The 144059-nt window shown below is 42.9% G+C and overlaps 7 protein-coding genes and 1 long non-coding RNA gene across 19 annotated transcripts in view; 4 read left to right on the top strand and 4 right to left on the bottom strand.

Annotated features, from left to right (window-relative positions):
- LOC139368446 (LIM domain and actin-binding protein 1-like) overlaps positions 1 to 5305 on the bottom strand; it is a 13917-nt gene extending 8612 nt beyond the window's left edge. For both annotated transcript variants that reach the window (XM_071107346.1, XM_071107347.1), the window contains exons 1-4: positions 5050 to 5305; positions 3339 to 3495; positions 2356 to 2401; positions 303 to 677 (exon numbers count right to left, since the gene is read on the bottom strand). In XM_071107346.1, coding sequence (XP_070963447.1) covers positions 303 to 677; positions 2356 to 2401; positions 3339 to 3460 — 543 coding nt within the window. In that variant the 5' untranslated portion in view covers positions 3461 to 3495; positions 5050 to 5305. The remainder of the gene's footprint in view (positions 1 to 302; positions 678 to 2355; positions 2402 to 3338; positions 3496 to 5049) is intronic.
- Positions 5306 to 15650: 10345 nt separating this feature from the next.
- Positions 15651 to 20221, top strand: LOC139367603 (uncharacterized). Of its 2 annotated transcripts, none has more exons than XM_071105864.1 (4): positions 15651 to 15694; positions 17292 to 17663; positions 17788 to 17868; positions 17984 to 20221. In XM_071105864.1, exons 2-4 carry the CDS (start codon positions 17324 to 17326, stop codon positions 18274 to 18276), a joined length of 714 nt encoding a protein of 237 aa, XP_070961965.1. In that variant the 5' UTR covers positions 15651 to 15694; positions 17292 to 17323; the 3' UTR covers positions 18277 to 20221. The 2 variants fall into 2 exon arrangements, with proteins under 2 accessions (XP_070961965.1, XP_070961966.1); XM_071105865.1 differs by having other exon boundaries at positions 15656 to 15694; positions 17292 to 17657.
- A 2563-nt stretch (positions 20222 to 22784) lies between these two features.
- Positions 22785 to 34055, top strand: LOC139368444 (zinc finger protein 740-like). Of its 6 annotated transcripts, none has more exons than XM_071107339.1 (7): positions 22785 to 22873; positions 24150 to 24312; positions 24680 to 24901; positions 25343 to 25483; positions 25641 to 25767; positions 29291 to 29409; positions 30742 to 34052. In XM_071107339.1, exons 2-7 carry the CDS (start codon positions 24268 to 24270, stop codon positions 30925 to 30927), a joined length of 840 nt encoding a protein of 279 aa, XP_070963440.1. In that variant the 5' UTR covers positions 22785 to 22873; positions 24150 to 24267; the 3' UTR covers positions 30928 to 34052. The 6 variants fall into 6 exon arrangements, with proteins under 6 accessions (XP_070963440.1, XP_070963443.1, XP_070963445.1 ...); XM_071107342.1 differs by having other exon boundaries at positions 22794 to 22873; positions 25644 to 25767; XM_071107340.1 differs by lacking the exon at positions 22785 to 22873 and adding an exon at positions 23018 to 23042 and having other exon boundaries at positions 30742 to 34055.
- Positions 34056 to 45595: 11540 nt separating this feature from the next.
- On the bottom strand, positions 45596 to 55691 carry LOC139368443 (coatomer subunit zeta-1-like). Its single transcript, XM_071107338.1, has 9 exons — positions 55608 to 55691; positions 53219 to 53287; positions 51564 to 51645; positions 50610 to 50701; positions 50436 to 50491; positions 50261 to 50338; positions 48959 to 49010; positions 48170 to 48208; positions 45596 to 46168 (listed from the first exon to the last, which is right to left on the bottom strand). The coding sequence occupies exons 1-9, from the start codon at positions 55623 to 55625 to the stop codon at positions 46121 to 46123; spliced, it is 534 nt and encodes a 177-aa protein (XP_070963439.1). The 5' UTR covers positions 55626 to 55691; the 3' UTR covers positions 45596 to 46120.
- A 7672-nt stretch (positions 55692 to 63363) lies between these two features.
- Positions 63364 to 70340, top strand: LOC139368439 (nuclear factor, erythroid 2). 2 transcript variants are annotated; one of them, XM_071107330.1, is made up of 4 exons: positions 63364 to 63608; positions 66192 to 66270; positions 66574 to 66717; positions 66876 to 70340. In XM_071107330.1, exons 2-4 carry the CDS (start codon positions 66223 to 66225, stop codon positions 68187 to 68189), a joined length of 1506 nt encoding a protein of 501 aa, XP_070963431.1. In that variant the 5' UTR covers positions 63364 to 63608; positions 66192 to 66222; the 3' UTR covers positions 68190 to 70340. The 2 variants fall into 2 exon arrangements, with proteins under 2 accessions (XP_070963431.1, XP_070963432.1); XM_071107331.1 differs by lacking the exon at positions 63364 to 63608 and adding an exon at positions 65930 to 65953 and having other exon boundaries at positions 66876 to 69291.
- A 96-nt stretch (positions 70341 to 70436) lies between these two features.
- LOC139368442 (uncharacterized) lies at positions 70437 to 70862 on the bottom strand. The gene is made up of 2 exons (XR_011626963.1): positions 70629 to 70862; positions 70437 to 70545 (listed from the first exon to the last, which is right to left on the bottom strand). It is a non-coding gene; the product is annotated as an uncharacterized lncRNA (long non-coding RNA).
- Positions 70863 to 71668: 806 nt separating this feature from the next.
- Positions 71669 to 75349, bottom strand: LOC139368440 (heterogeneous nuclear ribonucleoprotein A1-like). Of its 4 annotated transcripts, none has more exons than XM_071107334.1 (10): positions 75235 to 75349; positions 74630 to 74746; positions 74085 to 74442; positions 73894 to 73989; positions 73608 to 73652; positions 73398 to 73487; positions 73010 to 73204; positions 72492 to 72677; positions 72222 to 72312; positions 71669 to 71967 (listed from the first exon to the last, which is right to left on the bottom strand). In XM_071107334.1, exons 1-9 carry the CDS (start codon positions 75244 to 75246, stop codon positions 72233 to 72235), a joined length of 1179 nt encoding a protein of 392 aa, XP_070963435.1. In that variant the 5' UTR covers positions 75247 to 75349; the 3' UTR covers positions 71669 to 71967; positions 72222 to 72232. The 4 variants fall into 4 exon arrangements, with proteins under 4 accessions (XP_070963435.1, XP_070963434.1, XP_070963436.1 ...); XM_071107333.1 differs by having other exon boundaries at positions 73398 to 73463; positions 73566 to 73652; positions 75235 to 75338; XM_071107335.1 differs by having other exon boundaries at positions 73052 to 73204; positions 73398 to 73463; positions 73566 to 73652; positions 75235 to 75338.
- Positions 75350 to 75498: 149 nt separating this feature from the next.
- On the top strand, positions 75499 to 83528 carry LOC139368441 (chromobox protein homolog 5-like). The gene is made up of 5 exons (XM_071107337.1): positions 75499 to 75831; positions 76428 to 76645; positions 78392 to 78614; positions 79426 to 79526; positions 79831 to 83528. The coding sequence occupies exons 2-5, from the start codon at positions 76503 to 76505 to the stop codon at positions 79970 to 79972; spliced, it is 609 nt and encodes a 202-aa protein (XP_070963438.1). The 5' UTR covers positions 75499 to 75831; positions 76428 to 76502; the 3' UTR covers positions 79973 to 83528.
- The last annotated feature ends 60531 nt before the right edge of the window (positions 83529 to 144059 follow it).

Genomic DNA, 144059 nt, shown 5'->3' with positions numbered 1-144059 from the left:
ACAGAGTAGAAGGCCTCACAACACCTGATCAACATGACCACACTGGACTTCTAATACTTAAACAATATACAAGTGTTTCTCCAAAATACATCTGGAAACCACAGATTTGAAGAAACAAACGACTTTGATAAAAATAAAAGATTAAACAAGCAATGCATTTTGCAGTAGTTCATCAGCTTTGTTCCTGTTTAGCCATTCTCATTTCTTATAATTTATGTGGTGGAAAATGACAGAAAAATTACATATATCCTATTAAAATATTAAGGGGCGTGTAGCTTGTAAATCAGTAAGTTTGGACTTACTTTGTTCTGAAGGTTCTCTCCTTTCTCGAACATCATCTTGAGGTTGTTGAGGGGTATGTCGGGCTTCTCACTGGGGATGCAAGGCACTTCTGCTGCTCCTCCCTCCTGCCTCTCTCGGTCTCTCTGCTGCCGTCTCCTCTCCATACCTGGTCCTGCCTGGTCCTCTGTGGCTGTGGGACTGGTGTTGGGGTCTGGTGAGAGAGGTGGCTGGGCCTGGGTCTGGATCTGGTGCTTGGCGTTAGGATCTGAGGGGAGTAAGCGGCGAGTGTGGGGTAGCGTGGCACAAGGTGTGGCTGACTGGACAGGCTGCTCCCAAAGCTTCTTCAACACACTCAGGCTGCAACTGCGGAAAGTCTGTGGCGACGGCTCCGCAGCCTGGAGGAGGGGGTAAAGACCGACAGTCTGTCTGACTAACGGATCATAATCACTGACACATTCCAGAAGCATCCCAACTCGCTGAATCCATAATTTAGGTACTTAAGAGACCAGGATTAGTTTTTCTGTTATGTGTCGTGTAAAAGAGAAATGCTGAGGAATGATATGCGGTAGTAATTACAGGATGAGAGGAGGGGGGGGGGAATACAGATCAGATACCAGTGTTACACCCACATCAATTGTTTCAGGAGACGAGTCGGTCTCCGATTTCTTCCATAGCTACTAATACAGCTACCGTTAGCTTTCAACCTGAGTAGCATCTTCCTACCAGACCTCTCCCTGGTTAACCCAACCTGGTTATGACGATACAGTTTCTCATGCTCATCAAATGACTAGGACCATATGACGAGAACACTCTAAGGGGTTTTTAACACAAGCTTCAATGCTTACTTTCAAGTAAACAACGGACGCATTGTCCTCTGTTTAGACAACCATAGCAGTAAGATAAGTGGAGCTAAAAGTTTCACAGCCATTTAAATGAATGAGAAATAAGGACCTTAACAATTCATAGTTTTCCCTTCACTACCGTCTGTCTCCTTTTGTCAAAGAAAAATAGTAAAAAACCTTGGAAAGCCCGGTAACCTGGAGATCCAGTTGACTCTGTGTCTGTTGGGTGGAAATGATAAGAGCTCTCCCAGATGTGAGCTTTGAGAAAAGATCTGCATGAAGGAGCTAGCTTGCCCACCCCTCTATGCCAGGAGAGAGTGTGAGAGAAACACAGAGAGGGAAGGAGGGAGAGAAATAGAGTAACAGTGGAAGAGAGAGGGGGGAACATAGAAAGAGATAAAGAGAAAGAAAAGAAAGGGGATGAGTAAGAGAGAGAAAAAAAACAGAAAAGGTCAATTGAAAGAAGGGGAAAATCCCAAAAACGAGAGAGCAGGAAATTGTCATTTTTGGAGAAATGAACCATTTGAGGATAGAGACCAGCAGCATGCCCCCCCCCCCCCCCCCCCCCCCCCACACACACACACACACACACACACACACACACACAAACTGTGAAGACTAACAGATTTTCTTATGTTAAGTTCTCCTGCTAACAGTGACGATGTACATAATTGTAGCAACAACAACAAAAAATCCCACTAAATGCCTTTGAAAGCCTTGCTCACAATACAATACAACAGCTGACAGTCGATTTATTCCAGACTCAGACACATACCTGGGATTGAAAAAGCTTAATGAAAATAACTAAATTCCCTGCTGTCTGTTTATATCCCCTCAGGTGACATTCCCGGGCCCAGCCAACAGACCTCCAGGAAGTGTGTCTGTATTGCCCAGGTGGGATCTGGCATTACATTGTAGTCCTTCATGCCTGTGAAGTGCGTGACCACCCAGTGTTAATTGATCAGGTCTGTAACAGAAGCGAGGAAGTGATGCGAGGTACTGGGAGCAACAGAGGTTATCTACCTTCAGATTAAAAGTCTCTGAAGACGGATTAAAGCTTTACTAGTGTAAAGTGCAATATGTGGACAGGCATGACTGTGCGTGTTTAGGCCTGAGAGAGAAATAGGTTCATCCCAAATCATCAAATCAAAATTTGATTTGATTTGAGGTTCATCCCAATGTCTCTAGCTTTGTTAGATATTAGTCTCTTTAACCTTGACTGGGTACTTACGGCTTTCTTCCTCTCCAAGTTGGCTTCCTCTGCAGCCAGTTGGTACCTTGGAAGAAGATGGGGGGGGGTTGTGAGGATAGGGTTACATAACAGATCAATTGGATCTCAGAAATTTCTGGCTGTATCATGGCTTAGCCAGTGCTGTTTCCACATTTGGCTAGACAAACTGGTAAAACTCTAGCCTGGTCCCAGATGTTTGTGCTCTTGCCTACTCCATGACAATGAGTTGGCATGATAGCACAAGCAGACTGGCACTATTAAATCCAGTTTCAAAATATTGCTCAGCAATGGTTCCAAGCAGCAGAACGGACTGGGATGGGAAAAGCTATCAGTGGTCAGTAGGAGAGGGAAAGATGAACTTAACACTGAAGTGAGTATTTGCGTTTCTACCTTGGAACAAGTATGAGGGTATAGGAAGAGAGTGAGAGCAATAGATACAACTGGGTGTCTGTACATGTGAAGCAAGAAGAGAAAGTGAGTAACAGTTAAGGTGAAAGAGAGCGATATGACCACAGACCGAAGGGGTAACCCAGACACGTGACTGGGGCTACAAAGCTGAAGCATAATGGTAGTGAGAGGAAGTCCGGTCCCGGGTAGTGGGAGAGAATGGAACTAGGTGAAACTGGGCCGACATTATGCTCTTTTTTTTAGCTTTCTTTTCCCAAAACTAGAATCTGTTACGAACACGGTGCCCTACGTTTTATAGACTTGACGCTTTGCCAACGTTTTTGGGGGTTAAATTGCGTTGTTTAGAAGGAGTGCGAGGTTCAATTGAGTTTGTGCACATTTTAGAAAGGAGGCGTACCCTAACAGAAATATGCAAATACATTCTACAACGCGCAGATAGGATCTCGCTCGCGCATGGCTTGGTCCGACTTCTTGTTTATTCTGCCCACTATCCGTAATTTGCTCCCACTGTAAACGACGCATGAACTATCTTGAGTTATTTATAAATAGATGTAATACTACTGTACCCCACTTACTTCGAGAAGCGCTCAGCGATGGCATTGTTCTTTCCTCTGGTGCCGACTATGGACAATTCCGCAGCTGTGACTCTGAGGGACTGGGAGGCCCACTGTCTGCGACTGAACGGAGCAACGGTCATCTCGGTTGTTCTCAGGAAAAGACTGCTCTAGCTGGCTGAATAGGAATAAAAATATATAGTATATTACATTTACCTCACAAATAACGGAACAAAAATAAGATTCTACCCTAGACAATCCTACTCCTCGTATCTCAGCGTATGGTGTGTGTAAGCCATAGGTCTATGGTATGAGTAGTCTGCAGTGAGCGACAGTAGGCCACTATTGTGTAAAATGACACATGGTTCCTGTGGATGAATAAATCAGCAAGGAGTAAGGCACTAGCCAGCATACAGCAGCTACTCATCCAACTCAGGCCTCTCATTGAGTCACTGAACTCATGAACTTGAAGACCCCAAGCTACTACTCACTGCATACACAGGCCTTGCCTGGTCATCTTTCTCAGTGTCATACAGAGACAGTGAAGTGTCCACTTGTTTCCTGGGACGTCACACAGACTTTCTGTCTGGAAACCAGGGCAAGCAGATTACATGCATTCACTCTCAGCCTTACTGTTCTACAGTATGCACGTTCATTTCAACTGTCATTTCAGAATTACACATGGTTCACAGTACAAAAAACAATTAGCCAATGTGGAGGAGGTTGAGGATTCTAGTTAGGAAATAGCCTCTGGGGTTCCGAGCTAACATGTACTGTACTGTCAAACTAGCCTATTGGTTTAGATGTCCTTTTTTAACAGATATGGTAAGACAGGACAGGTAGACCTAGACTATACTTTTCCTTGGTAATGAGACACCTTGCACACATCCACCAACAGCAGATACACCACTGTTATTATGAATAACAATAATAGTGAAGTCCCTATTTAGCAGGTTGGCATTAATCCAAATATGGTGCTCTGGAATATAGGAAAGCCTTAAAGGCCCAGTGCAGTCAAAAAAACATGGTTTCCTGTGTTTTATATTCAGTATATTTCCAAACTCTGAAGTTGGAATAATATGGTGAAAATTATAATTAATGCCCTTTTAGTGTACGAGCTGTTTGAAAAGAGACCCTGAAATTTCAGCCTGTTTTGGTGGGATGGAGTTTTGACATCACCAGGCAGTAAATTAGTTAATAGACCAATAAGAAAGAAAGTTTCAAACCTCTCTGCCAATAACAGCTAGTTTTCAGTTTTCCCCTCCCACTCAAACCACTTCCAGACAGTCCTAGCCAAATTATTTGCTAATACGTTATTTGTTTCTTTTAGACCATTTTAATTGAAAATAATCACAGTAAGGTACTTAATTATTACCCATAAATTATTTGATATTTAGATAAAAACGGCTGCATTGGACCTTTAACACTTCTCTATTTCTTTGTCCACTGATCAAACACCACACACATCAAAATCAAAATATCACCTCAGACAACACATTTTGGAAATTGCCAGCAGCATATGACTGACTACAATCAAATATTTAACTAATAGGAAATGACTTGAGCACAGAGAGCAAAATACCAAGTTGGATGCCAAATTAGGCATCCAACTTAACTTTCAAATCAGTATTTCCAGAAAGATGTCTAAGTACTAGGATAAGCCTTTCTACACAAATTGTTTTTTTTAAATCATCACCTCTACCCCCATAGAAAGCTCAGGCATGTTACATACCTTCACGTTTTTCTTATCACTCCTCTCTTATTTCTTGATGCTTGTTTCAACCTCCCTCTTTTCCTTCTCCTCAGTAACACTTTGCTGTCTGGCACTGCTGTGTGCTGTGCTCATGGAAGTATGTGTGCTTAGGAAAATGGGAGTGGGCAAATCAACACCATGAGACTTTTTCCAACCAATAACATAGCATTTACTTCCACCTGGCAGGTACAGTACAAGCTGCCCTTCCCATCCAAACCACTGTGTTCCCCAGAGTGAATCTGAAAGCAAAAAAAAGGTGGGTACATACAGTATAGACTACACCTCCTTGCAGTATGACATATGAGGAAGCATCCCACTCAATTCCTGGAAGTGAAGCAAACTCTCTCTTCTCATGAGGTCAAAGGCTGAGAGGATGTGAGTCATTCACAATCCAGACAAACTCCACTGTGTGTGTGTGTGTGTGTGTGTGTGTGTGTGTGTGTGATCAAAAGACGAGACTTACTTCTTATCACTATATCAAACCCATGGTATCATCCCTCTTCAACTCCTTAAAAGGTCTGTATGTTTATCTGTATTCCGGGCCATTCTGTCTATCAATTAACCCATACCAAAACAATCCTCTATACCTTGTTGTACCTAGTCTAAGATGTTTAAGACACTGTTATTGTGCCATCTAATTTACCATGTGGTTAAACAGGACTGCTAAGCTTCAGATTGGTGTGGCACCAGGGTCTAGTCTACATCAGTGACACATCACTACAGTCTAATCCAAACCACATGATTTCCCTGCATGTGTAGGGAGGGGCTCTGTGTCCATGGAATTGAACGTAAACTGACACATAACTATGTCTATGGCATACAGTATTTTGAGAATACAAAGTTGTGTAACAGCTAAAAACCCAGTGTGGATCAGATTCAGGATTAATCACTCTGTCTTTACTTTGGGTGGTCTGTATGTCTTTGGAGCAAAGTTAATACCATTTTTGGATTTTCTATTCGTTTTTATTTCTATTCGTTTTTACATTTTGATTTGGAATTCAATTTAGTTTAATTTATTTTTCAGACTTGATTTACTCGGTTTTATTCAGTTTCGGTTTGATAAAAACATTTCTATTGAGTTTTTATATGATTTAGTTTTAGTCTTAGTGTTAGGGAATAAAAGTAGGGTTATGCATGGGAGGCTAGGAGCAATTTATGTGGTGTAGGCCTATAGCAGGGGTACTCCAGTACTATTTGAGATGGTCTGTCACACAAATGTCCTAAGTGGCAAATGTCTGGATGGATGTTGGCATTTATCGGCATAGTAACAAACCCACACACCTCGCAACCCATGCGACACCAAACTGTTCACACTTCTTGTTGGCACAGAGAAAAATGTGCAGTTTAAAATCTCCTTTTCTGCAATTCTACGTTATTCCATGAGCTAGCAGAAAATGTAGCCGTTTTAAATCTCATTTCCTGCAATTCTACTATTTGTAGATCAGTGATTCTACACCTCACTTTGCTCAAACTGATCCTCTCCAACAGACTCAATCCCTGATCATCTGAGGCTATAAAAATTGGGCAATTGTGACAGTTAAAGGGGAGAGACTATGAATTCAACCAGAGAAAAAAATCTCTTGAACAAAAGAGCACGTCAAAACCCCGCTGGGACACTCTTTGCAGACAACAATATATTCTGAAAGACCTGCAATTTAGCATCAGATTATAAACGGAAAGGCTTTGACAGACAGTCATCGGAAGAAAAAAACACAAACATAATGCTGTCTCAGAAGAATGCTTCTGCCTTAGAAGGTTGTAGAGGATAGGGCTGTTGCGCAACAACTCACTGCCTTCCTGAAGACAAACAATGTATACGAAATGCTTCAGTCTGGTTTTAGACCCCATCATAGCACTGAGACGGCACTTGTGAAGGTGGTAAATGACATTTTAATGGCATCGGACCGAGGCTCTGCATCTGTCCTCGTGCTCCTAGACCTTAGTGCTGCTTTTGATACCATCGATCACCACATTCTTTTGGAGAGATTGGAAACCCAAATTGGTCTACACGGACAAGTTCTGGCCTGGTTTAGATCTTATCTGTCGGAAAGATATCAGTTTGTCTCTGTGAATGGTTTGTCCTCTGACAAATCAACTGTAAATTTCGGTGTTCCTCAAGGTTCCGTTTTAGGACCACTATTGTTTTCACTATATATTTTACCTCTTGGGGATGTCATTCGAAAACATAATGTTAACTTTCACTGCTATGCGGATGACACACAGCTGTACATTTCAATTAAACATGGTGAAGCCCCAAAATTGCCCTTGCTAGAAGAATGTGTTTCAGACATAAGGAAGTGGATGGCTGCAAACTTTCTACTTTTAAACTCGGACAAAACAGAGATGCTTGTTCTAGGTCCCAAGAAACAAAGAGATCTTCTGTTGAATCTGACAATTAATCTTAATGGTTGTACAGTCGTCTCAAATAAAACTGTGAAGGACCTCGGCGTTACTCTGGACCCTGATCTCTCTTTTGAAGAACATATCAAGACCATTTCAAGGACAGCTTTTTTCCATCTACGTAACATTGCAAAAATCAGAAACTTTCTGTCCAAAAATGATGCAGAAAAATTAATCCATGCTTTTGTCACTTCCAGGTTAGACTACTGCAATGCTCTACTTTCCGGCTACCCGGATAAAGCACTAAATAAACTTCAGTTAGTGCTAAATACGGCTGCTAGAATCCTGACTAGAACCAAAAAATTTGATCATATTACTCCAGTGCTAGCCTCTCTACACTGGCTTCCTGTCAAAGCAAGGGCTGATTTCAAGGTTTTACTGCTAACCTACAAAGCATTACATGGGCTTGCTCCTACCTATCTCTCTGATTTGGTCCTGCCGTACATACCTACACGTACGCTACAGTCACAAGACGCAGGCCTCCTAATTGTCCCTAGAATTTTTAAGCAAACAGCTGGAGGCAGGGCTTTATCCTATAGAGCTCCATTTTTATGGAACGGTCTGCCTACCCATGTCAGAGACGCAAACTCGGTCTCAACCTTTAAGTCTCTACTGAAGACTCATCTCTTCAGTGGGTCATATGATTGAGTGTAGTCTGGCCCAGGAGTGGGAGGGTGAACGGAAAGGCTCTGGAGCAACGAACCGCCCTTGCTGTCTCTGCCTGGCCGGTTCCCCTCTTTCCACTGGGATTCTCTGCCTCTAACCCTATTACAGGGGCTGAGTCACTGGCTTTACTGGGGCTCTCTCATGCCGTCCCTGGAGGGGATGCGTCACCTGAGTGGGTTGAGTCACTGATGTGGTCATCCTGTCTGGGTTGGGTTGGCGCCCCCCCCCCCCCCCCTTGGGTTGTGCCGTGGCGGAGGTCTTTGTGGGCTATACTCAGCCTTGTCTCAGGATGGTAAGTTGGTGGTTGAAGATATCCCTCTAGTGTTGTGGGGGCTGTGCTTTGGCAAAGTGGGTGGGGTTATATCCTTCCTGTTTGGCCCTGTCCGGGGGTGTCCTCGGATGGGGCCACAGTGTCTCCTGACCCCTCCTGTCTCAGCCTCCAGTATTTATGCTGCAGTAGTTTATGTGTCGGGGGCTAGGGTCAGTTTGTTATATCTGGAGTACTTCTCCTGTCCTATTCGGTGTCCTGTGTGAATCTAAGTGTGCGTTCTCTAATTCTCTCCTTCTCTCTTTCTCTCTCTCGGAGGACCTGAGCCCTAGGACCATGCCCCAGGACTACCTGACATGATGACTCCTTGCTGTCCCCAGTCCACCTGGCTGTGCTGCTGCTCCAGTTTCAACTATTCTGCCTTATTATTATTCGACCAGGCTGGTCATTTATGAACATTTGAACATCTTGGCCATGTTCTGTTATAATCTCCACCCGGCACAGCCAGAAAAGGACTGGCCATCCCACATATGCTCTCTCTAATTCTCTCTTTCTTTCTCTCTCTCGGAGGACCTGAGCCATAGGACCATGCCCCAGGAATACCTGACATGATGACTCCTTGCTGTCCCCAGTCCACCTGACTGTGCTGCTGCTCCAGTTTCAACTATTCTGCCTTATTATTATTCGACCATGCTGGTCATTTATGAACATTTGAACATCTTGACCATGTTTTGTTATAATCTCCACCCGGCACAGCCAGAAGAGGACTGGCCACCCCACATAGCCTGGTTCCTCTCTAGGTTTCTTCCTAGGTTTTGGCCTTTCTAGGGAGTTTTTCCTAGCCACCGTGCTTCTACACCTGCATTGCTTGCTGTTTGGGGTTTTAGGCTGGGTTTCTGTACAGCACTTTGAGATATCAGCTGATGTACGAAGGGCTATATAAATAAATTTGATTTGATTTGATATGACGAAACAGTCTCATCCTTACATACCAAGACAATATCACTCAACAAAAATATTTCACAACGCATTCTTTTTCCTGTTCTTATTAACATATGGGTACGATTTATTTATTAAACCTTTATTTCATAACGACGGCCTAACAAATTGCAAAAGGCCTTCTGCGGGGACAAGGGCTGGGATTAAAAATAAACTTAAAAATATAGGACAAAACACACATCACGACAAGAGAGACCTAAAGACAACAACATAGTATGAGAGCAACACATGACAGACAATACAGCCGGGTAGCAACACAACATAACAAAACATGGTGATAAGCCTTTTTATATAAGAAAATGTAGAGGGGGAAATGTAGACTATTCTCAGAACATAAATTGCTAGCTTATTTTCATTCGCTATAGAAATAACAACGCAGCAATTTCTCCCACTCTGTTAGACTACATTATTTGGAGAGATGTGCTTCTCTGCCTCCACAAAGCGAGCGTAAAAGCGCAGGTACTCAGAATGATGTTCTGCTACTGTTGAGCAGTTCACTGCCTGTAAATACACTGTATCAGCCAGAACAACTTTAACGTCTTAACCCAGCTCTCCTACAAAATATATAGAACATTTTGGTATTTTGTGTCAGTGGATTTGTCTGTTATTATGGAGATGCTTTCTGGTTTTTTTTTGACCAGACTGCGCCTCCGTTCTTCACATGCGTATCAATGAATGCACTTCATTTACGTTTTTCCATGGATAGTGAATTAAAATTTTAACTTTGTACGAAAATGGCTGTGACTATGGCTGTGACTATAATCGAAGAGAATTATCTTGGTAGATAATGTGGTCGGCATTTGATTGTAAGGAATTCTAGGTCAGGGGAACAGAAGGACTTCCTGTATGTTGTTATGATCACAACATGAGTCGTTAATCATAAGGCATAGACCCCCGCCCTTCTTCTTACCAGAGAGTTGTTTGTTTCTGTCGGCGCAATGCGTGAAGAAACCGGGTGGCTGTACCGACTCTGACAACATATCCCAAATGAGCCATGTTTCCTTGAAACAGCAATGTTCGAACATCTAGCGGGAAGCCGTCCCAGAAGAGAGGAGGGTGTTATAGCAGCAAAGGAGGGACCAGCTCTATATTAATGCCCATGATTTTGGGATGAAATGTTCGATGAGCATGTGTCCGCATACTTTTGGTCATGTAGGGTATTCTCTACTGGAACTGCCACTCAATTCTCATCAACAACAACTCAGACTGGTGACCAACTGGGTGACAGCCTAGGCCATGAACGATCATCATCCTCCATAGCCAAACAGTAAACAACAACAGTAATAGAACTCATCACTGAATTTGCTCAAATACATGTTCAAGTTGCTCTTCAAAATATGACTTATTTTCTACTCTTTTGCAATTGGATGCAATTTTGTTAACTTACAAAAAGTATACAGGAGTAACCTAATCATTTACGAGTTAGCTAGCTGGCGTCATGAATGTCAACCAAGCAGCACTCACTTGACACGTGCTGGCTCTCAACAGTCCAGTGTGTGCAGCAACCACCCTCCACCCTGCAGGCAGCGCTACGTATCTAGCCATGCATGTCAGCACCGGCGAAGAAGTGTCATGAGAATTTTCAATCCCAATGATAATAACTATCAATCAATCAAGCTTTGACCAATCCCCGAGGTTAGTAAGACCATGGGTTTAATAATAATTAGTCAAAGACTCAGTTTATGCAAAACGATAGCACAGTTTATTCAGAGAAGGTTCTAAAGTCAAGAATACAAAAACATCCATTTTATAGCTGTGCACATATGCACATACATACACACAAACAGTAGGTGAGATTGATCCTTCTCCATAGTTCTCACCACTGTGTATCACTACCCAGCCGACAGTTCCATTCCCCCAAGATTAGGGAAACCTTGAGAAGTACTCCCTGTCCTCTCCCAAGTCTGTCAGAGGCCTTGCCAGGTTGGCTCCAACACAGTTTTAATTGTTCTTCGGTATTTTACGAGGCACACACAAGTTCAAATCCTAAGCTACGCCTTGCTCAGACAGTCTGTGTTTTTCCACTATACAGATACCTTGTTTAAACCTAATTCCGACTAAAACTACACACATCATCAGATTATAATTTTATGATTCTAATCAATTTCATACAGTTATAAGGTTTCAGAGTGGAATAATTTTATCATTATCTTTCAGCATATACATTATTTTATCAAGAGGATCCTAGGCTGTGTAGTATAAGATCTGGAAAGACAGAACGTGTGAATGTATGTTTAGAAATGAGGATGCTGTTGTTCGGTTTACAAAGAAATGGTATTGAAATTCAGTTCTATTGGATTCCTGTTCATACAGGAGTTAATGGAAATAATATGGAAGTTATAATAGCAACAACAACAAAAAGCAGTGGAAAATAATATTGTGGATATAGAGCCTGAATATATTGATATCAGTCACCTTGTCTTAGAGAGATTTACGTGGTAATCAAAACGTCAAGCCAGGGTAAGCCTACATGAAACACAGCCCTTATTTGAAGTGTTTCTAAAAATCCCCCATTGGAAAAAATGTATTGTAGAAAAACGATAGGAATTTTTTTGACAGCTAAGTTTTATGGGTATTATGACTCACACTGTGGCACTCTATACAGGTGCAGTTGGGTAGAGGGGAAATGAAAACCGATTATGAAAAATGGGTTAGATTGTTGGCAGAGACAATGGGATACAAGTAGTAAGGGCAGACATTTTGATGGTACAAGGAAATCTGAATCGGATAGTCATGAAATGGAAACAGAAGGGAGGAAGTTATGTTGTGTAGGATGGGATTAGGGCATATGGGAATGGGATTGAATTCCTCTTTGAAATTGATAGGGTACCATGGTACTGGAATGTGTAATGGCTGTATGGTAGAGGAAACGGTTGAACATGTATTATTATTTTGTGAAATGTATGATGCAGAAAGGGAGAGGCTGTTTGACAGGGTCAGAGAGGTCAGAGGGGAATGGGGATTGGGTGGTATTTTGGGAATAGTGAGGTTTGTAGGGAATTTTTGCATTTTGTTCGAAATCACAGGAAGCTACTGAGGGGAGGACGGCTCATAATAATAGCTGGAATAGAGGGAATGGAATGGCATCAAATTGATGTATTTGTCATCAACCTCCTGTGTTCGAAATTCAGGGTTAATTAAGATAATATTGTGGTATAGACAGTTGGTGACCGGCCTCACACTCCAGTACAGTAGGCGGCGGTGTATGCACCTGTCAGTTGGTTGTGATCCGCCAATAAAAACTCAAAGAAGACGAACATAGTACATTTGGAAGAGGGGAAGGAATGTCTCTCGTTTGATCAAATCTATTCAACAAGCTATAATGGATGCTGAAAGATGGTCGATTGACTGGGGGTTTTAAATTGTCGGTGGTGAAGTCTTGTTGTATGTTCTTCTCGAAGAAGAAAGTTGCTGATTGTGATAATATACAGTTGTTTCTGTATGGACAGCCTATGAGGAGGGTTTCTAAGTATAAATGTTTGGGTCTATTATTCAATGAGAGATATACATGGAAAGATCATGTTATAATTGTTGAAACCAAGTGTAAGAAGGTGGTGAATCTTATGCGCTCGGTCTCTGGTTATGAAGGCGGTGCTGACAGACAATCGTTGATGGATATTTATAGAGCTCTGATCAGGACGACAATTGATTACGGGTGTATAGTTTATGGAACAGCGGTGAAAACTTGGCTTCAGAGGCTGGACAGAATCCAGTATACAGCTTTAAGGATGTGTATTGGTGCATTTAAATTAACATCAGTACATTTCTTACGAGTGAAGGCAGGTGAGATGCTTTTGGACATATGGCGTAACAAATTGTCATTCGTTGTTGGGTTAGGTTGAAAGGCTGTGAGGTTGAGAATCCCACTGCTACTGCTCTAGACGACTGTTGGGAATATACTAGTAGGCAAGGCCGTGGTTTTGGTTGGACAGTTGGAAGCTTGTTGATGAGAGGGGTTTGAGGGAGATGGAGATTGTCCCTTCTGTGTTGATAGGGGATGTTCCTCCATGGTTACTCCCAGATCCTGTTGTTAATCTAACCTTGGTAGATATAAGGAAAGATTGGTCAGACGTTAGTGATGTAGGGAAACTGGTTGAAGTTTTATGCTTTTTTCCCCACTTTTCACAGATGGATCCAATAACCCAGATAGTGGGCACACAGGAGCAGGCGTTTACATTCCTGAATTTGATGTGCAGATATGTAGAAGACTAACAGATGGACTGTCCGTATACTCAGTTGAAGTGTTTCGCGACACTAGTTGCCCTCCAGTGGGTACAACCTGTTAGAATTATAATATGCTCAGATTCTCTGTCTGTATTGAGTTGTTTATCATCTTGTAAATCTAATAGGAGTGACCTACTATTGGAGGTATGAATGTTATGGAAAATTGATAGACTGGGTGTAGTAGTGAGAATGTTTTGAGTCCCAGCACATTTGGGTGTGGGAGGGAATGAAATTGTAGACCAGTTAGCCAAAAGAGCTTTGAAACAAGATATAATTGATATTAATGTTCCACTGGGTTGAGGTGAGGCCAAATGTAAGATCAGAGACATTTTGATAGATGTGTGGCAGAAGAGATGGGACTCTGAGTCCAAGGGCCAGCATTTATATGCCTTCCAAAGAAAGGTCGGTGGACCAAGATTCAAAGGTAAGATTAGGAAGAAAGAGGTGGTGTTTGCTCGATTGTGCTTAGGACATTGTACATTGAACTCGTCATTACATCTGGTTGGCAGCATGTGAATGGTTTGTGTCTGGAGTGTATGCTCGATGAAACGGTGGAGAATGTGTCGCTATATTGTTGTAAGTATGTTGAAGAGAGGGAAAGATTGAAGTTTAGGGTCATTGAGGTTGGACGGGGTGGGGGGGGGGGGGGGGGGTGGAAGGGATTTGATGGATGGGGGAGGGTCAATTAGAGGTTAGTAGGGCTCTTTTTTTACTTTTTCAGAAGTACTGAGTTAGGTAGGAGGATTTAGAAATGTTATAAACTGTGATTGACCACGCACTCCAGCACAGTAGGTGGCGGCATGCTTCTTTAACATTTGTTTGCAGACCGCCATTATATCATAGAATACGAAGATAATAGTAGTCACTACAGGGGTCTTCTGGTGGTCCAAACACTTAAAAGACACACCCTCGTCTTATGCCCTTGGGGGAATCCCTGTCGCCATCTTGGAGGGTGGTCCAAATGATTAGCCAAGCAAGGGAAGTTTGCAACGTAAGCCCCTCAGCCCTCGTTTTTAGTCGGCTGGGTAGAGTGAAGTCTGTTAGGATCACGAGAGGCGGGCTGGCTTAGATATTTTTGTGCTCCTGAGGATCAAAAGAAATGTGTGTTGGGTCTCACCTGATTTGATAAGTTTGAAGTGTTGCGTGTATCTCTTAGGAACAACAGAGCACCCATCAAGGAGGTTATATCTGGCGTCTCGTGGGAAGTAGATGTTGAAGAGATTAAAAATATTATTGGAGTGATTGATCCACGTCGGATTAATTGCGTGGTGAATGAAGAAAAAGTGATGTCTATCTGTTCTTTTGTTTTTTGATATGCAGTCTCTCCCTAATCAAGTGCAGTTAGGGTATATTAACTACAGTGTCAGAGCATTTATCCCAAGACCAATGCAGTGTGATCATTGTAAAGCTTTTGGCCACGTGTCAAGTGTTTGCAAAGGGAGAAGCCGAGATATCCAAGTTGTGGAAAATATCATGTGTTATTAAAATGATTAAAATGTAACACGCTGCAATTGTGGTGGGAACCATGAAGCCACATCTTTCAAATGCCCACAAGGATGAAAGAGAATGAGGTGGCCAAAGTCAGGGCATATCGTATGCAGCTGCTGTTAAAAGGGTTGCAGACTGCAGGGGTTGCCTTTCATCAGCAGGATCCTGACATTTTAAAAGTTAAGGTGGATTTTGTGGCCTTTATAGCTATGGTGATAAATGGTACTGCAAAGGTGGCGAGAAGGTCCAGGAAGATAGAAATCATTGTGGAAGCAGTGGAGCGGTTGCTGGGGCTGAAAGATTTCTCTGCAAGGGAGTTACATGGAATATTGTCACAAGGCCCTAGAGCCTGAGAAGGGAGATATGGAGAATTGAAGGAAGAAGTAGGAGTTTTGTTTTGCTAATGTACTATTTTTTATTTGGGTGGATTAAGTTAGTTTCCCTATCACGTCTGGGTTTTCCTTTTACCTTGTTTTGGTTTCAACCCGTCCAGTTGGTGGCGACAGTAGACCCTTTTGGGTTGTAGCCCGCCATCAAACCCACAGAAGAAGAGGCTTCTGGTGTGTTCAAACGTTTCTGGTAAGAAGTTGCATACGATTTTATCATGATAAAATAAAAACATTCAGCTAATTATGTTTTGGTTCTGTGCGTTAAAAATGCATTTAGCTCGAGTTAAAGATAGTGGGGCGACTTCCTGCTTACAGACATCAACAAAACTCTGCATTATTTAGTTATGGGCATTTCGAGTCTTTTCGATGAGTAACGTTAGCCGACTAGGCGCATTCAAATGTTACTCAGAACATGGACATTTCAGACTTGCCAGCTGGTTGTAGTTATACAAGTGCCCTGTTCAAGCAGTTAGCAAGTAGGATATTTCCGAGTTTCCTAGTTCTGACTAGCACCTGCACCCAAATAATAGCCCACAATTACACAGACAATGTGTGTAATTGCAGTTTGGCGCCGAAGTAATTTGGGAGCCGAAATCAGTAAATGCTTGAAAATCTACCTCGATCCATGAACAAATGTAATCTTAATTTAAAGCCAAAAAAGTAGCCTACCATTATCAGATCGTCACGTTCAAACGTTTACCTGGCCAAATTAGCAGTATGCAAATCAGGCAGCCAAACGCTTCAAGGGAGGGCACAGTTGACAACTTCAAATAACATTTTAATTGTCACATGCTTCGTAAACAACAGGTGTAGACAAACAGTGAAACGCTTACTTACCTTCCCAACAATGCAGAGGAAAAAGTGAAAGTAGAAAAATGATAAAACCCAGGAATAAATATACAGAACAGAAATATAAACGCAACAATTAAAACAATTTTACTGAGTTCATATAAAGAAATCAGTCAATTGAAATAAATATGTTCGGCCCTAATCTATGGATTTCACATGACTGGGCATGGATGTGGGCCTGGGAGGGCATAGGCCCACCCACTTGGGAGCCAGGGCCTCCCAGTGGGGAACCAGGCCCAGCCAATTAGAATGTGTTTTTCACAACACAAGGTTTTTATTACAGACAGAAATACTCCTCAGTTTTGTCAGCTGTCCGTGTGGCTGGTCTAAGACGATCCCGCAGGTCAAGAAGCTCAATGTGGAGGTCCTGGGCTGGCGTGATTACATGTGGTCTGCGGTTGCGAGGCCGGTTGGACGTACTGCCTAATTCTCTAAAACAACACAGGCGGTTTATGGTAGAGAATTGAACATTCAATTCAGCAGTTCTGGTGGACATTCCTGTAGTCAGTATGCCAATTGCACGCGACCTCAACTTCAGACATTGTGTTGTGACACAACTGCACATTTTAGTGGCCTTTTATTGTCCCCAGCACCTGTGTAATGATCATGCTGTTTAATCAGCTTCTTGATATGCCACACCTGTTATGTGGATGAATTATTTTGGTAATGGAGAAATGCTCCCTCACAGGGATGTAAACACGTGTCATTTCTGTCCGCTTTTATTTCAATTCATGAAACATGTTGCGTTTTATATTTTTGTTCAGTATAATAACACAAGTAATGAAGACACAATCTCTAAGTATATAACTTTGACGATAAGTTTCCAATTTAATTAAATCAAACTATAGGCCTACATTCGATGGGAATGAATGCCAGTTTGCATAACAGCTTTAATTTGCAGATTTAATGATAGCTACTGTAATGCATCATTTTCTCAGGTCCAGCGATAGAAGGGGATAGCTAGCTGATCATGGCTGAAGAAGAACCCCTAGGTGGCGCCCAGCAGGTACTGCGTCGTCTGAAGCCCAAGTTGATCGATACTCTAAGTGCAGACCCTGCCTTTGTGCTGCAGCATGCAGACTCCCTCAGCCTACTGGCCCGGCATGAGTACAAGCAGGTCAAAGCCCTCACTGACCCATCAAAACAGGCCCAGGACCTTCTGGACCATGTGATCAACAAAGGACCCACTGCTGCAGAGCAGCTTCTGCAGCTCCTGACGGGCAAAGAAATGCAGGATACGTTTCCCAACCTTCTGTTCCTCAAGGAACTGCCAGTGAATGATCAAAGAGCTGCAGGTGAAAAAGGTACAGGTACTGTACACATCTCTTTAGACTTACCCGGGGGGTGGTGTCGCCCCTCTATATTACCATATTTACTGTACTGAAAAATGATGCCGTTTTTAAATAATGTATTTTTTTTATATATTTTTTTTAGGGGGAAATGAAGTTACCAGAAAGAGAGGACAAACATTTGAGTCCGAAGAGAACCTTCCTGCTAAACAGACCTGCAAGGATGGTGAGTTGACCCTCTTGAAACAAGGGAATATAGGGTATAATTGAACGTTATAATGTTGACTGTCTAGTGACAGTCTGTCTGGTGTTTCGTTTTGGACCCTTCTGTTGCTGAGCAGGCTCTAAGATGGTGGTGGAGAAGGATCTGATGCGTGTGGCTCGAAATATCGGTCGCTCCTGGAGGGCAATTGGTACAGGGGCCCTAGACATCCCCTCTGTCAAGCTGGATCAGATCCTGGAGGACTATCCACACAGCCATGTGGACCGTGTGTTCGCCATGCTGCGCTACTGGAGCACACTGAAACGGCAGGAGGCCACGGCGGCCAATCTCCACTCCCTGCTCAGCCAGGGCGACTGGGCCCTGCCGCCAGACAGCATAGACTTTCTCCTGGACCCCATCTTAGACCCGTAGCAGTCTGGCCTTACTACTAACCCTTAGCTACTATTGCATAATTTCCACTGCAGGGATTTACCACAGTGCTTGGCCTCAGACTTTAGTGTTTCCATGGTTGAGGTTTAGTGGGAAGAGGTTGTAACCGGTGGGATGTAAAACCCAGGTCTTCTGCATGGTAACTCAACGTCTTTACCATTATGCCAGGAGGAAATCCTCATGGTCAGACTGGGTGACAATTTGTCTTACTTTTATTTTTTTATATTTTTTTACCAGATCAGCTTTAAAAATATAGATCTTTTATACATTTGTTTTGCATCATCTTTTGTTTTGTTGCTTATTTCTTTGTAAAAAATATATATACACTACCGTTCAAAAGTTTAGGGTTACTCAGAAATGTCCTTGTTTTTGAAAGAAAATCATTTTTTTTCGTCCATTTGTCCAGAAATACAGTGTAGATATTGTTAAGGTTGTAAATTACTATTGTAGCTGGAAACGGCAGATTTCTTTATGGAATATCTACATGGGCGTACAGACGCCCATTATCAGCAACCATCACTCCTGTGTTCCAATGGCACATTGTGTTTGCTAATCCAAGTTTATAATTTTAAAAGGCTAATTGATCATTAGAAAACCCTTTTGCAATTATGTTAGCACAGCTGTAAACTGTTGTTCTGATTAAAGAAGCAATAAAACTGTCCTTTAGACTAGTTGAGTATCTATCTGGAGCATCAGTTTAATACTTTTTTGCTGATTCCATGTGTTATTTCATAGTGTTGGTGTCTTCACTATTACTCTACAATGTTAAAATAAAGAAAAAACCTTGAATGAGTAGGTGTGGCCAAACTTTTGACTGGTTCAGTGTGTGTATGTGTGTTATAACATTTTTGTAGTTATATGTATAGTTATTTTTTTCTCAGGCAGGGCTACTCTATTACAGGTACATTAGCCAATGAGTCATATCCAATGCTAATGGTATAAAGCCTAAGACGTTTGTGTTTCCATGGATGAGGTCCCCCCCCCCCCCCCCCACACACACACACACACACAAATTGTGCTGGCACCAGACACTCTACTTGCCTGTCTCACTCTTTCCTGACCCTTTAATGTGGATTTTAATCTCATTTTCATTTTATGGGGGGTCCACGTTCAAAATAGATTACATTATATATTCCACTATGTGTACTGATGACCTTTGTGATTTCATGTAGTTATTGTTTCACTCTGGTCAGGTCATTTTACTCACCCTTGAACCATAAACCTAGTAATGACATGGTCAAGCTCAACACTGCATTTTCATGCATGGTAAGAATATGGACTTTGTACTGTAGACTTCATTCTTAAGGGTCTGGTGCTATCTATGTGGTGTTCATTGTGAACAAGATGTCAGTTTCTGAGATTTGCACAGATGACCATTTACGACATAGACCTACTGTATTGTATATCCAGTTCCAAGGTATGTTTGAAATGTTTTGTACAACTTAATCTTATGGTTTGTTCTTTAACCATTTTAACAGCCACAGTCTAAGATGTTTATTGCCATAGGAGATTTATTCAAATGAATCCTGTTGCTCTCTGGAAATCGTTTTCTTCGAGTACGTTACTACAGAGTACAGAGATATAAATCAAGTGCTATTTGCATATTAAATTGTCATGGGATGCATTTACTCAATTGTTTACCAATATTTTATGGTATGCACATCACATTTACAGACTGAGGCTTTTTAAGCCATGCGTCAACTAGTGAGATTCTGGAACCTGGTATGGCGTTCCTCTCGCAATAGCTGGAGGAATCTGAGTGTTGTTTCGGAGCGAGGTGATATGGAATGTTTGTGTTTGATGGGGGCGAGGGTGTACATCCGTATTGTGCAGGGTTTTCAACCTGTGACTCAATATCTACGATATATTGATGTTTCCTTCTGAACATTTTGATGTAAAATAAAAACATTGACCAGTAGTGCAAAAACCTTTTTGATTTCAATTATTGAGTGTTTGGTTTCAATTTGTGTTTGTATTTTAGCGTCATACTGTCATCTGATCGCCACGTCACTATTCAACTCTCATCATCTTCCTTCATTAGACTATGGGATAACTACATAACCTTCCCCCAATGATCTGCTGTGCCTGAATGAACCACTTCTGGACCACAGAGAGGGCCAGCACTTCCTAACCCAGGCTTTTAAAGCCCTCATGGAGGAGGTGCTGTGTAAGGGCACAGACATCAATGAGAAGGTCTCACATCCTATCTTCACCTTATATAGTTGTCTGTCTAACAACGACCATCAGGCACTGATAGTTCATGGCAACGCAGTCACTTTAGAATGACTCCATCTGTCTAAACTGTAACCTCCCTGCATTGTGTCCATTTGAAATCAATCCCTTTTTGACAGCATCCCTTCTGATTTAAAAAGAACTTTCCATACATGTTTGCCCTTGGGTGAAGTGGTCAGAAAGTGACTTTTTGGACCTGAATGCCAAAACATAAAGATGATCAAAGTTGACCGAATTTGCATACCCCACCATACCATGAGACATCCATGTCTTCATCACTGGAAAAGAGAAATGGTTGAGTTTGAGATCATTTAAAAGCTTACAGTGTTGTCAAACAATTGTATTATTTCTTCAAATGTTTTGTTTCTAAATAAAAAATGATTTCATTTCAATGGTGTACCAGCTAAATGACAGTGGTCTGAATTACAGGTCCATTCTATGAACTATATTTATATTATTTCAATTACACCCACCTTGTATTCAAGAGCATGTTGTGTCTCAACCGATGGCGGGACACAACACAAAAACCTTAGATTATGTAAAATAGGGTCTTGAGTTTACAAGTTTTTAGATAATTGACATTAAAGGTTAAAGTTTCTATTAAAAAACTTTTTTTCCCAGAAATTATAAAATAGTTTAGCAAAAACAATTAGGAACCACTGGCCATTGGGCTAGTACCGGTAAGTTAATTGATATCTTCCCACCTGATTGTTTGCATTACAATCAAACCTTGGGAGGTACACACTACCCAGTGCTGTATTTTCAGGGGTTTCTTGTGCTTGTTATACCCGGGCTACAGGTGTGTGAGTGGCGGGAGCCGGAGGAGTTGGCTGCTCTGCTGGATCTGGAGCTCTGAGAGAGAACAGGGAAGTCCCAGCACCAGCTGCTGCAGAGAGTACGGGACGTAGCCAAGTACAGCGTCAAGACCAGTAAGTCCCCCCCCCAGCCCAAGCTCTGGTCCAGGGTGTTAGGGCGGTTTGCTATCGCTGAGCTTTCCTTCACTAATAAGCAAGCCGCACTAACGCCCTAGACCAGAGCTACCCCAACCCCACAGGGAAACATAGACAGAGGGAGATGAATGTGATTCTGGTTACAGTTGATTTTTGGTAGGCAATCACTTAGAACTGTCCTGAATGCACGCACTAAATAAAGTAAAGAGCATATCACTCTCCAGATCATCCGCATTTCTTCAATCAGCTCATTGCAGGGGTGGATTACCATGCCTTAACAGGACGATTCCTTACGGAGGCTCTCTACACTAGCCAGTAGGAGAGAGCAATGTATGCATATATATACCATACATACCATGTACACTTCCCTATGTATTTATTTGGACAGTGAAGCTAAAACTATACTGCAGCATTTTAGATTTGAGGGCATTTTCATTCATGTCTGTTTTACCGTTTAGAAAGGAAAGCACTTTTTCCATTTGGTCCCCCCATTTGAAGATGTCATAAGTATTTGGACAAATTCACTTATAGTGTTATAAATTCATTAAAACGTTTTTAGTATTCGGTTCCATATTCCTACCACGCAATGACTACATCAAGCTTGTCAAATACAATTTCATTTGATTTGTCACATGCTTCGTAGACTAACAGTGAAATGCTTCCTTAACATGACTATATATGGCGAGTAGAAAATAACATGACTATATATAGCGAGTAGAAAATAACATGATTATATATAGTGAGTAGAAAATATGCAGTCGTGGGTGAACAGGGAGTACAGGAGGGACCTAAGCACGCACCCCTGAGGGGCCCCAGTGTTGAGTGTCAGCGTGGGGGGGCAGATACATAAAGTGCTTGAATTTCTAAATGGTAAACAGATACGTAAGAAAATACCCTCAAATAAAAGGTGACGTTCTGTAAAACATTTGATCTCAAATCCAAAATGCTGGAGTTTAGAGACAAATTAAACGTTTTCGCTTCACTAAATACGTATTTAATTGGACAGTGAAGATAACTTTTAATTTGTCTCTACATTCCAGCAATATACCTGTAGTATATACCATAACATATGTTATGATATGAACATTAAGTTTCTGTAACTAGCTAGATAGCTCATAGGTAATCCCTATGAAGTGTCCGCTGGTAGCTAAACGCAGCCAACCATGTGGGTGATTAGAGGACTTCCACCAGACTGACTATGGTCTTCCAACAATCCGCCGCAATAGCAAGCCCCCTATATTTCCCTTACCAACATGGCCGATATCATGCGTCATTAAACTCATAATGTGGACGGTCTCCCCGGGGAACACTTCCGGTGTAGTTTCCTGTGTTTGTAAACTGAGAAAATTGGAACTCCGACAAGAAATATTAATCTGCAAAACTCAAACAAACCTAAGGTAAACCCATTATAAAATGTAATTCCCAACAAAGCCACTATAGAGTTGCAATGCATAAGTTATTTCCCAGAATTGTAAGGCAATGAGAGTTATGACAGTTTGTAGTCGGCGCTCAACCCGCACGCCCTGCATGGCTGTTGTTGTGTTGTCTGAGGGGGGTACCCAACCAGTGAGTCATCTTGCGCTAGCTTCACCTAAGCAGACCCTTGCTTTACCCCATAAGTTACCGCATTGATCGCTAATTCTTAAAATATTTAACCAAACAATATTTTCACTCATGGTCTTAGCTAACGTTACCCCGTAGCTATGTGTTGGTGTTTGGCCTCGAACACTCAGTGAAGATGTCTAGCTACGGTTAAATAGCTAACGTTAGCCAGCTAACTTAGCTTGCTAATTAGGTAGCTAGCTCCTTCTGTAACGTTGAGCTCGCTCAGTATTCAGACATTATTGTAGTTAACTAGAGCAGTGCAGTCTAAGGGCACTGAATAATAATGCATTTGACGTGAGCTCTAACAAGCTAGGTAGATAGCCCTTCAACTTCCAGGCAGCTTTAGCCCCTTACTTCTAGGCAACTTAAGCGGGCACTTTGCATGGAGACTAGAGTACATGTTTGTAGAGTAGAGGGAACACACGATGATCGATCAACTGTGTGTATAGGGTAAACTATGCTTTCCTGTTTGTTTTTGTACTTGACTCTTAACATGTGATTGCATATCATTAGCCTATACTTGGGTCAATATTGAACGGTATCTTGAGTAACTTGCACATGCATGAATCATAACCCCTTTTCCAGATCATATTCATGAACAGAATGTGTTTATCGTCCTCCTCCAGCTTTATTTCTGTCATCATTGCAACAATATTTGACAATAATCTTTTGTTTTCCATGGGAAGAAGAGGCATACACTAAACCATTGGGGCTGCTGTCTCCAAGCCTGATATCGACTTTCTTTGTTGACCATGCCAAATGTATAAAATCACATTTTATTGGTCACACACATGGTTGGCAGATGTTAATGCGAGTGTAGCGAAATGCATGTGCTTCTAGTTCTGACTGCAGCAATATCTAACCTAACAATTCCACAACTACCTAATACACACAAATATAAGTAAATGGATGGAATAAGAATATGTACATATAAATATATGGATGAGAAATGACCAAGCACCCCTAATAATTAAACAAATTACACTCTATTAGGTATATTAGGCCTGAATTTGAATACCAGTAGTCATGGTCAAATAATTTGGCCTCACAATAACCCTCTATTTCCAGGCTTTGCCACCTGATGATTTGGGTGGGTGTAGTCTTCTCACACCCCTCATCCTGAGTGAACCCCCTTGATGCGCCCCTGTACACCCAAACACACACGCATTCAATCCACGCACCGGCGATGACACACCATCCCAACAACTCAGTTCGAGACCACATGAAATGGGTCAGTTGAATTCTCCTTTCTTCTTTCCATTTTTGTTTTTATTTATTTTGTCTCTTGTTTTTCGTCTTTGTGCCACAATTCCATTACATTCATGGCTTGAAGCCTTTCTCTCATCCTCACTTTTTCTGAGTCTTTCCATTAGAGGCCTGACAGACCAGGCCAAAAATAGTCTGAAAACAGTCAGTGGATGACCATCTGCAATCCCTGCGTGTCAGCCTTTATGCGTGAGACTGTGGCCCTGACATTGACCCTGATGCTGACTCTGAGCTGCTGCTTGTCCTGTGTAGTTCCTGCAGTCTGAGTTGATGACAATCCTAGGCCACCATACTACTCTCAAACTGAACTGCTGTTTGTGTTGTTCCTCCAGGCTGGGTTGCTGGGCTGTGAGGCGGTGCTGTCCAGCATGGCCCTGATGCAGGCCAACAACATGTCTGGGGGACAAAAGAAGATGTCACAGCACGACCAGGGCCAGAGGGACATCAACAACCCTGAGAGCCACCAGCAGCAGTCTCACCAATCACACCACAACAATCACCAGTCCCACCACAGCCACATGGTTCTGCCCTTGGGAGTCAGCTGCCCACCCCTGGTGAGAAATAGACACATGCAGCCCGACTATGAGCAGCTCGCCGAACAATGCTGAAAGTACATTTTTCATGTGTTCAACCGCAAACTGTCATAAACAAATCTCACAAATACTGTATCAGACACTGCAAGCTCCCATATACTATCCAATCACAGCCACATTTTCATTATCCCACCCTTGGTTAGCCACAATTGGCTTAAAAATCCAAATATAACACAATATCTGGCGATTAATTTCCAGCAACGTTGCCTGTCTGTGTATGCGCGCGTTTGCCTATCACTTTGTATAGCCAGTTAGCAATGCTTATGATAACTGTCTTGTGGGTAGTGTGTAATTATAGTAAATCTATCAACAACAAAAAAAGAATACACGTCTAAGGAGGAGCTCTATTTTGGCTGGTACGTTAGAAACATATGAATTATCAACCGTCTCTCCTCTCGATAGTTTATTAGAAAGGATGGACACTCGTGTCACGCACCCAGGCTGCTGGATGAGAAAGATATGCAGGCCAGCCAGAATACACAACCGACAAAAAAGAAGCACAGAAAATCAGCCACACCCAACAAACTGAGAGAGAAAGTGGAGGTAAGTTGTGTTTATGTGAGAGTGGGGGAAATGGAATTTACAACGATGGATACAATTGCAGGACAGAAGTGTGTGCGTGTGCTGTAGCGTTACACTTATTGTGTGTGTATATAATATGACAAGTTGTAATATTTTGAAAACTCATTGTGTTTCTCAGCAGGTGGAGATGGATATTAACGGTGATGATCACAATTCACAAGTACAGAAGAACTTTATCTGTGAGCACTGCTATGGAGCATTCCGAAGTAGCTACCACCTGAAGCGGCACATTCTCACTCATACAGGTTTGTATCGCATTACGTTTCCCCTTCCTTGCTCAGGAATACTCATAACATGTGTTAAATTATAACACTAGTCATAGAAAAGTAGAGAAACGTGCACGACTCACAAATAAAAGCAGATGTTTTATTTTTCCTTGAAGGATCCAGCTATGGTGGTAATTCCTGTCAAGTCTGACTACTACTGCTTGTTCATGTACTAGCTAACAGCAACAAGCCCAGACGAGCTAGCTAAACGTTGTCAGCATCCAGCAGTGATCCGCTTGGTGGTTGCATAGTAACGGTGTCACCAGCCCGACCAGTCGTGAAACTGAGCTGCTCTGGCCCGGGGTTCCCTCGACCCAGCTCGAATTTGAGAATAACATTTGAGCCTGCTCGAATTTGGCCCTAATTTTAAGTGCTAGTGGAAACAGTAAAACTATTTATCTTTAATTTTGCAATCTGTGGATACTATGTGATTAGAAAGGTTCAGAACTTATGTGAATCATCACAGCGCAGTTGAAACAAATATATGGCACATGGAAATCACAAGAGGGTGCTTTAGGGAGATGGGTGGGCTGAGAACCGCTAAGGGGTGGTTTTTAAAAGCCCACGATCTATAATAGTTATGACTGAAAAATCGATATACACTCAGTGACCAGTTTATTAGGTACACCCATCTAGTACCGGGTCGGACCACCCTTTGCCTCCAGAAAAGCCTGAATTCTTCGGGGCATGGAAACTTTGCTTAATTGGTATCAAGGGACCGAACGTGTGCCAGGAAAACATTCCCCACACAATTACACCACCAGCCTGTACCGTAGACACTAGAGGTCGACCGATTATGATTTTTCAACGCCGATACCGATTATTGGAGGACACAAAAAACCCGATACGGATTAATCGTCCGATTTTTTTTAAATGTGTGTGTATATATATACATTTTTGTAATAATGACAATTGCAACAATACTGAATGAACAATGAACACTTTTTTTATTTTAACTTAATATAATACATATGGGCTTTTGGATGGGTGTTCTTAAGGTGATTCCACAGGCTGGTGGTATTTTTTGATTTAGCCGTTGCTGACCCCATGCTTACATCTTTATCACAAATAAGACACCTTGCTTTCCCTGGTGCCAATTCCATGTAATAGTCCCACACTGGTGCTCTGCTTTTCTCTGCCATCTGTAAAACACACACACACAGCTCTGAAGTGACAATGATACTGAAGAGTCTGCTTAGGAGACAAATACTCTCAACTGTTTGAATAAAAATAGAGTTTAAGTTACCTGTGATGACTGTTGAAAACAAAAACTGTAATTTCTATATGCAGGAAATCCTATTTTAATAATGGACATGGTAAGAATTGACTACCATGACGACACCTAGCAAAATCTGAAAAGCGGTTCCTTCATTCATTTATTCCATAGGATATTTTTTTAGATTAACTTAAAATAAGGTCTGTGTTTCGTGTAGACTTACACCACCTTGACAATTTGATAACTGTGTAGATATCCATAGGACAAGGTAACTCTGATCAATATTGGCTAAATATATGCGAAGATGCATTTTTTTTGTAGAGTGGATTTATGAAAATATTTTGACAAACGTTACCTTATCCTAGTGAGATTTACACGGGTATCAAAATGCCGAGGCGGTTTAAACCTGAACAAAACACAGACCTTATTGGAAGTAGATCAAGACATTCTCTATGGAAGACATGAACGGTAAAATAACGAAGGAACCCCTTTCAAGTTCAGCCGCAAGTTATTACAGGAATTATAACACGTCGACTATTTCTCTCTAAACCATATACCTTTGACTATTACGAGCCTGCTGCTGCCTACCACCCCTCAGTCAGACTGCTCTATCAAATATCAAATCATAGACTTAACTATAATAAACACACAGAAATACGAGGCTTAGGTCAAATCCGGAAACTATCACCTCGAAAACAAAACGTTTATTCCGTTCCGTATTTTATCTAACGGGTGGCATCCATGAGTCTAAATATTCCTGTTTCATTGCACAACTTTCAATGTTATGTCATAATGACATAAAATTCTGGCAAATTAGTTCGCAAAGAGCCAGGCGGCCCAAACTGTTGCATATACCCTGACTCTGCGTGCAATGAACGCAAGAGAAGTGACACAATTTCACCTGGTTAATATTGCCTGCTAACCTGGATTTATTTTAGCTAAATATGCAGGTTTAAAAATATATACTTGTGTATTGATTTTAATAAAGGCATTGATGTTTATGGTTAAGTACACATTGGAGCAATGACAGTCGTTGATTGTTTTTTATAAGATATGTTTAATGCTAGCTAGCAACTTACCTTGGCTTACTGCATTCGCGTAACAGGCAGGCTCCTCGTGAGGCAGGCGGTTAGAGCGTTGGACTAGTTAACTGTAAGGTTGCAAGATTGGATTCCCCGAGATGACAAGGTAAAGATCGTTCTGCCTCGTTCCTAGGCCGTCATTGAAAATAAGAATGTGTTCTTAACTGACTTGCCTAGTTAAATAAAGATTAAATATAGGTGTAAAAATAAAAAATAAAACATTGGCAAAATCGGCGCTTGCTATGAACTTGAAACCGGCCCTAAATAATCGGCCATTCCGATTAATCGGTCAACCTCTAGTAGACACCAGCATGGATTGTGCCATGGTCTCATGCTGCCATCAGCATGAAGCAACAGAAACTGGGATTTGTCAGGCGAGGCAATGTTTTTCCACTCTTCAATTGTCCAGTGTTGGTGATTGCATGCTCACTAGAGCTGCTTTTTGTTTTTAGCTGATAGGAGTGGAACCCGGTGTGGTCGTCTGCTGCATTCGCTCATCCGTGACAAGGACTGATGAGTTCCGAGATGCTGTTCTGCACCCCACTGTTTTACTGTTCTGTTATTTGTCTGTTTGTGGCCCGCCTGTTAGCTTGCACGATTCTTGCCATTCCCCTTCGACCTCTCATCAACAAGCTGTTTCTGCCCACAGGACTGCTGCTGACTGGATGTTTTGTCGCACCATTTTTTGGCAAACCCTAGACACTGTCGTGTGTGAACCTCAGGAGGCTGGCCGTTTCTGAGATACTGGAACCGTCGCGCCTGGCACAGACGATCATATCACGCTCAAAGTCGCTTGGGTCACTCGTTTTGCCCATTCTTACGTTCAATCGAACAGTAGATGAATGCCTCGATGTCTGTCTGATGGCTTTATATAGAAAGCCACGGCCACGTGACTCACTGTCTGTAGGAGTGAACCATTTTTGTGAACAGGGTGTAACTAATAAACTAGCCACTGAGTGTATAATGTATACTGGATGTGTTTAAGTACTATTTATCCAGATGTAAAAATGTATATCAAATAACTATATATATTTTGCTATGTAACTACTGTGTAAAAAAAGTGCTGTGTGTAGAATGTAACAAAAAATAAAAAGCTATAAAAAGAAATTGGGGGGGTGTAAGCCCCCCCCACCCCCAAAAGGTACAAATCCATCAAATGCAATCTATAGCATTAAGTTTTGAACAGTGTTTTTGTGTTGTTTAGGGGAGAAGCCATTTGCGTGTGACGTGTGTGACATGCGGTTTATTCAGCGATACCACCTGGACAGACACAAGAGAGTTCACAGTGGAGAGAAGCCCTACCAGTGTGATCGCTGCAATCAGGTAAGCGAGATCTACACTGAACAAAAATATAAATGCAACATGCAACCATTTCAAAGATTTGACTGATTTACAGAAGATTTGACTGATTTACAGAAGATTTGACTGATTTACAGAAGATTTGACTGATTTACAGAAGATTTGACTGATTTCATATAAGAACATCAGTCAATTTTAAATAATTTAATTAGGCCCTAATCTATGGATTTTACATGACTGGGAATACAGAGATGTATTGGATGGTCACAGATACATTTAAAAAAAAAAAAGTAGGGCCGTGGATCAGAACCAGTCCGTATCTGGTGTGACCACTATTTGCCTCATGCAGCACGACACATCACCTTCACATAGAGTTGATCAGGTGGATGAATGGCAGGACTATGGGCCTCAGGATCTCGTCAAGGTATCTCAGTGCATTCCAATTGCCATCGATAAAATGCAATTGTGTTCGTTGTCTGTAGCTTATGCCTGCCCATACCATAACCCCATTGCCACTGTGGGGTACTCTGTTCACAACGTTGACATCAAATTTGAAATGTTAAAAATGTAATCAGCAAACCACTCGCCCACAAGAAGCCATACACGTTGTCTGCCATCTGCCCGGTACAGTTGAAACTGGGACTAATCCGTGAAGAGCACACTTCTCCAACGTGCAGGTGGCCATTGAGTCAGGTCTGCATTGTGAGGCCGTTTGGACATACTGCCAAATTCTCTAAAATAACATTGGAGGCAGCTTATGGTAGAGAAATTAACTTTCAACAGCTCTGGTGGACATTCCTGCAGCCAGCATGCCAATTGCACGCTCCCTCAACTTGAGACATCTGTGGCATTATGTTGTGTACATTTTAGTTACCTTTTGTTCCCAGCACAAAGTGCACCTGTGTAATGATCATGCTATTTCATCAGCTTCTTGATATGCCACCTTGTCAGGTGAATGGTTTATCTTGGCAACGGAGAAATGCTCACTAACAGGGATATAATCAAATTTGTGCACGTAATTTGAGAGAAATACCATTTTTGTTCGTATCGAACAAATCTTATGGGAACTTTAATTTCAGCCCATGAAACAACGGACAAACACAACCTGTTGCGTTTATATTTCTGTTCAGTATACATACACACACCTGGGGCACTCTCAGCAAGGCACAACTTTGTGGAACGTTCAGATAGAAATATGTTCTGTAGAATATGGAATCATGTCGGCTCTATTCATGACATTTCTATCTGCAACATTTGCCTACTGAACATGGTCCAGGGTTTGGGGACAATACGTACATTACACTGACTCCCATCATTTGTGGTTACTTGTATGCTTTCCCTCTGCCCCGGTTCCAGAGTTTCTCGCGGACGGACCGTCTGCTACGTCATCGCCGTCTGTGTGGGGCGGGAAGGAGCATTCCCAAGGAGGAGAACCAGTCATTCTCCTGCGAGGGCAGAGGAGGAGCCTACTCCCAGGATGCACCTGGGCACACGGCTGCCTGGAGCCCCCTACAGCAGCAGAGCAGCCGTCTGGCTGTCTGATCTTTAAACGCTGACTAACTCACAGACAGCAGTGCTGCATCCTCCCTCAGCCCAGATAAACCTGGCTAAGACAAAGACACCAAACCTTAAGTTGTTCTCACCAACTAGCTCATATCCTGTTGATGGGATAGTGGATTATTTTCTACTTTTGTAATAACTTTTTAAATAAATGTTGTATTGTTACGTACATGGTACTTAACAGAAGGGGAAGACGAGACCTCGGGTGGGGTGGGAGGAGTTTGGGCAAGCTGTCATATTACTACGGCAATAATGAATTCATTAACTGACATGTTTTAGCCTCAATTGGACAAGTGTTTTTTTTTTTGACTGGAGACTTAAGCTCTTTCCAGACAGTAAGAGAAAATTCAGAGTGGAGTTCGGCGAAATCGAGCAGATTCCTATTATCTCCGTAAGGCAGCTTTCACGTGCACTGCTGACCGCTCCGCCTGGATAGAATCCCCCACCCCCACCCCCTAGCTCCATTGAATGGGAAACTCCACCGCCACTTCCTGCCTGGAAAGCCCTTTAATGTGAGGTTGGTCTGGTCATACCAATATGAACAACTGGCTTTGCTTCTTCTTCTTCTTTTTTTTTTTTTTTAACCATTTGATTGTATGTGTACGCTTACCATTGGACAATACGGATCAGTATCCTAGGACACTCTTCCTGATCCACTAGCAGCCTCAGTGGCCAAGCACATCATACTATGGACATTATTAAGTATTTGAAGGAAAATGTTGAACACACAAATCCTTGTGGCCTTGAACCACTCAGATTCATTCAAGTTGGTTCTGTTACTACTACTAGCTTAACAGTTCCTGGTTTGACTTGTTAGTGAATGGCCGTAGCCTAATAGACCTGTGTAACTAGCTGACCCTACCTTGATATTGAGATCATTGGGTAGTTGACACATTTCTTGTTCTTCGTTGTTAGTGTCATTTACATACATCCAGTTCTTGTTATGTTTGACTCAATTCTGTCTAAAGATATCTAACTTTCTAATTTGCTACACTGGTCAGATGTTTAACTCTAGAACCTCACATAGCTACCGTTTTGGGGATAGTGACCATGGAAATGAAATTACTCATGTCCATTCTAGTATTCTAAGTGATCTCGTGTTTCTTTCTTTGTTGTGAATAATCAGGTGTCTTATCTCAAAGGACATCTGTGCATGTAAGCCTATTCTATATTCATTCAGACTCTATGAAGAGTATCAATAGGTATTTTTTTTGTCTTTCATTGTTATCAAATGTCCTGAGTATGTCGATCCATCTTGTTATATTTCTGGTGTTATTTTAAAGAAGAGGTAATCTCATGAAGCAGGACAGTTGACCTGCTCTGACAGTTTGTGAACAAATGCTTCCTCTATAATATCATACCATGTTGATGTTTCTACAGTGAGCTCAGTGTTGTGACAGTTTTTGTTTTTTTCGCTCTGTACTCCAACACGTTGGATTGGAATGATACGAGGTTAAAGTGCAGACTGTCAGCTTTAGTTTCATCCAAATCGGGTGAGCCGTTGAGTAATTACAGCATTTTCTGGTCAAATTCACTTATACAGTATGTGTATTAAAGTTATCAAAAGTTAAGTATTTGGTCCAATATTCATAGCATGTAATGACTGCATCAAGCTTGTGACTCTACACATTTATTGGATGCATTTGCTGTTGGTTTTGATTGTTTCAGATTATTTTGTAATCGAAATCAATGGTAAATAACGCATTGTGTCATTTTGGAGTCAGTTATTGTAAATAAGAAAATAATGTTTCGAAACACCTACATTGATGTGGATGCTACCATGATTGCGGATAATCCTGAATGAATCGTGAATAATGATGAGTGAGAAAGTTAGAGGCACAATCTAAAATGACACTACATTATTTACCATTAATTTCTATTGTGCACAAAATAATCTGAAACACAAGTTTGTAGAGTGACAAGTTTAACGTAGTCATTGCGTGCTAGGAATATGGAATACTAAACTTTACTATTTGTCCCAATACTTTTGGCCCCCTAAAATGGGGAGACTATTTACAAAAAGTGTTGTAATTTCAAAATGGTTCACCCGAAATTGATGAAAAACCCCTCAAATAAAGCTGATAGCCTAGTCTGCACTTTAACCTTATAGTCATTGTATAATTTCAAATCCAATGTGCTGGAGTAAAGATGCGAAAACAACAAATGTCACTCCCAATAATTAGAGCTCACTTTATTCACCTCTAGCATCTAAAGTGAAGATTACCATTTCTGAAATCCAAATCCCCTACAACCTAGGCACTCCTGTAGATCGGAGAGAAATTATAATATGGTATTATGGTAATACCATCTAGTCTAATCCTCTCAGACCTACAGGAATGGCTAAACAGTAGGTGCTAGGGGTCGGTTTAGAATTCAGTATATTTCTACTCAGTGGACATCCATGGTAACAGAAGTTCCACTGGGTTTTTTTTTTTTCTCTCACATTTTTATTGGAGCATCTCCGGTTCCATTATGGTAGCCTGGTCCCACATCAGTTTGTACTGGCTTGCCAACTCCTGTGGTCATTGCCATACCAATGACCATAGGAGTTGGCAATACAGCACAAACAGATCTGGGACCAAGCTATCATTGACATTCTATATCTGTAAACACTGGATTGAGGAAGCCCAAAATATAGGAGATACAACAGTTATCTGTTTAGACCGAGAATCTTTTCTATAGAGGACAAGTAGTTACTATCGCATCACAGTCAGATTGTAAGTCGTGTCAAAGGAGTTGGTGGCCCTTTACAAAGACTAAAGCCAGTTAGTTTTCTACTGCTTAATTTAAGTTAATATATATTTTAAAATTAAATTAGGAGTAGAGGCAGAACTGCCACTAGTGCCTGTCTACTGTAGCAGTCATAATTAACTTTTTTATTACTAGTAGTTTTGCATGCATCTGTGATTGTCAAAATGAAGGGATATTGTATAAATGTTTTTAGTACAAATTGTTTAAAAAATAAAATTAGTTTTTTTAAAGTAAAATAACTTTGTCATCACAATCCTAGTAAAGTTGTGATAAAATAAAGTTGACTCAGTAACATTGTAGTGAATGGAAAAACTAGGGCCTCAAGCTTTAATAAACGTGTTTCTCTTTTTAAACATTTGGTACTGTCAATGCTTTCTCAAATGATTTAGAGAATTGTAGTTTATTGCCATACTGGTTCATCTGAAATGGACTCCAAATCATATCTGGACAACGATATTACATAGCTGTGACCGTGAGGCGCCACTAGAGGAGGCTCTATCCACAGCCATTATGTCTGATTGCAACCCAACAGCAGTCAGGTTTTGATCCTATTTGCAACATGATCTAGTTGAGAAAGGGGGATACCTAGTCAGTTGTACAACTGAATGCATCTTCTGCATTTAACCCAACCCCTCTGAATGAGGGAGGTGCAGGGGGCTGCCATAATTGACTTCCACATCTTCTGCACCCGGGGAACAGTGGGTTAACTGCCTCGCTCGGGCAGAACGACAGATGTTTTTTTACCTTGTCTGCTCGGGGATTCGATCCTGCAACCTTCCGGTTACTGACCCAATGCTCTAACCACTAGGCTACATAGTGGGTCTGTCCCTTCTATACCTCCCCCCCCTCTCTTGTTTTGGGCCATCCCTTCCTCTCCAAACCTCTCTCCCCTTTGTATTGGAGCTATCCTCCCTCTAATTGACCAGGCGTTGTAATTAAACCTCCAGGAAGATGAGCTGGATTAGATCAGCCTACACTGGAGACTGCAGGCCAGGGAGCGTGTGCTCTGCCCCTGGGGAGACATCGGCTCCCTCTCCACCCCTGATTTACAGTCCCCACAGGCCACAGCACTTAACACTGTACTGCCTTAAGTGAGGTGAGAGAGGGGGTGATACCACTCCATAATCTCAGAAAGTGTTGAAATCATCTAGGTTTGAAATCATTCTACAGACAGCACTATTGGGTCTGGTCAAAAGTAGTGCACTATGTTGGAAATAGGGCGCCGTTTGGGACGCAGAGACTGAGGCCTGCTTTGTTATCCGTTATCACCCAGTCAGCAAGACGAGTGAGGCGTGGCTGACCTGACAGAGGCCCCTCTTCTACTGCTACTCTGTTAGGGCCCTACACACTAAGGATAGTCCGAAGACAAATGAACAATTATAACCAAATGTAAATCTGTCAATATCTCTGTTATTTTAAGAGGTTTTCAGGTTACAAAAATATCTGTGGTTATTTTGTATTTTTCCAGGGTTCGGTCTCTTTACTTACCCCTGTTTGGTTCCTGTCTATGGTCAAATACCTCTCTCTCTCTCTCTCTCTCACACACACACACACACACACACACACACACACACACACACACACACAATGATTGAAACCCTCTGTCCCAACAATATCTCCCTCTCCCCACGGTGCACGACCCAAGAGCCTTTCCTCCTCTCTCCTCATTTCATGTTTGATTAATAAATGGTACAGCCGCTCTGTGTGAATGCCGTGGAAGAGTGTGTGTGTGCGCGCGCCCTCCCTGCTATTCATCATGACAGCCCACCTCTGTGTTAATTAGCTCTGGTATTTAAGCCAGCATACAGACAGAGCGAGGTGTACCTTTTAAACGTGTGTGCACACTTCATTAAATATTCACGTGTGCTCGTTACTCCAAACCCCAACGCCCGTTGTACACCACCTCTACACACACAGGTACTACTACCTAGTACATACCGGCGGTGTAGCCACCCAGTGACAAACCTTGTCCCTTGAAACCAAGAGTGCAGGCTTAGGCACTTAAAAGTGTGTTAGATCAATTGGTTTATAAATGAGGACCAAGTCGTAAAGCATGGTTTATATCATGATGTGCTTCTGAAGGTAAACCACAACCTTCCAAAGCTTCTCAAATGACAGCCTATTAGTAAACAGGTACAGAAACACTTCCATTACCAGGAGGCATTTTCCATAAATTCTGAAATCCCAACAGCTCTGCATAAAGAAATTGTGAAAACAATAATTTTTTTTCATGAACACCAAAATAATATTATATTCTGAAATACTGAATGCAATTATTCTGAAATTAATTATATATGAAAGTCTGAATCCTTATACAGAGTATAACACAGAGGCATAATAGACCCATAAAAGAGCTGTTCAGAGGACCCAAGACATCAGTGAGCATGAAGTACTCTCTTGGGACAGGAAAGCAAGAATGGACCCTTAAAATGGCAGCCATCTTATGACTTACTGCATAAGGGTGATAGACAAAATGGCTTCCAAATAGTTGTATTCATTTGGTTTAATGGGTAAATGCAGAGATGGGCAATAATCCTGTAAAATATGTATTTCAATTAGTTTGGAATATTTTGTCATTTGTATTTCACTGCTGGCCTGAATCCAATGTTTTTTTGTAACAAGACACATTTGTGTGCCATTTTTAAAAGTTTTTTTTTTTTTTTTTACAGCAGTTCACAATTTGTTGCCCCCATGGTGTGATTAGAGCGTCAGCAAAATTACCAAAATGTAACAAGACTTCGATCACAGGAGGTAGGTGGCACCTTAATTGGGGAGAACAGGCTCGTGGTAATGGCTGGAGCGGAATTAGTGGAATGGTATCAAATACATCCGACACGTGGGTTCCATGTGTCTGACGCCATTGCATTCGCTCCTTTCCAGACATTATTATGAGCCATCCTCCCCTCAGCAGCCTCCACTGTTTTAGATGCATCTTTTTCCTACTAAAAACAGATAGAACGCAGCTCTATTTTGCACAGGCAATCACTTGATTAAAAAAAAACATACTAAAAAGTCCCCTGGCTGTGATACTATAGAATTTATTTTATATGGGACGATAAGCAAAAGCTGAAAAAAAAAAGTTCCAATTTACAGTTCGTTTACCACCAGATAAGCTGCTTTTTGACATTTTTGTAACACTCAAGATTAATTAGCTGAAGCATATTATTCCCATTCCTCAACACTCCTGTCCCATCTGATCAAGTCTGGAAGAGAAGTTGTCACCATCAGAGCATATGATGAGTGACTAGGGATTTGAACGATGAAACAAGTCACACGATTGGCCTACTTACATGTTTATCACACCAAATCATGCATATTCATGTGTTAACCCATGAGACTCACAGACTAGAACAAAGTTTCATGTTTTCCCCTTCTGTCCACCCCCATGCTGAGAGAGTGGAGATCTGGTGTTGTATTGGTTCAATAGTCATTCACATTCCCTGCATAGGATTGACACCACTTCCAGGCCGGCGCCCAGTCCAGCCCTCCTTTCTTTCCAAACCAAGACAACATGGGTGGGTGCCTCAGTGAGTGGTTTGCCACCCCAGCCCCCTGCAGACAGGAGGAGGCTGGAGAGAGTTATAGGCGTTTAGCTGGGACAGACAGCTACATTAACCCACTGTGGCCCCACGCCACCACCACCCCATTAATCTGCAGCTCGTTGGGACCCGTCAAGGCCGGCGAGGCGGGGCTGGTCCCTCTTCAGGGAATATCGAGCCAAGACATCATGGGTGGGCGTCACTGCCACCCAGTCAGCATGCTGTAGTCTGCACTACTAGTCTCTATTTACGTAAGTCACTCTGAGATCTCCAAAAAGTCTCTCAAGGGCCCAACTCAGAGTTGAGATAAGCAGGCAATACTCAGACTTGTGTGTAAATCATTCATTTGGAGACGTGGGCAAAAATGTAATCACCGGCTCTCAAGTCAGGATACAGCCCTAAACCTGTTAGCTACAGTGCAGTATGTCACAAGTCAGGAAGACTAGTTAAATACATATTGTTCTGGTCTAAAAAGTCATTTCACATATTTTGCTTGTCTAAAGAGGCCCTTCACATATTTAGTCACTCTGAGTTCACCAAGGGCCTCTCTAAATCTGTTACAGCAACAGTATGTCAGGAGTTAGGACCAAGAAGTAGGTTAGATAAAGTTTAAAATATATATATATAGTACAGGTCATAGATATGCTGCACATGAAATACGAGTCTCCATAATCTGTGCTCACCATAGAGGAGAATTTTAACAAGGCTTCTTCCAGGCTCAACTTCTAGGCTCAGCTGTAGCAGTGTGACTTCTGGGGGCGTATCCCAAAAGACACCCTATTCCCTATTTAGTGCACTACCTTTGACCAGGCTCTATACATGGAATAGAGGGCCATTTGAGACACAAGCCCTGGTATGAGAGACTGTCTGATCACTTGACTGCTCTGCTCTGACACGCTGAAGTCATGCGGAGGATTTATTAAAGCAATATTCCAGCCCTGTTTGTAATCAACCTGTATGACATACTTAGTCATTTCTGAAATCGATGCGCATGGAGATATGACACAATCATGGCATATTAACCCAACGAGGCGGATGGGAGCGATCAAAAACAGAACATTAAAAAGGTTTAGCGCTTTACCTTACACATTGTGGCAACATATCTTTTTTTTAATGCTCACTTGATAACTATTATACGCTTTTGATATGATTAGGCTGTCTTGTCATAATCAGAGATGGGCAGTATTTCTGTTACATGTATTTGAAATACGTATTTCAATTACTTTTGAGGCATTTTTATTTCACCGGCCTGAAATACAATCCAATTTCATTTGTATCAAGATACTTTTTCGAGACCTGTATTTAAAATAAAAATGTGTAGCAGCTCACCCTGCATTGAAATCAGAAGTCTGATGGCACTATGAGTGTCAAAAATGTAAATGTAAAATAATGTCAAAATGAACACTTGCAAGCATGCTGGGTATTATTCTAATGAACTCTGCCTGCGAAACAAGGCCAATAATAATACCCAGTGTGCTTTGCAATTGTTCATTTTTACATTTTGGTCGTTAAGAAGACACTCTTATCCATATCGACTTACAGTCAGTGCATTCAAGTAAGGTCGATCAAAAAAAAAAAAACATCACAGTCATAGCAATAATAATAAATAAAAAATTGTTACCATTACTGAGAATGTTGTTGTAGTTAAGGCGTCTACTTTTATATATTTTGAATGAAAATAGCAACAATATATTTTATGTAGATACAATACTTTGCTTGCAAAAGCCCCTTGTATTTTATCTCGATACAATACTTGGCAAGTGTCTTTTATTTTGTTTTGAGACATTGATCGGTCGGATATTTTGTATTTGTAATAAGATACTTAGACGTATCATTTGCCCATATGTGGTCAAAATGTCAGTCATGAGTACACAGAAGCGAGGAGCTATGCTGTTTAGGTGCAGAACCGGTTCTCTCTTTTAAACACAGCACAGCAACAGCGAGTCTGCGTCTGCCATGTACTAACCTCGAGCTAAGCAAGTTCATATCCCGGTCTCTCTCTCAAGGAATTATGCAATTACATTGCAGTTGTCCAGGTCTTCTTTCTCTCTCATGCTCTCTCTCTCTCTCTTTCTATTTTCCAGCAATTTTCCACTTGAGCAGACCAACCTAACCTGTAAGTGTCAGGTGAAGGAGTGAGGAGGGATCTGATATCAGGTGAATAATGATGCATGAATCCCTGGGGTTTGATAGACAGGGGCGGCCTTACCATTTACCCTTAGAGATATTCACGGGTCACTGCCGGTACAAAAGTGCACTCTGGGCTCATATTCATAAATTAGAATAACTTTATTTATTATTAATATTATAAAGTGACTCAGAGTAGTGAGTGCTGATCCAGGATCAGTTTTGTATTTTGGATCATAATGAATTAGATGAAGCCACTGGTTCTGGACCCCGTTTTGGCTTGGTGGGAGATCTGGCGACGTGCCCTTGGGCGGGGCACTTGACCCTGGTTGCTCCTGTGGGTCGCTCTGGACGTGAGACGATTAGAGAACTGAATGTAATGTAAATGTTGAGTGGTTTCACTGCAGGTAGATTGTATGTTTTAACATTTTTTTAAAGATACAAAAAAAATATTAGAGTCAGAGAGATGGGTGGGACCTGATCCTAGATCAGCACTCCTACTGTGAGGCGCTTTATGAATACAGGCCATGGGTTCCTTTGGACCTCCACGGGATAGAATGAAGGCATAGGAACTGCAAAAGGCATAGAGGAATGGTAGAACAAAGGCGGAGAGAAGACAAGCCAAGTTGGAGTCTTTTTTCCATTTACTACACCCTGGATAATGCATGTCATTAACCTATCAAGGTGCTGGAATATTTATATGACCAAGTTAGAGAAGCAAATGAAACATGATGAAGGATGGATGAATAGCTTAGTGTAAAAGCAAAGTTATTCAATGATGGAATAAAAAGCGTTATCCTAACAAACCTCTAACTTTCCCACCGAAAGGATCAACAGCAGCTAATAAACCAGCTACGGTCCTTGTGACATAAAAAAATAAAATAATAATAATCATTCATCAACACGGAATTAAACATTTGCATTAGTGATTTATCGTCATCTTATGTCTAGCTGATGGAAACATAGCTAGGCAGTAGATAGATAATGTGTAGCGCGCAAACTGTATTTATCGCTGATTGGAGGAGATACGGTACCCGTGGGCAGATAGACAGGGATTCAAAATGACTGGCAGTTTGCGTCTGTTGATCAGTGATGCTATAGTGATTTAGTTTGCCACTTTAAGTCTTATTATAGGTGTTGATATATAATAAAGTGATATAATTCTGCCTCGTTGATTACAGGATGTATGGGCCGGGGATAGACGGGGTAAGATGGGTGGATGGTTGAGGAGGCAGTTACTGATCCTTATGATACCGGTATACTGCTGGAGAAATAAATATCTGATGAAGTCGCTACAGACAGACAGGACACACACACACACACAATTCAATGATGATGGTGGAGCAGTTGTGTGTGTGTGTGTGTGTGTGTGTGTGTGTGTGACTCGGGCTGCCTCTCATATTGACCTCTTTCTCCGTGTGACTCTTTCTAGTAGGAGTGGGTCTCTCCTATTATCCGTCTTTCTCTCTGCGACTCTCTACTAGTAGGCTAGTGCTTGGGTCTCTCCTCCCCTATGGTGACGTCAGTCCAGCAGCGTTATCCAGCAGGCAGCACCACCTCCCTTCAGGGATAATATTTTATGACTGAAACCTGACACCGTTTCTGTGTCCTATAAGCGACAGAGCTGTAACTCACTTCAAAGGCAGCTGGCATCGAATCACAGCACGGCCATAAATTGCCCTGTCACGCCTGGGCCAATCAGGACAAGGCACTAAATCACACGTCGCGCTGGCGGCCAATGGAAAGACGGCGGCGGTAAATCTGTCAAGCGTATGTCTGTTAACGGGGTTGTGGTGTGGTTGGGGAATCCGTGGGGAGGGAGGAAGCGAGGGGAGAAAGTGAGAGAGAGAAAGAATAGATGACAGCGGGCGGAGGGGAGGGAGAAGGGGTGGGTGAACTGAAGGCTACAGCAGTATGCCACAGAATAAAACGCTTGTTTTCTCCCTCCCATTCTTTAGCCACGCCATGTTCAAAGTCACATCCAAAACATACTGTTTAAAAAACTTAAAAAGAGCATAGAGAGGGCAGACAGAGGAATATGACAAAAACAAGACTAAACACGGCCACAAAGGAGGAGAAACATATGTCGTCCCCCCACCCCCGAGGGATGGTACTGGAGTTGGATAACACCAGGAAAAACACCCATAAACCTTTACTGCCACCACAGACGGTTGTATGTCTGATGTCTGCAGTGAAAATGAGTTATGGGAATTATTTTTTCACCCTCTCTTTGCATCACTAGCCAACTCCTCCAGTCCAAACTGTAGGTTGACTGTGTCACAATAACACTCACCTCTGGCTCTGATAGCCATGAAACAGCAATATCAGTGGGCAGACAAGCTGGGACAAGCTGGAGGCATGAGGGCAGACAGTGGGACTGAATGGCTGGAGGCAGACTGCCCCGGGTCTAGGGGTCAGGAGCTGTGAGCTGCACGCTCTGCTCAGAGAGGCCTCTGGCTGACCAGATGTGGCCCCCCCTCCAGCTCTCTGCAGCAGGCTACAGTCAGCGGGTCCAAAGGAAGAGCGGTTGTCGTCTGGGCACTACAGCACAGCAAGACAGAGGCCTGGATCTGAAGGGATTTCATTATGCTTCTAAATCACAAAGAGAGAGAGTGACAGACAGATAGAGATAAACTAGCAAGTCCTCTTCCCACATCAACAGCCTTGTGCGGAATGACATCTGAGGGTTCACATGTGTTCGTATGACACATTTCACATGTGTTCGGACATAACATACTATTAAAAAAAATTGAGAACAGACTTTCAGTGAGGAACAAGGAAAACCATTTGCCAAAAGTAAAACTGCTGAAGGCATAGAGGAATGGTAGGACAAAAGGCATAGAGGAATGGTAGGACAAAAGGCATAGAGGAATGGTAGGACAAAAGGCATAGAGGAATGGTAGGACAAAAGGCATAGAGGAATGGTAGGACAAAAGGCATAGAGGAATGGTAGGACAAAAGGCATAGAGGAATGGTAGGACAAAAGGCATAGAGGAATGGTAGGACAAAAGGCATAGAGGAATGGTAGGACAAAAGGCATAGAGGAATGGTAGGACAAAGGCGGAGAGAAGACAAGCCAAGTTGAAGTCTTTTTTTCCCCCATTTACTACACCCTGGATAATGCATGTCATTAACCTATCAAGGTGCTGGAATATTTATATGACCAAGTTAGAGAAGCAAATGAAACATGATGAAGGATAGATAAATAGCTTAGTGTAAAAGCAAAAGTTAGTCAATGATGGGGGGAGAAATAAAAAGCGTTATCCTAACAAACCTCTAACTTTCCCACCGAAAGGATCAACAGCAGCTAACAAACCAGCTACGGTCCTTGTGACATTTAAAAAAAATCATACATCAACACGGAATTAAACAGTTGCACCAGTGATTTATCGTCATCTTATGGCATTGATTTGAATACAATAATTGTTTTCTCTCGCAAAAACAGACCGTGTGCTGAGTTATGGCTGAGGGGGCCGGGGCAGAGAGAAAGTGCTGTGGTCTGTGCTCTGATGGTGGTGTTGTTTTTGGCTGGCTACTCCACAGAGCAAAGCAGCAATGATTTTCTATTCTATGGGAATCCATAAACAGCCCCTGTGAGGGCCACCATGGCGACCAGAGCCATAAAGCATGTCATACTGTAGTGATGCTGTTGAGAAGAGACCAGCCCAAGACCCCTTTACTACCCCTCCTCCATCCATGCTTTCAGTCCCAGCTCCCCTCCATACACACACACCTTTATAGCTCTCGTTCACACAGTCTGTGCCTATAAATTATTTTCTGATTGGTTTAAATTGAGGAAATGTTGCTCATGACTCTATTTTTCTACATTATTCTGTTGAAGGCAGACAAATAGGGGTGCAAATGTTTGGTTTGTGTGGCGCGTCAGTCTACCCTATGATAAAAAACAACAACGTCTTCTGAATGATCACATTGTGGACGCTACAGTAGCAGCGGAGTGGATGTTTGAGCGTTGGTGTATACCAGTGATCGAGGAAGAGGAAGTGTGGGTAATGAAACAATTATGGGCTTTGACCTACGGACCCTCTAGTCAGATCCTCTATTGTCTTGCTAGCAAGTCCACCACTCTTTACTGTGTTGAAGTGGATACAGAGATGCCATGACTGACAGGTGTGTCCCCATCACCGGTACCATGCTATTTCGCCACTCCCAATATCAAACCAGTTTGCTGATACTGAAGCTCAACCTATAGCACATGTCCCAGTCAGTGTGTGGTTTCACAGGAGGGAAATCAGGAGGTGTGAAGGTTAAAGAGGACAAGGTTATAGACAGCAGTAGATCTAGACAGCAGCACTGCCGTAGGTGCGTCGATTCATCTCGCCGTGTCCTCACCCAGCAGAGGAGGGAGGGAAACAGCTCAAATGGATCCCGCACGCACAAAAACACACATTGGTACTTCCTGCATTGCCATTCACGCAGGTAGTCGTCATCTAGATGTTCTATCTGTCCCAGTCACTGTGTGTGTGTCCTGCCGTCCCTTCAATTCCAACCAGATATTCCACCGGCGGGAGGGCTGGCAGCACCTTGGGGCAGTCAACGGCTATCTTTCATCAGATAATTATCTTTCATCGTAAAACGCCGTAGAGGTAATTTATATTAATTATACAGGAATGAGTATAATAGTCTGAAACGCCACGGTTGACACGCTGTACATAACACGCTGTAAAACAGCCAGGAGTGTGTGGTGGGCTCGAGCCTTGTAATTGATGGGACAAAAACAGCGGCATTGTGTCTGAGAAGGTCGAATAAGCAAACATCTTAAGAAAAAGGACAATCATGTCTGGGTCAAGGCTTATAAGGCCTCACTAGCAGGTTTCAGGCCTGTTGTTCTATGAAACACAAACTTGCTAAGAAAGGGTGCTTCGGTTTGGATTTTCATGCCCATTCCCCATTTTTACTTCTACTTTAATAAGACCGAGGGTCAGTGTTATCAAACTCCTCTGATCTGACTGGACATTAATTGAACACTCCCTTCATCTCTTTCCGCCTTCGGTATCCGAGCCAAATTCTCATTAAGGAGAGAGAGAATAGAAAAGAGAAGGGAGCCCGAGGTGAACAGCAACCTCATCCATCCATTGTCCATGAGCAGTACATGCTCTCTGTCCTAGAGATGGGTCTGTACACACTGGGGTTGTAAACTTACAACAGGCAGTGTGAGTGAGTACATTAAAGACACCTAGGGAAAATTTAGAACGTAAAAAAAAATATAGATATAAAATACTAAAGTCATTGTATTATCATACTGATGCTATACTGATCCAATACGGTTCACATTAATAAAATGGTAGACCAGTTATGAAACATGGTACAAATCTCAGTTTGCATCAAACACCTTATAGAAGTCAGATTGAGAATGTGTGTAACTACACTAGGGGCAATAGGCACCAAACAGACAAACAGGGAGGGACCATCTGAACTTCTTAATATCGATTTCCATTCCGAAAAGTTAAACATTTTCATTTGCGTGCCCTTATAAATACAACCCAGCAGTGCTGGAGGAATGCAGACACTAAAAGAACGTGATATAGTGCCTGATTCCGCACCCATTTCTCTGGAGGGCATCTTTCAATTGATTTAAAATTAATGTGGTGGTGGTGAGAGCTCTACAAAAAAAAATAACAAAAAAAATGATGAATTGCATGCTTCAATTTCTCTGTACTGCTCAATTTGGATTGAATGTGTAGTGAGATTACCAAGGGAAATCAAGGTAACTCAAGGTAAAAACATGTAAGACATGATTCATCAGCACCTAAACACATAACGTTAACTGAAAGTGTCTCAATAAAGACGCACTTAGTTACATCAAAATAATTTACCTCAGGAATGGGTTTTGATGCGTCAACCAGGAGATGGAGCCCTTGCTTTAGCTGGGAGTCTCTCCCTGTTTGGCCAGCCAAGTTCTCTGGAAATACATTGTCTGACATGGGAATGTTGCCACTGAGGAGACAGTACATGATTCAAGTGGACTGAAATTCCACGTAATCTACAGGGCATTAAATGGGGGGTTCGAGCCCTGAATGCTGATTGGCTGACAGCCATGGTGTGTGTGTGATATATATATATATATATATATATGAGAGAGAGTAATGGAGCATAGTCTACCAGAGTTTTCATTTATAAAAACCTTACATTAACATATTTCAATGTGTGACAAGATCAATAGGGCGACCAAGAACATAACCAACCACAAAATATCATAATAGTCGAAGCGTCAGTGTCTAGAAATGTTTTTTTTTATTCAAAAGATTTAAATGACCGAGTTCATAAAGTATTTCCGAAGAGCACATAGTGACTAACAACGATGTTGCCTGATCGGACCATATGTCTGGACCATAGAATTTGAAAGGAGTCATTTCTATGTAATGTAATGTTATCAGAGATGAGGGGCATGAAGCGGTCAACGGAAGTGGTAAGGGACTGTGGAAGAAAACGCAAATCAAACCACTGGAATGTATGAACACGCTAGCATCCAATCTCTCTCATAGCTAGCGTTAGAACTAGATAACAGAAGAATGCACCTTTACAGTAAAGACACACACATGATAGAAATGATTGATTCAGACAGACAAAACTCAGATATCCCTTGCCCTGGCAGTGTCTGATTGGCTGAGCGATCATCCGCTCATCAATCCTGATTGGAGGAATGGTGAGTAACGAGCACAGGGGAAGAGATGGCATCACAGAGAGAGGGAGCCATGGGTAATGGCGGTACAGTGTTAGATGAGGGGAGTCGACAGGTCCTATCGTAGCAGAGACCATTTGATCTGTTCCTTGGCAGACTGCAGCACCTGTGGATGAAAAACTGGCCTCATAAAACAGATCATACCAACACAAGTAAACAAACCTGTCTGTGTAATCAGCCATCCAGCTTTCGTTAACGACATCCATTTTATGAGGGCATGCATCTCTCCTTACAAGCACAATATGCATCTAGATACATGGGCTCCGATACAGGAACAATACGTTTACTCAAAACGATTCAGTGCGATTTGATTGTGTGTGTGTGTGTGTGTGTGTGTGAGAGAGATGTAGTGTTTGAGCTGAGCCATAGGGGGGGGGGGGGGGACAATTTATGTTTTTGTCCCCCCACTTTTAATCTGAAATCCTCATCACCCACTTATTAAGTTGTCATATAGCAGATTCAAATGTTGAGATATAAATAGACATGTTACTCTGTAGAAATGAATAGAGCACAGCTTTGGAATTCACCCTCATCTCAAAAGCGAAATGGTTTTGACAGTTGGAACCTTACGGAGGAAAGCTGCTCTCGTCTCGAGTTCAGACCAGTGAGGCCCAACAAAACTGATCGCTGGTCTTGTTACGACATCACACCGTTACCCTGTCCATGTAAACGCACTGACTGTTGAAAGCACAACTACCAAAATGATTTTGTACGGTGAACCTGGCAATCGAAAAGCCCCAATCAGCAGTTAGGATGTGCAATCAGCACGCAGATGTAGCCAACAAATATTAGAACAGGGATAGGGTAGACCTACCCCTCGTTGGTGACTTGTTGATCAATTTCAATCGCAATTACATACAACAAAAAGTTTAAATAGGCTGAAGGAGAGGACGCAGCAATTCAGTCACAATAGATTATAGGTATTTTCCCAATAAGGCAGAAATAAATGAATATAGTGAACTGGCTATTCGTAATGTTTCATTCGGTTCTTACCGATGCATTCTTCATTTGGATCAGTTTGGGCTCCTGCGGACCGATGCACTCGTATCTTAAACTTTTAAACTGGGGACCGACGCGTATCGGGGAATCATTACATCCCTACAATTTTGACTTCCATATTTTTTTAATATATTTTTTTTAATTGCACTTCAAAACGAAATACTTTCCTTATCGAAACAAATGAATGTAATCCACCGAATGAATCTAATCCACCTTGGTTTAGAAGACCAATGGACCATTTTAAGGAAATGGAGGGAGACCATATGATTCACATAAAAATGCAATTATTAAATTGACCTCAACAAAAAGTTTAACAAAAAGGCTAGATGGAGGAAGATGAGTAATGCCAGTAAAGGAAAATATGCAGGAATTAATTAATCATCTTAATTCGTTGAAGGAAAGGAGAACAAGAACCATAAAGCATGAGGAAGACAGCCAGCCATTAATCAGTAGACAGAGAGAAAGAGAGAAAGGATGGAGAGAGAGGGAAGGGATGGCAGGATGGCAGCCTGTCACAGGCCTCTTAAATGAGGACATTAATCAGGAGAGGAGCTAAGCGCAGACGCACACAGGCGTGTGCACACACAATGGAAACCACCACTGGCTACCATACCATCAGCCAATCATTTCCAAGTGTGTGATTCACATCCAAAAGGACTAAGGAAGTGTGAAAGCAACACGGTAGGATCGGAGATGGTGAAGTATGCGGATCACCACCATGTAGAGGAGAGAGGGACATTGGTAGCCTGGAAATCTAGACTCAATTCAGCTCCGTTTCAGTTCTTGTTTCACTCCACTGTCACTAAATTAGTGAAGCAAAACAAGAGAGAGGTGAAGTGTAGCGTGATTCAGTCTGGATTCCCAAGCTAGGACATTTGGCACAGCTCTAAGGTTCTGTCCCAAATGGAACCCTATATAGTGCACTAACTTCGACCAGAATCCTATGGGCCCTGGTCAAAAGTAGTGGACTACATAGGGAATAGGGTGCCATTTGGGACACACCCTAAGTCTCAGGAGAGTGGAAAGTCAATAATGCAATGGAGCATATTCCACACTGAGCAGTGTAGTATGTTGAGATGAACGAGGTAATTAGGGCTGTTTTTCTCACCTGGGTGACAGTCTGCTCTGAGTAAGGCACATCTTCCCCCTGTAGGAGAGAACACATAGTGGCCTTCAGGGCATAACAATAACATTTTGGTCCACCAGCCAAAAAGTCAGTCTTTTAACCAAAATATCACAGATGAGACAAAAATGTCACCTGCCCCTTTAAGGGCGGGAGGTTGCCGTGGTTGCGCGACTGGAGTAATGTTTGTGCCCGTGAGATTTTATCTGACTAGTAGCCGTGTCATCTTCTCTTCAGTTGAACACTCAAAACAGTTGAAACTCAAAACAGAAAAACAACCTAGCTTGTGAACAAAACAATGTAAACAGCCAAGAAACACAAGCATAAAGTCTCACTTCAGTAAACTTTCGTTTCACCTGCGCACAACCCCCAGCCAGGCAGTGTTTCAGAGCAAGGTGTAATAGGCTATATAGGATTTGTAGTTCTTTGATATTGTACGATAAATTTACCAGCTATGATACAAAAATGGCAGAAATGCTTTGAAAACAGCTTCTGCAGCATTTATTTGACTATAAATGTGATCACACTTGACTTTTTATTCACTAATGCTAGTGAAATGCTCACACTGTAGAGCTGTGACCACCCACCAACAGTGGCTAGTGAAATAGACACATTTTCCACCAATGACAAAATCTACCTGTATTTGGCAGGTTTTAGCTCCTGGTCACACAACAGCACCAATACTCAGAACACTTTCCATTAAGGTCCACTAGGTTGAGTGAAGAGTACTTTCTGGGGAGAGGATGGGAGGGGAGGAGAGAGACCTTTACTTACCCTTAAAGCTACGCGGTGGACCACTTGCTGAGGATCACTCTCCAGAATCACTCTGTAGGAGACAGCAGGGAAAAGCTTGTTATCACTCACACACTGCAAGGACAGAGGGCCACACTCAGTAGCAGTGGGTGGGTAAAATGTATTTTATTTTATTTTTTAAATCACTGGGGAAGCCAGAAATAAAGGCACATTACAACCTATGTGTTGTGATAATTGCGTAACCTGTTATTTCATATGTCTTGCCACTGTGTTGTAAAGGCAGAGACAATAAGAAGACACAGCGGCAGAATAATTTCAACCACACCTTTGTTTCATCACAAAACCGGAGAGCAACCTCTGTCCGGTGGAGTCCACAAAGCATATTGCATGTAACAAACAGTTACATGACCTACAGCATGGTCAAGCAAGTTAATGTTTCCGGCATACCTCGCACCACTAAACAACTATTGATTTTGGAACCACGGAGAGTTACCTCAAGTCACAAAGACAACAGGAGCTGCCTCCACTATTCCGGCACCATTTCAACATCATCAAATCACCTATACTTAGTCTAATACAGTGACATCTAAAAGGCTAGGGGTACAATGTATGAATGAATGGTTGGGTCAGAATCACCATTACAATCATTGGCCAGTACAGAGAATAAAGTAAAACCACAAGTCCAAATGTCTATCTCCATCTATGGCTAATTTAGGAAAGGGCCAATTTTACCTAGCCAGCTAGCTAGCTAGCTACTGGAGGACAACGCAACGAGATGCAACAATTCAGGTTTCTCTGTCAATGACGTTTTGCTCTCGACGCGATTTGATAGGAGTGATGCCAAATCCAAACTGGCTTCCATTGACGCTTTTTTGGAGAGCCAGGACCATTCACTGTTGATCTCACTGATTGGCTATTATTTACATTTATTTTTTTAAATGAAGGGACGTCAAATGTTCGCTGGCATCCCTTGCATTCAATGCTATGGGCAGCAACAACGTCATACTCTTTTGGAACAGACAGCGTCAGATAGATGCCCCACACAGAGACAGAAGGGCGCCGTTTCGTTTGCTAGGATGCTTTTTTTTCTCCTCTCAATTTTTGGGGGAAGCCTGGCTACCCTTGGCATCCATCAATACATAACACTGCCCACACTGGTCTTACTACCACTGATTTTACTGACAGCTGCTTTACTGAGAAAAAGTTGTATTTACTATGACATGTTGTCATCTTACCTAGCTACCTTAAGATGAAAGCACTAACTGGAAGTCATTCTGGACAAGAGGATGGTTCAACTATCAATGTATAAGATTTGGAACTCACCCTCCATCCACAATTTCATCCACAGCTAGAAAGAGACCTTCCATGTTCTCAAGTAGAGCTCTCCTCTCAACATTCTTCCTACAGAGACAGACAAAAGAGAAATAATTTTCCAAGGCTTGCCTTTTGATGATCGATGACTAAATATGTGCTGTAATTAATAAGCTTTAGATCTCACCTCAACATTTGGCTAAGTGAGTCAAACAGACAGTTCAGAACAGCCATTAGCATCAACTGTTGGAGGGAAACAAAAACACACACACACCAAAAAAGGTTATTTAGAGAATGGCTGAAATCAAACATACAATTAATGCATTAATTGTTTCCAATCACATCCTTCCAATATGATGACCTCATTTTCATGCGAGCTTCCAATGACATAGAAGAAGAGATCAATGTTGCTCTTGTAGACGACTGTGAGGCCCTCTAGCAGAGCGATCTCACCTGAGTAGGCACAGAAACATGACAATGAGACAAAGAGGTAAAACACGATTCAATGACCTGTGCATGTGTTAGTGAAGTGCGAGTTGACTCATAACCCACAGTTATATCCGTGGGGCTGGTGTGTTTAGGGTCATGAAATATTGTGTGGATGAAAGGCATGTGGGTGGAGTGTGGGTTGAAAAAAAAAGAGAAACTTTGCATTAAAAATCCATAAATGTATAATTATTGTGCAATTCATATCTAAAGGCTACATTGAGGTTTTTCTGTAATATTTTTTTGATCTGGTGTTAGGCCGTAAAGCCTAGGCTTACGCACTAACTGTTCACGCGCCAAATGATTTTGGGAATTTGGGCAGAAAAAGTTAACTGCGATCAACTGAGGCAAAAAGGACAATGTCCGAGTTTAATTCAATAAGAGAGTTATTGCACTTTCTCCCTGGTCCCTAAACTTCTTAAAACGTTCCCGGTCCCTAAAAATGTACCGAATCGTAGTCAACTAGATGTATGACATTTTCTGGTGACCAAGGAGTCATTTAGTCTTCTAGGGAAACAAGTAACGACGGAAGAGATGCGTATCTAAGTATAGACAAGTTGACTAACAAATAGGAACCATTTTTATGCTTATAATTTACTACATTTTGGTAGGCAATCTAAATTAGGCGTAAAATGTATTATTATTATTTTTTAATCCTGCACCCACTGTCAATTGTCTATATTTTTGTGGTTTAGGGTGCAGGCCTCGGATTTTCACATATAGTCGGGGGTTGCAGATGGGTTATTAGCAATGGGCAGGTGAACAAAGCTGACCTGCACATAACTAGTCTGCGTGCGTGTGTGTGTGTGTATTCAAATGCATTTCTTACTGTCAGTCCTGTGTGTCTTGCTGAAGATGTTCTTCTCGAAAGCTTTCTGTTCCTTCACTGAAGGGTAGGTGCCATCATAATACTGTCAATAAAGCATTAAAATGCATTAAGAGAATGAGGGGATCGATACCACAAATATTGTTGGTTGCTGGGTAAATCCACTTGAATGCAATCACTGTTTGACAGCACCCCTTTTGATTTGAATGAAACCTTCCATACATTATTTGCCCATTGTAGAAAATGCGGAGAACGTGACTTTTTGGACCCGAATACCAAAACAGTCAAGAGATAAAAGGTGCATACCCTACCATACCATGAGACATCCATGTCTTGAAAAGATAGACGGTTGAGATTGATACTATTTAAAAGCTTACAAAACAGGGTTGTCAAACTGTTTTAGAATTTTGTTATCTTTTTTCTTTGTAAATGATCTAAAAACGTGTAAACTCTTTTTTTTTTTTTTAATAAATCACATTCACAAATGTTGTAGCTTAGACCCTACTTTACGTCATCAGAGGTTTTTGTGCCCGCCATCGGTTGAGGGGTGGGTGTCCTAAAATAATAAAAATAGAAATTTAGACTTTCAAAATGGTACCGGCGGTACATCAGAGAATGTTGACTTGAATGGGAATACCTGTTTTAAATTATACTGGAAGCTATAAAAAAATGTTTTTTAAAGTCCCATACATATATAAAAAATCTCCCAGTAATTTATTGGGCATCACTGTGCCACACTGAAGAAGGCACAGTGATGCCAAAATGTTTTTTTTTTACCCAATGAATTACTGGGAGGTTATATATGGAGTGTGCGATTCTTCTGGTTATTATAGCTTACAGTTTATTCACCATTAGTCAGCACCTCTACACTAAATACTTTTCGCTGGGTGTGTGCCATCTCATGCTTTTTATTAGTTTAAAATTATTCTGTCAATCCTCCATAGGAAACCTATTGAAGTCATAGAAATATAAATAATAGACATGACCATTTAAGTTGACATTGATCTGAAGAGATAGGTCCATTCTATGAATTATATTTCTATGATTGAAATGACACCCACCTTGTACCTAAGAGCATGTTGTGTCTCAACCGATGGCTGGCACATCACAAAAACCTCTGATACGAATAAGATTATTATTATTAAAAAACATTTGACACATTATTAGATCATTTACATTAAAAAGGTTAAAAAGGTTTGATTTTTATTCAACAACAAAAAATGTATTACATTTAAAAAATGTAAGACCCTGTTTTGTAAGGTTATAAATTATATCAGACTTAAATATTTATCTTCTCCAGTGATGGACATGGATGTCTCATGGTAGGGTGGGGTATGCAAAATGGGTCAACTTTGAACACCTCTATCTCCTGGATGTTTTGGCATTCATGTCCAACAAGTCATTTTCTGACCACTACATCCATGGGCAAAGATGTATGGAAAGTTTTGTTTAAATCAAAAGGGATGCTGTCAAAAAGTGATTGAACTCATATGGATCGACCATGTTCGTACATTTCCAATGGTAGGCTAATGCAGCTGGGTATTGCATAACGACAAAATTAGTTACATAGCAGAGCTTGCCAACTTCAGTCCTGAATTACTGAGTGTGCAGGCTTTTGTTCAAGCCCAGTATAACACACCTGATCATCAAAGTCTTACTTTTGCATAGAGCCTCTCTCCATCATTATCCAGAATGAGGACTGCTTTCACAGTGTACAAAGATGGTTCCTGTTAAACAGATGTACACAGACATGAGTAGTAGTGAGGGGGAATATGGGCGTACACTTCCTCTGTGGCGAAATAAGTTACACACAGCGATAGATATAAAGAGGAGTCCTCCATCTGTGCCATTATAACATCTGTGACAGCATGGGCAGTGCCAATGAGGCTACAACCCATAGGAATTAGTGATGGCTAGTTTGAAAAGTATGATTTATTTTTGAACAACTTTTTTTTTACCCCTTTTTCTCCCCAATTTCATGGTATCCAATTGTTGTAGTAGCTACTATCTTGTCTCATTGCTACAACGGACGAAGGTTGAATGTCATGAGTCCTCCGATACACCACCCAGCCGTACTGCTTCTTAACACAGCGCGCATCCAACCCGGAAGCCAGCCGCACCAATGTGTCGGAGGCTACACCGTGCACCAGGCAACCTTGGCTAGCGCGCACTGCGCCCGGCCCGCCACAGGAGTCGCTGGTGCGCGATGAGACAAGGAAATCCCTACCGACCAAATCCCTCCCTAACCCGGACGACGCTAGGCCAATTGTGCGTCGCCCCACGGACCTCCCGGTCGCGGCCGGTTACGACAGAGCCTGGGCGCGAACCCAGGGACTCTGATGGCACAGCTGGCGCTGCAGCCACTGAACAACTATTTTTACTGACTATTTCGTTTTTCTGAGTGACGTGTTCATTTTAGTCGTTTGTTTGACCTGCTAGTGCTGGCTGCAATGAGTACTACAGCAGGATTAATACACGCTCCTCCGGCTCAGCGGCTTCAGAGACGTGCTCAATTCACCAACAGTCTGTCATATGCGCGCAGGAAAATAGACATGTTTAGAACTGATATTTCATGCATGGTGCAAGAATGACTGCAATTAATTGATTATTGAATGTTAGGATGGAAACAGCTTTGTAGGACCAAAACATACTGCTCAACAAATTCAAACACGTATCGTTTGGGGGGGGGTCTTTCACAATTTAGTTTGATTGCGGCCACAACTAGACCTTGCTTCAACTGTATCAAGAAATACTCTTATTTGTACGCCAAGCAATCAACAAATGTACATTGTTTAAAGCACACTTTTACAAGTCTCCGTCACAAATGACAGCTTCAATAAGCCCACTATGGTGAACGAGAGGCTTGTATGATCATTACTTTTTCAAGTTTTCAAATTAATGTTCGCTGGTAGAGGGTCCTGCATGCTCTGGGCATTACAGACTCAAATTAACAAAAATGTGTCTTCAAAAATGGTGGAAGCCCTCAATGGCGCTGCCCATGCTAAAACATCATTTTTGCCACTAGAGGCCTCTATCATTCTCTATGGGGTCCTATGGGCCTGATTTGTGTCAGTCACACTTTCGCTAACACACGTCACTCCAATTATCATGAGCGCCAGTTTAGAATGCAATTAGTTTAAATCAGCTGTGTTTGCTGGGAAGGGGAGTGCGCACCACGCCGGCATCTGAGGACTGGAGTTTCCCATCCCTGCTTTAAGGCAAAGAGTATGGATATACTGACAATATCGTTGTCTCTCCTTCCAAACAATGGAGTAGTTGTCCACAAAACAGCGGGCTGTCAAACTCCCGTTTATTCCTTTTAGGATTGGTGGAAACATCCAATTGTTTTAATATAGGGTTGTTGACGTCAATGGATAGAGATGCTATGCTGACAGCCTCATGTCAGAATAGCCACCTCCGATGTTTTTCACAAAGTGGTGGGATGTCACGTCCTACTTATCAGTACACTCGTAACAACCTAACCATTACAAAACGTATGTTCGAACAAATAAACCATTACATTTTTTGTTGACCAAAGTGGACACTGACCTCCAGACAAAATCGCTTTGAATGTAAGCGAAAAAAACGAACCATGTCTCCTGCTGGGGAAGACACATTTTTGGCCGAGTTGGGCTCTCGCTTCGCCTCTTTCGTTCCGTCTGTTACACATCATCAATCGTTAGCTAGCTAAATTAGCTAACATTAGCAACTAGTTAGCTAACTAGCTATGATAGCAGGTAAGGACGCAAGAAATAAGGACATTCACTAACGGAAACATTTTACATTACTAAGCATTGTGACCAGATAGAGGATTTAGCCACAGTTTATAAACTCACATACTGTACCGTCTATGATTTAGCTAGCTAGCTACACACGTTACACTGTTGTAAATGCTACATCAGCTAGTTTGCTAAAACATCCGGCGAGTTAGCTAGCTAATATCTTCCAATTTATCGACAGACAGCAAACACATTATCTCTCGTGACGTCGGCAAAGTTACTAGACTTTAATTAGTCACATCAGGAATTAAAGGGAAAAAAACATCACCAGCGTTACAGTATCCATCTTCTTCCAATAGGTCCTAGCTAGCAACCTTCTTAGCTTGTTAGCAACCTAGCTAAATATTTATGCGATCTCCCATTGGATGATTACCCGCGTCAGTCATAACACTCCGATATGACACCGCCCAGTCTGTACTGAGTACCGAGTACAAAGGTATAAGGCATTTGCCAACCAGTCCAGACCATTAAGGTGCAAATACTTGAGTGAATAAACTTTGAATATCACCTTTCTGTTACTATAAATTATATAATTGGGTTAGGTGCTCATATAATTAATTATGCAGGATTTAATTGTGAGGGCCAGAGGCCAACATTTGTGGTTGGAGGAGCTGACTGTACTAATTAAGACAAAGATAGGGAGGGACTGTGCAGTTGGGCAGTAACATTTCCAGCAAGCAGTGGTGGTGGTATACCACTAGCTTGCTCTGTGGGTATTATAAAAGTTTAAAGTCAGTTAGATTTCTTTGACCAAAGGACATGAGCTTCAACTCCACCACTGCAAACCTTAGGTATTTACATTACAGCATAATACAGTATAACCTACATGGTAGGCCTACAGTAATGAAGGTAGGCCAACTGTATTCCTCCCTGACTTCAGCACATCTGTTCCCCCCTTTGATTCCTATTGTGTGTCTGAGTATAGTCAGTCATGTTATAATGGAAAAGTTTTTTTTAAGAATCATCCCACATTAAACCATCCTAATTACCCTGGTTGTTTCTTCTGGGAAGTATCAATCTGGAAACCCATACTAGTGATGGGGTTTCCCCTCTATTCAGAATGGCATCTGTTTACGTGTCAACCTCCATTTTGGTTTTGAACATCAATTTCTGTCTGTTATTGCAAGGAGTATTGCGAGTGTAATATTGTTTTGACGGGAAAGACACATTGCCATTGAAGTTCTTTGCTTTTGTCATAGAATGTTTTTTTCCAAATCTAAATCTAAATGTGTATTATATATTGTATAGCCTGCATTAAATTATCATATTATCTAAAAATTCACTTGCAACTGTTTTGTGGCTAACCAACACATTTTGCAATGCAGCAATGGGTTTTCACAATTTTACCACTAAAGATTTCGAAATTACCCTTTATGTCTGAGAGGAAACACAATATGCAGCCTTGACTGTACAGTCAAAAGCCTGAATGCTTCTCAGAAGAATGTTGGCATGCCACATGTTGGCATTGCTTGTACTTAGTATAGCAGTATGAGAACATTTGTTACTAACAGATTCCTCTGTTCTCATCCTTGATGCCTGTGTTTTTACAGTATAGCCTATTCTTAATATAACCATGACAATATTGACTGTTAGTACTTAACATGTTTAATTCCAAAATGTATTCATCATTTACTTCAATAGAGAGGAAAGAGGACCTCCCTCCATAACCAAATCAAAAGTTAATGGTCACATACATGTGTTTAGCAGATGTTATTGCAGGTGTAGCAAAATACTAGATTTATAAAGTATATTGTCATGGCTCTCGTCGTAATGAGGATCGGACCAAAACGCACCGTGGTATGTGTTCATGATTCTTTATTAACCAAAACACTTGAACAAAATAACAAAGTGAAGAAAAAACCAACAGTTCTGTAAGGTGAATAAACTATACAGAAAACAACTACCCACAAAGCACAGGTGGGAAAAAAGGCTGCCTAAGTATGATTCCCAATCAGAGATAACGATAGATTGAGAACCATACCCGGGCCAAAACATAGAAATTAAGAAACTAGAATGCCCACCCTAGTCACACCCTGGCCAACCAAAATAGAGAATAAAAGCCTCTCGATGGCCAGGGCATGACATATATAATGAACATCCCTTACCTACCAATAGAGGACCACAATGGAAACAAGTCTTTTGACTTTTTGTATATATAATACTCAGCAATTTTGGTATATGTATCTATTGCCTGATGGAACATATTTATGTGTTTTAAATAGTAAAATAAAATAAAACACCTTTTGTATTGGGAGCTAAAGCAGGATTTCCCAAACTCTGTCCTGGGGCCATGGGGGCACGTTTTGGTTTTTACCCTAGCACTACAGTACCCACCTGATTAAACAAATCAAATCTTGTTGATGAGTTGGTTATTTGAATCAGTTGTGTAATGCATGGGCAAGAAACAAAACGTACACCCATTGGGTGCCCCAAGACCAAGTTTAGGAAACCCTGAGCTAGAGGATAACATTTTTCATGTAACTGATGGAAAATCACAAGACGTGGACACTGTAAAGTCTAAAGGCAACACTTTGGCATTATGCCCCTTTCTGAAGTATGCTCAAGACACTTTTAACGGCTTAATCAATATGACTAAATTGAACAACAGCATTTACCGGTGTAACAAATAACCTCTTTATCCGGTAGTTCTATCCTGTTCATCATTACAGCAAACCTGATGCTCATGGAGATTCTGCAGAATTGTCCGAAGACGGTCTGTTGAGGTTGAGTAAAATGTTCGCCATTGACCACTTGTTACATCGGAATAACAGCAAATGAGGAACATGAACCTGCACTATCATTGCATTCATTGCTAATGTCTCAATATGACCAATGATAAGATGTTCAGATTAACCTACTTGTGATCTTTCACAATATAGAGTATTTCACCTTTTTAAACCTCACATTTTGAAAAGTTGTTATTCTATGACTATGGCCTATTACTACTATCTTATAACAATAATAAGATTACATTTATCACCTGGACTTTTTCAATGAAGTGCAACAGGAATGTGTATTGTTGTTGCAGTGTGGTGTGTGTGTGTGTGTGTGTAATGCATAGAGAGAAAGAGAGAGAGAGAGAGCGGGAAGACAGGAGGGAAGGGAGGATGTTGGGTAGAGGAAACTCTGCTGGGTGCTGATAAAAGCAGCATTGGGTGCTTATGAAGGGAGCTGCTAACTGCTGTGGTTTTTGCCATGAGATGGGGAGAAGGGAGCAGCCCATGCTATCGCATTGTCCCTCCATCCTCCCTGCCTTGCACCGTCCGTTACACAATGCTGGACTAACACACTGGGCGTTGTCCACTGTCTACCGTCACCACAAAGTTGCATTTGTCATGCAATGTGAAAACACATCGATATTAACTTAGGAATGGGAATGGGTTATATTTGAACAACATCATCATATAGAGATAGGGGATGCTTGATGCATACAAAAACACGTTTTCCTTTCCATGTCTGTTTGTTATTGTTTCTGAGCATTATCTATTGGCAATGCTTGTGGTGATAATTACACTGAACAAAAATATGAATGCAACATGTAAAGTGTTGATCCCATGTTTCATGAGCTGAAATAAAAGATCCCAGAAATGTTCCATATGCACAAAAAGCTTATTTTTCTCAAATGTTGTGCACAAATTTGTATTTCATCCCTGTTAGTGAGCATTTCTCCTTTGCCAAGATAATCCATCCACCTGACAGGTGTGTCATATCAAGAACCTGATTAATAAACAGCATGATCATTACACAGGTGTACCTTGTGCTGGGGACAATAAAAGGCCACTCTAAAATGTGCAGTTTTGTCTCACAACACAATGCCAGAGATGTCTCAAGTTTTGAGGGATCGTGCAATTGGCATGCTGACTGCAGGAATGTCCGACAGAGCTGTTAGCAGAGAATTGAATGTTGATTTCTCTACCATAAGCCACCTCCAACGTCGTTTTAGAGAATTTGGCAGTATGTCCAACCGGTCTCACAACCGCAGACCACATGTGCCGTGTGGGCGAGCGGTTTGCTGATGTCAACGTTGTGAACAGAGCACCCCATGGTGCCACCATCACCTCATGTTTCAGCATGATAAAGCACGGCCCCATGTCGCAAAGATCTACAATTCCTGGAAGCTGAAAATGTCATAGTTATTCCTTGACCTGCCTACTCACCAGACATGTCAACCATTGAGCATGTTTGGTATGCTCTGGATTACCGTGTATGACAGTGTGTTCCAGTTCCTGCCAATATCCAGCAACTTCACACAGCCATTGAAGAGGAGTGGGACAACATTCCACAGGCCACAGTCAACAGCCCGATCAACTCTATGCGAATGAGATGTGTCGCGCTGCATGAGGCAAATGGCGGTCACACCAGATACTGACCGGTTTTCTCATCCACGCCATATCTTTTTTTAAATGTATCTTTGACCAACAGATGCATATCTGTATTCCCAGTCAGTTGAAATCCATAGATTAGGGTCTAATGTATTTATTTCAATCGACTGATTTCCTTATATGAACTGTAACTCATTAAAATCTTAGAAATTGTTGCATGATGCGTTTATATCTTTCTTCAGTATATGTTTGTTCAGTATACATTTCCCTCCATGGTATCAATGGGGCGGCAGGTAGCCTAGTGGTTAGAGCGTTGGGCCAGGAACCGAAAGGTTGCTAGATCGAATACCCAAGCTGACAAGGTAAAAATCTGTCGTTCTGCCCCTGAACAAGGCAGTTATAACCCACTGTTCCTAGGCTGTCATTGTAAGTAAGAGTTTGATCTTAACTGACTTGTGTAGTTAAATCAATAAAGAACTATTTCTACTTTACCCTCTGTCCATGCAGTCTCTCTTCCTCTCTTCCCAACAGCTGTGGGCCTACTGGCTCAGAGAATTTCCCTTCTCCAGACCGCAACCAGGGGAAACAAATTTGTGGTGAGGTATTTTTTCCCCTCAAATCATAGAAATCATGTTTTCAGGTTATTAGGGCATGACTTCCAATACCACACCTCTTCAATGACAAAATGGTAACAATAATAAAAAATACTTGTCCAGAAAGAAGCAATGTATTAGAATTATCTGTGGAAAAAATTGTGATTCTGACATGGCCGTATCCATATACACTGGATGTACAAAACATTTGGAAACATCTGTTCTTTCCATGACATAGACTGACCAGGTGAATCCAGGCGAAAGCTATGATCCCTTATTGATGTCACCTGAAAATCCACTTCAATCAGTGTAGATGAAGGGGGGGAGACGGGTTCGAGAAGGATTTTTAAGCCTTGAGACATGGATGTGTGCCATTCAGAGGGTGAATGGGCAAGACAAAATATTTAAGTGCCTTTGAACAGGGTATGGTAGAAGGTGCAAGGTGCACCTGTTTGAGTGTGTCAAGAACTGCAACGCCACTGGGTTTTTCACGCTCAACAGTTTACCGTGTGCATCAAGACTGGTCCACCACCTAAACTACATCCAGCATTGGAGTCAACATTGGAGTCAACATGGGCCAGCATCCCTGTGGACCGCTTTCGACACCTTGTGGAGTCCATGCCCCAACGAATTGAGGCTGTTCTGATGCTAAAAGTGTGTGCAACTCAATATTAGGATGGTGTTCCTAATGTTTTGTACACTCAATGTATATGGATACGGCTGTGCTAGAAACACCATTAATTTGTGTGTATCCATATATGTATATAAATGGCTATGGTTTCTAGCCCATATTCTGTTGGTCAAGAGAATTCAGGGTTAGGTGTGGGCAGGGTGCCATGCAAAAAGGCAGAGGGCGCACATCGAGTCATTACACCTACACTTACATGGAACTACGTAGGTAGGTCTTTGGGGGACAGGGACAAAGGAAGGACTATAATAGTGACTTTGGGGGATTATTCTCAGAGATGTGGTAAAAATCAGGAAGATGGATGAGATACTTTAAGGGAACAAATTGAAAAGTACTTGCCCAAGATGTCAAAGACCAAATGCAGCAAACAAACACAACCATAGACAGGGGGCGTTGAGCTGGTAACTGCAGCCAGAGTGAAAACCACTGTGGTCGGGGTAATAACAGCCTGCTCTCTAGCATCCTTAGGAGGTGGGTGAGTAGGGCGCTGGGTGCTAGGAAGTTGGGAAGTCCCTTCTCTCTCTTATTCCTGGTAAACACCCACCTCTGTTGACTGTCAGCCACCTACTCTTCCCATGTTTTGAGAACAATGACCCGAAAACATCATAAACTGTGGCTTGGAGATGGGGTCTGTCTTTGTCGTAGGACTTTTTCAAACTTCTGGCTTGTTATTTTATGTGTAGGGGTGAATGGGGTACGTTGAGCAATTTTTACATTCAGCACCACTGTCAAGCGAAATGTAGTATTCTTTCTAACAAAGATACAGTATCTACATCAAGATGTTGTGTATCCCTGGAAATAATCAGAAATCGTTGTAAACATTACAAAACATAGCTTGTATGTGGTAAATTTCAATGCGGGATATGGTAAGTTTGGCCGCCTACACACTTCTGTACTGAATGAAATATTACCACTACCCATTAGAAACCTTCAATTACTTGTCTGTCTTTTAATAATTGTAAGCATCTTTTAACACAGGCTTAACACCTAACAAACACCAGGCCCTGTTGTTATCTCATATCCCAGCGATAATGCCTCGCATTGACACCTGGGAGGAAAACACTTCAATTTGCTCAACTTGCCATTGGCTTAACCCAACTTACTGTATTAGCCCACACAGCTACAATGATACACTTTCATGCTAGGTTTAGGACCTCATATTGAAGCTTATAGAAGCCCCAACTGATGTCTAGAACATCAATCTTAAAATGATCTATTTTGGTTTAGATACAAGCATTATTGAAACATCTAACACAATACTTTCATTTGACTTGGTGAATTTTTTTTTTTTTTACCTAACTTGCTTACTTATCACTTCCCATATGGTTTCTTCCTTCACAGACTCTTCCTAAATAGTTGGGGAAATGATTCATTTTGTATATGGTCTCTTGGAAACAATGGTGGCTCATCTTACCCCACTCTCCCCTACGATTAAAACTCATTTGATGTATTTTGTTGTTTAATCAACATTTCTGAAATGTGAACCCAACCCCACCTCTAAAAATCCATCACAGAATTCCCCTTTCGTGTTGTTTTTGTGATAAAACATAAATGTTGCATGTCGTTGCTATGAATATAGATTTGAAATATGAGAATATCACACCAGCCCTTTTGACTGTTACGTCCATTGTTGCACAGAAGTAAAAATTCTCCACCAAGTTCATCAAATGATTTCTAATAGTTAAATTGGCTTATTACCAACTCCTGGCTGTGCATTAATAAGGCTAGAGAAATGTCCGTCGTGCTAACGTTAGTTTTAGGCTTGTTTGGCTTGTCTTTATGCATACAGCATGTGTTGGATTGGGGCAGTGGTGTGGGGAGTTTTGGGGGAGTAGGACTCTACTGGTCACCTGCTATGTAAGACACGCTTCCCTCCATTCTCCCCCTGCTCCTCTCCCCCCTTTAGTGGTTGCGCTGCCAGATAAAGGAACAATGTGTCCTTTCTTACCTGGTAGAGGTGTACATTCCATCCCTACTAAACTAAGTTGCAATCCAGCCTGTCTCCAACCCACCACTGCCCCCGCCTGCACAGGGCCCTCTCTAACAACAATACCAGGTTGGTTTAACTCCAGGTGCTCCAGATCACACTCCATAAGCCTCTCCTTTCAGGGGACTTCTTTTGAGACATTTTATTGTAAGGGGTTTGGTTAGTTATAGGAAGATGAGTCCTGATCTGCTAGATTTGTGTAAGGATTTGTGCATCGTGTTGTATCATTGAATGGTTAATTTGTCACAGAATGTAGTTAACATTTAAACACCTATTCATCATAGCTAAGCTATTTGCCTTGGTTTAAAAGGTGATTCAACGGGATGCTTGTTGGTCTGTCGGGCCCTTGGTTTGTGGTTTTCTGCTCTTACAGGAAGGTTGCTTACATCGCAGGCAGAGACATCCCATTTATGCTGGGGGTTGTCTGTGAAGCAGAGCAGAGAGCTAGAGAGAGAGCGACAGAGAGACAGAGTGAGAGAGAGTGAAATCACATGCACTCCCTATAATGGTTGGTTAAAAGCAGACATATTAACAGAGGTCCTCACTAAACTGAATAGAAACACTTTTTTGATCTGTTTCTACTTAAAAACATTTTTTTTTTTTTACAAGGATTATGTTTCTTACGTGTCAGTCTGAAGATTTTTTTCTCCTGAACACCTGTTGAAGACATGTTGCTCAGGTACAGTATGTCCTTTCACAACTGCCTTCTCTACAGCTTTTTAGCAGTATATCTTTTTTTCATTGCTAGATAAGGTTGATTCGCTGCCTCTTTCAGGTCTCTTTCCAGTGTAAAAAAATTATCCGTTTTTAATGAACTCATTGCTACTTTGTCACATTAATGTGCAGCACAGGTTCTAATAACTTAAGAAGCGGCTATTCAAAGAACAAATGTAACTTCATTGAAAACATTTAAAAGGCCAAAAACGGTCAAATGTATCTCATTCAAAATGAGTCATAAACAAACATTACCATCATATGCTCAAGCTGAAGGACAGGCATATTATAGAATTCGAATCAAACTGTCATCTTCAAGAGTAGAAAGCATTTAGGCCAGAGCACTTATTGTAGCCATTTACTTGGTGAAGTATTGACTCACAAGCCCTTTCTCCCTCTTCAGTAATTAATGTCAAATTTACCACACTGACCATTGCTAAGAAGGATTATCCACACAAATAGCATATTATATCCTTTAATCTTATCCACATGACTGTCTATGGGTTTTGCATACAAATATATTACATGTATTTTGCTCTTAGTTATGTGAGTAAGTTTTCCCTGCCAAATTGAATTGTATCTCTTCAGATAATGACACGCGACACAATTTTAAAGACAATTTAAAACATGAAAATGTAGTCTACTGGATCTCTGTTCCCCTACCAGTGTGCTCACAACTGATATGCTTGTTTATGCAACACCTGATGTAAGACAAGTAAGAAGAGTTCTGGTTAGACAGGCCAAGCAACCTTGTCCCCTCAGTACTAGAGGAAACAGCCTTAGGAAGCATCACCACAAACATAACAGTGGCTGTGGCAAGATATGGTGAGAGTTACAAGCCCATCCATGTTGGTTACTCTATGCATGGGGAACCTGTAGCTACAGATCACATAGTAGAGATACAACGAAGGATGAACCTGTAGTTGGTTTGATGAATTAGGCGAGTGGGTATTTTGTGGAATAAGGTCGCATCTTTGCAACAGTGTTCAGGTGAGAGCCATCACCTGCCAGTTGTGAGAGATATGTGTAGAGCGGAGTGCAAGTGTGAGAGACAAAGTGATTCCTCATCAAATGTTCTTCTCTGAAGCAGCATATCCAGATTGCGTGAAAATACTTTGTGTTGCCGAGGAGATGGAAAGTAAACAAAAAAGAAAGATCCCCTCAAGTAAATAAACAATTGGGGCCATGGAAGATGGAATGGTCATAGTTGTGCTGTTGCAGAGAATTCCTGCTCTTCTCCTGAGTATTTGTTGAGATCCAAACAAAGCCAGCGGGGAATGAGAGCAAATGCTGGACGATGCATAACTTAGTTTTTGCATTGTTCAAAAATTAGACCATGAACTCTCTTCATCCAAAGTATCTTAGTCAATACCTTGCGTTCTATAGTATAAGTACAATACGCAGAACTAAATATACAATTAATGCACGGTACAATCTTTGCAACAGTGTTCAGGTGAGCGCCATCACCTGTTAGTTGTGTGAGATACACATGTAGACTGGAGTTCAAGGAAGTGTGAGAGCCAAAGTGATACATCAAGTGTTCTACTCTGAAGCGGCAATGTATCCTATGTTGTAAATGACATGCTCTATCACCGAGATTTTTAATCATGGGAAACTTGGCATATCCAGATTGTGTGAAAATATTTTGTGTTGCCGAGGAGATGGAAAGTAAATAAAAAATAAAGATCACCTCAAGTAAATAAACAATTGTGGTCATGGAAGAGGGAATGGTCATAATTGTGCTGTTGCTTAGAATTCTTGCTCTTTTCCTGAGTATTTGTTGAGATCCAAACAAAGCCAGTGAGGAATGAGAGCAAATGCTGGATGATACATAACTTAATTTTTGCATTGTTCAAAAGTTAGACCATGAACTCTCTTCATCCAAAGTATCTTAGTCAATACCTTGCATTCTATAGTGCCAACTACAATACACATAACTAAATATGGAATTCATGCATGGTACAATGACTATAAAACCACGACAGTGATTCTGCTCTTCTCAATTGAGGACTTATTTATGTGCTGTCCCAGACGTAAGGTTAAACCCTTTATAAAGGCTATAAAGCCCTCTCTGACTTTCACTTTACTATATGGAACATGACTGCGGTTAGGCCCCAGCTCCAGCCTCTGTTTGCTGCTGCTGTGGAGGGAACCCTGTGCTGTGCTGTCTCCCAGGAGATTGCCTTATCGGTGTCTGGCATAGCAGCACCACAGCTCAGCTCAGCTGATAGGATGGATTCAGCCCAACGGAACTCTGCTTTCGCATGTCCCAAAGAGTTCAACACCGAATAGCACCCGAACACTAATATAGTAGGTTACATATCACAGTGGATATAGTTTTGGTATATACATCTTTCTGCAGGGCAAATAGTATAAGAATAGTATAACATGACTTTCTATATTTTAAGATGTCGTGTTTTTGCTTTGAGGAGACTTCGTCTAGATGAGTGTTTGCCTTGTTTGTTCGCGGTATTGAATCCGTAGATTTCAGCATATTCTAATGGCTGAATATCTGATAGTAATATGTGTCCATGTCTGTTTCTTCCAGGAGGGGGCGCTGCAACCACAGCCTGTCCTGAATGTGTGCAGCAGCCAACTATGTGCTCCCATTGAGGAGGCACAGTGAGGTGAGTCGGATACTCTTTTCAAAATATCATGCTGAACTCAACTGTGCTGGCTCGGATATTTCCTGTAGTGTAATAGACCATAGACATACACTTTATTCATTAAAACAAGCAAAACTACATATGATTTGATGACAGGTTGTTACTGATTGTGTTTAATTATTTGAAGCAAGTACCAGGAAGTACCTGTGAATGCCACGTAAATTGGACAAAACAGGGCTATAAAATAAAGCATTACCAACAAATTGCTATGAGTTACTATCAAAATCTAAGGTGATTTGCTATAAGTGTATTTTTATTCTCCAGGGCTTGGCGAATCTTGGCAGGCTGTGTGGGGGGGTATCGATGCCCACCCATGCCCCTGGAGCCCGGTCACATGGAGCCCCCCACCCACACGATGAAGAGATGGACTTGGCCTGGCAGGAACTGATGGCCATCACTGAGCTTCAGGTAGAAGGAAGAGTATTCAATAATTACATCACCATATAGCCTAGATCACACATATCCTGTGATATGTACTTTTGCGTGTTCACAAATACACACAGCTGTTTAAAACTCATGACAAACTTGTAGAATTGTTTTATTTATCATCATGTTTTTCATTTCAGGAGTTTGAGGTCCCACATGACAGCCCAGATGAAAATATTCAGTACCATCCCATGGAGCTGCCCATCTCTCTGGGAGGTTATGGCATGGCTCAGTCTCACTCTCATACAGAGCCCCTCCCCTGTGGTGGTGAGACAAATCCTGATGCTGCTTATGAGGGATCCTACTCTAAAGTAATGCCAGCTTGCCAACATCACGCCACCGGGGAAGCAGCAGCAGAGGCACTGTACGGACATTCTGGAAACCATTCTGGAGCCCAGCTGAACCCCAGAGTTCTGAACCCTATACAGCCACCGCTGATGAGCCTTCTAGAGCATATGAGTCTCCCGAGCGTCGGTGGTGAGGGGCTTGTTGGAAACGACAATGCTGGCCCCTCTCTGGGCCCGGGGCGGTACGTGCTAGGGACAAGTCATGGGCAGAGCAAACACCCACCATGCACTATGGATGATCTGGAATCTGACTCTGGCCTATCTCTGGGTTCCAGCCCACCACTAGCCTCACCAGATGATGCCATGACTGGTGTCCCTGCTTATTCAAGCACAGAGGTTGGCCTGAACTATAGTCACGGGGAGATGGAGAATATGGGTGAGCAAGGTGGGAGAGCTAGCCTCTTTTACTCTGTGGACTATCAGCAGCATCCCAATCACCCCTACCACTACTCAGGGATGCACTCCTCTTACTTCCCTGTAACACAACCATCCCAAATGCAACCACAGCCTCACTTCCTGCCTCCCATGTCAATGAAACATCAACATGGTTTACCCAGTGCCTTGAACGACCGGCATCTTAACAGCTCTGCTACCAGAGAGAGCTCTCCCCAGGCGTTCTATGAAAAACCCAGAGGTAACCCTCTTCCTGTCCCTCTGAGCCGGGACGAACGCCGAGCCCTCGCCCTCAAGATCCCTTTCCCTCTAGAGAAGATCATCAACCTACCTGTGGACGACTTCAACGAGCTCCTGACACAGTACACCCTCACGGACTCCCAGCTCGCCCTCGTCAGGGACATCCGCCGGCGGGGGAAGAACAAGGTGGCAGCCCAGAACTGCAGGAAGAGGAAGCTGGAGAACATTGTTTACCTGGAGGGGGAGTTGGGTCAGCTGCAGGCCCAGAGGGAACATCTGGCCAGGGAGAGGTTGGAGTTCCAACGCAACCTGACTATTGTTAAACACCGCCTCACAGACTTGTATGCTGAAGTCTTTTCTCAGCTCCGGGATGAGGATGGACACCCCTACTCTATAGAGGACTACTCTCTACAGCAGACCCCTGATGGGAACGTATACCTGGTGCCTCGTAGTGAAGTGTTGGATGGAGAATAATGTATGAAATCTATTGGACAGTTATTGTATACTGCCTCAGTTTATATACCAATATGAAATTGTTGCTAAATCTACAGTACAATAAGTGCCATTAAGGATATTTACATACACTGTTCCATGGTTTTGTATGTAGAGATCAGATAAAATGGCAGCTAAAAGGCCTCCATGTTAAACTAATAAATATTTAGGGCCTTTAGACAGTACTCATACCCCTTGACTTATTCCACATTTTGTTGTTATAGCCTGAATTCAAAATGGATCAAATATACTGAACAAAAATATAAACGCTAGTTCAATATAAGGAAGTCAGTCAATTGAATTAAATGCATTAGGCCCAAATCTATGGATTTCACATGACTGGGAATAGATATGCATCTATTGGTAACAGCTACCTTCAATACAAATAGGCCTCAGGATCTCGTCACGGTATTTCTGTGCATTCAAATTGCCATCGATAAAATGCAATTGTGTTCGTTGTCCGTAGCTTATGCTTGCCCATACCATAACCCCACCACGGGCATCAGTAAACCATACACGAGGTCGGTGGTTGTGAGGCCGGTTGCCAAATTCTCTAAACCGTTGGGGAAGCGGCTTATGGTATAGAAATGAACATTTAAATTCTCTAGCAATAGCTATGGTAGACATTCCTGCAGTCAGCATGCCAATTGCACGCTCCCTCAAAACTTGAGACATCTGTGGCATTGTGTTGTGTGACAAAACTGCACATTTTAGTGGCCTTTTATTGTCCCCAGCACAAGGTGCATCTGTGTACACTTCTGCAGTGTATTGATCATGCCGTTTAATCAGTTTCTTGATATGCCACACCTGTCAGGTGGATGAATTATCTTGGCAGAGGGAAAATTCTCACTAACAGGGACAGAAACAAATTTGTGCACAACAATTGAGAGAAACAAGCTGTTTGTGTGTATGGGACATTTCTGGGATATTTTATTTCAGCTCAGGAAACATGGGACCAACACTTTGCATGTTGCGTTTATATTTTTGTTCAGCTACACGAAATACCCTAATAATGACAGTGAAAACATGTTTCAAGAAATGTTTGCAAATGCATTGAAAATTAAATAAAGAAATATCACTTGCATTAGTGTGATATCCCCTTTGGCAGCAATTACAGCAGAGTCTTTCTGGGTAAGTCTAAGAGCTTTGCACACCTGGATTGTACAATATTTGCACATTATACTTTAAATTCTTCCAAGCTCTGTCAAGTTGGTTATTGAGCATTGCGTGACAGCTATTTTCCCATCTTGCCATAGATTTAAACCAGATTTAATTCAAAACTATGCCAAACTGCAACATTTAATGACGTCTTGGTATATCTGGCCTTGTGTTTTAAGTTGTCCTGCTGAAAGGTGAATGTGTTGCCTGGAAAGCAGACCACCAGGTTTTCGCTGGTGCGTAGCTCTATTCAGTTCGTTTTTTATCCTGAAAAATTACCTAGTCCTTGCCGATGACAAGCATACCCATAACATGCAGGCACCACCACGCTTGAAAATATGGTTTTGGATTTGCCTCTAACATAACGCTTTGTATTCAGGGCAGTTAATTTCTTTGCCACATTACTTTTGTGCCTTACTGCAAATAGGATGCATGTTTTGGAAAACGTCTATACAGGCTTCCTTTTCACTGTAATTTAGGTTAGTATTGTGGCGTAACTTAACTGTTGACCCCTCAGTTCTATCACAGCCATTAAACTGTTAAAATCAGCATTGGCCTCATGGTGAAATCTGAGTGTTTTCCTTCCGCTCCGGCAACAGTTAGGAAGGCCGCATGCATCTTTGTAGTGACTGGGTGTATTGATACATCAAGAGTTTCTAATATATACCAATAGGTGCCCTTGGCGAGGCATTTGAAAATCTCCCTGGTCCTTGAGGTCAAATCGGTTGAAATGCTATTGGACTTACGGAATTATAAATAAAATCAGCAGTTTTTTGCTGAACTACAACAATAATCCACCTTGATATGGGGTATTGTATGTAGGCCAGTGACAGGCTCAATTTAAATTCAGGCTAGGAAAATGTGGAGAAAGTCAGGGGGGAGAATACTTAAGGCACTGTAGTTACGTGAGCTAACCAGTCATATGCCTATGCTCGTTCTGGATACAATGATAAATCTAAAATGTACATTTGGGAATTCTATTATAAGAATGTCTATGATTTTTACAGTCCATGTATATCAGAATATGAAGTGTGTACCATGTGGTAGTTGAACAGTATTTATGAGGAAAAGTAGGTTTAAAAAATATTTTATTGATAAACAGGAAGTGGGTAAACAAGTTAAACTCCTGCACAGCAGTCTTCGCAGTATAAAAATAGCCAATTGCATCTTTCCAGGCACCCTAAAAGAGAAGACCATTGTTTAAAATCAGGACAGCCTCACAAACTCTTAATATTTCCAAGTTATCAAAAGGTCGTTGCTTACTATATGCAATGCAACAATGTTCCTCTTAAAAATCATGCTTTTGGATAGCTGTCCTTTCGATTCAGTCATTTTCCTAGAAAGCACCAGAGGAAAAGGAGACAAATGAATATCAGAAGATAAACCAATGAAAAAGGCGTTAGTGATATATTCCATGATTTGACTGCAAACGTCAGCATGCATTATGAGATTGGCACGCTGGTAAAGACAATGTTACGCAAAAGGTCCAGACCGTTCTATTAGATGGGGGGCATTGGTTTCTAATAAAACACTGCACATCCAAATAAAATGTACACGGTCATTAATGCTATACTATGAATTTCTACAACAAAACTAGTGTATGCTCATACCAACTACAGAACATGTTATTCAAACTGACAGTAGTTGGAAAAGTCTTCTTACCTACAGGCGGCATCTAAGTGCTTTGGTAGCTGCTGTCTGCTAGTCTCACATGCCTTCTTGCTACTCACTCTCCTGCTTCACACTGCTCCTTCCTGCCAGGCGATGGGTTTGTTTGCTACGTCTCTCCCTCAGCTCAGCTGGCTTCCATGGCTGGCTAGCCTCAAGACTGCATCATGTAAGCTAGCCTTCTGCTGGCAGCTGTACTGTCTGACAGGAGAGTCTGATCTAGCCATCCAACTCACGTCTCTGGAGCAGTTCTCAAAGAGATGGGCTCTCTGTGTGGACCGAGTATTTGAACTACCATAGCTTCACCCATTGGCGTTCATCAAGGACTTCAACGCTATTGTAACACTACGTTGTCACAAACCTTCCATTGATGTGCTGGGATATGAGATTGTCTACATTCTGTAGTATGTGCATTGGAACAGACTAAGAATGTCTCGTGTAAGAAAGGAATAAAGCATATTGGACTAGGCAAAAAGTCTCCATTGACAGGTGGTGCTTATCTTCTAAAGAATGGCCATTGACAGCATCCATCATTCAAGTGTGGATTTGTACACAGGCAAATGCATTAAAACAAACCAGAAGAGAACCCCCCCCTCCCACCCAATCCCCTAAAAGAGAGGCTAACAAGACTGAACGACAGTTTAAAAAAACTGAAAGGTGGTTTATTTCAACTTGATTGTTGCAGTTACACAAATAAAAACCATAGATGCAAAATCTACATAAAACCTCATCGGAATGCTTGCTTTCCAGAAACATAAGAAACCTGTTTGACAGTACAGAAAAATGTATGAAGCCCCTCCATGATTTCTCTATTGTACACATCTCTTCTTGTAGCAGCTGTAACCTGCCACAACTGTTTGGCTGAGCAGATCTAGGGTGTAAACCTGCAGCTGCCCTGTCATTTGTCTCGCTCTCCTCTCCTAAGTACTGAGTCCTGTTGAACAATACGGAACAACGTTAAGTTAAACTGTGCACTGACTGTTGGATTAACCAGAACCTACTACATGAGATCCAGCATTAGTAACACTTGGATCAAACAACTACTAGGATTGTATGTATCAAAGGGTACAAGAATGGAGCTAGTTTCTGAACACTACATTTTAAAGACAAATCCTGAAAATATGCTCGTCTCATCTACACACTTCGGTTATGGTTTCAAACTGTCAGGTAAAAAAAAAAAATGCATACCTTGTGAACATTTAGAATCGTCGTCCACCGGAGCCCCCGCCATATCCACCGCCGCCGCCACCACCACCTCCAGAGTTACCTCCATATCCACCTGAAATGAAAAACAAAAACAAAAAAAAAAGTCAAAGGTTGAACAAAACCAGGAAGCACACTGTGTTTCAAGTCAGCCAAAGAATCCTTACACAACCTAAGTCACCTGAATGTGTGCCAAACCAACTTGAGTTAACAGCTCAACCGGTGCCTGGTCTAATGCTAGTCCGTGCCACCTACCTCCATATGGGCCACTACTCCTGCCACCGCCGCCGCTTCCACCACTGCTGCCACCACCGCTACCTCCACCGCTGCCTCCAAAGTTGTTACCCTTCATTGGGCCGTAGTTGGAAGCCTGGTTGTTGTAGTTGCCAAAGTCATTGTAGTTGTTGCCGCCGCCACCACCACCACCGCCACCAAAGTTCCCTGCAACACAATTTGAACAGCCACATTACTTAACGAAATTGGTTCTGTACATTTTACACCGGCCCAAGGATATTTAGAATGTTTAAAACAGCTGCGATAAGTATTTTGTACATCACTTTCACGTAGTCAGCCATGACATAGTTCTCATACTACTTCCCATTTAGTAGGCCATTTGAGTTTACAATATCATTTTGTAGCACGTGAAATCTCAGGTGTAGTATGGTAACATTTGTTGCTTAATTTTTGTGAACAGTATATAGTAGATGAATACTTTTCACCAAACAGAATGTAGTGTGAGAATTAAGTCACAGCCTATGATGCCATCCACTTACCACCAACTGGGGCTGCTTCTTGTGGGGAAGCCATGGACTTACCGCCGCCAAAGTTTCCACCATTGCCATTGTTGTAGTCGTTATAGCCATTTCCACCACCGTAGCCGCCACCCTGTCCGCCACCATAACCTTGCCCCCCTCCGCCGTAGCCGCGGTTACCGCCGCCATAACCACCAGGGCCTCCACCATAACCACCTTTAGAAAGGAAAGTTTTAATTGGATGGCCGTGTATTTAGATTTAAAAAAAGGTCATATCCATGTGGCTTCTCAAATAATGCATGTTGTGTTAAGTTCTTCCTACTGTAATGACATATTTACTTGTATAGCAGCTAAAATTGCCACTGATGAGAAAAGCTATTGAATGGCTATTCTAGAATCCAAATCTTACCGTCACCTCCCCCATAACCATTGTTGTAACCGCCATCTCCTCCTCCGTATCCACCCCCTCTGCCGCCTGAAACAGACGAGTCAGCGTCACCTAAAGTATATTGAAACAATCACAAGGGGTTAAGCATACAGGTTCAAGCGGAGAGAGTGGTGCAGGACCACAACATACCACTGCCATCGAAGTATCCACCATCACGGCCAAAATCATTACCTCCATATCCTCCACCTCTGCCATAGTTGCCGCCACCTCCGCGGCCTGGAAAAGAAAACGCAAACTATTAGTACCAACGCAACATAAAAGCAGCAACTCATGATTTAACTATGAATCAATCTTGGCAATTATATTATGCAGTGACTGATCAGCACTCAAATAAAATGTATGGTAATGTGTTACACAGGGATACTGCTTAGAGCAAGGACGTGGACTCCTTCCCAGGCCATAACATGTCCTGAAGCAGGAAATACTCCTGTCCCGTTCCGTGTGCAAATGTACTTACCACCCCTCATACCCACTCCTGTTGTCTGCATCTCCTGTCTGGACAATGCTTTCCTCACTTCGCAATTGTGACCGTTCAAAGTGTGGTATTTCTGGACTGAAAATACAATGGTGGTGTTAAAATACAGCAGATAACTCATTAAAGTTAGCCCTTTTCATCAATACAAAGAGTGTGTTCAGACAACTACTTACTGACAATCCTGTCCACTGCATCATGGTCATCAAACGTGACAAAGGCGAAGCCCCTCTTCTTGCCACTGGTGCGGTCGGTCATAATGTCTATAACTTCAATCTTGCCAAATTGCTCAAAGTAGTCTCGTAGATGGGAGTCTTCAGTGTCTTCCTTGATACCTCCAACAAATATCTTTTTCACTGTGACATGAGCACCTGGACGGCTAGAGTCCTCTCTGGAAACAGCCCTCTTGGGCTCTACCAGCCTACCATCAACCTTATGGGGGCGTGCTTCCATGGCAGCATCGACCTCGTTCACACCAGAGTAGGTGACAAACCCAAAACCTCTAGAGCGTTTGTTGGCTGGATCTCTCATGACCTGTTGAGATTTAGTTTAAGGAAAAAAAAATATTTAAAAAATTAATTGAAAAAGACAGATTCACTGATATTTAGGATTACTAATCAAACATTAACAATGAAATTAAATGTGCCGCTGTAGTCAATTCGGGTACAGTTCTCCCTGCAGCTGATTATAGCAAGCAATATTTTTATTACATTATACTCACCACACAATCTGTAAGAGATCCCCATTGTTCGAAGTGTTCTCGCAAACTCTCATCCGTGGTTTCGAAGCTCAGACCTCCGATGAACAGTTTGCGGAGCTGCTCGGGTTCACGTGGGGCCTGGACAAAAAAATTACAATGTATTTTGAACAAAAGACGCAGATCAGCAAGCGAGCGCTACACTCTAGCGAACTCGAAATGTTCATTACCAACAGTTCGTCAATATTCCTGCAGTTGAGTTTCTCAAAAAATAAACACGTTGGGGGGGTGTCAAACAATTATATCAGATGGCGTCAACATGGCGAGGCATTTGGCAAATGTGAACCAAAACTAATGAAAATGTGCGATGGGTGAAACATGGATTAAATGATCGGACTAATATTAAAACGCAATGGGAAAAACGGTACGTCCTTTCTTGCAAAATGGCTGAGCAAAACGCACGAACAATAAGGCCATGAGGCCTTTAAGATGGCGGCGTCCCCACATGAGCTATGGCTGTATTAATAGATACGCGAGTGGAAAACCCTTTTGGTTAAAATGGTTAACGTACACGTTAAATTAGACGCACATAACAAAATGGTATGTAGATATTCGTTAGAGAAACTTACCTCCTTCGACATTGTGGATGGTAGCTTACGATTCCTTTGCCTTATTCGAAGAAAGACGATCTGCGACAGAATGCAACGATCCTGCAAATGAAACAAAGAGTACACTAAATAGGGAGGATACGCCTCTTGGATTCAGCGATTGGTTATCTATTGCCGCTGCATTCGATCTCTCACTTCCGCTGCAACTCCGATTGGGTATTTTGCAGTCAATTATCAGCAATGTCCAATAACAAAACGATACCAGCCGGTGGTGGGTGTGGGCTTACGTTTTATCAAAACGTTATGTAGACGTCACTTCAATTCCATTCCATTCCCAGGCTAGTCTGTGTAAATTTAAACAAATAGGCTATTTGATAGAAGTAATTCCAAAAAATACGTCCGCATATTTCCTAAGTGAACATAGCTACAACATTTACTGATTAACTCCTAGTTATCTGGCTTGACGGTTTCGTGATCGTGCACGGTCTGCCATTGTGCATTTTGGCGCTCGCTTTCTCGCACGGCGAGGCAAACAAGCAAGTCGTTTGGGGAGGGGAAACGAAAAGCCCAGCAACAGCGTCAAGAAAACGAACCAGTAAACCGCTAAAGCTAGCACGGGTGAGTAAATACATATAGCAATGTCTTAGCTACTTAACTAATATTCGCTAGTTTTACAACCCCCCCTTCCCCCATTTCAATCAATCCGTCTCAAGCAAAAAGTATTGAGGATAACGTTTGATAAATTGATAACGTTAGCCGGTGGCGAAGAGCTAGCTAGCTCATTCTCATGCTAGCCAGGCGGGGGTTGGGACAAACACAAGTCTACACGCGCTTAGGGCTATTTAGCTAGATTGCAATGCCTCTATGTACTGTACATGTTACATTATCGTTGGCAAACTGGAACGGATTAAAACGTCAATTGGTTAACTAGGTAATGCACCCTTATTTATTTTAGGGAACAGGCCATGTGTTGTATCAAGGAAGCAAAGCATCTGCTTGCCAGCTAGCCGTGTTGGCTAATGTAGCAAACGTTAACTTACTAACGTTAGCGTGGTTTTTAATTCGATTGATTCCCTTTAAACGGACAAATCAGCTGTATCATGGTTTTATACTAGTTAGGTTTAGTTATCTGCTGTAGCTAGCTAGTAGCAATGAACAGCTGACCAATGTATTATATTGCACGCATTTCTTAACTTTGTTTCTACGTTTTCTAGGTTTTATTTCAAACTTTCCATTTCCAAGTTGGGACGTGCCCCCTGTTCACTCATTTGAGGTACCGCTACGAAATCATGGGAAAGAAGACTCGTGAAAATGATGATGATGCCTCGGGCTCATCTTCAGAAGAGGAAGAATTTATTGTGGAGAAGGTTCTGGACAGAAGGACGGTGAAGGGCCGAGTTGAATTCTTCCTTAAGTGGAAAGGTTATTCAGAGTAAGTCCATCTGGGTGGTTCCTCACGAAACTAGAACAAAACAAGATTTTCACGAAGTGTAAATCCATGGCAGGGACCTTTAGAGAAAGTATTGTTGACATATATTTGAGAAAAAATAAATTGAGAACGGCTTTGCTTTATCTTGGCCAGGTCTCAGTTGTAAAGTAGGTGCTACAAAGCAAAAGTTGTCATATAATGCTTTACTGATTGCTCTGTAATGTGTGTAGTATTTTGATTTGGCTCGCTTTTCAATGTTGTTGAACATAAAATAACTTGGTGTGTGTACGATTTCACACATGTACAAGCAGGACTGTACACAAGGAGCACGTGTGCGCCAAACTAGAAATGTGCACAAAGAAAAACATTTGAAGCAATAAAGCCAGAATCAATAATTTCAGGTCGCAAAATTTTTAGGTGCATATGTGAGTAGAATGGTCACGCTGCAGAGCCCTGAAAAGTGTTTAACTACGCATGTGTGGGTGGGAAATGTGTTTTTGCATATCCAACTCCCCCTGAGACACCCTCAGAAGTTATGGGCCGTAACTTTAAAACTATCAGAGATCCCACCCTGGAACTTGTATATTATGTTAAACAATAGCTGCATTCCAAACACGTAAAGGACAGACCCTTAAATTAAGTGTACACTTGATTACTTTTAATTGGACCGCCCCTGTCTGGAAATCGCCACTCGTTCACCCTATGGTTGTTTTCAGTCACCATGGTGTGCTTTATATGAGCTACAGTCAACTATGATTGCGATTATTGTCTTGGCTAGGAGACCACTCATCTGTAGACGTCAGATACTAGGCATCTTATGGTATCAGGTAAATCAAAAATGATGGGTAAGTGTGATGTCAGGGAAAGTTGTATGCGTTAGCTAAGGTTTCCTAAGCCAACTAAACCCTTTTCCGAGATGTTTGTGCTGTCTTCATTCATTTTTGCTTACACTTGTATGCTGACTTCTCCATATGGATGTTGGTTTTTACATTTTGGTAGGCCTTTCTTAGCAGATGTACAATCATCCCAAATTTAATTATGGGACGTTTCAGGCCCCGGCGTGAACAGAATTGCACACTCTTATCACAAACGGGCTGACGTGCTTACGTTGCCAACTTTCCTTGCTTGGCTAATTGTTTGGACCAACGGCAAAGATGGCCATGGATATTCCCCAGGGGCATAAGTGGAGGAGGTTGGGTCTTTTACATGTTAGGAATGCAGCTGTATTGATATTTAAAAAATAGTATATTTTCCATATTCATGTTTACAAGCCATAAAGCTTCAACTGACGCTAACTTTTACTTTGTGGCACCTGCAGACAAAACATTATGGCGTCTTAAAGGAGGCCTGGGTACGGCAAAAATGATGCTTTAAGAAACAAATGTCAACAGAACTTCAAAAGACCCTTCCAATGATAACATTTAGATGAAATTCCCAGAAGAAAAATCTTCTGGTGTTCTAGTTTCATGTTACTGAGAATTATTATTTTATGATGTTTCCAGTAGCTAGCTAATTTCTACCCCTAACAATTCATATTGGTATAGATTTTTTTCATGGCTTCCAGTGCTAAAATGTTTTTGTTACCTCCATGCTCTGCACAATGCTTTAACTCGTGCACACCGAGGGTTGGGTATAACGAAATGAATTGGAGACCATGTGACCGAGTCTAAATGGGGCTTAGGTGATGGGAATGGTTTCACCAATCGAATATATTTGTTCTTGCTATGACCATGCATTTATTGTTTGCAGAAAACACAACACATGGGAGCCAGAGAAGAATCTCGGCTGCCCCGAGCTCATTGCTGAGTTTATGAAGACTTACAAGAAGCCTAGCGGCGGTGCCACCCCCAGCAGCGGAGGAGCCAAGTCCAGTGCGGGATCATCAGGTCGTAGCAAGGAAGGCAGCAGCAAGAGGAGAAACTCTGACGATGATGAGGAGGGGAGCAGCAACAAGCCCAAACGGAAAAAAGAGGTGCGTCACCTACCTCGTGAATTGGTGTGGACAAAGTCTCTCACCCGCCGATCCAATAGAAATGTATTTGTCACGTGTGCCGACTACAACGGGTGTCGACTTTACTGTGAAATGCATACTTACAAGACTTTTCCCAACAATGTGGAGTTAGAAATTAAGACATTTGAGAATGGGAAACGGTAACACACTATAACAATAATGAGATTATATACGAGGAGTACCGGTACGAGGTAGTTGCGGCAATATGTAGGTGGGGTAAAAGAGGCAAACAGGATAATAAACAGTAGAAGCAGCGTGTGTGAGTGCAAAAATAAGGGGGGGTTACAGACAAATCAAGCGGGGGGGGGGACATAGACCAGGCTTGGTTCTTAACACTAGATAAGAGCTATTGTGAATTGCCTGCCACATGCAAATCTACAAAACAGATCATGACTTTATGAAAGCGGGTGACTTCATTGAGATTCATTACCTCCAGCTTTTGCAGCTCACTGATAGGCCATTCAACACTTTTTTTTTATATGACCTTAAGTGTCCAACCAAGTGCTGCAGCATTGTTATTGTTGGCTAGAACAAAAGCTTGATCTTCCTGGAGAACTACCATTTGCATATTTCTAATCAACTGAAGACGCCTAATTTTAAACTGAAATAGTTGAGCTTTTGGGTGTTGCTTACCGTCACTAGAATGACAAAGGCTTTGTGAAATACAACTGTTGTCTGTGCTTGTTTCCTGCGGTGGTGCCTAAATTTCACTTCTAATGTACAACATAGAGATATGTTGGTCATATAATTGGTAATTTCTCCTGTCTTCCAGGATGACGTCCTGATTGCGAGAGGCTTTGAGAGAGGTCTGGAACCAGAGAAGATTATTGGAGCCACTGACTCCTGTGGAGACCTCATGTTCCTCATGAAGTGGTGAGCGTTGAGTATTTAGACATATGTCGTCCACTAGATTACGCCACTAAGAATGTCTTGAAACGTGTGACCGGAAACTGATTAACTGAAGTGGCTGCTCACTTAAAGTTGATTTTTTTTTAAACTATTCCTCTTCAAGACAGTGGGTCTAAGAGCTTTCTAGTTTTCCTGATCTAGTCTTGTGACATCGTGAATTGTCGTTATTTCCTAGGCAGCCTATTGGGGAGTCTTACCTTAACATCAGCATGGTAATAGGCCTGGAAATAAATCATGTTTATTTCTTGTTTATTTCCTCTCGCTACAGGAAGGACTCTGATGAGGCAGATCTGGTGCTGGCCAAGGAGGCCAATCACAAGTGCCCGCAGATCGTCATAGCTTTCTACGAAGAGCGCCTCACCTGGCATGAAGACGGGGATAAGAAGGAGAAGGGCACTGTGAGCATGTAAGCAGGAAGTGTCGTCACAGGAATGGTCACTGACCCCCCCCCTGCAGGGATGACCTGGAGACACTCATATAGCCAGTACCTAATCGCACCCTATTCCTCTCCTTGGCCTTAACACTTTTTTTTATGATAACCTTTTTCTTTTCTCTTTTATGGCTTGAGTAGGTGTAAGTAGTGTAGTGGTATATTTTCCACCACATTGCTTCTACCTTTACAGCTCTGACAACAGTGAAGAGTTAAGGCAACATGGAGGATTTGAGTGCGATTTGGGACTGAAAGACCCCCCCCCCCCCCCCCCCCCCCCCCTTTGCTAATGACCATAACAAAAACCACACAAACCAACGATGGACGACACTGCCCACTTCTTCATGATACCTCCCTCTGTGCCCCAGTGTACAGGTTAATGTCCCTGAATAACAAAGAGCCCAATCTAGCCATTTTACAAACAAACTGAGAAGGATGAGGGAAGACTGTGGGTTTTGGAGGTGGTGAAACAGGTTGGCTGCGCTCGCTACTGGGGACGGCTTGTCTTTCCTCTTGCTTTATTCCCTTTCTGTATTTTTGTGTAAGTACGATTCTTGATTCTGTGGTACCCTGTCTAGGTACTGGCAGCCATCTTAAGGTGACTTGAAGGTAGTCGTCTTAACTAATAGGTAACGTTAAAATTGCCACGTCTATCAAAGCATGGTCCAGTGCCCAGTATGAAATTCCCGCCTACTTCCTGAATCATGTACTTGCAGTTTTTGAATGCGATTCAAGAGTAAATCATGAAAAAGTTTTTTTTTTTTAAGTTATATTTTTATTGAGGCAAGTAAGTCAGTTACGAACAAATTCTTATTTACAATGACGGCCTACCCCGGCCAAACCCTAACACGGACGACGTTGGGCCAATTGTGCGCCGCCATCCTACGCATATATTTGTTTCTGTGGATTAATTTACTTCTACCTTCATGAAGGCCATCAGTTCGGAGTAAATTAATCTACTAATATGATTTTACATGTATCTTTAAGCCCTTTTTCATGAATTTGATATACTCTGGGATTCCATTCAAAAACGGTCTGGGACATGATCCATAGCGGGAGTAGGGGGGACTTTCATAAAGCATTCACAAATCGAGTGTCTCAGAGTAGGAGTGCTCATCCACCTGTCCATATATTCTTATTCATTGTTATCTAAAAGGTCAAAAAAATTAATAAACTGATCCTAGATCGGGCACTCTGGTGGAAACTTTGAATACGAGCCCTTGACGTGTTTGCCCTGGGAAGATGACCGTCTTCCAAGTCTTAACAAACCTTGACAATAACAGTAGTTATGCCGTAGATAAAATAGTTTTATCGTACTCCGATCACCTTGGTAGAAAATCTCCCCTGCTTATTTTTTTTGTTCAGTAGTTTTAGTCCACCTTTTGATGTTTTACGGTCAATATGGTCCCCTCTAAGTACTCCATGTCTTGTTTTATTTCTCAAATTTTTCACTAGTACTGTGGCTGGACTAAGTTTTGAATGACCTACATTTTAATATTTGAACTCTTTTGTCCATCGTCTTCTGTTATGTAGCTGTTCTGCAGGTCAAGTAATCATGTAGCTCTGATTCCATTGCTAAGATCATGAAGAGTAGTCAGAGTAGCTGCTTTTTCCTAACTTGGGATTGGATTCTTCCGATTACCCTTTTTTTTTTTTTTAAGAAATTTTTAAAAAATCAGACAATTTTATCACCACAACAAGCACAATGAAGCAAATATTACAGATGCACAGACGGGCCACTTCAAAAGTTGTACCCAATGTTTCAAGCCATCTTTATTTGCAAAAGTGAATGATATTATCACAGCAGTGCTGAATTGGAACCCGGCCCTTAGATCAGAAGTCAGTTGACAATCAGCATGCCACATGCTCTGCAGTAGAAAGTGACACCATACGAGCATACGGATTGATTTGATCAAGGTATGCCACCCTGGGGCTAAATGGCTCGGGCCGACGTGTCCTGCCCAGTCCCCTGAGTGAGAGAATGGGATAAGGCAGATCGGGGCTTACCTCCAGACAGTGTTCCTTCTTGGGAATGCTTATCAATCTATTTGAACATTTTTAAGATCCCCGTCAATGATTTGACTTATTTTGAGTATTAAGTGGTTAAATCCACACCACCTACAGAGTATTTGTTCCACTTGTAGAAATATAATTTGTCCTGACCTGAATTTCTAGTTTTATCATCCCTATTAATGCTAAATACTGAATGTTTTGGGACGATGTTATCCACATCATTGACTTCATATTACAGGTTTGTTTTAACTGCCTATTCTGTCCATTTTGGCTTTCCACCCCTTGTGTTGAATGTAGTAATGAGAGCATTGAGTTTGTGTTCAACGATATATCCAAATGTGTGGTAAAAGAGCAAGGTTGTTTAGTCACAGAATAGAGGCAAAGTATTCCAGTATATTTGTAGCCTATACCATTGAGTTGATGATGGGCAGAGTGCTATTGCTATGTATTGTGATCAAATATTCTCGTATTCAATTTGTGATGTTTTCCCACTCAAAAAAAATAACAATTTAAGGAGCAACTGAGTCCTGAGTTGTCTTGTCACTGTAGTAATAGAAACAAGTGAAAGATTACTTGGATATCCTTCTCTCTTCAGAACCATCTCTATTTAGGACAAATGTAAACGGTTGTCTGTTTTTCATTTTTATTTATATTTACTCAAAAGGTTTTCATTTGTAGTCCATTTTTGACCATTTTTCTTTTTTTCAAAGTGTTCCACGTTTTGGTGTATCTCACCATTTTTATTTTTTTTATTTTTTTAATGCTCAAATTTGGGTTTTATATGTATTGTAGTAAACTGTTTTCAACATTCAACGGACTGGTGATGTTTCTGCTAGACTGCTGTGCACTAGTCATATTTAACCACCAGATGGAGCCATTTGCCATGTCAAAGGAAATCCTGAATTGGACCTAATTGAGTATTTATTGCTCATAAACTAATCTCATTTCCCCACATTACAGAGAATTATGCATTTATATCTATCGAGAGAGTCAATGATTTATATAATAATAGTTGATTTATACATCGCCTAGACTATTTTAGATTTTCAAAAAACTGTTGAATTCAAGAGTACCATCTAGATGACAGATGGAATATTGACTCCATTAGTCCAACTCTGAATATTGAGCTAATTCAATGGAATATTCTCTTCCACCTGGTCTGTATGAAGAGGTTACAACCAGGCCCTAGAGTAATTCCTGCTTTGATCACATGGTGGTCAGGAAAACACCCTCACACACACGTATACATAGGCAACTATAGTACAGCGTTTATCACTCACTACCTGTGAAATTTAGTCCTTTTAACCAGCTTGTGTTTAAGACGAAATGTAAACGCACCACTGGAGATACAACTATAGATTGATTGCTGTTACATATAGTGCCAACATTAAGGAACAGGCAGTACATCTGTGTCTTTCTGTGCTGGGTCCAGCAACATCCAAGTTGTGAATAAATAGTCACTTTTTAGATAATGACTACTGAATAAATGCCTAATAGATTACCATTGGCTCATACCTTTAAAAGCCTAACTGCTTATTGCAACTATAAGTGCCTAGCTGTCCCCCGCCATCCTAAGCGTTAATTACTATTACAGGTATAGGTACTAGGATGTTGCTGGGCCCAGCACAGGCAGTGTGGTCTTCTGGTCCCAGTGATGCCGAGCAGCACAGGCAGTGTGGTCTTCTGGTCCCAGTGAGGCCGAGCAGCACAGGCAGTGTGGTCTTCTGGTCCCAGTGATGCCTAGCAGCACAGGCAGTGTGGTCTTCTGGTCCCAGTGATGCCGAGCAGCACAGGCAGTGTGGTCTTCTGGTCCCAGTGATGCCTAGCAGCACAGGCAGTGTGGTCTTCTGGTCCCAGTGATGCCTAGCAGCACAGGCAGTGTGGTCTGGTCCCAGTGATGCCTAGCAGCACAGGCGTCTCTGCTGCTGCAGTCGTAATGGATGTGGGGAGAGACACTGACATGTACTGCCAGTTTGATTTTTGCAAACCATTTGTTCACCATTGAATAATAATTACTCCCACATTTGTAAATGTTAGTAAGCTAGTTATTCACACGTCAATATAGTGCTTTTAACATCCTGTGTTGTGTGCCCGTTCTTTTACCAGGTACTGCAGGAATGTATCAAGGGGCGTGTCCATATTTTTGTGAGAAATTACACTGGTCGCTCAAAGTATTTATATAGTGTAAATAGCACTCCCTTTAGGTTAGGGACTGCAAAAATCCTTTACTCATGATTAGCAAATGTTTAAATGTGGGCGTAATTATAAATAAATGGTGAATACACAATTTATTAATGCCTTTTCTAAATGGTTTATTAAGGACCTTTATTCATTCACTACCAGAATGGGTAACACTTTATTTTAAGCACATACTGTATATTCGACAAAGAAAATCACTGAACACCTACTAGATAACCACTGGCTCATGTACTACCATATAACAGCGTAACTACATATTTCAAGTCCACTTTAGAAGTGTTTAAATCTTAGGCAACATATAATTCAATAGGAGAGAGGGTGACTGCCAGGTCCTTAATGTTTTGGCTGTAGCCAATGGATACATTAGGGAACGGTTGGTCTCTCCCTTTCTCTGTTTTTTAAAATTCAACATAAAACCTGTGTTTGTAGAAGAATGATGCCGGGACTAGTTTATGTGAATGCAGATGGATTTCTGAGTGAGTGTGTCGTTCTGTTTTCTTCCCACCTCGACTGCACCCACAGCATGTGATCTGTCATGACCTCACAGACACAGCACTCGGTCCAGCAGAACCAGAACTTTTAGAAAATAAGTTGGTTAATTTCACACGTTTGGCAGTGTCAACCAAAAAAGGGTTAGAGACTGAACTTTTTCCTGCACCGTCCTTCCGTTTTTCTGTTTTTACTGAGAGTCAGAGCGCGTCTCACTCTCTTTGGTGCGTTTGATGGTCAGCCAAATGCTCAATATGGAATCATTATGACAACAGAGAAATAGCGCAAAGGTCAGAAAAAAACAGGCTCATGGGCCGCCGGCCGTGTCCATTTTTGGCCCATCCCACCCTAATAAAAGATTATCGTTCTAAGTAATTGCCATGCAATGGTCTCAAAGTGTGCACTTGTACACCTGCCTTTATGGATTTAAAAGGACTGGACTGTCTGGTGTAAGGAATAAAGTGGAAACTCACTCCAACCGTGCTTGCGCCAATCCAATGCATGAGGGGGAGTGAAGGAAGTACACACTTCTGGAGAAGGGTACAGAATCATAACCCATCCTTAGTCAGGACCAGGGACTCTTTCTCTGTCCATGATGTGTGTGGTGAATAAGGCTGAGGCATCTCTGGAAAGATATGAGCAGTCTTACAGAGAAGGTTGAATCAAACCAGCCAGGGACTACGGACGAGAATCTGCTGTCTAGCTAGATCAGGCACTAATATTACACCCCGGTATTGTGTGTATCTGTTGTGTACTGTTAAAATACAGTACATGGATTTCAGGTGAGGATTGTTGCAGTGATGTCATGGAGTGTAAGCAGACATGACAAATTGACTGAGCACATGTACCATTAAGCGTGTGTGGGTTGCTTTCTGTCATTAAAAGCGTGCGCGCCAACCTCCCCAAGCACAGCCCGTGCCGTATATCGTGTGTTTGTGTAACTTTCAGTGTAAATGAGTTCCAGAGGGCATTGCCTGTGGAAGCGGTTGGTTGTCTTGCTGCACATCATCACAAATGAGTGTTGAGGGGGCTACTGTGCAGCTGGGGTTGTTAGTCGGGAAGGGAAGGATGGCTGCAGTGGGCTTGATCAATATTACATGGCCTGTTGAACAACAACACACACACACACGGCAACTGAATTTATACAGCATCTATTCTTGTATTTTGCTGTTAAATGTTGAGTTGTAACGATACTGTATTTCAATAGGGGCTGTGTGTCGGAATATCTCTGAGACCAATGCCATGTCATGTGGTCCTTCTGGTATTCTGATCAGGTCTGCATAGCTGTCCTCCAGCTGTTGTTCTGTGGGTGAGTGACGGCTTCTGCTTCAGCCTCTCACAGCACAGAACCAGACCTGGGTTCAATTACTATTTGAAATCATTTCAAATACCTTATCTGTGTTTCATTGATCTTTCCGGGCTTAAATGGACCAAATGAATAGTTCCAAAATGGCAAACCCCACCCATCTGGCACTCCAGGCAGGCTAGAGCAAGCACTTAGTATTTGAAATACTTTGAATAGTATTTGAACCTATTCTCTGGCATCAGCTTCTCATAGCACAGTGCAGTATCACTGATCCGGTTGGTGATTGCAGAGTGATGCGCTAATTTACTCACCATCATTGGTTAATGTGCAGAGAGAAGGCCACGGAGAGAGCTTCTCCATTCTCAGTGTGTAGCGTTTTGCACTGTATAGAGAATAGTGTTCCAATTAGGACACTCCCGTTGTGTCCCCCTCCCCTGGCGGGATTGGGACCAACCCGGTCCGCCGACTCCCTTCCCTCCTCCATCCTTCTTTTCCTCCCTCCTCCCCTTCATCTCTTCCGCTGACCAGGGCAGAGAGTTATAGCTGCCATAAAAGGCAGGTAATGCATTGTTAACTAATTCTGTCTGCTCAGAGCTGATATACCCCTCGCTCTAAATCTCAGTGCTTCCAATAAAATGTAAATGCTAATTCTTGGCCCCTACGAGCAGATATAATTTAAACAGGCGAGCTAGAGTTACATGCCGGAGGCAAGAGTGTGAACCGACTGACTAGCCCTGAGAGAAGAGGGGGAATCCAGTAAAGGAGAGATGAGGAGGAAAGGGGAGAGGGGTAGATTAAATTGATAGCAGCGCCAGATTCTTATGGGCATGTCTTTGTTATGTTGCTGTTGAGGAACCTACATGTGGTGGGACAGGGGTCATTCGAGTTCTCCTCACCAAATGAAACCAGCAAAGAAGGAAAGCCGAGTTACTGGAGATACTGCATGATATTTCCATGTTAATACAGCCGGTGTCATACTCAGTGTTACCATGGGCTTCTGAATATTGATCCCCTTCTAGATTTCAACGATCCAGCTCTGTTTCTCTGCGAACTGTTGAGGATGGTGATCTGGCTTGTCCTGTAATGACATCATCAATTCATTTGCACCTAAGAAAGGGAGAGAAAGAAGATTGAAAGCATTAAGTATGTTCATGATTTGGGGGGTGGGGGGGTTAATTAATATGCAATGCAGGCACACACACAACGGTTCCAATGTTTTAGTAATTGTATAATAGAATATTTTGCTGAATATATTCCAATACAACAGAAGTTTATATTCCTGCAAGTTTGAGATGATACATTTGCAATTTGGTGAGTAGCTAAATAAGAGGCACAAATAGCTGGAATTAGCTCATTGTTCTAACAATTGTTATTACGTTGTTATAAACTAAAAGTGTTTCTCCGTAGCAATACATTATAAGAACGTAATACGTCGCTAGAAGCAAAAGTATGGGGTCCATCAAATGAAATAGTGTGACTCTTTGGACTGTAACAACTACTATGGATTGACCAATTCGTTGTTCAGCGCACCCTTCTTTCTTCTTGACCACCGTGCAGCGACTGAACAATGGATAGTATTCATCAGGCTCCAAATGGAAGAAAATGGACTAAAACGGGGAGGGACAGACAACTAGATTTACCTGACCTTGTCCAATGAGACGCTTTCGTATTCCATCGTGCCCTAATGAATACGATCCAGGTCCTCCTTATTTACAGGGCAGCAGCTAAGAGGAGAGCTCTAAAACCCAAATGAATCCTGATTCATTTTATCGTCCATGTTGCTAAATTACACATGGAGATAGGGACTGTCGCAATGCATTTCCTCAACATTTTAACAACAGTTCAAATACGTTTTTTTTTTTTTTATGGGATGGAGCTCTCTTTGCCATGTGTAAAATCCTATTAGACAAGCCTAAGTTACCAGGCAGCTGCACAATGTGATTCAGAGGCTCATTAAGGAATATAATGAGCTTCCCTTGTGTTGGAAAATGCATTCTCAGCAGGGATTGACTTTGAAGTACCACAAACAGGCTATGTAGATCAGCCATTTAAACGGGATCCTTTTGGAGGTTGTCATTGTCTAATATCCACCCTAGAACAGCAGTTAGAATACATGGCCAATTACATAGCTTCGTTCTAAGTTGTGTGCTAGGATGGACGTTGGAACAGAGCCTCAGCCAGAGTGAAGATACAGATATGCTTACAGGGAGGATAATGATATGCAGCCAGTCACCATTAGATCTCAGTGGAAAACTCAACAGATACCTGCATCCCATGATGTCCTCACCGGGGAGGACACACACACACAGCTGCCCAGTGTAGATATTCTGAGGCTTAAAAGATAAGCGGAAGAACAGTCAAGAGTACCCACCTGCTCCTCGGCCCTATCCTATTCTTCATCACCACCTAGCCCCTTTGCGCCCCCTGTCCTCCCTTGGTCCGAAATAATCACGGCTGACAATCCTCCATCACCCAGCCTCAGGCCCCCTGCCTCTCCCCTCAGCAATGTGCCCCCTGTCCTCCCTTGGCCCAAATGAATCACGGCTGCCTGACTATTGGGCTGTTTCAGACATCATGTGACCCTGCATTTTACTACAGAGACTTAATGGCGCCCTTTTACGTTGAAAAGTCGGCTTGTATTTCCTAAAGAGGTCGAGTGTGTGGTGAGCACTAATCCGCTCACATTTAGCCTAGACACGTTCTGGGTCTCTGGCTCTTAGCCCTGCCCAAACCCCTGACTGGGTGCTGCATGTCCACCGCCCACCACTGATCAAGGCATGCTAGAGCCAAGCCGGAGAACCGTTTCTGCTTGCCCTCTATCCGAGCATAATGCTTCGCCATGAAGTATCTAACATTACACCCTCTCAATGAATGGTATTATACACTTGAGGTTTCAATATGGGGGATCAAGTTTTTTTGTTTTTTTTTTAAACAGATGTGACTGTAGAACTGAGAAGCCACGTTTGGCAATGGAGAGAAAAAACAAATGGCCACTGTCTAATCTGTCTAATGTTAACCTATGCACCAGACCTGGGTTCAAATAGGATTTGATTTTACTTTCAAATAATTTAACTGTGCTTGACTCAGCTGGATAAGTGGAAAAGTTCCAAAAGTGTAAACAATGCTCATCTTGCACCCCAGGCAGGCTCAATTGAATGTGTAAAGATTTCAAATACTATTTGAACCCTGGCCATTAGAAGGAAACACACTCTTTTCATGGGGGCTTAGTGTTCTAAGAGCCTGTGGAATCCTCTGGATTTCCAACTGTGATATTTCTTTCATCACAAGATGTGGTTCTCATATTCATTGATTCAGCAAGGAGTCGGATCTGGCAAAAATGTTTAAGTGCCTTTGACTCAGAAAATAATCCTTTCCACAAGAGGAAACAGGTTTACGAAGCACAGTGGACTTTTGATGCTCATAGGATTAGTTTTACATAGTTTAAGTGTGGTGTAGATGATCAATCCTTCTTACTCTGGATATTTGCATGCACCGGATTGTGTGCCTGGGTAATTCTACGAAAATGGTGGCTTTCCTGTCCCGGCCTTATTCGCCAGGAAAAACACTTAAAAATGTGAGATAATGACCTCAAAACTATTTTTTTTGTTTTAATAAAACATATGTAAGAGTTATATTGCAAACTATTTTTTGTATACATTGTAGAGCACGGTCAGTACCATGAAATTGGCTTGTCCCTCGGGTCAGGAGTCATGGTTTAGTGACATATTTAGTATTACAGTTATTTAGTGGACTACTTAAAAAACATCAAATAAATATTACAAATCATTTACGAGTAATAGATGTCCCTCAATTTCATGTCACTAGCGTTAAAATGTATCAAAAATAAAATGCAACATCCTTGTCAAATTCTTCCTGGGTCAAAGGTTCATTGGAGACGGGACTATTTTGAAAAGCACACGGTGAGTGTGCACTCCCTCTTCATATGTTAACAATTTGAATTTCCACACTGGTGTCCTCTATGTGGCAGAGGAGCCCCCTATCTCCTTCTGCACCATCTCACCCAGCAGAAGGCAGGATCCAGCAGCCAAATGGGCTCACCTGGACCCCACCCTGGACATGATAAAACACCAGCACCCTGCCGTGCAACACCTTCATTTCTTTAGTGTTGTCTCTGCCACACAATATAAATAGAAGGGCAACTTCTACATGGTTTGCACAGAACCTTACAAGAAGGGCTTCCAGGGGACTACGTGGAACCTTTTAAAGGCCAGTCAAGTAAAAGGTGCTCCGGATGGAGTGGGGGAGGGGGGGGTTCATTAAAGAGGTCAGCCGACCTTTTGGTCCGCCACGGGAGAGACACAAATGCAATGTCTTTCTACCAAGAGTTGAGGGACTCTGTTAGTCAAATACAGTTGCATTATGTCAGCGAGGAAGAGGTGGAAAGAAAGGCACAGAAGATGTCTGAGGTATCTCTGGTTACCATAAAAGGAACCATGCGAATGCACCAGGTTGTAAGTATCACACCTGGCATCCTAAAATATAGAGAGAAGTTGTCTCTGCCAAGCAGCGGAAGGCATGTGGGATTGCCCATGTTATGGACTCCCAAGAAGTCACCCTCCCGACAATGCCGGCTAATGGCCATGATCTCTCACCTCCACAACAACCAGATGTCATCGACCTGGATACCTCAGCTCCACTTCGTCCAGATGTCATCGACCTGGATACCTCAGCTCCACTTCGGCCAGGTGTCATCGACCTGGATACCTCAGCTCCACTTCGTCCAGATGTCATCGACCTGGATACTTCAGCTCCGCTTCGTCCAGATGTCATCGACCTGGATACCTCAGCTCCGATTCCGCCAGATGTCATCGACCTGGATACCTCAGCTCCCCTTCGGCCAGATGTCATCGACCTGGATACCTTAGCTCCACTTCGTCCAGATGTCATCGACCTGGATACCTCAGCTCCGCTTCCGCCAGATGTCATCGACCTGGATACCTCAGCTCCCCTTCGGCCAGATGTCATCGACCTGGATACCTCAGCTCCCCTTCGGCCAGATGTCATCGACCTGGATACCTCAGCTCCACTTCGTCCAGATGTCATTGACCTGGATACCTCAGCACCACTTCGTCCAGATGTCATCGAGTCTCACCACAGTGGACAGTGGTGTATCGTGAACTACGACCAACAACCCTGGCATTATACTGGAGGTTGAAGAACATAATGTCAAAGTTAAGTACAAGCACATGAATGGTGTTGACAAGTTCTACTGGCCAAGCCCAAGAGATGATATCTGGTATGGGGATGACCAGATTGTTTGTCTGATGCCAGAGCCGCTGCCAGTGAACAAAATATCAGATCAAATTTGCCACAGTATCTGGAAGTACTTGGAGGAGCACCTGACTGCATGACAGGTGGCAGACGTGAACTGGCTACTGGTGAAGACGCCGTCAGTAGCTAGAAAGCAATGGAGATTGGCTCAGAGATGATAAGAGATCTGACGGGACACAATAACATGGCAAAGACAGACATATCTGAAGTAAAAGTGAAGAACAATACAGGAAAAATTCCAAGAACATGTTGTACTGCATACTAAATGTTGGTATCAGTGTGGTTAGGAAACCAGTTTTAGTTTATGTTCAATGTTAGTGTGTCTTATGTTCTAGTGGACAACGTTGTGTTATGAAAGACACATTTTAGTCAATAGGCTTCATCTTTCGGTCTTAATCTTTGACCAATAACCCTCCTTTTATTGTTCATATTAAATCAATCCATCTCATGAAATCTGAAATGATTTGTTATTAAAAATATTACTAATAAATTGACAAAGTGTGTTTGAAATGATCTTATGTTTGTCATTGGTTTCACATTGTGCCACTGGTAATACTGTATGGGATATTGGTGTTCTGGCATCAGAGTTGCCCAATTTAATTGAATACGTTTTTTTGTATCTACCTAACTGTTGCTACATTCATTAGTAAACGTTTTAAGGATATGATCATTCAATTTTAACGTCTCGACCTCAATTATTTCTAATGTAACAAAAAATAAAAACTACAGTACAAATGGAAAAATGTCAGACAATCGAACGTTACATGTTTAAAGTCAATTATTACTAATCCAACCAACTAATCCAAGCCAAGATCCCACAATTCCCGGCTGGCGACCTCCATTTTCTTTAAACACCTCGCTTGAGCCTCAAATGGCACCCTATTCCCTATTTGGTGCCAATTTCTTAGTATTACCATGAACCTTTTCTGTCTTTGATTATATATGCAAATTAAAGACTGAAATGACATTCTGGAAAGCCTTAATTGTCATCTACAATATAGGTAACACCGGTGACAAAAAGGCAGAACCAGCATTTTTTTTTGTCATGTAATGCAGTAAAAATATGTTAAGCTGTCATTTAAGTTGATTTATAATGTTAAGGGGTTAACTATTATCTGACTATACGTTTTGATTAAAAATATAGATTTCAAATTTGTAAAAGTAGTCTGTTCAAAAAGCCACCATTTTCATAGAATGACCCGCATGCGTAATGCGTTCACAACAGCCCCAAGCCCTTTAGATCAGAAGAGGATAGAAGTAGGAAGTTTCTTTGATTACGTTGAGAATGCATTTGATAATAGACAGTGTGTCATCATCAGATCCTTCATTTCTAGTGGTTGAGAAGAGCCACATGACCATAATACATCAAAAAAATGTTGAAGGTATTTTCTTGTACTTTATTGAAGAGATTGTGTTCGGGGAAAAAACAGGGAAGTGTGAGTCAAAGGGCTGTGGGATGGATTTGAAACATGCCGACTCATACATGTATGCCAGAGTCAGTTGGCTCTCACCACTGGACCACACAGGCCACCATACTAACATTTCACATCAAGTCCATCTCGTCTCCTCTCTGTTGGCCAGAAATAAAGCCAATCTCCCAAAGTAGCCCAGATTCGCTTGGCAGGAATCCAGGAAATGTCAGTGAATTTGGGGAGCAGACAGAACAGATGGGCTCTCCACCACCAGACACCTCCTCCCTCTCCAGTACCCTCCCCTCATCTTTCCTCACCAACTTTACCTCCTCTCTCTCAAATTCAAATATACTTTATTGGCATGACAGGAATGATCAAATGTTGCCAAAGCAATACAATACACAAAATAATTAGGATATAATACAAAATTAAATCTCTCACTCCCTCTCCCCTTCTCTATCTCTCAACTCTCTCCTTTCTCTCACCACTCACCCTCCCTCTCTCCCCTTCTCTCTCACTACCCTCTGTATCTAGTCCTTTGAACCATCGTGGCACCCTGCCCTGGTTTCCTGACTCAGCCTGACATACATGTTACAATATTGATCTCGCAAGGTTTAATGGTCCGTTTTACCATGTAGCATTTGACTAGACACGATGAGAGCAAAGAGAGGAGAGACAGCATCACGTGTTTCATGTGTTTCCACTACTGGCCTCTCCACGATGGCATGCCTCCACCTGGTTTGCTTCAGTGAGTTGTTGTAAAAAAAAAAGGCTGACGCCGTGTCGGAACGGTACAGTATATCATGCAATTTTGGAAGGGATCAGTTTAAACTAGAGTAGAAAGGAAAATTGAATTGATCTGTAACACTTGAAGCTTGCCGGTACGGTGCATTATATGATGCAGTTATAATGTAACGCTTGTCATAAGCATGCAGGCCTATTACCCTCTTATAACGCGTTATTGTCATCTCATAAGGATCCTGACTACATTTCCTCCATGATGGCGCTAGACTAGGGTGTCATCTTTTGTCTGGTCAGGGATACAACATGGAGGGTATAGTCTTTATTTCCCTGAGATGAAGTATTGATCCGGGTAAGAAGGTGGGAAATAAACACCTCTTTCACATCTCAGAGCTACTGGACAGTATATCTAGGTTCAAGAACGTTATCCTAATCCCAACTGTATTAAATAAACGTGTTACTTTCAACTTGAAAAGACTTCCTCTCCTGAGTGTGTTGTTACTTTCAAACGATCGGCTCGGGGAAAAAAAGGAGACTTTACTCCAAACTATGTGAAAATGTATGTCAGATGTGTTGCCTTGACAACAGGAAGGGCAAAGGAGGGCCGCCTCGGACTAAGTGTCTCATCTGTTTCCTATTGGCTGGGAGGGGGGGGGGGGAGGGAGGGAGAGAATGAGAGAGAGGAGAAAGGGAGACTAGGAGAGAGAGAGAGATATTGAGAGAGGGGGAGAGAGCGAGAAACAGGGGGAGAGAGAGAGGGAGAAGTGGAGGAGACAGAGGGAGAGAGAGAGAAGTGAAAGGTGAAAGAGAGAGGGAGAGAGATGTGAAAGACTGAAGGGGGGCTGAGGTGTATTTCTGTCTGTAATAAAGTCTGACCACTGGGTACACTTACAGCCCTCCTGAAGCTGCTCCATTCTACTGACTGCCGACCCACTGGGCCTTGAGTTTACAACACCTGCTGTGTCTGGTTCCCCTACATAAATCCAGGTGCTACTGAGCAGGCGTCTCTTTCTGCAGCCACCACAGGGAGGCTGAAGGATGGAAGAGGGAGGGAAGGAAGCAGGAGGAGAGGGACTGGACGGGCTGGAAGGCAAGGGCTAAGAAAGGAAAGGGGGAAACCTAGTCAGTTGTACAACTGAATGCATTCAACTGAAATGTGTCTTCCGCATTTAACCCAACCCCCTTAATCAACATGCTATGAGTTCTTAAAATGCCCCAGTTAGCGTTCTGCAGGGAAAAAAAGCCTATGTTTTGAAAGCTGGGGATCCCTATTCCCACCACTGAGAGTAGGCCTATAGTTTACCACTCAATCCCTTTATTTGCTTGTTTAACTGTAAATTGTGAGATTAGAGTGTACACTGAAAATGGGTGTATCAACCCATTTGTTTCATAGCGTTAAAAATATAACAGTGGCGGCGGGGCTGATCACATCCTGCCTGCTGAGGTTCGTGTGTGGTGAGGAGGGCACATCCATATCCTCTTGGCCCCACACTGCCCCCTGGCCCTTAGTATGGGATTTGCAACTACTGAGCTGCTAAACCCTAGAAATGATTTCCCTCTCAGCAGCTCCTCCAGCTCAACACAGTACACCCGGGCGCTCTTTGCTGATTGATTAATGTACTATGTTTGGCGTTTTATGGCTGTTTTATTACCCTCCTGCAATTTACTAGGCTTTCTGTGCCTTTACTGCCGAGTGGGTGGAGCACAGCACGAGCACATTGGAGCTATAGGTGTGCCCACAGCACAAGTGCACTGTAACCAGTGTTGGTGTGTAGTGAACTACATGCTGTTCAACTAGTAATTTCACCACATTTTCCAGTGGTAGTTGAAATCAATTGGAATCTAGGTAGTGTTTTCAGTAGTTTGTGTTGTTGTTATTGCCATATAGCTGTGCAGCCAACTGCTGGATCTACACCCTACTTTTTGTTTTGCTAAAATAAAATATACGTGAAGTAGGCAATCATTTCCTTTCTTTTTTTTTAGCACCAGACCTGCCTTAATTCTCACTGAAATATCATGTTTTGTGTTTTATAGGCTAATTTACGCACTCTTAAAATGGGACCCCAAAGTGATCTGCACTTGCAATTTGTAGTCTGCCATTTTGGATTTACATATCATTTTTCAATGGATGTAGGATGCAGCAAACTACTTTCAAAGTAACGTTAAGTAAACTATATCTTTTTTAAAGGGACAAGGGATAAGTAGTTGAAACAATAACAAAAGAGGACTCCCCACCGGTAAAAAGCTGAGGGAACGGGCTGCGATAAAAGTAACCACTCTCAAAATCATAAACAGGACTATGGATTGAATCATGGTACCATCCATGATACCAAAAGTATAGTTTTAGCCATGTTTTGAGGCTGTATATGGCATTTGTTTACATTTACTTTGTTTACAAACATTGAAGTCAAACAAGCAAATATTTTGTGTTCTGATGGGGTACAACAGTTGAACTAAGCTCATGAGGTATTTATAATTTATATTCTTCAAGAATCAATGGGCATATATAATTCATTTATAAGTGGATGTAGCAACTATAGATTGCCTCTTTAACCTCTTAAATGTAACTAAATGTAATCGTAAATGTAATCTATGTAATCCCCAAAAGTAACTATTTATCATGAGGGCCATGAACAACAACTAGTAATGCTGTATACTCCAAGAAAGGTTCAAATCTCACCTTTTGGTAAAACAATGTTTTATAAATTGCTGAGTTGTAGTAATCCGGGCACATGCGCTGTTAGTGGCTGTGACATAGGAGTTGATAGACAGCCAGAAGAGAGAAATAAATGGTAGGAGGGACGTTCCAGCTTCAAGTGGTGTCAGAGGAGCAAAAGCTTCTAAACAGCTTCTACCCCCAAGCCATAAGGCTCCTGAACATCTAATCAAATGGCTTCCCAGACTATTTGCACTGCCCCCCCCCCCCCTAGCCCCCCTCATTTACACCGCTGCTACTCTCTGTCTCTGTTGTTATGCATTGTCACTTTAATAACTCTACCTACATGTACATGTACATATTACCCGGCACCCCCTTGTATATAATCTCGCTATTGTTATTTTACTGCTGCTCTTTAATTACTTGTTACTTTAATGTCTTATTCTTATTTATACTTTTTTCCCAACTGCATTGTTGGTTAGGGGCTCGTAAGTAAGCGTTTCACTGTAACACTGGTTGTAATTCAGCGCATATGACTATTACAATTTGATTTGATTTGATTTGACAACAGGCAGAAGAGACATTGTCATGTGTCCGTGAGAATCAGGGCTACCACTCAACAACAAGGCATTTCGATCTATGGGGTCCACATATCCGGTAACAAAAAACACGTAGGTCCCCAAAACAGGGGACTTTATATCTAAAAGGTTTTCACTGGTAGCTTTAGTTTAGCTTAATTTCTTCCAGTTTGAACTAATTGGTAGTTTGGTAAACTATATTTTCAGATAAGCATCCACAACACTGACTGAAACCATGCATGTATGGTCTAAACTTGCATGCACTCATACCTGCGCACACACACGCACATTTATAATTTATTCAAACTGGGTCAGGTTGAAGTGGGTATTAACACAATGCGAATGTTTCACTTTTCAAATAATTCAAAGGATTGGCTCACCTTGCAAGGCTGCTGAACGAGGGCTCTGGCCATTGTCATATCACAATATCACCACTAGAGGGCGTCACCCCTCAGTGGACTGTTTTGGAGGTTGGCGCACCAATGTTTGGGCAAGATTCCTCGAGATTCCTCAGCCTTGATTGGTGAAATTAGTGCCAGAACGCAACGCACTGACGTTACCTTTTGAGTGTCACGCTACAAGCAAAGCCACCCATCTCCCTCAGCTGCACCGCCCCATTACAACACACAGGCACTCCTAGTCACATGTGTTGTAGCCCACTCAGGTAGCTGTTGTAACATGTGCAAAGGAACTCTAACATCTTCCACCAGACTTTGTTCTTCTCCCATTCATTTCAAACAGACCAGAGCCAGTTAACTGCAGTACCTCACTCTTCTTAGCATGTAAAACGAGTATTCAATAAACAAATTGTCAGACATAATGTTGAATGATGTGTTTGTGTTCACAGCTGTGTCTTCAAAACAATTTTTTTTTTTCTTCATGCAGTGCAACTGTAGGCTACTGGATAGACTTGTTAGAAGAGCTAATAAATCATATTTAGAAATATTCTAAAAATGCCCACCAGAGGGAGCAAGATGCCATCAAATCTTGTTAGATTGAGATATATCTCCTGCATTCTGCATCATGTTTACTTACAGTTGGAAACACGAAGCCAAGGTTATGTAAATTCGTTTTTATATGCAGCAACAAGCTATGCAAACTTTACAAATAGTCCAAGCCAAATCATTGCAATTATTCATTTTTTTCATTTTTTTGCTTGAACGTGAATAAATCTGCCTTCTGCCCCTGAACAAGGCAGTTAACCCACTGTTCCCCGGTAGGCTGTCATTGTAAATACGAATTAGTTCGTAACTGACTAACCTAGTTAAATAAAGGTTAAATAAAAAATGTAAAAGGTCAAGTGTAGGCCATTTTCCCTCCTGCTCTCTGTGAAGGCAGTGCTTGAAGTGGACAGAAATAGATGCCTGGGCTCTGTAGGATTTTGGAGGCAACATTTTTGGAGGCTATTTAACTCTTGCTTTCCATAGAAAGGATATCTAACTGAACGACCAGTAACCCTAGAGGCTCTTACAGCACTGAGAGCCTGAGATCCATCATTCTTAATGGAAGAGGATAAGTTTTCACCCAGTGAAAGAGATAAGAGACAAAGAAGCGCGATTTATGATGGAGGGGAGAAGTGGGGGAGAAGAGCTTGAGGCTGGGTTCCTCCCTTGATTTTTTCCAGCTGCTTGGTTTACTGCTGCCTGGTTCTGTGGCCAGGTTTGTGTCTGTACATGACTGTGGCCAAAGGCTAGGGACGCTCCCAGCCCCAGGCCAGGACCACACCACTGGCTCCCACAGTCCCGAAGAGAACAACCCAGGCCTGCCCCGCCCCTCTGTGGGCCCCGCCTGTGACGAGCCAACTCCCCCGCGGGCCCCAAAACCACTCCCAAGACCCTCAACCCTCTCTCTGGGCCTTGGAACTTTGAAGTCCCCGCTCCAACCCCCATCCCCTCTCCCCCATCTGGCTCCTTCATCTTCCCTCCTCTCTCCTGAGTGATGAAACATAGAGTGGAGACATGTAACATGTTAGTTTAAGAGATAGTGCAGGTGTAGATAACCCATGCAGCAGACTCGGGCTAAGCTTTATTTATGAGTAGCCTGTCAGTTGTTTAGGTGTTGGAGTGACACGAGCAACTAAAGCCCTTTACTCTGCAGTAAATCAGAAGTACGCAGAGCCACTCTGAGAAAGGCGGCGGGCAGAGTGTGTGTTTACATGTGCGTGCGACTGTTGTGTAATGTGTGCGAGCTTGTTTGGCTAAGTGGTGTGGCATGTGGTGCGCGCATCAAGTCAAATCGACGTTTAGTAGTCACTTTCACAGGATACAACCTGTGTGGACCCCAGGAAGAGGAGTGAAATGCTTACTTACAAGATCAACGTCAACAATGCTCAGTGTTCAATATCAAGAAGGTCCAGTATAGATATTTTACAAAAAGCACAGAATCAATAGTAGGTCTGATCAAAATAAAACACACAAAAGTGTATGCAAGATATAAGTGTGTGTGTGTGAGTGTGTGTGTGTGTGTGTGTGTGTGTGTGTGTGTGTGTGTGTGTGTGTGTGTGTGTGTGTGTGTGCGTGTGTGTGTGTGTGTGTGTGTGTGTGTGCAGGCTAACAGTGAGGGTCCGGGGTGAGGCCACCAACACAGATCTAGAGACAGCATGGTTGAGTCTAGTCCATTGCTACAGACATAACAATAGAATCATAAACAGGTTTCAATACGCCCCACTAAAAGCTATATTTACAGCTGCCTCTTTAGGTCTGCGCTTACACAGGAAGCCCAGTTGTGATGTTTTTTCACTATTTGGCCTTTTGACCAATCAAATTAGCTCTGGTAAAGATCTGATGCGAAAAGATCTGATGTGATTGGTCAAAAGACCAATTAGTGGAAAAAAGATCAGAATTGGTCTGCCTGTGTAAACAGAGCCTAGGAAGTCGACAGGAAATCGACTTGCAACACCGTACCCAAATACTTCATCTGGACTTGATTGAGCTTGCCTGGTACAATGGAACCAATACAACTGTCACATAAGTGCAAACCCACCTATCTGACACTTCAGGCAAGCTTTGCAATTGAGTTATACAGAGACTTGTACTGCATCGAGGCCACTTCAGGACAGGTCTTCAGGTATGAGTTGGCAGGCTTTCAGACCTGTCATGGTGTGATTGATTGCAAAAAGGTTACATACTCCCTGTATTGTTACTACTGTTTTCCCTGTCTGTAGTGTGTGTTGTCTTCTTTTTCTCTATCTATCCTTTTGTCTGTTCTTTCTCCCCCTAGCTGTCTCTGTCCTGCTCAACAATGAGTGTGTCTCTGGTGTATCTTTTTGTTCCCTTAAGTGGGTGAGTTGCAGGGCCTTGGTGAGAGAGAGGAGAGCAGGAGGGAAGATAGAGAGCAGAAGTGAAGTCAAAAAAAGGAGGGAGAGGGGAAGAGAAGAGAGGCAGAGTGAGAGGTAAAAATGACAAGGAAAAAAGGAGAGAGAAGGAAAGAGCGAGAGGAGGAATCTTGGCCCTTATCTGTTGTGCTGGAGGCAGGTAGTGGTACATCTGCTCTGTCTCCAAACACAGCAGAGCTCTGGGCTGTCTGTCTGGGGTCTGATGTGTTTCTGTCCCAGCAGCTACCTACCACTGGCAGAAATACTATGACTTTGTGTATGTGAAGAGAAAGACAGGGGGGGGCAGAGAGTAGGGGGAGAGAAAGAGAGAGATGGGCAGAGAGAAGGGGGAGAGAGAAAGAGAGAGATGAGAGGGGGGCAGAGAGAAGGGGGGGGGAGAAAGAGAGAGATGGGAGAGGGGGGCAGAGACAGGGGGGGGCAAGAGAGAGATGAGAGAGAGGGGGGCAGAGAAAAGGGGGGAGAAAAGGAGAGATGGGAGAGGGGCGCAGAGACAAGGGGGGAGAACGATGCAACCATATCATATCATGTCAAATCAAATCAACGTTAATTAGTTGCGTATACATTTGCAGATTTTATCGCAGGTGTAGTGAAATGCTTGTGTTTCTAGCTCCAAAAGAGCAGTAATGCATAGCAATACAAACAATACACACATAATCCAAAAAGTAAAAAAGAAAGAATTTAAGAAATATCAGAAGGAGCGATGTCAGATTTCGGAATATAAATATAAACTACATTACCAAAATCATGGCATTAACATGAAGCTGGTCCCCATTATGCTGCTTTAACAGCCTCCACTCCTCTGGGAAGGCTTTCCACTAGATGCTGAAACATTTCTGCGGGGACTTGCTTCCATTCAACCACAAGCATTTGTGAGGTCGGCACTGACGTTAGGCGATTAGGACTGGCTCGCAGTTGGCGTTCCAATTCATCCTAAAGGTGTTCGATGGGATTGAGGTCAAGGCTATGTGCAGGCCAGTCAAGTTCTTCCACACCGATCTCAACAAACCGTTTCTGTATGGACCTCGCCTTGTGCACGGGGGTATTGTCATGCTGAAACAGAAAAGGGCTTCCCCAAAACTGTTGCCACGAAGTTGGAAGCACATAATCGTCTAGAATGTTATTGTATGCTGTAGCATTAAGATGTCCCTTCACTGGAACTAAGGGGCCTAGCCCGAACCATGAAAAACAGCCCTAGACCATTATTCCTCCTCCACCAAACTTTACAGTTGCCACTAGGTCCACAAGAACACAGTGGCCTCCATCATTCTTTAAATGGAAGAAATGTGGAACCACCAAGACTCTTCCTAGAGCTGGCCACCCAGCCAAACTGAGCAATTGGGGGAGAAGGGCCTTGGTCAGGGAGGTGACCAAGAACCCGATGGTCACTCTGACAGAGCTTTAGAGTTCCTCTGTGGATATGGGAGAACCTTCCAGAAGGACAACCAATCTGCAGCACTCCACCAATCATGAGAAACAAGATTCTCTGGTCTGATGAAACCAAGATTGAACTCTTTGGCCTGAATGCCAAGCGTCACGTCTGGCACCATCCCTACGGTGAAGCATGGTGGTGGCAGCATCATGCTGTGGGGATGATTTTCAGTGGCAGGGACTGGGAGTCTAGTCAGTATCGAGGTAAAGATGAACAGAGAAAAGTACTGAGAGATCCTTGATGAAAACCTGCTCCAGATCGCTCAGGACCTCAGACTGGGGCGAAGGTTCACCTTCAAACAGGACAACGATGCACAGAGCCAAGACAACATAGGATTGGCTTCAGGACAAGTCTCTGAATGTCCTTGAGTGGCTCAGCTAGAGCCCGGACTTGAACCCGATCAAACATCTCTGGAGAGACCCAGAAATACCTGTGCAGCAACGCTCCCCATCCAAGCTGACAGGATCTGCTTGAGAGGATCTGCAGTGAAGAATGTGAGAAAATCCCCAAATACATGTGTTCCAAGCTTGCAGCGTCATACCCAAGAAGACTCAATGCTGTAATCGCTGCCAAAGGGGCTTCAGCGTACTACTGAGTAAAGGGTCTGAATACTTATGTAAATGTAATATCTCCGTTTTTAAAATTTTGAATAAATGTGCAAAAATGTCAAAAAACATTTTCTGTTATGTCATTATGTAGACTGACGAGGGAAAAAAGCGATGTAATCCATTTTGGAATAAGGCTGTAACGTAACAAAATGTGGAAAAATGATACTTTCCCGAAGGCACCGTATATACACTCAGTGGCCAGTTTATTAAGTACGCCAATCTAGTACGGGGTCAGACACCCCTTTGCCTCCAGAACAGCTTGAATTCTCCGGGGCATGCATTCTGCAAGGTGTGGCGTTCAAACATTGCTCAATGGGTATCAAGAGGCCAGAAAAACATTCCCCACACCCTTAACACCACCGCCACCAGCCCGTAGTGTTGACACTAGGCAGGATAGGGCCATAGATTCTTGCTGCTAAGCCAAATCCTGACACGGACTTCAGCATGATGCAACAGGAAGCGGGATTCGTCGGTCCAGGCAATGATTTTCCCACTCCTCAGTTGTCCAGTGTTGGTGATCACATGCCCATTGGAGACTCTTCTTGTTTTTCAGCTGATAGGAGTGGAACCCGGTGTGGTCGTCTGCTGCAATAGCCCATCCGTGACAAGGACCGACAAGTTGTGCTTTCCGAGATGCCGTTCTGCACACCACTGTGGCACTGCGCCATTATTTGCCTGTTTGTAGCCCCGCCTGTTAGCTTGCACAATTCTTGCCATTCTCCTTCAACCTCTCATCAACGAGCCGTTTTCCCCCACAGGACTGCTGCTGACTGGATGTTTTTTTGTTCTCTCCCCATTCTCTGTTAACCCTAGACACTGTCATGCGTAAAAAGCCCAGGAGGCCGGACGTTTCTGCTATACTGGAACCGGGGCGCCTGTCTTGCCTGGAGCCTGAGAAAATTGGCTGGGGGGCAAGGGTGGTGTGTTTGTCTGTTTTCGTTTCTTTCTCACTCACACTCTCTCTCTCTCTGTGTGTGTGTGTGAGTGAGAGAATTTCTGTCAGTGTAAAGGTCCTTAGGGGGAACCCCCCCCTTCAAGCTCCCTCCTTTTGTCAATGGCTGTCCAGACAAGCTTGTCCCCCCCCTTCTTTCTCTGCAGTCTGTGGCACTCTGTGCTTTATTGCATTTGATTCTAGCGTGTCCATTCCAGAGATGGCTCAGATAGCAGCTGAGGCTAAATTGCCGGTCATAAAGCATCTGCAATAGCAATGGAGCCCTCAGGGTGAGACAGCTGCTGCTAACCTATAGGGAGCAAGGAGTTGTCGTCGTTGTAGAGTCTTGTAGAGATGTTGAGCTGGTATACAAAGGTTTATCAAATAAAATGTTTCATTGTAGAGCATTGATTTAAAATGGATAAATATAAACGCAACATGCAACCATTTCAACGATTTTACTGAGTCACAGTTCATATGAGGAAATCAGTCAATTGAAAGAAATGAATCAGGCCCCTATCTATGGATTTCTTTCACGTGACTGGGAATACATATATGCATCGGGTTGGTCACAGATACCTTTTTAAAAATGGGCCTTTCAATGGGTCTCAAGATCTCGTCATGGTATTTCTTTCCCGATAAAATGCAATTGTGTTCGATGTCCGTACCTCATGCCTGCCCATACCATAACCCCACCGCCACCATGGGGCCCTCTGTTCACAACGTTGACATCAGCAAACTGCTCGCCCGCATGACGCCATCCACATTGTCTGCGGTTTGTGAGGCCGGTTGGATGTACTGCCAACTTCTCTAAAACAACGTTGTAGGCGGCTTATGGTAAAGAAATGAACATTAAATTCTCTGGCAACAGCTCTGGTGGACATTCCTACAGTCAGCATGCCAATTGCACGCCCCCTCAAAACTTGAGACATCTGTGGCATTGTGTTGTGTGACAAAACTGCACATTTTAGAGTGGCCTTTTATTGTCCCCAGCACAAGGTACACCTGTGTATTGATCATGCTGTTTAATCAGCATCTTGATACGCCACAGATTATGGATTATGCATTATCTTTGCAAAGGAGAAATGCTCACTAACAGGGATGTAAAGAAATGTGAGATAAATAAGCTTTTTGTGCGTATGGACCATTTCTGGGAACTTTTATTTCAGCTGATAAAACATGGGACCAACAAAAATGTTTAGTTCAATTTTGTTAAATTGTGTTTGACACTTAAGTCAAATTACATGCAGATTATTTTTCACGTTTCAAGTTTTGTCATATTTTTGTTCTTTAAACTAGAGTCAATAAAGTATTTTTTTTTTTTTAAATAGATCAATTAAGTGCTAAATTATCTAATTCTTTCCAGATGTTCAAATACTTTCCATTTCTACTTCTGATTTATCATAACAGGTGGCGGCCTAGTTATAGTGAGACGTTTTAATTGATGATATTGTCATATATTCATTCTCTGGTGCTGTGTTGCTGTCAGACTGAGAGATGAATTACTGTGTCTGGTGTAATTGACTTTTCCTGTTTCTGTCATCAGCTGATCAACAAAACCTGGAGCTACCTGCAGAGGGCGACGTTGCTAAAGTAGCTTGGCCAAGTGTCAAATCGTTCTCAGAGGGGTTGAGAGAGGGGGGGAGGGGGGGGGGGCAGAGGGAGGGAAAGAGAAACGGAGAGGGAGAGAGGACGGAGGAGGAAGAGGAGGAGGGGACTGTTGTGTTTCTAAGGATTGTCTGTAGTGGTGTGTGTGTTTGTGTGTGTGTCTGCGTGTGTCTGTGTGTGTGTGTCTGTGTGTGTGTGTCTGTGTGTGTGTGTGTGTGTGTGTGTGTGTGTGTGTGTGTGTGTGTGTGTATGTGTATGTTTGTGTGTGTGTGTGTGTGTGTGTGTGTGTGTGTGTGTGTGTGTGTGTGTGTGTGTGTGTGTGTGTGTGTGTGTGTGTGTGTGTGTGTGTGTGTGTGTGTGTGTGTGTGTGTGTGTGTGTGTGTGTGTGTGTGTGTGTGTGTGTGTGTGTGTCTGTGAGGAAGTGCTGGTGGATGAAGCGGTTGTCTGAAGATGATCCAGCTCATTGTCTGTCACAGTCTCCTGTGTGCCAAGTTCAGCTCCAGAAAGATCCCCCAGTCAGTACAACACCATGGCCAAGACAATAACATATATTGTCTCCTTCCTCTTACACATCTGCCAATTATTCTCTATTCCCTTTCATCAATGTCTTGAAACAGTGTTATTCCCCTGAAGAAGTGACTGAGAAAGATCACAATTCAAAGGTACCACAGGAGCAAGACCAGGCCTGGTCCCTGGCAATGGCACACACACACACACACACACACACTCACACACACTCTCACACACACACACACACACACACACACACACACACACACACACACACACACACACACACACACACACACACACACACACACACACACATAGCCAGACAGTCAGACAGACAGACAGACAAGGGGAGGAGGAGAAGAGGAGGAGTAGGCTCCTTCCTCCCAGTTAGGCCTTCCTCAGTGACAGATGAGCCCAGTGACAGATGAGCCCAGTGACAGCAGGGCGCAGCAACCTGCAATAGTGCAACCCTGTGTGATCTGTCAATGTCCACTCTGCGTTTCACTTCACTCTAGCAAAACACACAAACCGACACCTGGGCGCACGCAAGCAAGTAAACACATGGAACACATACACGTAGAACTCATTCACGTGGCAGACACACACACATACAAAACGCAAGCATGGAGGCAGGCACACCCACGCAAGAAAGCACACCCACCCTCCAATTAAGTCACTCTCAAAGTATTTGAAGAATCGTCACTTAGAAACACCTTCTCATACCACCTAGATACCACAAATACCTGTTGCAGGTTTCTTTTAGGGTTAGTCAGTTTGTGGTCATGCCGTGTTGTCTTGGTTAGACTCAATTTATTGGTCATTGCTTGACTTAGAATGTGACCTTGACGTGTTCAAGGGCCTTCAATAGTTCATCTTCATCAACCCCTGTTCTGGCTGGTTTTGTCTTCTTTATTCCTTTGGTTGGAAACAGACAGTAATGGTGGGAGTTTCTCTGGCAGAATTTGTCCCAGCACATGTGTCAGTTTGTCTTTATTGGAATTTCCATAGGAAATCCTTGGCAGTTAGTTTTTCCTATGTTGTGGTTGCAGTTTTCTATTTCTCCCACAAGGTGTCGCCTCAGGCCTCACTCACTAGGAGGAGCGACAGCCACCACGCTGACTGACTTGGCTATATTTTGCGTACCGTCGGCAAGTGCTGTGGTTGTATCACGGGCGAAATGAAATGTAGAAAATGAAAACAGGGACGTAAATGTGTTTGCTGCAGGCAGCGTAAACCTAATGAACTCGCCATGATATAGTACATTAGGAACAAAGCAGCAGAGAAAATCCCATCAGAAGACGACTCACAAACAGACCAGCACCAAAATAATGCATTATAAAATGTGAAAGTGAAAAAGCAGCGCAGTTTAAAATAGTCATACAGCTGGCTACTCTGTCTGCCTTCGAACTCTGATCGGTCGCGAAGGCTGCTTATTGTTGTGTTCAAAAAGGGACAAGACAAATTTTTACCTTTATTTAACCAGGCAAGTCAGTTAAGAACAAATTCTTATTTTCAATGACGGCCTAGGAACAGTGGGTAAAACCAATAGTATAAGACTAATTAATGTAATTTACATTCAACTTCCTTGGATTAATCCCAGATGCGTTTTTATCATCAGGGTAATACTTTAACCCCATGCAGGTATTATGTGTCACAGGTTTGTATTATAAACCTATGTCTTTCACTATGAAGGTTGTAGGATCCAGGGCCACACCAACACAGACACCAGAGAGTCAAAGGTAAGTACAGACTTGTAGTTCAGCGTTTATGCTTTATGATGCAGTTATAATGCATTATAAGACTTGACATAAGCATGTATGACTCCCTTATTATGTCTTATTATGGTCTCATAATGGCCGTAACTAAATAACAACAATTTTGAGTTAGCCCTTTTGAAAATGTCCTACGTACAGAAACAGGACATATCATTATGATAATACATTTTAACGGCTCAGACAAGCTTATAACAACTAATAAAACATCATACTTGGAGTCTACAGAAAGTGTTACCATCCTTCGAGATGCAATATGCAGAAATCGCTCTGCCATTTCCTCGTGGCTAAAATTAGAATTGTTTGCCTAATTTCAGTTTACTGCTGTGAAATATATTTTCCATAACCAAAAATATTGTATTTTCACCTGTGTGAAGCTGGTGTACAAAACCGAAAGTAAAAGACCCCAAAATTAAACTTAAGAACTGGCAACATAGAAATAGCGCACATAGAACATACAGTGCCTTGCGAAAGTATTCGGCCCCCTTGAACTTTGCGACCTTTTGCCACATTTCAGGCTTCAAACATAAAGATATAAAACTGTATTTTTTTGTGAAGAATCAACAACAAGTGGGACACAATCATGAAGTGGAACGACATTCATTGGATATTTCTAACTTTTTTAACAAATCAAAAACTGAAAAATTGGGCGTGCAAAATTATTCAGCCCCTTTACTTTCAGTGCAGCAAACTCTCTCCAGAAGTTCAGTGAGGATCTCTGAATGATCCAATGTTGACCTAAATGACTAATGATGATAAATACAATCCACCTGTGTGTAATCAAGTCTCCGTATAAATGCACCTGCACTGTGATAGTCTCAGAGGTCCGTTAAAAGCGCAGAGAGCATCATGAAGAACAAGGAACACACCAGGCAGGTCCGAGATACTGTTGTGAAGAAGTTTAAAGCCGGATTTGGATACAAAAAGATTTCCCAAGCTTTAAACATCCCAAGGAGCACTGTGCAAGCGATAATATTGAAATGGAAGGAGTATCAGACCACTGCAAATCTACCAAGACCTGGCCGTTCCTTTTAAACTTTCAGCTCATACAAGGAAAAGACTGATCAGAGATGCAGCCAAGAGGCCCATGATCACTCTGGATGAACTGCAGAGATCTACAGCTGAGGTGGGAGACTCTGTCCATAGGACAACAATCAGTCGTATATTGCACAAATCTGGCCTTTATGGAAGAGTGGCAAGAAGAAAGCCATTTCTTAAAGATATCCATAAAAAGTGTTGTTTAAAGTTTGCCACAAGCCACCTGGGAGACACACCAAACATGTGGAAGAAGGTGCTCTGGTCAGATGAAACCAAAATTGAACTTTTTGGCAACAATGCAAAACGTTATGTTTGGCGTAAAAGCAACACAGCTGAACACACCATCCCCACTGTCAAACATGGTGGTGGCAGCATCATGGTTTGGGCCTGCTTTTCTTCAGCAGGGACAGGGAAGATGGTTAAAATTGATGGGAAGATGGATGGAGCCAAATACAGGACCATTCTGGAAGAAAACCTGATGGAGTCTGCAAAAGACCTGAGACTGGGACGGAGATTTGTCTTCCAACAAGACAATGATCCAAAACATAAAGCAAAATCTACAATGGAATGGTTCAAAAATAAACATATCCAGGTGTTAGAATGGCCAAGTCAAAGTCCAGACCTGAATCCATTCGAGAATCTGTGGAAAGAACTGAAAACTGCTGTTCACAAATGCTCTCCATCCAACCTCACTGAGCTCGAGCTGTTTTGCAAGGAGGAATGGGAATAAAATTCAGTCTCTCGATGTGCAAAACTGATAGAGACATACCCCAAGCGACTTACAGATGTAATCACAGCAAAAGGTGGCGCTACAAAGTATTAACTTAAGGGGGCTGAATAATTTTGCACGCCCAATTTTTCAGTTTTTGATTTGTTAAAAAAGTTTGAAATATCCAATAAATGTCGTTCCACTTCATGATTGTGTCCCACTTGTTGTTGATTCTTCACAAAAAAATACAGTTTTATATCTTTATGTTTGAAGCCTGAAATGTGGCAAAAGGTCGCAAAGTTCAAGGGGGCCGAATACTTTCGCAAGGCACTGTATCTACTATTTCTTAGACATTTCTATGTGAATTTGGTTGGATCTCCCAAAAAAGTTTACTTTTAGCATGATCTTTTCCTTCCCTGGATTCTAGTAGATATTGTACCGACCTTAACATACACCTTGCGACCTTGTCAACAGGTTAGGATCTGTTGGCATAACGGTTAAGGTGTTACCTTGACTGTTGCTGAGCTAGGTTTCGAGTCTATGAATTTCAGACAGACAGCATAACACATACATCATATACCAGGGATCATCAACTAGATTCAGTCGCGGGCCGTTGGGGGCTCAGAAACATAATTACAAATAATTTGTAGACCGCAAATTGTCCGCAAGAAGCCCCCCCCCCCCCCCCAAAAAAAACGAATATTTATTTATTCATTGCTCAGAAGACTTGGGGGGCCAAATATTACCACCCGAGGGGAAGTTGGGGAAGTTGGGGAACCCTGGCATATATTGTATACACACATTAACCCTGCAGTCACAAACGCATGCACACCGATACACACACATGCATGCCACAGCAGGAGAGGAATATAGAGGGGAGATCATGTGCAGAGGAAGGAGGAATATAGAGGAGAATCGACAGCATTAACTTAACATAGACCCTACACTAAGTACTGTATATAGACGCTAGTATAACCAAAGGGGCAATTCAAACAATAACAAAGCTCACACCCAAGCAATGTTTTGGTCAACAGCTTAGGGATAGGGATGGAGAAATGTAACCGCTCTCAAATTCATAGACAGAGCTATGGATGCAAAGAGTGGCCATGCATGAGATCAAAATGATCATTTGTACCATGTTTTCAGGCTATAGCCCACAGTGTTTGTTTACAAATGCATTGTTAACAAACAATGGACTTAAACAAGCTTATTTTTGGGGTTCTGACGGGGTTAGACAGTTCATAAATTATATTCGTCAAGAATAAATGGCTCCATATCATTCATTTAAAAGTCCAAAAATGTATGTAGCAATTGCGGATTGTTCCTTTAAGTTAGGGTGTTAACCTGCTTTTAACCTCTGTAGATGACGTACAATAGTAGACATGCATTTGACATTAGCACAACCATAGATATCAGTAGACTTACGGTAGTCTACTGACCTGCAGATGACACGTTACATTAAACAAGCACTACAAACATAGACATCAGTAGACTTACGTGTGTCATTTGATTCAAAACTCCCCCACACACAGGAAGAGCGTGTAAACTGGTAGGCGTTTGTTGAGTCGCTCCAAATTCAGACACACACACACTCACGCTCCGACACACACATGCACACACACACACACACACACACACACACACACACGCACACGCACACGCACACGCACACACACGCACACGCACACGCACACGCACACACACACACACGTATGCAATACATGCAGACCCTCTAGCAGTGTGTATGTTGCAAGCTTGTTGTTTCTGTGCTGGGGCTTGTGGGTCTGTCGGTGAGGCTGATCAATGAGCTCTTACTGCTTCCCCAGGATTATCAGCCGAGTTCACCAGGAGGGGAAGGTTATTACTCACACAGCACAGCAGAGAGAGAGAGAGAGAGAGAGAGAGAGAGAAGAGAAGAGAGAGGGAGAGAGAGAGAGGGAGAGCGAGAGAGGAGGAGGAAGAGGAGAGGGAGAGACAGGGAGGAGGAGGAAGAGGAGAGAGGGAGAGCGAGAGAGAAGAGAAGAGAGCGGGAGAGAGAGAGAGAGTGAGAAGAGAAGAGAAGAGAAGAGACGAGAAGAGGGAGAGAGAGAGAGAGAGAGAAGAGAAGAGAAGAGAAGAGAAGAGAAGAGAGAGGGAGAGAGAGAGAGGGAGAGTGAGAGAGGAGGAGGAAGAGGAGAGGGAGAGAAGAGAGGGAGGGAGAATGAGAGAGGGAGAGCGAGAGAGGAGGAGGAAGAGGAGAGAGAGAGACAGGGAGGAGGAGGAAGAGGAGAGAGAGAGAAGAGAGAGAGGGAGAATGAGAGAGGGAGAGCGAGAGAGGAGGAAGAGGAGAGACAGAGAGAGGAGGAGGAAGAGGAGAGAGAGAGAGGGACGGGGAGGAAGAAGAGAGAGAGAGAGAGAGGAGGAGGAAGAGGAGAGAGAGAGACAGGGACGTGGAGGAAGAGGAGAGAGAGAGAGAGAGGAGGAGGAAGAGGAGAGAGAGAGAGAGGGACGGGGAGGAAGAGGAGAGAGAGAGAGAGGAGGAGGAAGAAGAGAGAGAGAGAGAGGGGCGGGGAGCGTCAGGAGAAGAAAGAAAGATGTGCAGTCTTGCACGTGGGGGTCCTGATGCACAGATGGTAGACAGATAGGGGGACAAGAAATAGACAGATAGAAAGGGAGGAGAAAGTGGGAGAGAGAGATAGAGAGGCACATCAGCAGATAAGAAGGTAGAGAGAGTGGCAAGCCAACCTGAGAGTGAACCATGCACACAAGCCATAAAACACTGGACGTATGACACATAATGTGTGATTCCTATTGGTCAGCATTCAGGTGCATCCAATAGGGGCATGTAGAGGTGTTGTATTTAATTTTGTGTATGCGCATTTATAAAGGAATCGCTCTGTAATGTGGTTCCGGAGGACTCATAATAGCATGTACAAAACACCTAGCTAAGCTAGCACACCTGCACAGCCTCCAAGCCCATCCTTCAGCGTGCTGCTACAGACCACATTACGTCTCATAGCTAGCTACCCACCCCCCTGAGGTTTTCCCTATGTCGGCCCATTTTACAGGCGCTTTCACTCGGACAGTGTGTAACAGCTCTCTGCTCGGTGGGAGTTTTCATAGACATCCCAGAGATCCAGCAAATTTCAGCACACCTGCAGCCCGAAGCAAACCAAAGACCTAAAGGTATACCGTTGAGACCTTGTAGTCCATCAAGGCTGTTCATTTTGACCTTGACAGCGTGGCCAAAACAGCACTGTAGTAGCTAACCTATACGTTACATTCTTTGTCTATCTTTGTCTCTCTCATCTCTCTCTCTCTCTCCCTCCCCCTCTCCCTCCCCCTCTCTCCCTCCCTCTTTCTCTCTCTCCCCCTCTCTCCCTCCTTCTTTCTCTCTCTCCCCCTCTCTCCCTCCCTCTTTCTCTCTCCACCCTCTCTCCCTCCCCCTTTTTCTCCCCCCTCTCTCTCCCCCTCTCTCCCCCCACCTCTCTCTCCCCTCTCTCCCTTCCCCTCTCTCTCTCCCCCCTCTCTCCCCATCTCTCCATTGATGGAGGGAGAGCTCTTGTATCCTTTCCATTCTAGCAGTGCTGCTGATACGGTTAGGGGCTGTGACAATTCTCAGGGCGCGGTGGTGGAAGATTGTGTGGGTGCGTGTGTTTGTGTGTGTGGTGGAGGAGGAGGGAAGGGGGAGGGGGGGCGACAACAGAGCGGGGAAGGAAGGGGTGACAGAGAGGACAAGACATCTGGAAGACACGCAAATGAAAAAGAATGTTGCCGCTGTGTCGAGAGGCTAGAGGCAAGAGGGCTGCGTGTGTTTTGTTGTGCCCTGAGCATGTGTGAGCCGGTAAAAACAAATACACTCCACACACGCACGCACGCACGCACGCACTCTCACACACACACACACACACACACACACACACACACACACACACACACACACACACACACACACACACACACACACACACACACACTTCTGCAGTGACGCAGCTTCCCTCTAGGCTCGCTAGTGTGTGGATGGCTGACAGCAGCACAGACTGACTCTAGGATTCCACTTCTCTCTCACACACACACACACACGCACACGCGCACGCACACACACACACACACACACACACACACACACACACACACACACACACACACACACACACACACACACACACACACACACACACACACACACACACACACACACACACACACACACACCATCTATGAAATGCTGACAGTTGTTTGAAAACATTGAGAGGAAATTGTCTGATAAATAGACAGCGCTCGAAAGAAGAGGTTTTATTTCCTAGATACAGTGTTTAGAATGAGGATTGATAGTGTTGGCGGTTGGTTGTTGACATATGTTTGGCTCTGCAGGGTTCAAAGTGTTGTTAGAGATGGAAGCCACTAGGGGCTGCTGTTAGCATTGTCTCACAGTGGATCTGCTTATTGACAGTAGAGCTGAAGGTAAAGTACACATTACAGATTAATCTTTACAAATTGCAATTTTATTTTCTCTGATGAAATCCACTTTATTGCTTATAAAATGTGATACTCAACTAATTTGAATCGTAAAGTGCACCTGAAGGGAACAGATGATGTGATGTGTCTGTATAATAGCACAGGTACATTAAATACACAGATACCTAATATTGGTGGAAAATAAACACTTGTTATCTACCCTACCCTAATCTAAACTGTCTGACCCTTTAGAAGGAGACGTACCTGAGGTCTACCTATTGGGTGACCTGATGACCTCAGGAAAACACATGCAATGAACACTTTCACTCGAACCTGTGCTTACAGCAGACTACTAGACAAGACGCCACACAGACAAGAGCACTAGGCACAGACGTCATTTCAACGTCACGTGGAAACCACGTTGATTCAACCGGTGTGTGCCCGTGGGCTCCTAACCCCCCCCCCCCTACCCCATAAGCACAGTTGTTAAATAAGTGGAAAGTGGAGTAATAGAGATTCCGTCTCTCAGAGCTGAATTTGATTTGACTCCCCCCCCCTGAAAAAAATGCACAGAAAGAGACAAAAAAAAGAAGATTTTTTTAAAACTGCGCCTCCATTTAAAACGGATTGCCGCAAAACAAACAGCCGCCATTTTCTTTCAAAAAAAAATAATTCTCGTTTTTTAATCTCTTCTTCCCATCTGTGTGGTGAGACTCTCTTTCTCATTCTGTCTCTTGTCATCCTTCACTGTCGCTCGGAGCCTCGAGACTTTTGACCCCCATCCAGGTTCATCAGCGGGTCAGGAGCCGGGTAGGGGGGGGGGGGTGTATGTTGCCTCCCTCCTTGGCGGTGGATACAGCTGCTGCTGCCATGGCAACTAGCGACTAGACAGCAGAACAGATCAGAGCAGAACAGAGCAGAGCAGTCTGTGGATGCAGGGCTGCATCATTATAGCTGTCCTATAATCTGGCTGTAACTCCCTCTTTCTCACCCTTCCTCCCTCACCCCTTTACCCCTTCTCGCATCTTTCACCCTTCTTCTCCATTTCATATCTCATTAAGAGCGTACACGGGCGTTGTGGTTGAATAGGCTTTTGGGGTTTGAGATGGCCATACGGGTACATCTTGATGGACGTAGCTTGCATTGCTAATTGCAAACCCAGTTAGAAAGTGCAAGCTATTTTATGAGGTGATGAGGAAAATACTACACCCGCAGGGGATATAAAACCCTTTGAAACACAAGTGTAGACTTTAAGACGTCTGCTTGCAACCCCTATTTGGCAGCACCACATATTCTAGAAAAACTGCGTGTTTAATACAATGAGAAATGATTGACGCTAAGTTACTATCTCGGAGGATGGAGAGACACTGACGAGTCCTCTGACGTCAAATAGAAGAGGAGAGATGGACAGACAGAGGAAGAGGAAGACAAAAGAAATAGAGGAGAGCTAGAGAGAGAAGAAGAGAAAGGAGACGGCGTGAAAGCAAGAATGAGATCGAAGAGAAGGGGAGAGGGAAAGAGAGAAACAAGTTAGAGAGAAGAGAGGGAGGGCATGTGACTAATAACTAATAGCAAGAAGCAGCAGTGGCATCCAAAAGCTATTTTCTAGTGACGCTACTCCACCTGGTTTGGGTCTGAGCCCTCGAGGCAGTCGGAGACAAGCATGTCGGTTCACAGCCATAACACCTGGAGAGTCCCATTTCAGAAAAGTGTTAGCTTTTTCTCACCCTCTCTCTCCCCCTTTCTCTCCCCCTTTCTTTCTTTCTTTCTTTCTTTCCCCCCTCCCTCTGGCTTTCTTCCCCAAACAAACATGATAAATGGTTATTGGTGTCATGCTAAAGCAAGAGCTGTCACGGACGAAGCTTTGATGTTCAACTACTTGAATTTCCTGCTTTGATGATTTCTCTTGGATCTAGATGAATTGATGCACAGTCATTTGCGATGTCATATAACACACTAAGTTAGCAATTGAACACATTCGCTGTGCGGTTTGGAGCCCCTTTGATTGTAGAGTAACTCAAGCATTTTACCTCTGAGCCCTGCTTTCTGGAACAAATGTCCGTCCACTTAGACAAGAAGAATGCTTATCTCAAGTGCTTCAAGAGGCTCTTATCTCTCCTTCCTCCTCTTTGTATGAAAGTTGCGTAAGTTATCTAAGCTATGGTAGTTTCTCTGTGAGACACACACACACACACACATGCACACACACACGCACACGCACACACACACACACACACACACACACACACACACACACACACACACACACACACACTTCTCAGCGTAGCTAAAAGCATATATTGATTTATGCTTTTTACTTCTCATTGAACTTAGCACGGTTTGTTTAATATTTTTGGACATACCCCAAGCGGCCTGGGTCCAAATGAGTGTACATAACTAAGATTTATTGTAATTCCCCATGTCGTTTGATTGGCCTGCCAATAGGTGGAGCTGTGTACATAAAACACAGAGGGAGAGAGACCGCAGTTGACGGTCAAATGCAGGAGGAGAGACACGGGAAAAGAAGGGCCATTCATTTATAGAGGGTCTCAATGTCAACTACTAGAGGATCATCTGGATGAAGCTGATGCTGAAAACCAACTCTGGTTAGTAAGGTGGTCAGAGATTCTGTCTGTAGAGGGAGATATTGACGGATTCCATAGCTCAAAGCCTACCTGAGTAGTAGTAGCGAAGTAGTAGTAGCGAAGTGGGCACGACAGCGCCTCTTCCCCCTCTGGAGGCAGAAAAAGTTGTACTTCTGCACCATAGAGAGCATCTTGACTGGCTCCATCACGCCAAGCGTTACAGAGGGTGGTGCGGACAGCCCAGTACATCACTTGGCCGAGCACCCTGCCATCCAGGACCTCTCTATCAAGTAGTGTCAGAGGAAGGCCCGTAAAATTGCTAAAGACTCCAGGCCACCCGAGCCATTATTTATTTATTTATTATTTGACCCCTTTTTCTCCCCAATTCCGTGGTATCCAATTGTTTTTAGTAGCTACTATCTTGACTCATCGCTACAACTCCCGTACGGGCTCGGGAGAGACGAAGGTTGAAAGTCATGCGTCCTCCGATACACAACCCAACCAAGCCCCACTGCTTCTTAACACAGTGCGCATCCAACCCGGAAGCCAGCCGCACCAATGTGTCGGAGGAAACACCGTGCACCGTGCACGATGAGACAAGGATATCCCTACCGACTCTATGCACACTCACAAGACACACAACGCAGTGCCTTCAGAAATATTTGTATTTATTGTATGGGCTGCGTCTCAATCCACCGCATCCGCAAAATGCCTGCCGGTGTAAGGTGTTACAGCGGTGTGTTTTGTCAGCAGGTGTTACAGCGGTGTGTTTTGTCAGCAGGTGTTACAGCGGTGTGTTTTGTCAGCAGGTGTTACAGCGGTGTGTTTTGTCAGCAGGTGTTACAGCGGTGTGTTTTGTCAGCAGGTGTTACAGCGGTGTGTTTTGTCAGCAGGTGTTACAGCGGTGTGTTTTGTCAGCAGGTGTTACAGCGGTGTGTTTTGTCAGCAGGTGTTACAGCGGTGTGTTTTGTCAGCAGGTGTTACAGCGGTGTGTTTTGTCAGCAGGTGTTACAGCGGTGTGTTTTGTCAGCAGGTGTTACAGCGGTGTGTTTTGTCAGCAGGTGTTACAGCGGTGTGTTTTGTCAGCAGGTGTTACAGCGGTGTGTTTTGTCAGCAGGTCTTACAGCTGTGTGTTTTGTCAGCAGGTGTTACAGCGGTGTGTTTTGTCAGCAGGTCTTACAGTGGTGTGTTTTGTCAGCAGGTGTTACAGCGGTGTGTTTTGTCAGCAGGTGTTACAGCGGTGTGTTTTGTCAGCAGGTGTTACAGCGGTGTGTTTTGTCAGCAGGTGTTACAGCGGTGTGTTTTGTCAGCAGGTGTTACAGCGGTGTGTTTTGTCAGCAGGTGTTACAGCGGTGTGTTTTGTCAGCAGGTGTTACAGCGGTGTGTTTTGTCAGCAGGTGTTACAGCGGTGTGTTTTGTCAGCAGGTGTTACAGCGGTGTGTTTTGTCAGCAGGTGTTACAGCGGTGTGTTTTGTCAGCAGGTGTTACAGCGGTGTGTTTTGTCAGCAGGTGTTACAGCGGTGTGTTTTGTCAGCAGGTGTTACAGCGGTGTGTTTTGTCAGCAGGTGTTACAGCGGTGTGTTTTGTCAGCAGGTGTTACAGCGGTGTGTTTTGTCAGCAGGTGTTACAGCGGTGTGTTTTGTCAGCAGGTGTTACAGCGGTGTGTTTTGTCAGCAGGTCTTACAGTGGTGTGTTTTGTCAGCAGGTGTTACAGCGGTGTGTTTTGTCAGCAGGTGTTACAGCGGTGTGTTTTGTCAGCAGGTGTTACAGCGGTGTGTTTTGTCAGCAGGTGTTACAGCGGTGTGTTTTGTCAGCAGGTCTTACAGTGGTGTGTTTTGTCAGCAGGTGTTACAGCGGTGTGTTTTGTCAGCAGGTGTTACAGCGGTGTGTTTTGTCAGCAGGTGTTACAGCGGTGTGTTTTGTCAGCAGGTGTTACAGCGGTGTGTTTTGTCAGCAGGTGTTACAGCGGTGTGTTTTGTCAGATCGGTCTTCTCACGAAAAAACGTCAGTAGCGTCAAAACGGTTTGGCCTACAAAAACTGTGACCCCTTTACGAAAAGATGACTCACGAACACGTGTCAGTTGTTTTGCTCTCGGGACTCCCACAAAGCCTAGCAAGTTAGTCTGAAGGTCCCCGGTACCAGTAGAAACAGTTCATGGAAGTATATATGGAAGTAGTTTAGTGCATAAAAAAAAGGGGTGTTAAGTATTTTAAAAAATATATAGAATAATAATTTCCTGATCTTTCTTATATCTCTCAGATATAGAACAGACACTTCAAAACATCTGTTTTTGTCACGTTCTGACCTTTATTCCTTTGTTTTGTCTTTATTTAGTATGGTCAGGGCGCGAGTTGGGGTGGGCAGTCTATGTTAGTTTTTCTATATTCTCTATTTCTGTGTTTGGCCTGATATGGTTCTCAATCAGAGGCAGCTGTCTATCGTTGTCCCTGATTGAGAACCATATTTAGGCAGCCTGTTTTCCTTTGTGTTTTGTGGGTGGTTATTTTCAGTCTTTGTGTGTCTGCACCAGATAGAACTGTTTCGGTTGTCGCTTTGTTGTTTTGTATTTTTTAAGTGTTCAAATGTTTTATTAAAAAGATGAACACTAACCACGCTGCGCTTTGGTCCTCTCCTTCTTCCACCAAAGACAACCGTTACAGTTTTTCCATGTATGATTCTGCAATTCAATGCGTTTCTATGGGCTAATACCAGTAAGGCCAAATTCAATGTTTCGTCAAATACTGTATGTTTTTTTTTTTTTTAATAGCTCAAGGGGTCCTAAAATGTTAAATCAAATAGCTAAATGATCCTTGGTATGACCATCTTGAACAATTCCACATGTCAGCTTTAGTAGTTATCTTTTAATTATTATTATTTATTTTTTTAACTCTTTGTCGTTGGGAATGGCTCGTAAGCAAGCATATCACGTTTAAGTCTACACCTGTCGACGTTCGGCACACGTGACAAATCATATTCGATTTTCATTTGATCTGATTTGAGAATGAGTTCTGGCATTTGTCCATCTTTGGAGAGATGATTCTCAGAGTGAACCTGTTACTGTCAAGGGATACTATCTTATCCCACTGTTTTATTGTACTGATGAAGCAAATGACTTTGCTATAGGGTTGCTACTCTATAAATTCATTAGGACCCAACCAGTTAACTCTAATCAATATGGTTGAGACAGTAAGCCTGTGTGATGAATGTGGCCTATTATTCTTAGTCTCTCTTGTGGGATATGTGTAGCCTGGCCCTGATCCCAGATCAGTTTGAGCTGTCTTTCCAATTCCTATGGTCATTGTGTTTGGTGTGACAATGACCATAGCAGTTGACAAAAACAGCCATAACAGATTTGGGACCATGCTCAGATATGTGTAGCTCCTGGGTGTTGTGATAAACAGTACGAGTCAAACAATTTGGACACACCTACTCATTCAAGGGTCTTCATTTATTTTTTACTATATTCCATATTGCACAATAATAGTGAAAATATATGTTATATTTGATATTCTTCAAAGTAGCCACCCTTTGCCTTGATGGCAGCTTTGCACACTCTTAGTATTCTCTCAACCAGCTTCACCTGGAATGCTTTTCATACAGTCTTGAAGGAGTTCCCACATATGCTGAGCACTTGTTGGTTGCTTTTCCTTCACTCTGCGGTCCAACTCATCCCAAACCATCTCAGATCATCTGATGCAGCACTCCATCGCTCTCCTTCTTGGTCAAATAGCCTTTACACAGCCTGGAGGGGTGTTGAGTCATTGTCCTGTTGAAAAATGAAAAAAGGTCCCACTAAGCGCAAACCAGATGGGATGGCGTATCGCTGTTTTTTTGGTGGCTACATGATTCCATATGTGTTATTTCATAGTTTTGATGTCTTCACTATTATTCTACAATATGCTATTATTCTACAACCCTTGAATGAGTAGGTATGTCCAAACTTTTGACTGGCACTGTATATATATTTTTTAAATCCAGTCAGATAAACACTCCAAACAGACTAACCGACCGCTCGGAGTGGTCCGCATGGTCCTAAAGCACACCGTGGCCTCATTTTGTATCGCATTCCAAAGATACAATTTCAGAATGTGCGGGGGACATGTTGCGCCCATGAATTACTTCTGTATGCCTGTGCAATCCCTATTGAATTACTACTGCCATCTGTGTGTGTAGGGTTTTGTCACTACTGATCACTACTGAATTGCTTCTGATACTTTTTAATTTCCTACATAAACCCCTTTTTGAATTACTATTGAAAATAGACACATTTACTACTTTTTTCTTATTCAAAATTCTTATTTCACTACTGTGTCACTATTAAACTAGTGCACATGTTATTTCCTCAACTATAACATTTTCCGACAAGATATAACTGCCAAAGGGGGCGGTGTTGCAATCTACTGCAGAGATAGCCTGCAGAGTTCTGTCTTACTATCCAGGCTTGTATCCAAAGAATTCGAGCTTCTACTTTTAAAAATCCACCTTTCCAGAAACAAGTCCCTCACCATTGCCGCCTGCTATAGACCACCCTCTGCCCCCAGCTGTGCCCTTGACACCATATGTGAATTGATTGCCCCCCATCTATCTTCAGAGCTCGTGCTAATAGGTGACCTGAACTGGGACATGCTTAACACCACGGCCATCCTACAATCTAAGCTTGATGCCCTCAATCTTACACAAATTATCAATGAACCCACCAGGTACAACCCCAAATCCGTAAACACAGGCACCCTCATAGATATCATCCTAACCAACATGCCCTCCAAATACACCTCTGCTGTTTTCAATCAAGATCTCAGCGATCACTGCCTCATTGGCTGCGTCCGTAATGGGTCTGTGGTCAAACGACCACCCCTCATCACTGTCAAACGCTCCCTAAAACACTTCAGCGAGCAGGCCTTTCTAATCGACCTGGCCCGGGTATCCTGGAAGGATATTGACCTCATCCCATCAGTAGAGGATGCCTGGTTATTCTTTAAAAGTGCCTTCTTCACCATCTTAAATATGCATTCCCCTTTCAACCAGGAACAGATATGGCCCTTGGTTCACTCCAGACCTGACTGACCTTGACCAGCACAAAAACATTCTGTGGCGTATCGAACAGCCCCCATGATATGCAACTTTTCAGGGAAGTTAGGAACCAATATACACAGGCAGTTAGGAAAGCTAAGGCTAGCTTTTTCAAGCAGAAATATGCATCCTGTAGCACAAACTCAAAAAAGTTCTGGGACACTATAAAGCCCATGGAGAATAAGAGAACCTCCTCCCAGCTGCCCACTGCACTGAGGCGTGGATAACACTGTCACCCCCAATAAATTCACTATAATTGAGAATTTCAATAAGCATTTTTCTACGGCTGGCCATGCTTTCCACCTGGCTACCCCTACCCCGGTCAACAGCCCTGCACCACCCACAGCAACTCACCCAAGCCTCCCCATTTCTCCTTCACCCAAATCCAGATAGCTGATGTTCTGAAAGAGCTGCAAAATCTGGACCCCTACAAATCAGCCGGGCTAGACAATCTGGACCCTCTCTTCCCAAAATTATCTGCCGAAATTGTTGAAACCACTATTACTAGCCTGTTCAACCTCTGTTTCGTATCGTCTCAGATTCCCAAAGATTGGAAAGCTGCCGCGTTCATCCCCCTCTTCAAAGGGGGAGACACTCTAGACTCAAACTGCTACAGACCTATATCTATCCTACCCTGTCTTTCTAAGGTCTTCGAAAGCCAAGTTAACAAACAGATCACCGACCATTTCGAATCCCACCGTACCTTCTCCGCTATGCAATCTGGTTTCAGAGCTGGTCATGGGTGCACCTCAGCCACGCTCAAGGTCCTAAACGGTATCATAACCGCCATCGATAAGATACATTACTGTGCAGCTGTATTCATCAACCTGGCCAAGGCTTTCGACTCTGTCAATCACCACATTCTTATCGGCAGACTCAACAGCCTCAGTTTCTCTAATGATTGCCTCGCCTGGTTCACCAACTACTTCTCTGATAGAGTTCAGTGTGTCAACTCGGAGGGCCTGTTGTCCGGACCTCTGGCAGTCTCTATGGGGGTGCCACAGGGTTCAATTCTCGGGCCAACTCTCTTCTCTGTATACATCAATGATGTCGCTCTTGCTGTTGGTGATTCTCTGATCCATCTCTACACAGATGACACCATTCTGTATACCTCTAGGCCTTCTTTGAAACACTGTGTTAACTAACCTCCAGACGAGCTTCAATGCCATACAACTCTCCTTCTGTGGCCTCCAACTGCTCTTAAATGCAAGTAAAATTAAATGCATGCTCTTCAATCGATCGCTGCATGCACCTGCCCGCCCATCCAGCATCACTAATCTGGACGGTTTTGACTTATGTGGACAACTATAAATACCTAGGTGTCTGGTTAGACTGTAAACTTCACATTAAGCATTTCCAATCCAAAATTAAATCTAGAATCAGCTTCCTATTTCGCAACAAAGCATCCTTCACTAATCCTGCCAAATATACCCTCGTTAAACTGACTATCCTACCGATCCACGGCTTTGGCGATGTCATTTACAAAATAGCCTCCAACACTCTACTCAACAAATTGGATGCAGTCTATCACAGTGCCATCCATTTTGTGACCAAGGCCCCATATACTACCCACCACTGCGACCTGTATGCTCTAGTTGGCTGGCCCTCGCTTCGTACTCGTCGCCAAACCCACTGGCTCCAGGTCATCTACAAGTCTCTGCTATGTAAAGCCCTGCCTTATCTCAGCTCACTGGTCACCATAGCAGCACCCACCAGTAGCACGTGCTCCAGCAGGTATATCTCACTGGTCACCCCCCAAAGCCAATTCTTCCTTTGGCCACCTTTCCTTCCAGTTCTCTGCTGCCAATGACTGGAACGAACTGCAAAAATCACTGAAGCTGGAGACTCATATCTCCCTCACTAGCTTTAAGCACCAGCTGTCAGAGCAGCTCACTGATCACTGCACCTGTACATAGCCCATCTGTAAATAGCCCATCCAACTACCTCATCCCCATACTTGCTCCTTTGTACCCCAGTATCTCTACTTGCACATTCATCTTCTGCACATCTACCATTCCAGTGTTTATTGCTATATTGTAATTACTTTGCCACAATGGCCTATTTATTGCCTTACCTCCCTTATCCTACCTCATTTGCAGACACTGTATATAGACTTTTTTCCACTGTATTATTGACTGTATGGTTGTTTATTCCATGTGTAACTCTGTGTTGTTGTATGTGTCGAACTGCTTTGCTTTATTTTGGCCAGGTTGCAGTTGTAAATGAGAACTTGTTCTCATCTAGCCTACCTGGTTAAATAAAGGTGAAATAAAAGAAATAAAAATATCCTCTTTTTAGTTGTAGCCACATAGCCTTTTTGAAAATAAAGACAAACACAAGAGGTAACCAATTATAAGCCTATTATCAAACGTTATCAATCATCTGCTAACAGAGGACACATAGAACAATACAAAAATACATTTGATAAACAATGTTAATCTTACCAACAATGGCTTCCAGTCTGCTTATGTCAAGGGCCTCCTTGGCAACAAGTCAAAAGAGGTAAGTAGAATGGGTAAGTATTAGAGGTCGACCGATTATGATTTTTCAACGCCGATACCGATATTATTGGAGGACCAAAAAAGCCGATACCGATTAATCAGACGATTTTTTAAAAATGTATTTGTAATAATGACAATTACAACAATACTGAATGAACACTTATTTTATCTTAACATAATACACCAATGAAATCAATTAAGCCTCAAGTAAATAATGAAACATGTTCAATTTGGTTTAAATAATGAAAAAACAAAGTAAAAGTGCAATATGTGCTATGTAAGAAAGCTAACATTTCAGTTCCTTGCTCAGAACATGAGAACATATGAAAGCTGGTGGTTCCTTTTAACATGAATCTTCAATATTCCCAGGTAAGAAGTTTTAGGTTGTAGTTATTATAGGAATTATAGGACTATTTCCCTCTATACCATTTGTATTTCATTAACCTTTGACTATTGGATGTTCTTATAGGCACTTTAGTATTGCAAGTGTAACAGTATAGCTTCCATCCCTCTCCTCACTCCTCCCTGGGCTCGAACCAGCAACACATCGAAAACAGCCACCATCGAAGCAGCGTTACCCATGCAGAGCAAGGGGAACAACTACTAGAAGGCTCAGAGCGAGTGACGTTTGAAACACTATTAGCGTGCTAACTAGCTAGCCATTTCACTTCGGTTACACCAGCCTCATCTCAGGAGTTGATAGGCTTGAAGTCATAAACAGTGCAATGCTTGACGCACAACGAAGAGCTGCTGGCAAAACGCACGAAAGTGCTGTTTGAATGAATGTTTACGCGCCTGCTTCTGCCTACCACCGCTCAGTCAGATACTTAGATACTTGTATGCTTGTATGCTCAGTCAGATTAAATGCAACGCAGGACACGCTAGATAATATCTAGTAATATCATCAACCATGTGTAGTGATTATGATTGATTGTTTTTTATAAGATAAGTTTAATGCTAGCTAGCAACTTACCTTGGCTTACTGCATTCGCGTAACAGGCAGTCTCCTTGTGGAGTGCAACGAGAGAGAGGCAGGTCGTTATTGCGTTGGACTAGTTAACTGTAAGGTTGCAAGATTGGATCCCCCGAGCTGACAATGTGAAAATCTGTCGTTCTGCCCCTGAACAAGGCAGTTAACTAGTTCCTAGGCCGTCATTGAAAATAAGAATGTGTTCTTCACTGACTTGCCTAGTTAAATAAAGGTTTTAAAATATATATATATATATATATATATATATATTAAATCGGCAAATCGGCGCCCAAAAATACCGATTTCCGATTATTATGAAAACTTGATATCGTCCCTAATTAATCGGCCATTCCGATTAATCGGTCGACCTCTAGTAAGTATACTAATACGGACATACTGTACATTTGCATTCAAACACACATACTTATTAGCTAGAATTATGACAACTGCATAGCTACATTTCAATTTGGCTATGAGAAGCGGGAGGGATAACTAGGTCCAAAATCAGTTTTCTCCAGTAGGTGGCATTTTTGTCATTTTTGTCACGAGTGTCGAATTTGGTTGCCAAAATTTTTTTATTGCTTATTTGCCACATCTGGCTAATTTGACTGAATAGAAGTTTGGCAATGCTTAGGTTGTTACTAGTGTACTGGTAGCGTGCACTGATGTAAGTAGGACACATGATATCCCGGCAACTTTGAGAAAAAAAAAACTTTATATTGGAGTTGTGCCTGTTGTTCACACATGTACTGTATCTGCCCTCTTATTGGCTAGAATGGTCCCACCTGATCTTCACTCCTCCACACTGCCTTCCGTTTTTTAAGACGTTTGTTTTCATTTTAAGAGCGGCCACTTGAGTATCTGGTCAATATAATCGATCATCTGTGCTAACAACAACCAACAACTTCCTGTTTTGTCTTCTTCTGCGGTCGCAAGCACAGGAAGCCACGAGCTGCAAAACTCTACCTGATTACTATTGAAAAGCCTGTGTAGCAAAGTTATTTACTACCAACATTAAGTAGTAACAATCTCTTCCTGATTACTATTGGAAGCACTACTGTTTTCCATCTGAACACTACAAATCTCTACTTGTGTATCTTGAGTAGTGCATCCTCTACACATTCACTACACAATTCCTACAAGTCTACATAGTCACTCTTGAACAAATAGGTTTTGTGTAGTAATTCAGTAGTACTTTTTCATGAGGGTTTCCATGTTTTTAATCAAGGTGGTGGGAGGCTAACATGCATAAATGAGCTTCAAAGCATCATTTACACAGTATCTTGGTGGAGAGGTTATCATATGCTGTTGAAAGTTAGATGGAAGTTGGTGCTAGTTTTAGAGACAGTAAAGGACTGACCCTTGAGTTGTGTCTGGGGCCCTGAAGGAATTGTAAACATGGACATGCTTTCAGGTAAAGCATGTACCCACATCAACTACTTTATGTTGACTCTTCTTCTCACATGCACACACGCACGCACACGCACACGCACACACACACACACGCACGCACACACGCACGCACACACGCACGCACACATGCACGCACACACGCACGCACACACACACACGCTTCAGCATTGGGTTAAAAGGTAGTTAGATCAGCAAAACAAATGAGTCAACGAAGGGTGTTGACTGGGCTTTATCTCCCATGTTCCTCATCTCTTACTCCAATGGCCCTGTGCAGCATCCTCCGTGGAGGCCAGAGCCAGGATGTGAATGAGGAGTATAAGGCCTGCAGAACACCTGTGGAGACGGAGTGACAGCCAGCCAGGCTCTTGCATTAGTAAAGCCTCTCTACTCTCTACTACCCTGTGGCTCCACTGAAAGAGAGATGTCAGACTAGAGGTGGCTGTGGCTTGTCTGTGTAAGCTACTGCGGCTGTCTGTCTGCATGACCGAGCCACAGGCAGGTAGCTACAGATGCTAATGTCCTTTATTACGCTGGCTCACTCCGGACAGAGAGGGAGAAGAGAAGGAAACAGACAAAGCAGAGGTATAGCAATGATATGGCAAAGGAGAGTGGCACGCTTAAAATAGAACCTGCGTGAGCCCTGTGTGCAATGAATGACTAAGATGTTTGATGTGGCAGCATTCAGTCGATAGCGCGCTTATGTGTGTGTGTGTGTGTGTGTGTGTGTCTGCAGGTTGTTGAGCTGCACTAGTCGAACACTGTTCCCTGTTGCCCTGACTACGGCAGGGTCAAACCTGTTACATTACCTTGTCGTGTTTGAGTCCCCAGGGCACCAAACCAACGAACGGCACGCCGACCGCCACGCCACGGTGAGTAATCGTCCTCTGTGTGTACGTGTGTTGCCATTGATTTTGTCTCAGGCTCCCTGCTTCCCCAATTACCTCCAGCCACAGCCTGTTAGTGTGTGTGTGTGAGTGTGTGTGTGTGTATGTGTGTGCTTGTGATTGTGTGTGTGTTTGTTAGTCCCTGTGCTGTCAGAGGGAGGCTGTGTGGACTACTGGGGCCTTGCTGAGCGCCTTGTTAACTCTGCTAATTGCCCCTGATGTTTCCTTTAATTAGTGAAACAGCCTGAGCTATCACACACACACACACACATACACAAACATATGAAAAAGTTATAACAAAGACATCTCAAAAAGATTGTTTAAAATGAAAATGAAATCTAAGAAAATGAAAAGTGCATTAACGTTCTACTTTTTTAAAGTTCATCTGAGCTTAAGGAACTGTAGGTCCTTCCATGGCTTCCTGCTTCCTGTTTCACCGGAGTATAAAATAAATGTTTCATCCATCACCGTGGGGAATGGCAAAGAACTCACAAAAACGAAAAGAGTCAAAGGGTTGTTGAACTTCATGCAAAAAATATATACCACTTACCACTATTAGGTAAATAATTCAGAAGTTTAAAACCACTGGAACAGTGTTAAAATCAACAAATCTCACCGTTTTACCAATTTTCTCCAAACGTCAACTTTCAAAGTGTTTTTGACATTGTTCCGTTTTCTCCAATAGTATTTTTTTTATTTCATGTTTTGGATAGGGTTTGGCATTGAAAGAAGGATACATATGCAGACAATAACCCCATACCTAGTGTGGTGGATCTTTGATGGTATGGGGCTGTTTGGCTTCCACTGGTCCTGGGGCTCTTGTTAAGGTCAACAGCATTATGAAGTCTACCAAGTAGCAGGATATTTTATGTAAAAACCTGGTTGCCTCTGCCAGGAGGCTGGAACTCGACTGCGAGTGGATCTTCCAGCGAGACAATTGAGCTGTTCTTGAAGCAGCATATACTATTCCTGGGGTGAGTAGCTGCTGCCCCCAAGCACACATCAAAATCCAGAAAGGAATGGTTAATTGGCCACAAAACCAACATTTTTCAATGGCCATTTCAGTCTCCGGACTTGAACCCTGTTGAAAACCTGTGGTTGGAGTGCATGGCCATTTCAGTCTCCGTTCTTGAACCCTGTTGAAAACCTGTGGTTGGAGTGCATGGCCATTTCAGTCTCCGGACTTGAACCCCGTTGAAAACTTGTAGTTGGAGTGCATGGGCATTCCATTAGCACAGACCGAAGGATGTTAATGATCTGGAAATATTCTGCATGGAGGAATGGAATGGTCTCAGATCCCTCTCAATGTGTTATTTCAATCTCATGAAAGCATTATAGAAAAAGGCTCTGTGCTGTTATCCTCGCAAGAGGAGGGTACACAAAATATTGACAACATGGTGCCAATAATTGTACACCTATCTTTTGGGGAGAAAATGTTTTTACTTGTTCAAACCTCTTGAGGATCGTACCCTTTTTTTTCAGTTTTCGCCTAAAATGACATACCCAAATCTAAACGCCTGTAGCTCAGGACCTGAAACAAGGATATGCATATTCTTGATACCATTTGAAAGGAAACACTTTGAAGTTTGTGGAAATGTAGTAGAATATAACACTGGACCCCTCCTGTCTCAGCCTCCAGTTTTTATGCTGCAGTAGTTTATGTGTCGGGGGGCTAGGGTCAGTTTGTTTTATCTGGAGTACTTCTCCTGTCTTATCCGGTGTCCTGTGCGAATTTAAGTATGCTCTCTCTAATTCTCTCTTTCTCTCTTTCTTTCTCTCTCTCGGAGGACCTGAGCCCTAGGACCATGCCTCAGGACTACCTGGCATGATGACTCCTTGCTGTCCCCAGTCCACCTGGCCGTGCTGCTGCTCCAGTTTCAACTGTTCTGCCTGTGATTATTATTATTTGACCATGCTGGTCATTTATGAACATTTGAACATCTTGGCCATATTCTGTTATAATCTCCACCCGGCACAGCCAGAAGAGGACTGGCCACCCCTCATAGCCTGGTTCCTCTCTAGGTTTCTTTTTCTTTCTAGGGAGTTTTTCCTAGCCACCCTGCTTCTACACCTGCATTGCTTGCTGTTTGGGGTTTTAGGCTGGGTTTCTGTACAGCACTTTGAGATATCAGCTGATGTACGAAGGGGTATATAAATACATTTGCTTTGATTTGATTAGATCTGGTAAAAGATAATACAAACCAAAAAACATGGTTTTCTATATTTTATTTTCTTTCATCATCTGTGAAATGCAAGAGAAAGGTCATAATATAATATTGCAGTTTAGGTGGAATTTAGAGTGTGGCCACTAGATGGCAGCAGTGTGGTTGCAAGGTTTCAGATTAATCCAGTGAAGAATTGCAATACTGGAATATTTTGTATCAAGTCTGCCCAAATGTGCCAAATTAGTCAATTGATCAATTTTCAGTACATAACTACAGAGAACATACAAAATTAATACGGTAATACAAAATGTAAGTGTACACACTCCCAGGAATGTCATACATGATGGAACATTAGCTAATACACTATCTTTCACACATCAAGATGGCCGGGCAGGGTTGGTTTGGAGCCAAAGACAACAAGGGTTCAAACTGTAGAACCCAGTTCCTACATTTAAATATAAAAATCTATTTTATCAAACAAAACTATGCTACATTTTATCTCTGGCACCCTCAGGATGACAAATCAGAGCAAGGTTACTGAATGTAAGTACATAATTTACCTTCAGAGGTGAATGTATCAAACCAGTTGCCGTGATAAGTTTTTTGTTGTTGTGCACTCTACTCAAACAATAGCATGGTATTTTTTTCACTGTAATAGCTACTGTAAATTGAACGATGCAGTTAGATTAACAAGAATTTAAGTTTTCTAACCGTATAAGACATGTCTATGTCCTGGAAAGTTTGCTGTTACTTACAACTGTCATGCAGTTTAGCACATTAGCGCACGTTAGCTCAACCGTCCCGGTATAGGGACACCGATCCCGCAGAGGTTAAACAACATTTCTTCCTCTGAGTAATTGTATTAGTATCAAATAATATATTGGACTTTTTTTGGGAACGTACACTATAGCTCACTATTTTTATTTACACAGTCTTTTTTGCTCGTCTTTATCAAGGGTGACAATCATTTTGGAGGTGACTGTATTGTATCAATTTGAATTTGTAACATACTTTATCATACGAAGTGCATTTGCATATCATACAAAATGTAAGTTATCCTACTAAATGGAGGTGAACAAATGTACATTGACTATGTTACGTTGACCCCCGAGTCCAGGTTGTACTCCGCCTGGTCTGTCTGTGTACAGTACAGTATATATTAGACATATAGTATGTGGCTGCATGCTAACATATGGCTGTTACTGGAAATAATAGGCCTGAGCTGTGTGTGCATGACACCACAGAGCTGTAAACATCTCTGTTTCTATAGACCCCTCAGTCATTTAATTGAATGCCATTTATTTAACAAGGATAGTCGACTCAGTAACACTAGTTTCCCAGGGAGTAGTGGGATCTATAAAATAGACCCCCTCTGTCACGTTCTGACCATCGTTCGTGTGTGTTTTCCTTGTTTTAGTGTTGGTCAGGACGTGAACTGGGTGGGCATTCTATGTTGGATGTCTTGTTTGTCTATTTCTATGTCTGGCCTGATATGGTTCTCAATCAGAGGCAGGTGTTAGTCATTGTCTCTGATTGGGAACCATATTTAGGTAGCCTGGGTTTCACTGTGTGTTTGTGGGTGATTGTCCTTAGTGTCCTGATGTCATTGTTCTGTGTTAGGTTTCACAAGTATAGGCTGTTTCGGTTTTCGTTAAGTTTATTGTTTTGGTAGTGTTTGTGTTTAGTTCGTTTCTTCATTAAACATGGATTGCAATAGACACGCTGCATTTTGGTCCGACTCTCCTTCTCATACGGAAAACCGTTACACTCTCTGGTTCTAGTGTATATTGGTCCCATTGTTCCAATCAGACCCTGTCTCAGCTCAATAATGAAGGAGAGAGAGAGGGATGCATTTCTTTTTGCTCTATCTGACCTTTTGTTCAGGCCCAAACTGTCCTGTCCTGTCCACTGTGTCTGTCTGTGTGTGTCTGTGTCTGCCTGTGTTCTCTCAGACTGGTTTGTCCTTAGTGGAGTATACTGTACACCAGAGCTGTTCTCTCTCTCTCTCTCTCACTCTCACTCTCACACACATACACACACACACACAGCCATGGCGCGGCTCCTTAATGACTGCCATCCCTCTCTGTGCCATGTTATTAATTAGCTCAATGATCCTTGCCGATAGGACCTGTGTCATGGATTAGAGCCTCCAGCAAAGCAGCAGCCAGCAGCCAGCAGCTAGCACCTGCACCCCTGCCTACCCTCCCAGCACACCCGCACCCCTAGCTACTGCTGCCTACCTACACCACCCCCTCCCCCCGCCCCGCCCTGCCTGGCAGGGATAAATCATGATACCGGAGGGAGAACCACTGTAGTGCTCAGCAGCTCTCATGGACTGTTACCTGCTCAGTCGTATTGTGTTCTACCCTGTTGTTTTCTAAGGCAATGATGTTTAATATCTTGTCCTGGTTGCTGATTCCCACGTTACATGGATTTGTAATCTATTCCATTCTGTTCTAATCCATTCATTGATTTTAGGCTCCCCGAGTTCTTGTCCTCTTCAGTGTCTTTGTTGTGTATAATCGTCGAGGTTTCTTTCCTTGTGTCTCCCCCAGATCCAGGTGTTCATCAAGGGCTTGGTCACTGTGGCATGCAAATCTGAATTGATATTATTGTCAGAGTGAAAAAATGGGGGGAAATGGGAAAGCAGCCACTTCAGATGCCTTGCTGATGTACAGAGTAAATAAACATAAACGTCACTGTCAAAATAGAATGAAGAGAGAACATGGGCGGAGTGGTCGCTAACAAACAGTGCTTCTTCTTGATTCAATTGTATTCGGATCACCATTAGCCGATGCCAATGGCGACAGCTAGTCTTACGGGGGTCCGACACGTGATGAAAGAGACAAAAGACGTGACATTTTACATACATTAAAAAAACACGGTGGTGTGTTTGTGTATGTGTGTGTGTGTGTGCGTGAGTGTGTTTGTGTGTGTGTGTATGCATCTATCAGTCACACATTACATATCACTACATACACACAACAAGTAGGTCACATGGGGGAGAGGCGTTGTGCCGCGAGGTCTGACTTGATTTGTTTTTTGAAACCAGGTTTGCTGTTCACTTACGCTATGGAAGGGAGTTCCATGCAATACTGGTTCTGTATAATACTGTACCTTTCCTTGAATTTGTTCTGGACCTGGGGACAGTGAAAAAGAACCCTGGTGGCATGTCTGGTGGGGTAAGTGTGAGAGTCAGTGCTGTGTGTCAGTTGACTATGCAATTCTTACGTTCTTATAAAAACAAGACGTGATGCAGTCAGTCTCTCCTCATCTCTTAACCAAGAGAGATAGTATTGATATTATACCTCTTCTGATTACAATGAAGAGCAAAACGTGCCACTCTGTTCTGGGCCAGCTGCAGCTGCACTCGTTCCTTCTTTGCAGCTTGACCATATGACTGGACAATCAAAGATAAGCTCAAACTAGACCCTGTCGGACTTGTTTTGTGGAGTGGGGTGTTGAAAAAGCTTAGCATCTCTTTATCACATACAGACCTTCCCCCATCTCTACAACCATTGAATCAATATGTTTTGACCGTGACAGTTAACAATCTAAGCTAACACTAAGTAATTTAGTCTCCTCAACTCCTCAACTCATTACCAGATTCAGCTGAGGTCTAGAACTTAGGGAATGATTTGTACCAAATACAATGCTCTTAGTTTTAGAGATGTTCAGGACCAGTTTATCACTGGCCATCCGTTCTAAAACTTACTACAACTCTTTGTTTAGGGTTGCCATGATTTCACTAGCTGTGGTTGTTGATGAGTATAGGGTTGAATCCTCAACATACTGTTCATGGACACACAGGCTTTGTTTAATGCCAGAAGATGGTCCTACTTGGTTAAAGACCAAGTCCATATTATGGCAAGAACAGCTCATCATTACTTTAAGACATGAAGGTCAGTCAATACGGAATATTTCAAGAACTTTGAACGTTTCTTCAAGTGCAGTCGCAAAAACCATCAAGAGCTATGATGAAACTGGCTCTCATGAGGACTGCCACAGGAATGGAAGACCCAGAGTTACCTCTGCTGCAGAGGACAAGTTCATTATACCCTGACTACACCGCTCGCGTCGCGTGTGTGAGCGTTGCAAAATAAATGTAGAAATCTATAATATTCAATTATTGCACCCACACTGCTCGCGCGCGCCAACGAGCATCTGCGTTACCAAGGGCTAAAACAGAAGTCAGTTCTATTTGTGACGCAGATTGAGCTGCAAGTCCTGCCTCTCCCGTCTCTTCATTGGTTTATAGAAGCAGGTACCCACTTGCCATCTCCTCATTGGTTATACCCACGTGGGTGACTGATAGATGAATGAGGTCGGTGGCGGTAATGCACCTAATTTATGAAAGTTGCCAATCACAATATAAAGTCAAGAGAAGAAAAAGCCTGGAAGGAGGAGAGATGACTAGAAATGATTCGGTTGGCCAATTAGCTAGCAACAGCAAGCTAGCTAAATAGGACAAATTAGCTAGCAAGTGCAAACTAGCTAGCTAAATTGCCAAAACAATGTAATGCTTTTCGACCTGTCCCCAAATGAATGTCATTGGTTCAGAGTTTGTTTTGATATTTTAACCTGCGTGTCATGATCGCGTTTGGTGTGGGGGGACAAAATACATTTATGCACAATGGCGCACGATGGCGCACGCTCGCAGCCGGTTTGGGTTCCGTGTTAGAGTTACCAGCCTCAGAAATTGCAGTCCAAATAAATACTTCACAGAGTTCAAGTAACAAACACATCTCAACATCAACTGTTCAGAGGAGACTGTGTGAATCAGGCCTTCATGATGGAATTTCTGCAAAGAAACTACTACTAAAGGACCCCAATAATAAGCAGAGACTTGCTTGGGCCAAGAAACACGAGCAACAGACATTAGACAGGTGGAAATTTGTCCTTTGATCTGGAGTCCAAATGGAAAATTTTTGGTTCCAACTGCCGTGTCTTTGTGAGACAAGGTGTGGGTGAACGGATGATCTTCGCATGTGTATTTACCACCTTTAAGCATGGAGGAGGAGGTGTTATGGTGTGGTGGGTGCTTTGCTGGTGACACTGTCTGTGATTTATTTAGAGTTCAAGGCACACTTAACCAACATGTGGCTACCATGGCATTCTGCAGCGAAACACCATCCCATCTGGGTTGGGCTTAGTGGGACTATCATTTGATTTTCAACAGGACAGTGACCCAACACACCTCCAGGCTGTGGAGGGCTATTTTACCAAGAAGGTGAGGGATGGAGTGCTCCATCAGATGACCTGGCCTCCACAATCCCCCAACCTCACCCAAATTGAGGTGGTTTGAGATGAGTCGGATGCAGAGTGAAGGAAAAGCATTCAACAAGTGCTCAGCATATGTGGGAACTCATTTAAGACGGTTGGAAAAGCATTCCAGTGTGCAAAGCTGTCATCAATGCAAAGGGTGGCTATTTGAAGAAACTCAAATATAAAATATATTTTGATTTGTTTAAGTCTTTTTGGTTTACTATATGTGTTATTTCATAGTTTTGATGTCTTCACTATTCAACAATGTAGAAAATAGTCAAAATAAAGAAAATGTGTAGGTGTTCTAAAACTTTTGACCAGTAGTGTACATTTTTTCAAAAACAAGTTATGGTCAATCATATCAAAGGCTGCACTGAAATCTAACAATACAGCTCCCACAATATTCTTACCAATTTATTTCAACCACTCATCTGTCATTTGTGTCAGTGCAGTACATGTTGAGTGCCCTTCTCTATAAGCATGCTGAAAGTCTGATGTTAATTTGTTTACAGGGAAATGGCATTGTATTTGGTCAAACACAATTTTCGACAACAGTTTGCTAAGAGCTGGCAGTAAGCTGATTGGTTGTCTGTTTGAACCAGTAAAGGCCGCTTGGATAGCGGAATGACTTTGGCTTCCCTCCAGGTCTGAGGACAAAGTATTTTCTCTAGACTCAGATTAAAGACATGACAAATAGGAGTGACTATAGAGTCAGCTACCATCCTCAGTAGCTTTCCATCTAAGTTGTCAATGCCAGGAGGTTTGTCATTATTGATCGATAACAATCCTTTTTCCACCTCTCTCACAATAACTTTACAAAATTCTAACTTACAATGCTTTGCCAATGAAGTAATCATAAACATAATTGGCAACATCAAATGGTGTTATGATGAATAAGTCATCTGACTCGACGAAAGACGGAGTAGAACGTGCCTTTCTGCCCCTAATTTAATTTAGTACTCCAAAGTTGTTTTCCATTATTCTTTATATCATTGATCTTGGCTTCATAATACAGTTTCTTCTTCTCTTAGTTGAGTTTAGTCACATAATTTCTCAGTTTGCAGTAAGTCAGAAAGTCGGATGTACAGCCAAACTTATTAGCCACTCCTTTCGCCCCATCTCTTTCAACCATACAGCTTTTCAACTCCTCATCAATCCATGGAGCCTTAACAGTTCTGACAGTCAGTTTCTTAAAAGGTGCATGTTTATCAATAATCGGAAGAAGCAATTTCATAAATTCATCAAGTGGAGCATCTGGATGCTCCTCGTTAATCACATCAGACCAACACATATGTTTAACATCATCCACATAAACCACAGCTATATATTTTGTAAACCCAGCTTTTGGAACTTTGGCTTTCCTGGATATAGCCACTATATTGTGATCACTGCATCCAATGGGTACGGATACAGCTTTAGAACAAAGTTCTACAGTACTATTTCAGATGTGATCAATACATGTGGACGATCTTGTTCCTGTAGTGTTTGTAAACACCCTGGTAGGTTGATTAATAACCTGAACCAGATGACAGGCACTGGTTAGAGTGAGAAACTTCCTCTTGAGCGGACAGCTTGATGAAAACCAGTCAATATTCAGGTCCCCAAGAAAGTAGACCTCTCTGTTAAAATCACACACACTATCAAGCTTTTGTTACCACTTGGTGGCCTATAGCTGAACCCTAAACGACTGGGCTTTAGATGAAGCAGGTGAACCTCAACCACAACATTTCATTAACACTTGACATGAGATCTTCTCCAAGCATTACAGGGATATGGCTCTGAATATATATCCCCCATTGGCATTCCTGTCTCTTCTGTGGATGTTTATCCTTGTATTGCTACTGCTGTATCATCAAAGGAATTAGCCGAGTCTCAGAAATGGCTAATATGTAAATGTGATATGACGGTAGCAAGTTATTCATTTCATGAACCTTATTTCTAAGGCTACATATATTAATATGTGTTGTTTTCAGTCCTTCCTGGGTAGCTTATCAGAGATAGACATAATATGGAAAATAACAAGCAAAGCAGTTGGTGTGTGTAAGTGTGTGTTTTGCTGCGGTGTTGAAGCCACAAACCCACATGCTTGGCTCTCTCATCCCTTCCAGGCTTTTGGGAGGGAGGGTGGACAATGAGCCCGTCAAAGCGGCTGTAAGCAATGTCCCCCACGCGCTCTGGCAGCTTTCATGGCTGGGATAAGGAACACACACATGTCCAAAGTTATTATTAGTAGTGAAGTCAATGCCAGCCGGAAAATGTGCCAGGTAGGAAAAAGTTTGTGCTTGGGCTGTTGTTGAAGAGAGAATGTATGTCCTACTCAGTAATGCCTCAAATGTACATTGTCCGCTACAGTGAAATGGGCTACTTCTATGTGAATTAATGAGGAGGCAGAACACGCCTCAGTTCAAACTGTCAGTAAATAAAACTGGTTAGAAAATCATTTAAAATGGACAAGTTGAAACATAGCCTGTGGATAATTAGCAGGAGCGTGCCTTGGTTTGAGGGCAGCGTAACTGTCCTGTTTTGTGACCATCGCTTTTTAAAACAGTGAATTCATTCTGACATCATGCACATATGAGAGACCATTAGAGATACTGCATTTGAAACTCACGCGTGAGAGCTCTCTTTGCTTGTTGAAAAGATCCTTCACCTGTGATAGAGAAACACCACTGCCTTCAACAGTACTCCCACCGGCTTTGGTCTTTGTCAACGTCAGGCTGTGTTCTTACTCCTCGCAGTTCCAGACAGGGCAGGTCACAGGGCAGATGGAAACAGCAACAAACAGCAGGGATTCACAGTCACACTCCCGGGACAATCCGTTCTGTTCCTCTGTGGGAGGACAATGGGCCACGTTTTACATACGAAGAGGTGAAAATCAGAGAGAGAGAGACGTTACAGCTTAGGCTAATTTAGCATCTCAACACTGATTTGTAATTAGTAACAGTGATAATGGCAATAGTGAGGAAACTTAAAGGGACCGCACGTTTACACTGCAATAGTACACTTTGCAAGCACCTATGTGTACACTTTACAGTATTGCGAGCGCATCATTCACATGCTGCGTGGTTGTGCCTACTAATCGTCTCGGTCAATGGCAATCACCACATAGTACTGTATGTAAATATGAGGAGCATGGACACATCTCCAAGGTGAAAGCCAGCAATGTGTGTGTGTGTGATTATTGACAGTGTTGACCTGCGGGTGACCCTGGCGGTGTGCAAGTAAAGGGCAGGGAGTTAGTGTGCTCCGCAGCGCCTGTCACACACGTCAATAAGCTGATGGATGGTCGCTATGGTTATTAAAGCAGAATTAGAGCGGGGAGGGGGAGTACTGGGATAAATGATGTCTGAAAATGGCTGGTTGTACGTGTGTGTGTGTGTGTGTGCGTGTGTACGTGCGTGTGTGCGTTGCAGTGTGAAGAGGAGACGAGGGAGCCGGATGGCACGGCATCGGTGTCATTAGTCTTTATTATCCTCCGGAGAGGAGGAGTGGAGGGGAGGGGAGGAGCAGTGAGGGAGAGACAGGGAGCGGTCAGTGGATCCCGTCGGTAAGCCAGGTCTCACCGCGCCAGGACTGTAATGTCCCCCCTGCTGGCCATGCGTTATACCACACACACACACACACACACACGCACACACACACACACGCACACACACACACGCACTCACACACACACACACGCACACACGCACACACACATGCACGCACACACGCACACACACACACACACCTCCATTCTTCTTCTTCTCTCTCTAGTCTCCCCAGGCTTCCCTGCTTTGCCTCCTCTCTTTTCTCCTCTTCTTTACTCCCTCCATTCTCTCTCTCTCTCCTACCAAGGGAGGAGAGGACCCCCACCACAATCAATCATGGTGAAGTCGCAAAGCACAGCGGCACACTCAAGGCACAGCTCAGCGCCGAGCAGATAGGCTGGGGAGAAGAGAGGGAGCGGCCAGGGGGAGACAGGGAGATGAGGAGGAGAGGAGAGAGGAGGGATGAGAGGAGATCCGAGCTGTACTGGTGGAGACGATGGGTTCACTGCACAGTCAAATAATGGGCACACTCTCTCCTGGGCTTGATGTGTGGCGGGGAGGCTGGGATGGAGGGAACCAACGAGCCAACATGATTGGTGAAGCCCCCATGAGGACCAGCCCCTCGCCAGCAGAGCTCTGAAAGCGTCCCAAATGGCACCCTATTCCCTATTAAGTGCACTACCTTTGACCAGAGCAGGTCAAAAGTAGTGCACTGTATAGCGGTAGGGGCGCCATTTGGAACACAACCTCTGAATCGCTGGCTGAATGCAGATGTGGCTGAACAGGCCTGTCGTTGATATTCTCTCCCTGTCTTCTCCTCCTGTTCCAGCACGGGTTCTTTTTTTCTAATTAGTGGTTTATTTATTGATACCCCAGTTAATGTCTCTCCTCATTTCAGAATGCTTCTGTCTCCATTACCCAGGGAGATTCATTTGCCGCAGTGTGTGTGGGAGGGATTGTGTGTGTGTGTGTGTGTGTGTGTGTGTGTGTGTGTGTGTGTGTGTGTGTGTGTGTGTGTGTGTGTGTGTGTGTGTGTGTGTGTGTCTGAGTTTGGAGCGACTCACCAAACGCCTACCAGTTTATACCCTCTTCCTCCCCAAAACTGCCCCCCCCATCTTACGCCCTCTACTTCCACCTCTACCTCTGTCTATCTTTCACCTGTAGGGACATCTTTGTTCGGACTGCAGCCAGTGCATTGACACTTTGTACTTTAGCGTTGTACTCCTTAAAAAAGTATTTCTGACCAGTTTATTTTTTGTACGTTGACAGGAAATGAAATGGCTATCTGATAGAGAGACAACAATCCCATTCAGTCGTCTCTATACCTTAATTATATTAAATTGTCTGTCCATCAGTTTGACCCCTTGTGCCTCATCATTCCACAACACCCTCCCTCACCTGGCAGACAGAATGACTAAACTACATAATACACCCCCCCCCCCCCCACACACACACACACACTCCTGCCCTGTCTCCCTACTACACCCAGCTGCAAGCCCAGCTGCACCCAGACTGACGTCTCATGGATCACAATAAATCCCCCCATTCAGTCCAGCACCATCCCTATCTGTTAACCTGGTCTGTCTGTCTGTCTGTCTGTCTGTCTCTCTGTCTCTCTCTCTATCTCTCTCTCTCTCCAGGGTTTAGGATGATACCATCCCAATGATCCCAGCCTCTCCATGACAACAGCTTCCATGGGCTTGAGAGTGGACCGGCGACCTTTGAGAGAACCTCTGTCTTTGTTTACACTGTCATACTGTGACATAGTTCCCATAACACAATGTGACACTTGGGAGCTGTATGAGATATTGTCCACTAACTCTTTGCTTTTCACCAATGCATGGTAAAGTGTCTGACAAATCTGCCCATTGATTGAGCAGATGTGGATGAAATATAAGCGCAAGTCTATTTGAGAGGCCCCTACATTTTCATCACACTCTATCGGCTTTCTAAATGGGTCAAATAGGAGAGAGGGGGCGGACCATGCACGCAGGACAGGAGAGATGGGAGGTGGCCCTGGCAGTGTGGCACCAAGGTTAACTAATTAGAGCATTAGTGTGTGATACATGTCTCTCTCAGGTGATCAGTCAAAGCCATCCTGTCATCCCCTCCTTACCGCCCCTCATCCACCCCCCCACCCCCCTTTCATCCCCTCATTACCTTCCCCTGCTATCTCCCCTTAACACCTGCAGCCCAGCCATCGGTTGTAGCATTATACAGTGGCTTCCCACAAACACACACACGCACGAGCGAATTTGAAACACGCATGCATTCACACACGGTCGTATCACATTGGTCCATACACCGCCACTCTTTGTCCTGACGGAGCCAAGGCCTACCCATCACGTCAATCTAATGGCAGCACTGTTTATATTTATGTACAGCGGATAGAGGAGGGGCGAGAAAAGGTCCCTCTCTTACTGTGGGGTTTATTGACTAAGCATTAAGTGGACATTATCAGCCAATAGCCTGGTTATTTATGAGGCGGTGAAAAAGGCTTGGAGATTGAGTTATGTGAGAACCAGGCTCTGGATGAAAGGTGCTCATACAAACCGCTGATACCCGCCGCTCGGCACTCCGTGTCTGGGTAGAGAGAGAGAGGCACGCCAGCCCAGGCTGAGGCTGGGAGAGCCGGGCCAAACCCGAGCTGAAACACTGTTGCGCGGAGGATATATGGATGAGGGCATTTATGCTCCTTCCACAGGTCAAACGAAGGGCTGCTGCACTACATTTCCTATCTGCGTAAGACGAGGCAAACCTATCCTGTACGTACTGAATTCTATTGACCTCTTGACCTTAGCGTAAGATGATACTGAGGGCAGCTCAGAGAGCGAGTGTTTAAAATGCAACATGCTGTTATACATAATGCATGGGAAAATATACCTTATTTCTCAAACCTTTTATTGAATATCGCCGCTGTCCACGACTATTCCCTCAGCCAGACTTCAGTGCTCGGTTTGGTTTTCATTTAAAAAAAGCTGTGGCTACAGTGAAACAGCAATCCTATGGACCGGTAATACTTTCTTGTGTAATCTAAAAGAAAAACACGAGTTAATCTGTGATAAATCTGATCCCTCCAAACACCTGCACTGTACACAGACATACATGTACACACACCCAATACAGTACACACACACACACACCTTCAACCAAATTCACGACATACACCCATCTTCATACTGTACACACACCCATTCTCACCCACACATACTGCCACTGCACACACACGCCTTCACCAAAATCCACAACACACACCTTCACCAAAATCCACAAGCCACACACATCCTCACCAAAGTCCACAATGCATACACAAACGGACTTTACCCACTGTAACTGTAACTGTACACACACCACTGTATTCTTCACCCACTACCCCGAGGAAGCCATCTTTCTCTGCACTAAACCAGGTCAACAAACAAAAAGCAATTATGTTGGGCAGCTGCCGCCTGGGAGTGGGTAATTACAGTGCTGTGTGGACAGCTTCATTCTAAACAGGTACTAAAAGCATCATCCATCATCCTCACACTCACTGACGCCCACCTCACCCTCGTCATGTGACACGAGTGGAGTGTGTAGCTGTGGAACTGTGATGGGGGGTGGGGGGTATAGGAAGTGTGGGGGTATGTGCGTGTGTGTGTGTGTGGGGGGGGGGGGGGGGGGGGGGGGGGGGGGGGTTGTGTTTCTGGGAGTGTGTGTGTAGGCAGGGAGAGTGAGAGTGAGATTGATGTGATTGGCTGCTGCCAGAAGTCATTTTAGAGGTCAGCCAATCAGAGGAGATGACCTGCCAATGACCTTGTATCACTTGACCTCCGAAGGCCTGAGGGTCAGTCGCTCATATCTGGAGGAGAACATAGCAGGAGGCAAGGGACAGAGTGAGTGAGTGAGTGAGTGAGTGAGTGAGTGAGTGAGAGAGAGAGAGAGAGAGAGAGAGAGAGAGAGAGAGAGAGAGAGAGAGAGAGAGAGAGAGAGAGAGAGAGAGAGAGAGAGAGAGAGAGAGAGAGAGAGAGAGAGGGAAGATGAATGGCAGAGAAGAAGAGAATGGTGTGAGAGGAGTGGGGAGTGGGGGGGGAGTGGGGAGTGGGGAGGCATCAAGAGAAGGATGGGTAAATAAGGAAAGGGAGGGGTAAAGATGAAAAATCACCTGGGGTTCCCCCTTTGGATAAAGGGACTGTTCAATGTGTGTTTTCATAGCATCCAGGCCAGTCCTGCAGTCCGCCTAACCTGTGTGGATGTTATCCTTGAATATATAGAATATATAACAAAAAGATCTATGTTAGATGTTAGACACAAAATCTACCAAAAAATGATCAAGAGTAAAAAAAAAAACACACATTTTGTCCGTAATTCTATGTATTTACGCTTCCTCAGGAAAACGTAGGTTCAGGGACATGATTGTACGGTAATCCGTTTGTTTATCTCCGCCCTAAATGAATTAAGATGGTGGCTGCCGGCTGGCACAGACCTGATTGAGATAGGTTCATGAACTGGGCTCCTATTCAGCACGCACGGATGATTGAGGGATGAGGCACAAAGACACATCTGAAAGACAGACAGTGCCCTCGAACCGCCCCTTCTCTTCTCCTCTCCTCCGGACTCCCCCTCTCCTCCCCTCATCTCTCCACCGTCCCACCCAACCCCACCTCCCTGCTCCCCTGTCCTCCCCTCTCTTCTCTCCATGTCTAAGAACCTGTTGTCATGGAAACCTCACCCAGCGCAGCAGAAAAGGGAGGGGGGGTTGTCGACTTTAGATCAGACAAATAAGCATTGCAGGGCTCATTTATGATTTTTTTTTAAATAAGATAATATAGAGATCAAAATATGTTTGTGTGTGTGTGTGTGTGTGTGTGTGTGTGTGTGTGTGTGTGTGTGTGTGTGTGTGTGTGTGTGTGTGTGTGTGTGTGTGTGTGTGTGTGTGTGTGTGTATGTTTGTGTGTCCTTGTTGTGTCCGTGTTGTGTCTGTACACTGAATACTGGTACCAGTAATACATGTCATTGCCTCAATTAAATAAATCATAATCAAATATTCATTATTTTGTATGATATATTGTAATGCAACCTACATAACCATCAACTCAAAACTCTATTCAAATGAATTCTGAAAAATAAGTAAAGGGCTCCTTCATTGCAATAGCCAGACTCAAGTATGGCTGACGTCTTGAATGACCCATCAGCAACCCCTATAGAGGCCTATTGTTTTGCTTTGTGTGCCCCCCCCTCACTTTATGCTCATCTGCAACTTTTGAAAGGGCAATGCAAAGCGCTAATGTAAACAGAGCTGTAGGATAGAGGTCAGTAGCTCCACACACACAATCTGCCGTGGCGTCCACCTGCATTCATTTTACTGACGATGCATGTGTTCCTGCAGAGGAGAGGAGAAATCCTTTCTGAACCTGCAGCGTACTGCTTAGTCTCAGAGACCCAGAAACCTGTATTCATTCAAAAGTCGTATGGGGAAATAACAATAGAATTCCTATGCAATAAACATGCAACCTTGACACAGATTCACCTTTGTGTGCACCCCTTCTCTCTCTCTCTCTCTCTCTCTCTCTCTCTCTCCTTCCCTCGCTCCCTCTCTCTCTCTTTCTCTTTCTCTCTACCTCTCTCTCTCTCCCTTACTCTCTCTCTCTCCCTCACTCTCCCCTTTACCTTGTGTTGACTCCATCGCAGAGCTCCCCTCCCCCCATCCAAAAGCAAACTTCTCTGTTCCTGCAGCCAGAAATGCTGAGTGCTGCTGTTTTGCTTTGTACACTGAAATGCGCTGAGGCTGTAAGCTGTCCCCAAGCATCTGGTCCCTGGAGGAGAGGATGACAGGAGAAGCAAGGACCTATATGTGTGTGTGTGTGTGTGTGTGCGTGTGCGTGCGTGCGTGTGTGCGTGTGTGTGTGTGTGTGCGTGTGTGCGTGCGTGTGTGCGTGTGGGTGGGTGGGTGGGTGGGTGGGTGGGTGGGTGGGTGGGTGTGTGTGTGTGTGTGTGTGTGGGTGGGTGGGTGGGTGCATGCGCGATTATGCATGTTGAACACTTATCGTTCATTGCTGCTCCTTGAGTAATTAATTGTCAAACAAGGTAGCCAAACCTGTGACAGAGAGAGAGAGGGTATGAGAAGAAGTGCACAGGAGAGAGTAAAGGTGAGAGTGAACGACTGAGAAAGAGAAAGAGAGCGAGAGAGAGAGAGAGAGAGAGAGAGAGAGCCAAAGGAAGAAGGAAGAGAGAGTGTAATCCCGGAGAACCCCATATTTATTTAACTTCGTTAGTAGTTCTGAAATGTTTAAGTTGATCAATTGATTTCATTTCAGGGTGCACCTATGGCATGTACATGATGTGTTACGTCAATACTAGGTTGACTTAGAATGAATGTCAATGAATCCAGTCAAATCACACTTACACGTGTCAATGTAAAAGTAATGCAACATATCTCTGAATCAATCAATCATCTCATGCTATAGGGTGCATTAGCACAAGAATGTCAGTACGTATTCCTATAACCAGAATAAACTCTGGGCTCTCGTCATAGCCTCGTGTTCCCAGACAAACTCAAGGCTCTACAGTATCACTTGATTGGGTTCAACCTTATGAATGCACGTTTTGAATAGTATTGAACCCGTATTAACACTAGTGTCA

Source organism: Oncorhynchus clarkii, chromosome 16, assembly GCF_045791955.1.
Source record: "Oncorhynchus clarkii lewisi isolate Uvic-CL-2024 chromosome 16, UVic_Ocla_1.0, whole genome shotgun sequence".
In the NCBI taxonomy this organism is placed as follows: domain Eukaryota; kingdom Metazoa; phylum Chordata; class Actinopteri; order Salmoniformes; family Salmonidae; genus Oncorhynchus; species Oncorhynchus clarkii.
Note: the sequence above shows the minus strand (reverse complement) of the source record. Positions and strands in the feature narration are given on the sequence as shown.

Excerpts from the sequence above, each read along its gene's own strand:
- LOC139368439 (XM_071107330.1), top strand. The coding sequence starts at position 66,223 with ATGTGTGCAGCAGCCAACTATGTGCTCCCATTGAGGAGGCACAGTGAG. Across the intron at positions 66,271-66,573 it reads CATTGAGGAGGCACAGTGAG|GGCTTGGCGAATCTTGGCAG; the intron begins GTGAGTCGGATA and ends TTTATTCTCCAG. Across the intron at positions 66,718-66,875 it reads TGGCCATCACTGAGCTTCAG|GAGTTTGAGGTCCCACATGA; the intron begins GTAGAAGGAAGA and ends TTTTCATTTCAG.
- LOC139368441 (XM_071107337.1), top strand. The coding sequence starts at position 76,503 with ATGGGAAAGAAGACTCGTGAAAATGATGATGATGCCTCGGGCTCATCT. Across the intron at positions 78,615-79,425 it reads AGCCCAAACGGAAAAAAGAG|GATGACGTCCTGATTGCGAG; the intron begins GTGCGTCACCTA and ends CCTGTCTTCCAG. Across the intron at positions 79,527-79,830 it reads CTCATGTTCCTCATGAAGTG|GAAGGACTCTGATGAGGCAG; the intron begins GTGAGCGTTGAG and ends CTCTCGCTACAG.
- LOC139368444 (XM_071107340.1), top strand. The coding sequence starts at position 24,268 with ATGACACACCATCCCAACAACTCAGTTCGAGACCACATGAAATGG. Across the intron at positions 24,902-25,342 it reads GAGTCAGCTGCCCACCCCTG|TTTATTAGAAAGGATGGACA; the intron begins GTGAGAAATAGA and ends TCCTCTCGATAG. Across the intron at positions 25,768-29,290 it reads GCACATTCTCACTCATACAG|GGGAGAAGCCATTTGCGTGT; the intron begins GTTTGTATCGCA and ends TGTGTTGTTTAG.
- LOC139367603 (XM_071105864.1), top strand. The coding sequence starts at position 17,324 with ATGGCTGAAGAAGAACCCCTAGGTGGCGCCCAGCAGGTACTGCGTCGT. Across the intron at positions 17,664-17,787 it reads TGCAGGTGAAAAAGGTACAG|GGGGAAATGAAGTTACCAGA; the intron begins GTACTGTACACA and ends TATTTTTTTTAG. Across the intron at positions 17,869-17,983 it reads TAAACAGACCTGCAAGGATG|GCTCTAAGATGGTGGTGGAG; the intron begins GTGAGTTGACCC and ends GTTGCTGAGCAG.
- LOC139368440 (XM_071107333.1), bottom strand. Across the intron at positions 74,443-74,629 it reads GATCTCTTACAGATTGTGTG|GTCATGAGAGATCCAGCCAA; the intron begins GTGAGTATAATG and ends AAATCTCAACAG. Across the intron at positions 73,653-73,893 it reads AGGAGTGGGTATGAGGGGTG|GCCGCGGAGGTGGCGGCAAC; the intron begins GTAAGTACATTT and ends TTTCTTTTCCAG.
- LOC139368443 (XM_071107338.1), bottom strand. Across the intron at positions 51,646-53,218 it reads GAGAGAGGCTCTATGCAAAA|TATTATGATGGCACCTACCC; the intron begins GTAAGACTTTGA and ends CTTTATTGACAG. Across the intron at positions 46,169-48,169 it reads CAGAGCAGACTGTCACCCAG|GTGCTGCAGTCTGCCAAGGA; the intron begins GTGAGAAAAACA and ends TTTCATCCACAG.